Source organism: Acomys minous, assembly GCF_964271855.1.
Source record: "Acomys minous genome assembly, chromosome: 9".
NCBI classification, from domain to species: domain Eukaryota; kingdom Metazoa; phylum Chordata; class Mammalia; order Rodentia; family Muridae; genus Acomys; species Acomys minous.
In genome coordinates, this window is record NC_140490.1 from 119,323,325 (window position 1) to 119,460,287 (window position 136,963).

The following is a 136,963-nucleotide window of genomic DNA, read 5'->3' on the forward strand; positions in this document are numbered from 1 at the left end:
GAAAAGGCAAAGGAGTTAGCGGCAGCCCTCGCTCCCACTATTAGGAGTCCCACAGGCATACCAAGTTACATGGAAGTGTACTGATAAAAGTATGAGCCTTTTTTTATTTCTCTAGGAAGGCCATTTTGAATGTTCACAATGCATTTGGGCTGGTATTTTTTTAAAAAAAGATTTATTTCTTTATTATGTATATAAACACTCTATCTGCAGGCCAGGAGAGGGCACCAGATCTCATTATAGATTGTTGTGAGCCACCATGTGGGTGCTGGGAATTGAACTCAGGACCTTTGGAAGAGCAGCCAGTGCCCTTAACTGCTGAGCCATCTCACCAGCCCTGGGCTGGTATTATTGCCAGTCCCAGAAGTACATCAGTAATACCTTTTTACCTACAGTGTTGCTGCTTCTTGTGTCAGAAGGTGTTTAAAGTGAATGCAACAGAGCAGCGAGTATTTTTCCATTTAGTTTTGTAATCCTATGATTAAAATGCCAGAAGAGAAAGGATATCATGTTTTCTCTGAATTGTATCTTTTGCAACTTGAGATCCAAGTTCAGGTTTCTTGACGCACCTCTGGGTATTAAATATGAATTAATTATTGTGTCCAATTTCCTCCACCTAAGTCCCTGAGACAAGTGCAAACAAGCAAGCAAGGCTGCACCATGGCCAGTAGAAATCATATCAAGGGAGTGTTCAGACAGTACAGTTCTCTGCTGGTGGGAATTTGTTCATTGAGAAGAAACAGAAGGAGGGTCAGGGTGGCACAAATTAGAAGTTGCTGGGTACACCTCGTACCCAATTCACAATTTCCAGGGATGGGTTAAATCACACCAAAAATTTTTTTTGCCCTAACTATGAAAGGAGGTGGTTTCTTCTTTCTTTTCTTATGATTTTCCCCCTCAGAAGCAAGTGGGTGGGGGAGGAGTCTGCTGCAGCAGCAGGCCAGGCTCCCACCCATTCTTATGAGGAAAAATGTTTTTTTTAATGGCAGGTCTGAGGAATGACTCATGACAGCAAACAGAGAACTCTCTGGAGCTGGCCCTTGCCAAAGGACGTTAACTCCTTGAAGTGTTTTATTTCTTGTGATAAGTTCTTGGTAAGTACTAATTAAATTCATGAAGAAATGTCATCATTTTGGCTTCTAACAATTATACACCTTTTCTCACATTGCCTCTTTGCCTTGGCTGTAATTATCCATAATGTATCCTAGTGAAGAGCGTGGAAATCTAGCGCCTAGACCAGGACCAGAGATGCTCCTCCTTCTCTCTATGAAAAATAGAAGTGAGTGGTTTCCTCCTCTAGTGTAGTTTGTGGACCAGAAGTTTTGAGAATGATTTGTAAATTACTTATGAAATTCAATTTTGTACAATTTTATTTTAAAATAAAAATAGATTAATTATTATGAATAATAGCAGCTGCAAACTACAAAGCCTATAGCATACTGTCGTTGGGATGTGGATGAGAGCTAGGCAGACCTGGCTGAGAGGCCTCACTTAGTAAACATTAAGTCTGAGACTTTACTTCCACTCAGAAGCCATTGTTGTGTGAGTGAGGGGACTCTGTAGGCGAGGAAGGAGGATATCAGCAGAGCAGTGGTAGACAGGTAGAGGTAGAGAGCGCAGGCAGACAACGAAGGGCTTTCTTCTGAGTTCAGATCAAAATATTCAGGTTACTGGGAAGATAAGAGTCATGTGTGCCCTCTGCCTTATGGCTGCCTTATAGATAATGGATAGGCAGGCATAAGATAGGAGATGTGTCCTAGGATGACGGAGTGGTCCTGTGAGAGGGAGGTGTAGTTGGGCTAGCTTACAGACAGTAGGGATGGGATGAATTCCTAACTCTATCTACAATAGAATCCATAAGGTGTGAGAATCTGTTGTGAGTATCAAAAATGAATAAATACTGTATTGGGCTTTGTGATCATCCACTTTATACCACTGTACAAAGTACCAGGGAGCACCAACTTAAAGGAGAAAAGGTCTAACCTAGCTCATGGATTCTTAGGTTTCGGAGTGTGGTCACTGGGCTTTGTTGCTTTAGGCCTGCAGTTGTGCGCACCATGGTAGGGACCAAGATAGAGGTCTGTTCATTGCATAGCGTCTCAGGAGTAAAGAGGGAAGAAGGGGATGAGGTTCCAATATTTTTTAAGAGTATGTGCCCAGTAGCCTAACTGTCTGCCGTCCAGTGGACCTCGCTTCTTCATGGCTCACCATCTCTCAGCTGTACTGGATGGGAGGGGCTTTGGGAGACTCTTATCTGAATCATAGCAGGTAACAGAAACTAATTCCTGATGTGGTTGGTAGTCTCCTGGTGTATGTTGTGGGTAGGTAGGGACTGTCCGATACATGGTAATTTAATCCAAAAGCATAGTAACCCTTAATAAGTCTTTGTTTAGTGACGATCCCTTTTAGGTCCTGACTAAACGCAAAACCTCTTTGCTTCACAGAGCTGGCCATCTGAATGCAACAAGATGGCTCATACTTTATATAAGTTTTGGACATGTAATTGAAAAATCTAAATCTTTTACATGGCTTTTTAGAGTATAGCTCTAATTTTTTGCTATTAAAACTGTTATTAAATTTTATTGATTTTCAAACATGTGTTCATAAAAAGTATTTAAAATTTTAAATTAGTTTTATTTTAGTTTATGTGGCACTTTTTTTTTTGCCTGTATGTATTTGTGTGCACCAGGTACATGCCTGGTGCCCATGAATGTCAAAAGAGGGCATTGGATGTCCTGAAACCGGCACTATACATGGTTGTAAACTATTGTGTATGCTGGGCTAGTGCTCTGAGATGCTGAGCCGTATTCCCAGCCTTGCAAAAAGCACTTGTCTTCTAAATACTTATCCACATTCCCACAAATACAGATAACTCTTATCCCTCACCAAAGAGCCCCCCCGCCAGTAGATGGAGGCTACTACAACAATTTACAACTGGCTGAAATGCAGAGAGTAAATGATCACCCAGTGCCAGCTACAGTTGATATGTCTAGGTCAGCTATGCTAGTCCAGTTTACTGACATGTATGTGGTTGTGTGGCTTATTTGTAGTTTTCCCTTGATATGGCATGTAGGCTTTGAACTTCTTCAAAGCTACTTTATTTGGGGTTCTTTAATGCTTATACCTCCTTTCTAACCCACCTACCCTAGATAGAAAGAAAAGAGGTTACTGAGACAGGAGAAGTTGACCTTCTTAGACTCAGTTCCTTGGAGTAATTCCACTCTTCATAACTAGGCTTTTTATAATTTCAAAGAAAATGCTGTTGATAATGTCTTTGTTTCTAATGGCCCACGTGTATGTTTTAGACTTAGGAACACACAGAGTTACTGTGGTCACTGGTTCCTTCTTATCCCTAAGGAATTCATCATGAGCAATGAACAGTTCATGTCCACAGAGGTAAGCGGCTGCCCAGTATTATGCTGCAGCTTACTGAGTGCTTGATTTCCCTTAATCTTATTCATTATCTAATATGGTCTAATGTAAGCAAGCTAGGTGTTCATCCAGTGTCCTAAATACGAGAAACCAGAGACAGAAGCACCAAGTTTCTCTCTTGGAAGCTAGTTTGGGGCCTTGGAGTTGTCAGCTTGGAGCTTTTCTTGTTAGTTATTGGTGCCTGGCTTTCCCGCTGTGTCGCGGTTCTTCTCCATGCAAACTGTGTTCTCAGCTCTCAGTCAGTTTGCTGTCCCCAGAACACCTCATGTGCCTGTTCTCATCACTGATTCTCTTAAGTGTGTTTATCAGTAGTAGCCACCACTCCTTTCCTGGAATGTCCTGTCTGCGTCTGTCCTCTAAATAATTTAAGACCCTGTTCAGATCTCAGCATTCCATGAGAGGAGTCCAGCTGGTACTAGGGGAAGGAAGTGTTCTGTCTGCGGACTCTTTATGGCATCAGAGAACTCTCTATCAAGTTTTCTTTTCACCAGACTTGTTGACCACCAGCCTTCCTCACCAGACCATGAGATACTAAAGCAAAACTGTCATGTATTCTGGGCACTTTGAACCCGCACATGCACACACTCAAACCTACACTTGTGCCTGGTTCTAGGCTGTGCTGGCCTTTGAATTCAAAGAACTCAGAATGAATGATGACTCACTCACTACCTTATGGCCTCCCTCCCCACCTCACACACCCTCACTTGCTTTCTCCTTCCTAGTCCTGTTTTCTATGAGTTGGCTATAACTATGGCTGCTGCTCTCCTTACCCTCACTGGGTTATTTAAGACTGGACTTCAGATTTTAATAGCATGTACCTAGGAGTGAATGAATGGCTCTAGCAAGCCTAACTGTAAAGCAAATGTGACTATGTTTTCTTTTAGAAACCAATATTTCTTCATAAATGTCAGAATTAATTATCTCCCAGGGAGGGAGATTTTGTTTTTATAAGAACTTTTAGAAAATTACTAATAATGAACCCAAGTTGCTCAAATATGCAAAGACCTCAGCTATCACTTGCCTGTCTACAGGGAGGGTTTGATAGACCTGTCTCAGGCATTAGTGTGATAACATCTTTGCTCAGAGTCACTTTACTGAGAAGCTGGCTTATACTCTGCTCTTCAGGACAGAAGTAAAAGTGCCACAAGATAGACTGAGGGGCAGTGGCTGGTCTGTCTTTCTTTCTTTCTTTCTTTCTTTCTTTCTTTCTTTCTTTTTTCTGTTAAGCACATGACTTTTCTGAGCAACCTTTACAGTTTCTATAACTACTGTTCTGGGTTCTGAAGTCAATAGTTCGTGGGTTGAACAATTTGACTTGGTAACCTCCTAAGCACATTCTAGAAAAAAAAATGTGACACAGCAGAGGGTCTCTGTGAAGTGGACTGACAAAATCCACGTGAGCAGGAAGTTTGGAGTTTTATGATGTCTCCTCTATGGTGCTTTTGTTCCGGGCCGTTCCACTCAAACTACCAGGCAGCTTCCCGGAGCTCAGCAGAGCCGCAGTGACTTCTCAGGAGACGTAAAGAAGACAGCTGAAGGCTTTCTGATCATGGATCACAGTCTATCGTCCTCTGCCCTTTCTCTTTTCTGTGTGCGTCTATGTGTTGAGGCAGAGGCAGAGGCAGGGGGACCACTGAGGAATGCTCAGCGCGGACAGACAGCAGGTGCAGGACCCCCGAGCCTTTAGGGGATCCGCGGTTCCTCAGGTGCGATTCCCCGTATATTCAGCACAGACAGTGCAACAGTCCTCCGCTAAGGGAGGACTGAGAGAAGGGAGGACTGAGAGAAGGGAGGACTGCGGATTTCATCCTAACCCCTAAACAAGGATTGACGGCCATTCCAAGGAAGCAAGGTGACACACGCAGCAGTGTAACCCACCCTGAGAAGGCAAGAACCCAGGCTGGAGTGGAAGCAGTGGAGACAGACACACAGACACACCAGTCGTTGCCGCTAGGTTCTTTCTTCTTTCTTTCTTTCTTTCTTTCTTTCTTTCTTTCTTTCTTTCAGATTACAACTCAATTGTTATCCCATCACTTGTATCCTCCCATTCCTCTCTCCCTCCCTCTTTTACCCTGTTCCCCTCCCCTAGGTCTATGACTGAGGGGGACCTCCTGCCCCACTATATGGTCATAGGCTATCAAGTCTCATCTTGGTGGCCTGCTATCCTTTCTCTGAGTGCCACCAGGCCTCCCCACCGAGGGGAGATGGTCAAATATGGGGCACCAGAGTTCGTGTCAGAGTCAAACATAGGAGAAAGGGAAATAGAAGGATCCAGAGGCTCCTAGAAACCTACAAGAGGAACAGCATGACGGGTGGATCAGGGCCCGGGGCGGGGGGAGGGGATCTGCTCAAACTATTATACTAGCCAAGGACAATACAAGTGATAAACATCAAACCCCTACTCTGATCTAGCCAATGGACAGGACATTCTCCACAGTTATGTGGAGAGCGGGGACTGACTCTGCCACTAGATTTTATTTTGAGACAGGGTTTCTCTGTGTAGCCTTGGCTGTCCTGGACTCACTTGTAGACCAGGCTGGCCTTGAACTCACATCTATCCACCTGCCTCTGCCTCCCAAGTGCTGGGATTAAAGGCATGTGCCACCACGCCAGGCACCACTAGATTTTTAATGGAAGCAACCAGAGATTGGGAATCCCTGCATATTCATGGCCAGCTATCCAGAGTCACCATCCTGCTTATAGCCAAGTTACATGTGTAGTTAACTCAATACAGTTCTTCTTCTAAACAACCCATCCTTCCTTGCGGTCCTTTGTCAGGTCCCTTGATTAACAATCTTCCGTACAAATTGTCAAACACAGCTAATCTGGTTAGCCAGGAACTAACCAGCACAGTAAAGAGGCTTCTCCTGCACTGACCAGCTAACACGGATGCTGCACTTGGTTTACGAGGTCAGCTTTAGCATAGACATGTCCGCACCACAAAGCTTAGAGCCGAGGCTGTGTGCAGCTTGGACTAAGCTAAGGTGATCTCCGTACATGTGGTCATCCAGTGTGAGGGTGTGAGGATGCAATCTTAAAAGAAAAAAAAGGCATATATGTGCTGACTTAAGACAACAAGGCCAATATGATGACACAGTGATTGAACAATGTCGTGCTGCAGCCTTAAGAGCTTGGGACGTAGTAGAGGAGCCTGGTAAGATAACCGTTCCCTTTACTTATATAAAGGGTTTGGAAGAAAGACTGATAAGATGCAAGAACCAGAAGGGCCAGTAAATTCTATCCTTCTGGAAAAGATGGCAGAGTTGGCAATACAACTAGAAAATTTAAAGACAGAGGTTGAAGCAAAGAGAAAACAAATGGCATTGTCGATAAAGGAGAAAAAACCTGGTAACTGAGACCGGATGTTTCCCACAATTGCCGTCTACGGGCCAATTGCTCTACGGGCCAGGTGGTCAGAGCGCCAGAGTGTGGAAGTGGGTGGATAGTTAGCCGGGTTATAAGTGACGCTTGGTTAATAAGTTTGTAATAAAATATACTTGTTAAGAAAATTGAGCCTACATATATATTTCTATGAACATTTCTTCATAGAATATAATACATTTTTACCTAGGGAAATTTTGTTTGTTTGTTTGTTTTAAGACGGCATTTCTCTGTGTAACCCTGGCTGTCCTGGAGTTTTCTCTGTAGACCAGGCTGCCTCAAACTCACAGAAACCCACTTGCTTCTGCTTTCTGAGTCCTGGGATTTAAAGGTGTGTACCACTGCCACCCAGCTAAGAAAACTTTTCTTAGCAATAAAGACTTATGAGCTCATAAAATATCCTTAAAAATTGAAAAAGTAAAGGGATCCCACATGGTGATTGCACTCTTACTTGTAACAGTATGATTTGCCATGTCAGCCTCTAAATGGCTTCCCTAGAGTTTTAGCCTCTCAGTGTGTTATCTGTACACAGCATTGCTAGCAATTCCATTTTACACAGTCAAATGATAATGATTTTGTGAGTGCCAGTGATCAGATTTCTTTCACCACGTATCATATGATGTTCCAAGCAGAGACCTTACCTCTTATTCTGTTTCTGTTTTGAATAGTTTTCATTTTGCAGGTGTTGGTGTCTATTACTGTATGTTGCATATGATCCTTTAGGACGGTACATGATCCACTGTCTAGTAAAGCTGTGCTAAGTATTGATCCCAGCACTGCAAAAACAAAGGAAGGAAGGGGAGGGAGATGGAAAGTCAATGGTGTAAAACATATTATCTGTGTGAGGAATAATGTCTTTCTGTGTCTGGAGAGTAGATCCCCAAAACAATAACATTAAAGTCCTAATTATCCAGATTGGAGGTTAAAATTCGAGGGCACATTTTCTGGATTTTCTAGGTAGCTTTCTTTTTTTTTCCTTCTCTTTTTTTTTTTGTTGTTGTTGTTGTTGGTGGTGGTGGTGGTGATTGGGTTGGGTTTTTTTAGACAGGGTTTTTCTGTGTAGCTTTGGCTGTCCTGGACTTACTTTGTAGACCAGGCTGGCCTTGAACTCACAGTGACCTAACTGCTTCTGCCTCCTCAAGCGCTGAGATTACAGGTGTGCACCACCTCTCCCAGCTTTTAGGCACTTTTCTATGTGGAGAAATATGTAAAAGTCTATCTGATACTGGATTTGTTGACGATGATGTTGTTTTGTGCTCTGGCACCTCCTGCAATGAAAGTGTATTTTGCTCAGGGGTCTGGGGAGGAAAGACCTAGAAGGTGGGTACCAGTGGCAGCTGGCATCACAGACGTCATTGCAGACGTCATCATAGACGTCACTGACTGTGGCCCAGGAAGCCTGCACTTCAGGACACTGATGGGAAACAGAGGGGGCATCGGATGAGCCCCTAGGAGTGTCAACTCCTCACATGTGAGCAGCAAACTCTTTGCTAAACACTCCAGTTAAATCCCAGCCTGTACTCTTTCCACTCATGGGCTGCTCTTGCCCTATGACCCTGTCAAAATGCCTGGATTTTGTTTCAACCATCGTTAGTGGCTGACATAATGATACCACAAAAGGAAGGAGCCAAGTGCGTTTAAGTTTATTACATTTTACTACAAAGTGTTGTGTTTGTAAACAGTATGACACAAGAAGAGGAGGGTACATTTTCCTCATTTTTTAATTTATAATTTTGTTCTTCATTTAACCTCTTTCAAAATGTGAGAAGCTACTTAGCAATAATTTTATCCACAGGCTAAATAAAACAGAACACCTGCTTCCACATTACACATAACGAATTACAGAAGTTTGTCCCCAGATCTGGTGTAACAAACACAAAGCTTTTCGGCCGCATTCATGGAGTTTCTGAAAATATTATATTCTGAAAACATGATAGCCAAACTATATTAACAAATCAATGCTTTTTAAAGATACCAAATACTCACTTGTAAACAACCCCATTGAAAAAGAAAAGAATTCTCATCGCTTACAGGAAGTGTGAAGTCTGTGCTGTGGGAAAGCACACACTAACTATGTGTACTTGCCATATCTTGTGTTAAACACTCACTCTGTGCTGTTATTCTTGCCTTTGCCTTTCCCTGGCCATAAAACCCCATTGTAGCAATTATTTGTAAATGGTTATTAAGCACCTAACCGATATCACAAAATAATAGCGCAGGGGAAGTTAAAATGTATGGGAGGGTTTACTAAGCAAATATCTAAAGCGGTGAACTGTGAGCTGTAGGTCAGAGTCTGGGTGTCTAGTCCCTGGTCACTGAGTACACAGCCACACAGAGGTACCAGGCGTTGTTCCACGGCTTGAGGTAGCTCTGGTGTTCTAGAAAGTACCAGGTTAGTAAGTTCTTGGCACATGTTCATGGGATACCCAACAGCAGAGACACGTTCTTTCATACTGTACAATGACAGAAGGAGTTTTATTTTCTTCTTTTTCCCTCCTTGTCTTAGAAAGGAACTCTGAATTCAGATACAACAGAAGCAAGAGTCAAAGACAAGAGCTAAATGAGACAGTTTGTCCTGTCACCTGGAGAAGGACACTTCCAGCCACAGTGGCGGTGTCAAGGCAGGAGGGGTATGGGGTACACCAGGAAGGCATCTGTGGAGAGAATATGGATGCGCTACTCCTTACACTTGCAGTGGTTGTGTAAGATTTCAGAAGGAAGCCCACATGTGAGCCTAGATGCTCGAGACACCCCCTATGTGACTTTGTAAGTGTGAGGTAGCCTAAAAGGGAAGGGAAGAGAACTAACATTTCTTGAATTCCTAGTATGAACTAACAGCTCACCTTTTCTAATTTGTATTCACATGTCAGCATGGTGACTTATACAGGATGAGCGTCAGAACATGCCCGAGTTTGCACACAGAGATCGTGCTGGGTAGCTCATACATGGGCTGCAGAAATAAGAGGCAATCCAGTCTCAGTGTTCAGCTCTGCTGTTTACCAGCCTAAGCCTTGGAGAACTACTGTAGAGGAGTGGTACCTAGTTCATAGTTCAATGAGAATGCTATTTTCAGTGTTGTAAACATGTTTTGTAGATGCAATTAAGTCCTCGGCCAGTTGACTTTTTTAGATTAATTACTCACTTTAAATCTCAGTCATAACCCCCTCCCTCCTCCCCTCCTGGTGCCACCCTCCCTCCCAGTTTCCCCAACCCCCCCTTCCCTACTCCTCCGAGATGGGAACACCCCCTACCCACCCCAGCACATTAAGTCACATCAGGACTGAGCGCATCCTCTTCCCCTTTGACCTGGCGAGGCAGCCCCACCAGGGAGAAATGATCAAAAAGCAGGCAACAGAGTCCATGTCAGAGTCAGCCCTCATTTCCCCTAGTAGGAGACCCACTGAGGACTGGGCTGCCCATCAGCTATGTCTGTCTAGGTTCAGCCTATCCATGGTCCTTGGTTGGAGCTTCAGTCTCTACAGGTCCCTCTGGGACCTGGTTAGTTGGCTCTGCTGGTCTTGGAGAACTCCTGTCCCCTCTGAGTCCTTCTGTCCTTCCCCCAGCTCTCCCACAAGACTCCGTGCACTCCTCATAATGTTTGGCTGTGGGTCTCTGCATCTGTTTCCATCACCTGCTGTGTGTAGCCACTCAGAGGACAGCTATGCTAGGCTCCCATCTGCAAATATAGCGGAGTATTTTTAAATAGTGTCAGGGACTGGCTCTCTCCCATGGGGTGGGGCTCAGGTTAGGCCAGGCATTGGTTGGGCATTCTATTAATCTCTACTTATTTTTGTCCCTGCATAACTTATAGGCAAGGGTAAGTTTGGGGTTGACGTTTTAGAAGGTGGGCTGGCGTTCCACTCCATCCACTAGGGATCTTGCGTAGTTAGAAGGTGCCCTGTCCAGTCTCCATGACCCCTGCTACCAGGTGTCTCAGTAGAGTCACACTCATGTCCTCCCTGGAGCCTACTCTGTCACAGGTCTCCAGCTCATCACACAGAAGCCCCTGCCCAAGGTTTCTCTCTCCTCTCTCTTCTTCCTCCCAGTCCTCCCGCACCCACTTTCCCCAGGCCTGATATAGACCCTAATTTCTCTCCATTCTCCCTCTCTTACCGTGTTCCTTCTCTCAGTCTGCTTCCTCTGTCTATTCCATTTCCACTTCAGGGTGATATTTAGGCATCTTTCCTATTACATATATTCTTTGGGTCTGTAAATAGTATTATGTTTGTCCGGTGCTGTATGGCTACAATCTGCTTATAAGTGAGTGTATACCATGTGTGTCTTTCTGAGCCTAGGACACCTCACTCAGGATGATCTTTCATAGTTCCATTTGCCTCCAAATTTCATGATTTCTTTGTTTTTAATAGGTGAGTAGTGTTCCATTATGTAAATGTACCACAGTCTCTTTATCCATTCTTCAGTTGAGGGACATCTGGGTTGTTTTCAGTTTCTGGCTATTATGAATAAAGCTGCTAGGAATATAGTTGAGCAAATGTCCTTGTATGATGGAATATCTTTTGGGTTTATGTCCATGAGTGGGTTTTGAGGTAGAGCTATCCCCAGTCTTTTGAGGAAGCACCAGATTGCTTTCCAAAGTGGTTGTACAAGTTTGCAGTCCCACCATCAATGGAGTAGTGCTCCCCTTTCTCTACATCCTCACTAGTGTGTGATGCCATTCTCACAGGTGTAAGATGGAATCTCAGACTTGTTTTGTTTGCACTTCCCTTATGACTGCGGATGTTGAGCATTTCTTTAAGTGCTTCTCGGCCATTTGAGATTCCTCTGTTGCGAATTCTCTGTTTAGCTATGTACCACATTTTTAAATTGGATCATTCAGTTGGTTGGTGTATAATTTATTGAGTTCTTTATGTATTTGGGATATTAGCCCTTTGTCAAATGTAGGGTTGGTGAAGATCTTTTCCCAATAGGTAGGCTCCTGTTCTGTTCTATTGACAGTATCCTTGGCCTTACAGAAGTTTTTCAGGTTCATGAGATCCCATTTATTAATTGTTGATTTTAGAGCCTGAGCTGTTGGTGTTCTGTTCAGGAAGTTGTCACCTGTGCCAATGAGTCCAAGGTTCTTCCCCACTTTTTCTTCTAATAGATTTAATGTTTCTGTTTTCTAAAATGTTTATTTATTATTATATATACAGTGCCCTGCCTGCATGTACACCTGCAGGCCAGAAGAGGGCATCAGGTAACATTGTAGATGGTTGTGATCCACCATGTGGTTGCTGGGACTTGAACTCAGGACCTCTGGAGGAGCATTCAGTGCTCTTAACCACTGAGCCATCTCTCCAGCCCCCAATGTTTCTGGTTTTATGTTGAGATCTTTCATCCACTTGGACTTGGGTATTATGCAGGGTAATAAATATGGATCTATTTGCTTTAAAAAAAAAAAAACATATAGACATCCAGTTAGATCAGCCCCATTTGTTGAAGATGCTTTCTTTTTCTCCCCATTCTATGGCTTCTTTGTCAAAAATCAAGTGTCCATAGGTGTATGGATTTATTTCTGGGTCTTCAATTCAATTCCATTGATCCACCAGTGTGTTTCTATACCAGTACCATGTAGTTTTTAATCACTATTGCTTTTTAGTACAGTTTGAAATCAGGAATGAAAATACCTCCAGAAAGTTCTTATATTGTATAGGATTGTTTTAGCTAGCCTCAGTTTTGTTTGTTTGTTTTGCTTTGTTTTCCTATATGAAGTTGAGAATGGTTCTTTCAAAGTATATAAAGAATGTGTTGGTATTTTGATGGGGATTGCATTGAATCTGTAGATTGCTTTTGGTAAGATGGCCATTTTTACTATGTTAATCCTACTGATGCATGAGCATGAGACACCTTTCCATTTTCTGATATCTTCTTCAGTTTATTTCTTCAGAGTCTTGAAGTTCTTGTCATACAAGTCTTTCATTTGCTAGGTTATAGTTACACCAGAATATTTTATGAGGTTTTTTTTTGTGGCTATTGTGAAGGGTATTGTTTCCCTAATTTCTTTCTTGGCTCACTTGTCATTTGTATACAAGAGGGCTGCTGGGTTTTTGTTTTGTTTTGTTTTGTTTTAGTTAATTTGTGTCCAGCCACATTGACGAAGGTGTTTGTCAGCTATAGGAGTTCTCTTGTAAATTTTTGGGTCATTTATGTATGATATCATATCATCTGCAAATAATGATACTTTGACTTCTTTCTTTTCAGTTTGTATCCTCTTGATCTCCTTTGTTGTCTTACTGCTCTAGCTAGGACTTCAGGTATATTGAGGAGATATGGAGAGAGTGGAAAGCCTTGTTGTATCCCTAATTTCAGTGGAATTTGCTTAAGTTTATCTGTATTTATTTTGATGTTGGCTATAGCTTGCTGTATATTGCCTTTACTATGTTATGGGCCTTTTATCCCTGATCTTTCCAAGACTTTTATCATGAAGCTGTTGGATTTTTGCTAAATGCTTTTCAGCATCTAATGAGATGAACACATTTTTTCTTTCATTTTGTTTATATTGTGGATTACATTGATGGATTTTCATATATTGAACCACTCATTCCTGCATGCCTGGGATGAACCCTACTTAATCATGGTGGATGATATTTTTGATGTGTTCTTGGATTCAGTTTGCAACTGTTTCCTTGAGTATTTTTGCATCAGTGTTTATAAGGAAATTGGACTGAAATTTTCTTTCTTTGTTGGGTCTTTGTGTGTGGTTTAGTTATCAGGGTGATTGTGGCATCATGGAATGAGTTTGGCAATGTTCCTTCTGTTTCTATTTTATGGAATAATTTGAGGAATATTGGAATTATCTCTTCTTTGAAAGTCTGGAAGAATTTTGTGCTGAAAATATTTATATTGTTGTTGAAATCCAGGCTTAATCCCTGGTGATACAATAAGATTCAATGGGTTAAATCAATTTTCTTGCATTTCATGTGCTGTCTGGCTCTGGGCTTTTTTTGAATGGGAGATTTTTAATGACTGATTCTATTTCCTTAGAGGTTATAGGACTATTTGACTTGTTTACTTGATCTTGACTTACCTTTGGTAAGTGAAATCTATCAAGAAAGTTGTCCATTTCATTTAGATTATCCAATATTATGGAGTACAGGCTTTTAAAGTAAGACCTAATGATTCTTTGGATTTCGTCAGTATCTGATCTTATGTCCCTCTTTTCATTTCAAATTTTGTTAATTTGGATACTCTCTGCCTTTTGGTTCAGTTTGGCTAAGTGTTTGTCTATCTTGTTGATTTTCTCAAAGAACCATCTCTTGGTTTCGTTGATTCTCTGTATCATTCTCTTTGTTTTTAACTTATTGATTTCAGCCTTGAGTTTGATTATTTCCTGCTGACTACTCGGCAGATGTGTTTGCTTCTTTTTTTTTCTAGAGCTTTCAGGTGAGCTTTTAATTTGCTAATATGAGCTCTGTCCAATTTCCTTATGAAGGCATTTAGTGCTGTGAACTTTCTCTTTAGTACTGCTTTCATTGTGTTCAATGAGTTTGGGTATGTTTTTCATTGAATTTTAGGAAGTCTTCAATTTCCTTCTCCACTTCATCCCTGACCCAGTGTTCATTGAGTAGGGAGTTGTTCAGTTTCTATGTGTGTGTAGGTTTTATTATTATTATTTTGTTGTTGTTGTTGTTATTTATATTGTTGTTGAAATCCAGGCTTAATCCCTGGTGATACAATAAGATTCAATGGGTTAAATCAATTTTCTTGCATTGGTTGAGGCTTGCTTTATGACTGACTATATCGTTGATTTTGCAGAAGGTTCAATGAAGTGTTGAAAAGAATGTATATTCTTTTGTGTTTGGGTGAAAAGTTCTGTAGGTATCTATTAGGTCCATTTGGCTCATGACCACTGTTAGTTTTATTATTTTTCTATTTAGTTTCTGTCTCAATGATCTGTCCATTGTTGAGGGAGGGATTTTGAAGTCTCCCACTACTAATGCATGCTGATCAATGTGTTAGTTCAGCTTTAATGATGTTTCTTTTACAAATGTGACATGTCTTGTTGGTGAATTTTTTTCTTTGATGAGAAAGAAGTGGCCTTCCCTGTCTCTTTTTATCAATTTTGTTTGGAAGTCCATTTTATTAGACATTAGGATGATTATTCCTAATACCTAATGCTCAGCTTGTTTCTCAGGTCCATTTGCTTGGAAAACCTTGTTCCAGCCTTTTACTCTGAGGTAAAGTCTATCTTTGTTGCTAAGGTGTATTTCTTGTATGCAACAGAATGTTGGGTCCTGTTTACACATCTATTCTGTTAGTCTGTGTCTTTTTATTGGAGCATTGAGTCCATTGATGTTGAGAAGTATTAATATTCAATGATTGTTAGTTCTTTTTATTTTAATGTTGGTGATATGGTGGTGTTTGTTTACTTGTCTTATATTAGTTTTGTTGCAGTGAAGTTATTTATATCATGTGTTTTCTTCAGTGTAGTTACCTTCCTTGGGTTGGGGTTTCTTTCTTGTATCTTCTGTAGGGATGGGTTTGTGCATAGATATTGTTTAAATTTGGTTTTGTCATGGAATATCTTGTTTTCTCCATCTATTGTTATTGAAAGCTTTGCTGGATATAGTAGTCTTGGATGACATCTGTGGTACGTTAGTGACTGCATGACACGTACTCAGGCCTCTTCTGGCTCTCATAGTCTCTGTTGAGAAGTCAGGTGTGATTCTGGTCAGTCTGTCTTTATATGTTACTTGACCTTTTCCTCTTTCAGATTTTAATATTTTTCTTTGCTCTGTACACTTAGGGTTTTGCTTATTATGTGATAGGAGGAATTTCATTTTTTATCTAATCTACTTGTTATTCTGTAACCTTATATATGTTTAAAGGCATTTCTTTCTTTAGGTTGGGGAAAATTTCTTCTATGATTTTATTAAAAATATTTTCTGGTCCTTGGAGGGGGAGTCTTCTTTTTCTTCTATTCCTATTATTCTTAGGTTTTGTCTTTTCATAGTGTCCTAGATTTCTTGACTGTTTTGTCAAGGAATTTTGTTTTGTTTTGTTTTAATATTTTCTTTGACAGATGTATCAGTTCTTCAATTGTATCTTCTGTGCCTGAGATCTTCTCCTCCATCTCTTGTATTCTCTTGATGATGCTTATCTCTGTGGTTCCTGTTTTCTTCCTAATCTTTCCATCGTCAGGATTTCTTTATTTGTTTTTCTTTATTGATTCTATTCCATTTTTAAGTCTTCAACCATTTTATTCATTTCCTTGCCCTGTTTGATTTTATTTTCCTGTATTTCTTTGAGGGATTTATTCATTTCCTCTTTAAAGGCCTCTAACATCTCTGTGAGCATATATTTAAGGTCATTTTTTCTGTTTTTCAGTTGTATTTGGATATCTAGTGTTTGCTGGGGGTTCTGGTAGAGCCACAATACCCTAGTTATTGTTGATAGTGTTCTTACACTGTCCTTCAGCCTTTTTACACAGACATTGGCTGGTTGTTCCTGGGGCCAGCTGAGACTTTCTGACACTGCAGGAGAAGCCCTGCCTGGGTTGTGTGCAGAGTGGGTGGTGTCGGGGTGGGGTGGAGGTGGAGGGCTTGATCTCTGGGAGAAGCCTGTATCTTTCCTCTTCTGGTTGTGTCCCAGTTGTTCCTATAGGCAGGAGAATTAGAGTATGGATGTTTCCCTTGTGCATTCCTGTGGTCCAGCAGGTCTACTCAGGACAGCTAGTAGATCTGTGAACCATAGGATCTACAAGTCTCTTGAATCTGGAATTGTCCTAGGGCGGTGGGGTTAGCTTGGAACCCTGAGTGTCTGGCTGTTGGGATCTCTTCCTCTCTCCATGGAAACACGGATGCTGGTGCTTTGGAGTCAGCAGCAAGGCCACTTGCCCATTTGCAGTTCCTGTTCTCCTGTAAGGTACTCAGATTCCAAGCACACTGAGCTCTACTGTCTTGTAACCAGACTTTATACGCATCTATCATCTGCCAGATCTCCACAGACAGGCTGGTAAAACCGTGGGCCAGAGGCGCAGGACTGTATCCCTGGTGTCCTGAGGGTATGCTGTCCTCTGGAAAGGAGGAGAAGTGAATGGCAGCTGTAGTTGTGTGTCCCTGGTACTTGAGAGCTGTATTCAGATGGGCAGAAGTCACTGGTTAACTGTGTGTCCCTTGGGTCTCGGAGCTATTCACAGGGAGTCTGGGACTGTGCATCACTAGCTCCCAGGATGCCTCTTTTTGTCCAGGAAACACAGACATTGGCATTTAGGTGTCTTCAGCCAATCTACATGCTTGGTCTTCACTCTCTCTTCTCCTGGTTCTCAGATAGTGTGTGTGCTATATGCAGCCATCTTGGATCTCCCTCAACCAGTTGACTTTAAGAGGGTATTCTAGATAAAATCTGGGTAAAAGGACTTAAAAGCAGGCCTGAAGAAGAAATTCCATCTGTGAACAAAGGATTCTCCAGTGCCCCAAATCCTCCTTTTTCATTTCCAACAACATTGGTTATAGGTCTCAGACTATCCTAGCTACACCGTATGTCTCATAAACCTACTGCCTAAAAACAACAGCACAATGCACACACACACACACACACACACACACACACACACACACACACACACACGCACACCAGCACACGTATGTATGTATCATGTTCTGCTTCTTGGGTTGATCTTTGATCTTCCCTGCTATGCATTATAAACGTTAGATGAAATCACATAGGAACCAGCTTGCTCAGTGCTGGAAGCACAGGAAACACTTTAACCTCCAGTGTTTGTTCTTATGAGGACTTAGCAAGCACCAGGTTGAAGCTTCATGGAGTTGGCTTCTAAGCTTAACTCTTTACCCAACAGATACTTTGTTAATAATTGAAGTTCTCAACCAGAGCTCCCAATGCTATTACTAATTCAGTATGACCTAGAACAAGCTTCAACACCAGCTCACTTTTAGCTAAACAAGGGAGTTATGCACCAAATGACTTCTGTATAAACTTCCAACTCTGATATCCTCTAGGCCAGTTTTGATATAATTTATCAGATTTTTATTATGTCTTTTCTACTTCCTCCAGCAAGCAGACAAGCTCTATCTCATTACTGCTACAAGCAGGGCTGCTCTTACTAAATGGCCCTCTAATTACTGGGTGGTTTATGGCTTAAGAATGCAAACTAAGCTTAATATTAACCTGGGCAAAGCAACCATGCCAATTTAGCCAGTGGTTATAGAGCTGCTGTCTGCCTCAGAGGACGGGCGAGGGAGCAGATAAAGAAACATTAGCTGTAGTCCCTTCCCTCAGGAATCATAAGGAGACATAGAAAAATCTGATACTACTATGAGAGAGAATGTAATTAAGTTCAAACACAAGAGTTGGGATTAAGGAAACAATCAAACCATTCTGAGCTGGAATAACCAGAAAGGCACAATACAAGAGTCAGGAGTTTAAATACAAAGGATGCTTGTTTAAGAGGTAAGAGACAGTCAATAGTTTACTCCCAATGCACCTCAGGTTTTCTAAGAGCCAAGAGTGGATTTGAGGAGATCTTTACACTGCTGCTGACTTCACCAGTGCATATGCTCAGGGCCTGGCAATTCTTGGCATTCTCTCTTATTTCCCAGTTCTCGCTGTCATTGCTTAGTGCAAGGACATGCATGCACAGAGAGTTACTGCATTTACACCCATGTGCCTGCAGACGCCGCCCAGAGTGCACTTGACCATGCTAGACTGCATTTCCTGAAGACAGAGTCCTCTGACTCTCTCACCTGTTGTTTGTGTACAGCCTCCTAGAAAACAAGCTTCCAGTGAATGTTTGTGGGAAGACAGAGGAAGGTCCCCCTCTAACACACACACAGCACATTGGGGAGCTTCCCTTATCTGAAGCTTTCAGTGGTGTTAAAACTGTAGCAATTGGGACCCTTCTACTTCTGAATTTTGTTTTATTTAAATGTGAGCCCATGTGACCATATGGTGGGGGAGGAGGTCTCCTTCTGTCTATGGGCAGAGAGCAGAGTGGAAGAGGGAGGTGGGGGAACGGGAAAATACAAGTGAGGGGATAACAATCGGGATGTAATCTAAATAAATTATTATTTTCTTTAAAAAAAGAAAGAAAGAAAAAGAAAGGAAATACATAAGATAAGGCATTTAGCAAGCTTCTGTCACGATTATGCTGGGTCAGCACTATAGAGGTTTGTGTCTTTCCATGGCATCACAATTTACTGAATATCAATAAATCCATAAGCTATATAAAAAATAAATGTTAGCCCAATCCAGCCTCTGCCCCAACTCTGAAAAGCATTGTTTAAGTGCTGCTGGCAGTTCTTTCTTATTCAAAGCCAGTGACAGAGCCACTGCGGAAACTTGCTGGAGCTGAACAAAGAGCCAGTGGGTGTGGGTAGAGGTAAAGTTATGCTTGGGTGACAAGCAAACACCAGAAGGATTAATCCTACAAGCTACCTTTGAGATCAGATAAAGGCAGTTTGACTTTTAAAAGACAATATTCATGTTTAGCAGTTTAATAAACAGCTCTTGGCAACATTGATAGTTATCTTTTAATGGACAGAAGGTTTTTTTTGTAAATAAAGACTTATTACAATTTAATTGTAAACCATTCTCTCATCTTACATAGCTTATTGCCTCTTTACGATAATTTCACTGAATTAGTCTAAAAAATAGTTGGTGCTATGGGCAAACAAGCCAGAAATTCTTAAGACTGTGGTCTAATGAATGCAAATAAACAGAGTTTACAGAATAACTCAGAACTCTGAAAGAGGCAGTGTTTGAGGTGTAAATATAGACCTCTACAAACAAGAAGCTAATAATCATAAGTCAACGCTCATGAGGATCACTATATAAGACTGGGAAGGGGGACGTAGCCTCTAGATTCAGAAAGCCTTGCCAGCCAATTGCAAAATGATTCTGTCCACAGACTTCCAATGGGTTGATTATTGACATTTTTATTCCATCAAATATTCCATCGAATTTAGAGCTCAGGTTCTATATGAGCTTCCTGTGTGGCGCGCAACAGGGTCTCAGTTTCAATATGAAAAAAATGGGATTTAACTGGCGTTTGACAAGTACAGCTACTTGGTCTCTGGGGTGAATGGCATTAGTAATTTCATGAAAGCACCACTACCAAGTGTGGTGGTTTGAATGTTGAATGGCCACTACAGACCCATGTGTCTGAACACTTGGTCCCCAGGGGGAACTATTTTGGAAGGCTGTGGAGGCAGAGTCTCACTGGAGAAAGTAGGTCACCGGGGAAGGGGTTTGGGGTTTTGTAACTCATCTCTACTTCCCTTCTGCTCTTAGCTTCCTGACTGTAGCTGCAATGTGGCTGGTGCCTGGTGCTCCTGCTGCTACGTTTTCCACACTACAATAAACCATATCCTTTCAAATATGAGATAAGGGCCTGGACAGGCGACTCAGTGGTTAAGAGAACTAGCTGCTCTTCCAGAAGACCTAGGTTTAATTCCTAGAAACTACTTGGCAGTTCACAAAATATTAGATAAAATAAACCCTTCTTATCCTTAAGTTGATTTTGGTGACTATTTGGCCACAGCAACAAGAAAATAACCAGTACACCAACACATTATGCATGCATTTGGCTGCAACTTTACTACTGGGGCCAGTTCCACTTTCTACTTGTTCATAAGGCCTACTTCACTTTTATTCGTTCTTAAGGAAAGATATTAACATTTTTAGGAAGAGGACACCAACCCACCCACAAAAACTTTGACCCCATATTTATCCTGCCTAAAAGATGGGTCGGGATAAAGATGGAGCAGAGTTTGAGGGAATGGCCAACCAGTGCCTGACCCAACCTGAGACCTATTCTGTGGGAGAGAGCCAACCTCTGACACTATTAATGACACTCTGCTATGCTGTGCTTGCAGACAGGAGCCTAGCATAACTGTCTTCTGAGAGGCTTCATCAGCATCTGATGGAAACAGATGCAGAGACCCACAGGCAGAACATGAGGCTTCTTGTGGAAGAGTAGGGGGAAGGATTGAGATCAAGGACAGCACAAGGATACCTACAGAGTAAACTAGCCTGGGTCCACGGGGACTCACAGAAACTGAACCAACTAAAGGACACGCATGGGATGGACCTAGGCCCCTATACATATATGTAACAGATGTGCAGCTTGTTCTTCGTGTGGGTCCACTAACATTGGATCAGGGGATGTCTCTGACTCTGTTGCCTGCATTTAGTTCTCTTTCCCATAACTGGAATGCTTTGTCTGGCCTCAGTGGGAGAAGAAGCACTTAGTTCTGCTGCGACTTGATATGCCAGGGTGGGTTGGCACCCATTGGGGTCCTCCCTATCTCTGAGGAGAAGGGGAGATGAGGGGAGAGGGTGTGAGCATGGGGCTGGGAGAAGATGAAGAAGCGGGCTTCAAAGAGGCTGTAAAGTAAAATAAATTAATGAGAAAAACATTTAGGCAAGGTCATGGAGCGGTGGAGACACATAAAAACGGATGGTAGTACATGCCCTACAGTTGGCATGCATGGCTCAAGGACACCATAAGGCCTGTTTTCTGGATCTAGACTTTTGTGACATATTCTAGAAACTTAACTATAGTCACTGAGATTTTCTTGCATTAATTTGAGATGAATTTATATTGCTTGGGGAAATCCCATAAGGTATTTATTGAAATGGTTTCAAAAGAGAATAGCACTTTTATTAGTGAAAAGGACTTTAAAATTTGTTCATGAATAAAGACCATTTGCAGGAGGAAGCAGAGATGTATTTTATTTTTTATTATTTTTTTCAAAATCATCCTTGGATAATTCCTACTGAAATTCCAGCACAATTCTTCACAGAAACTGAAAGGACAGTTATCAACTTTATATGGAAGCATACACACACACAAAACAAGGATGAGTAAACCAATCCTAAATAATAAAGGAACTACTAGAGATGTCACCATCCCCAATTTAAATATGGACTACAGAGCTATAATAATAAAAACAGCATAGTATTGTCATAAAAATGGACACTTTTATAATGGAACCAAATTAAAGACCCAGACACAAGTCCATACACCTATGGATACTTGATTTTTAATAAAGTGGCCAGAAATATACACTGAGAAAAAGGCAGCATTTTCAACAAATGATATTGGTCAAACTGATGTCTTCATGAAGAAGAATGCAAAATGTAACAATCCATACTTTATCACCTGCACAAAACTCAACTCCAGATGAATCAAAGACCTCGACATAAAACCAGATACACTGAACCTGAGAGAATAGAAAGTGAGTAATAACCTTGAATTCATCAACACAGGAAAGGGCTTTCTGAACAGAACACCAAAACCACAAGCACCAAAAATAATAAATAATAAATGGAATCGCATGAAACTGAAAAGCTTCTGTATAACAAAGGACACCATCATTCAAACAAACAGCAGCCTACAGAATGGGGGAAAGATCTTTACCAGTTATATATTCAATAGAGAGTTAATATCTAAAATATATAAAGAACAACATCATCATCAACAACAACAAAACCATGGATATCAAAAAAACAAATAATCAAATTAAAAAATTTGGTGCAGATCTAAACAGAGTTCAAAAATAGATAAAGAAATGTTCTATATTCTCAGTCAACAGAGCAATGCAAACCAAAATTACTCTGATATTCATCTTATACCAGTTAGGATAGCCAAGAGCAGTAAAACTAATGACAGCTCATGTTGGCGAAGATATAGAGTGAGGGAAACACTCACACATGGCTGGTGGGTGTGCAAAAATTTCAGCCGCTATAAAAATTAGTGTCTCAGTTCCTCCAGAAGCTGGTACTAGATCTACCTCAAGATCCACCTCAAGATCCAACTATACCACTATAGGGAATATACCCAAGGACTCTATATCTCACCACCAAGACATTTATCCATGTTCCTTGCTGCTCTGTCCATAATATTCAGAAGTTGGAAACAGCCCAAATGCCCATCAACAGATTTTTTTAAAAACATAAATTCACAAGTAAATGCACAGAACTAGAAAAAGTAACCCGGACCCCAAAGGATAAATAGAGTATTATTTGCTTACCTGTGGCTCTTAGCTTCTAAGCTTCAGTAGAGATGCTAAAGTCCATATAACCACAGAGGTCAGGTATAGAGTAAGGGATGGAGGGAGGATGGTACCCTAAGGAAAGGGGAACAGGAGGAGGATTAAATGGAGAGGGGGAGGGATGAGAAGGACAAAAGAGGGGGTATAGGAGGGACAATGAAAATTGAGGGCCATTTGAGAGGTTGCATGGAAGCCTACTGTAGTAGAAGCTTCTTAAAATATATACACATATGAAAGAAATCTAAATGGAGTCAACAAACAATGGAAGAGACAAAGCCACAGCGAGACACCTCTTACCACAAAATGGAACCTCCAGAGACCAGTCTAGTTAAGCTGTTGGTCAAAGGGACCTCATACAAACTTCCAAAAGCAGCTCGTACTTTTTGCCAGAGCTATTGGTTGCTCTCCCCAAACTGATGGTAAGACCCTATTGCTGAAGACAACACCTGTATCTCTCATTGAACACAGGGAGACTAAGCTGGTGCCCACCTAGGGCCTTCACCCTTACTGATTAGTATTCATGTTGCTAGAAGGTACTATGCATGCTACCAGGGGAGAAAGATAAACACCAACCCAGCTGTAAACGCATCAGTTAACAAAGGGCGGCCTGACTGCATGTTATGTTTTTGCAGTAGTGGCACGGATGTTGTGGGAGTAACCAACCAATATCTGACTAGATTTAAAGCCTGCTGTATTACATGGAACCCATGCCTGACACTGCTCAGGTGGCCAGGAACCTGAGACTAGATAGGCCATGAGTTTAGGGGAAAATGAGATACTATTGTTCTGATAGTACAGCAATTAAATCACTGCTAATGACAGTCTGCTGTGCCCATAAAGTGGTGTCCTATCTAGCTAGTATTAGAAAAGACTCCTTTGCAGTGGATGGGAACTAATACAGAGACCCACAACTGAACAATACGCAGAGTGAGAGACCTTGGAGCACTCAGTCCAGAGTGGAATGTCCTCATCAGGCATCTCAGTGAACTGTGCAGAAGACGAGGCGGTAAAAATATAAAAGCCAGAGAGGATAGATGACAACAAGGAAAGAGTGTCTTCCAGATACAACCAGACGAATGCACACACGAGCTCATGGAGATTGTGACCGTATGCACAGGGTCCGCACAGATTTGTTTACTGGTGTAGAGGTGGTGTGTCTGAGAGAGAAGAGCCTGGAAACAAGGGGCACTCAGGTCCTCATGCAACAGCCAACTTCATTTAGAGCATCACACAATCTACACTGTGAGGGTTAAGAAGAGTCACATAGGGAAGGTGCGAAAGAGTGTTTTTCTGTAGAGGCCTGTAAACAAACAACGTTACCCAGGTGTAACAAATAGTCTGGAGTGAACTCCCCACTACCAGCTCTACCCGGGAGGAGCATGCAAACACAGCCCGAGGCCAACTCTGTGTTCTGGAGCAACTGAGCTCACAGGACCCTTGTTTTCGTGGGGTTTTTTCACAAGCACCCAGAATTCTCATGACTGTATTCTTGGATGATGTTCTGACATAGGTTCAAGCCAAGTGGGGTCCCAGGACAGGGATGACAGAGGTGGACATGTGCTCCACCCCTAACCCAGAACCTATCTCTAATTGACAACTGCTTGCAAAGGAAAAATCAGTTTTCTCCACACTTAAGGACAGGTCTCATCCCCGGCAGTAGATAGTGAACACAAAAACCAACTCAGTGGTTTTGTTTTTATTTTTGTTTGTCTCATATTGCTTTGTTTGAATATTTTTTATTTGGCTGGTCTTTTGATTGTATACTATCGTTTCAGATTTTGTGGGGGGGTGTTTTGGTGTGTGTGTGTGTGTGTGTGTTTCTTGTGCTTTTTAAAAATTTTTGCCTATTTGTTTTTTAAAGAGAAAGAAGGTTTGGATTTGGGTGGATGGGGAGGTAGGAAGGATCTGGAAAGAGATGAGGGAAGTGAAACTACTCAGAACATGTTATAAGATAAATAATTTATTTTCAATTAAAATTCATTGCATATATTCATTATATATGCTAGCATGTTACGTAAGGACATTTTTATACAAGTATGTATTGGAAATTGAGCATATTTTCCAGAATATTTCTATTTACTTTTTCATCATTCACCTCCATACTTTCTACCCTTACTCTGCCTACTAGTCTGTCTGAATTTTACAGTTAGCTTTAATTTTCATATCATTTATTATGGTTTTATATATTTATATAAAATATAGGATTCATATATGAGAGAAAACATATTTGCCTTGAGACTGGCTTAATTCACATAATACTGTTATCTCCAGTTACATCTATTTTCCTGCCAGCACCATTATTTGTTCTGGAACCTGCTTTGTAGTCTGGACTGGCCTTGAACTCACAGAGATCCACCGGTCTCTGTGTCTCCAGTCTGGATTAAAGGCATGCACCATCTCAACTGGCATAATTTTCATTTTTGATGGTTTGTGAGGTTGAACATTTTAAAATGTTTGTTGGCCATTCATGTGTCGTCTTTTGAGAATACTTTTCATTTCATTATCTCATTTATTGATGGGGCTGCTTGGTTTCATATTTAGCTTTGTGAGTTCTTTGAATACTGTAGAAATTAATCCTCTTTCAGATGTATAGCTAGCAAAGATATTCTGTCATTTTGTTGGTTGTCTCCTCGTTGATTAGCTGTTTCCTTTGCGGTATAGAGGTTTTCATATTATGAGGTCTCATTCGTCAATTGTTGGCATAATCACCCAAGTAACTACATTCCTACATAGATAGTACTTGCCTGTGCTTATTTCTTAAAGTGTTTACCCACTTTTCCCTCTAAAATTTCATATCTTATATTTGGCTCTCTGGCACATTTGGAGTTCACTTTTTATGCAGGATGAGAGATAAAGATCTAGGTTCATTTGTCTACTATACACGTGGGTATCCAATTTACCAACATCATTTGTTGAAGAAGCTATCTTTTCTCCAGTGCATTTTTTGCAATTTGTTTTAAAAAATCTGATGGTTAGAGCCATGTGGGTTTACACCTATTCCCTTATATCGATTTACACATCTGTTTTGTGCCAGTACTATATTGTTTTTTTTTAAACTATCACTGTAGAACAATTTGAAAAGCAGATATGGTGATAGACACCTTGCTTTGTCTATCAGGGGTATTTTATTTTTATATGAATTTTAGGATTTTTTTCTATTTCTATGAAGAATGGCATTGGAGTTTTTATGGGGATTAAATTGACCTTGTAGATTTCTCTTAGTTAGTAAAATCATTCTCAAACTATTAACTCTTCCAACCCAGGAACATCCAGGGGACTATCCGCCTTTTAATGTCTCCCTCAGTTTCTTTCTTCAGAGTTTTAAAGTTTCCATCGCAGAGATCTTTCATTTTCTTGATCAGCTTTATTCCATTTTTTAAAAAGCAACTGAGTGGATACCATTTGTATAGCTTGTTTTTGGCAGTGGCACCAGTGATGACTACATCCAGTTCCTCATGTGCAGCGTGCAAAACATCAATGATGATTATGTTTAACTCTCGAGTGCAGAGTGTGAAACATCAGCAACGGTTATGTCCAGCGTTCAACTCATTCCTGCCTTGGATTAAACAGAAGCACTAAGGAGCAATGTCTTTTTAAAAAATTAATTGATTGCTTTTTTTATTTTAATGTATTATATTTCTTTTTTAACATATACATTTATAGTATAATATACTATACTCGTATATATATACTCATATATATATATATATATACGAGTAAAATAAACTACATACAGCAGGAAGAACCATGAGACAATCAGGAATTATATAAATGTTACATTTATAATGATTTGGCTATTTGTATTTGGCAAACTTGACGAAAGCATCTTTCCTATCTTGTCATGTCTAAATTTCTGAATGAAGATCAGTATCTATCATATCTCATCATGTTTAGCTTAAAACATCTATCTTGATCTAAAAATATCTTAACTCCTAACCTATTAAGCTTAATTGAAAGACTAAACTATGAGGTCTTCAACCCATCAAGAGACTTGAGAAGGAATAAAACTTAAATACCTGAGTGAACCAGAAGTGCAGGTTAGCAGCTTCCAAAATAAAAAAATGACTGAGACAGTTTACTACTTGAACAGTCACCCAACACTCTCTATTGCATTGGAGTATTATCATCAGCCTTCTAGCCCAATGTTTCTGACAGACATATTTGCAAGGCAGGAACTATTGAGGACTTGCTTACTCTGTCTGCAGAGTTTGGCTGTCGACTCTACCTGCATCTAAACTTGCCCATTTTTAGACAGAATTCTGTCTGTGGCAGAAATGAGGACATTTTGCCCAGTGGCTTGTTTGCCACATTTGAAGCCATCTCCATAAGGAGGTTCTTTGATTTTGAACATCTTCTTTGAGGTAGGCTGGGTGTGGCTAGGAGTTAACTTGTCTTGTTGTCAAAGAATCTTTAGAATAATAAAAACATCTTTAAATGCCGTATTCTGTGGGTCTCTGAGGCTTTTGAAGACCTTATTTAACTATTTTACCTTATATATCTATAGAATCGTATCTATCTGTTAGACCTAGAGTATACAGTCTTGTGATAAAATTAGACTAGTTTTTGACATGGCCATGATTTACATCAATATACAAAATTCTGTACCAATGAATTAAAAAAATAACCTTATTTGTGAATAATAATTAAGGCCTTTAGTTGAGGAATAGATTCAATAATCTACCTTTTGTTCTATCCTCCCTCAATATTTCTATATCCCACTTTCTTTCTTTTCAGTTCCTATTTCCTTACCTATTAATGAAAGATAAAGGAAAAGAAAGATATCCCTGAGTCCAACCTAGTTTTCTCTCTGTATAAGGCTAATGATAACTTATAACCACCTCCCAATGAAAATAAGCATCCATATACCAAGAGAGCAAACAGAAACCTACTCAACCCCCACCCCTTAGAGGAAGTGGGATGTCGGTCTCTTAAGGTTTCTTCAGGCTGTTTTAGAGTGAATATTACCTTTTAATGGCTCCAAAAAAATTGGGGGAAATGGTTAAATAAGCCAGGGATAGCATTTGTGGTCCAGTTTCTAAATGTCGAGAAATTCCAGGCTTAATAGGAGTCCTGTATGGGACAGTCTGAAATGCTGGACCAATTGGGATAAGATGCTTTCTACAGTGCTGTCCTGGAAGCTGACCAATTCTGATGGGTGACAGCAATTGAAGGCTGGAACATGAAGGATGCAGGATGTCAACGTTCAGCTCGCTGAGAGGAATGAATCCTGCCAGGTCTGATCCAGTGTCAGTGTCTGGTTCTTCTGTTCTGGAAACATAATTTCTCACGAGCATTATACAGTTCTAATATTATAATTGTATGAGGTGTGTGGGGTGTAGAGAGCAATTAAGGCTGGTTCTCTGCTCATTGTATGAGCAGAAGTAAGACATCTGCAAATCTTCCTTCATGCCATACTGAGAATGGCCTCTATAATCACAGGGAATCTGTGGCCAACATGAGGCCTTGTCAATCCATAGACATTCGAATCCCAGCCAGTCTCAGAGCTATTCCCATGTAGTGGGATTAGCAACATTAGCTACCTGCTTGTTCTGCAGTTTGAATTATTTACATCCCAGTTGCAGCCCCCTCCCTCATCACCTCCTGATCCCACCCCCTCCTTCACCCCCTTTCCCTCCCTCCCCTAGTCCTTAGTAAGGGAAGCCTTCCTCCCCTAAGGCCTGACCTCAGCTTATCGAGTGTCCTCTGTACTACAGGTAACCTCTTCCTCTGTGGCCTGGAAGGCCCCGCCCCCTACAACTCTCAGCCCTCTGCCCAGTGTCTAGCTCAGTCTACTGCTGAGTCTCAGTAAGTAACTGTTCTATCCCCGCTGGGTGGAGTCTCTGAGAGGACATCTATGTTGGGCCAAAATCCACTTCTAAGTGAGTATATACCACGCATGTCTTTTGGGGTCTTGGTTATCTATCTTAGGATGATCATTTCTAGTTCCATCCATTTGCCTGCAAATTTCAAGATTTCCTTGTTTTTAATAGCTGGGTAGTATTCTATTGTGTAAATGTACTACAGTTTCTTTATGCATTCTTTGGTTGAGGGACATCTACGTCATTTCAAGAACAATGTCTCTCGTTTTAACTCAACTACAAAGTCTTAAGAATCTCAGAAGTCAGCTACTCCTACCTCAGCCAAAAATGTAGGTTTTTTTTTCTCTAGTTTCTTGGACTCTTAAAAAAAAATAGAATCTGACCTTAATTTCTTGAATTCATTCATTTTTTACTATTTTAGAGATTTGTAGTACCTTCTTTAAAAATTAAAATTCTTGTACAACAAATGTAAAAGAATAGGTGGGCACAGGACTCACGTCTCACCATCTGTGGCACGGGCACTGTGCATTCAGTGGTTCCTTCATTTCTGCTAGTGATTCCTCTTTGGGACGATGGGGTGATGCGTGGAAGTAGAAAGTGACTGTGAGAAGAGGCTGCACGTGTGTTCACTTGACTGTACGTGACGTCTTTGCCTTTGCTGATCCCCTTCTCCTGGTGTTAAGGGGAATTAGACTCCAGTTACATTCCAAAGAGCTGGTCCCAAGATGAGAGACTACTCATGGGACAGTTGTCATCCTGTAAGATACCTCAGAGCAACATTGCTGCAGCTTTTGGATAGGATGGGAAATGTTCTGTTACCGCAGACTATTGACACTTTATTATATAAAATTAGCACAACAAGAGATGATTAATACAGCTATCAATGGCTTTCAAGGAACTGAAGTTGAGGGGACTGATGTGGACCATGCCAGCAGGGCAATCGGCATGGAACCAGAGCCAGGTGGAGACCTGTTCAAACCCAGGAAATATCAATCTTCCTATCGGCAGGAGTCGGGCTTGCTCCCTCCCTGTTCTGTGCCAGCTTGTCCTGGCTCATGTAGTTTCGACCCCTACCCCGCAATTCTCAAAGTAGTCACGTAGCCTGGCACCTGGAATGTCTCTCCATGAAAATAAAACATCACCAGCATCCCGGCCCCAACCAATAATATGATCTCACCCTGGGAATCCCTTCCCAACTCCTCTAAGGTTCTTATCGCCTTTGTTATCCCAATAAACTAGCACAAACTCTTTCACCGAGTATCACCTAAGAGTTACAGTTTCGCTGGGAGAGCTCCAAGCCAAAGGGTGTAACACTTGAAGAGCTGCCTTGAAAAATGCTTGCTGCCTCTGGACAGCATTTGCCGCCAGACTGTGACCCTTGGACCGCAGCCCAGCCAGGCCCCTAGACTTCCTCTGATGCCTGCTCAGGTGTAAGCATTCCCTAGTGCTATTGCTCAAATGATCTGTAACACTAAAGCCCAGTTACCCCCACCCCTACCCCTGCCCCATATCCTTTATCCCCTACCCACCCATCACCTATCCCCCTCCCCCCTCCACCCCCCCACTCTCCTCCCCCACCCCAGACTGGAGTCCCACAGACTCACTTGTTCTGGCTCCACTCTATGCTTCCCAGCAAGGTACGCAACTGGGCCTGGACGCCTTGAGGAAGCAGAGCGTGGAACCTCAGACAGGTAGGAGACAAAGTTGAAGGTCCTCTGGATAATGATTTGCTTTATCTGAAAATAAAATTAGAGTACTTCAAATAGCACTCCCGTGACTAGAGTCTAGTAGAGTAACCCTTCATATGACACTTGGTATCTAGTATTAAAACCCAGGCAGTGATTATAGTCCTAGACAAAGTCCAGTAATACAATGCAATAAGTTTTAGAAGTTTTTATGTTCTAGAGAAATATATCTACGAAGAACATGCAAGTTTTAATGACACGCTCATAACTGTGTCTTTCTGATAAAAACTGGGAGGCAGTGACTGAGTAGACAATGGAGACAAAGATTAGTCTCCGTTATTCCTGGACAAGGTTGAGAGGTTTGAAGAAGAGATAAACCTGTTTTTGTTATCATCCCAATGGGATGGTGAACGGTCTTGTGAGAGAACAGGTGAGGTTAGTCCACTAGAAGACCAACCACCTCATGCGGGAGCTTGATTGTTGCCAGCTGAAAGGATCCATGAACAGACTCTGGGAGGAGATATATAAATGAGCCCAGAACTGGAGGCGGGGCTTTTGGAGACTTGGGATTGTCTTGGCTGTTCATCGCTCCACTTTGAGACGCTCCCAGAGAGAACCGCTCGAGAGAAGGCTTCAGGGCTCTGGGCTCCTGCTGAGGTTCTGGGTTCTGGTTATTCCAGGTTCCAGCAGAAGAAATCCTGCTGATAACACCAGGAGAGTCGTTCATCGGAACTGATATCCTTATGGTTTTCTTATTGTATTCTTCAATCCTCTTTTCCTGTGGTTTCAGTTAGTCAGCTATCAGTCATGTACGCTCAGTTAATAAGATCGTAATAAAATATATTAGTTAAGAAAATTGAGCCTACAGATGAGCCTACTCGTTCATCTTTGGAACAATAAGATTGGACCTGTTTACACAACTAGTGATGGAGTTAAAACTGCTTTTATAGCAAAATTGTTTGAATCTGCCAGTAATGGCTTGACTAATACTGCTTTGATATTTATTTTACTTAGGTATAAACTATATATTTAATTTCATGCTAAGAAATATATGATAGAATAAAATATCAAAATAACAAAATGATTCAGAATTATCTGTGGAGTTAGTTTAAATGGGGCTCGGTCTGTGTTCAGTGACTGTAAACCACTTTAACAGGTTTAACTTGTTTTTCTGAGACATTTTTGTAAAAAGACATTTATTTTTCACTTTTCCTGGCATTAACTGGGGAAAAGCATGCCACAGTTCTACTTTACAAAACTACCAGGAAGGAACACTCAATTTGATGTTCATGTGAAATATAATTACCCACTTTTCTTCCTTTACAACGTGTACTTCAGAGACAGGATGACAGGCTGAGAAGCACATCACACACTGCCTGTCGTTAATGGCAAGTACATGCTCTTGAAAGCATTTCACAATAACACTTATTTAAAAATATAATTTTTTATTCTTTGACTGTTTTATGAATATTATAACACCTCAAAAAGGATTCCCTATTTTATAGCAAAGATAAGAAGTAGGAGATTTTGGGAGAATTTGGTGGAAGGGTTAGGCGAGTGTGAATCCAAGTTTTGGGGAAGGTAGATTTTCTCAGTGTATGTCTCGTGTTTGGTTTAAAGCATTTCCAAAAGACCAGTGCAACCCTCTTTCAAATGGACTGTCACAGGTGCACTACAGAGTTAAGCAATAATCTCTCTCCATTCCTACAGTTAGAGTTCTTTATCGCACATGTCACTTTCTGTTCCTTAGAGACCAGCCAGGCTCTATGTAGTCATGTTACAGAGTCTAGGGGTCATTTATCCCTAATGATAACTTAGCAGAAAGTATCTTTCTCTCAGTGATAGCCTGGACATTGTATTTCTGTGACTACTTACTATTTTAGCCTTTCAGGGACAATAATTTAAAAACACTTAACTCAAATACTTTGGTTTCTAAAATATTTATTTTAGCACAGCTGACATTATTTCTTAATAATGTCATTACACTGTTAAAAATGAATTCTAGGGACAAAGAGATAGATCAGTGGATAAAAGCACTGGCTGTGCAGGTATCAAGTGTCTTTAGTACCTGCGTTAGAAACAAGAACAAAAAAATCCAGGTATCTCTGAGTATAAATAGAACCCAGACACTGGGGGGCCAGGGCCAGGTGGATTCTGGGAGTTCATTGGTTTAGCCAACCTAGTGGAAATGGTGAGCTTAAGGTTTACTGAGAAATCCTGTCTCAGGGGAATAAGGCAGCCCCTGGCCTTCATATGCAACCCCAACATACATACATATTGAATTCTGTCTGAGTATTAATGCTGTATTTTTGTTAAAGAAGTAGTGTGATTTTTCTGAGTATATGAGGTGGGTCTCACATACTGACCAATATGTTTTGGGTTGTACAAGCATGCTTACATTTCTATTAAGCATAAGTAATTGAGTTTGGAAAATGGCTTGGGATGCTGGATTTTCATAGCATGATTTAAAAGAGAATCCAGCGTTGGCATCACCAAGGCTTGATTAAAATCTCAAGCACACAGTTTGTTCCTATCCACAGCCTGTTTTGTAGGCTGAGCTCTGGTAACTGTTGCTATACTCTGCAGTGGGTCACTGAAGTAAAATTAATATAAGCACCTAGAATTCAGGCACCAGTTGTGCTCGTTTATTAAGTTCGTTTATTAACACATCAGGCCAGAACAAGCCAAAAGTATGGGAGGAAAAGCATTTTCCAGACAAATATTGACGTGAAAGTTATAGTAAAGAGTACACAGCGTTGGCAGAAACACTGGCAAAACTTTCAGAGAATCTCTTGTCTAAGAAGGAATGGGGTAGTTTTCCTGCAGTTCAAAATTGTTTTCTGGTCTTGTCTCTCAATTCTATCAGTGCAGGTAGGAGGTGGGACACTCGCTGTCTTGTGACATAGTAAGGTTGTCGTATGCTTGGCCTTCTTGAGAACGGCCATCTGGGGTAAGTCATCAGGATTTATCAAGAATCACTCTACAGTATAAGGCATCATGTCATTTGTTCAGGCTTCAAGCAACTAGAATCTGATTGCTAGAAAGTGAGGGTTTTGCTGTTTTACTTTTTTGTATTTATTTATTCACTTTTTGTCTCTACATAACATTGAAAACAGTGCAAAACAAATGACAAGTATTCTGTTTAACTTTAAAGAATCCTGAATGGATAGACATAGACTACTATTTTATCATGAAAATAAAAACAATTTGCAAGAAAAAAAACAATTAGAACATGAGTGGGCTGGAGCTATAGCTCAGGGATAGAGTATTTACTTAAAATATGAAGGCCTAGGTTCAGTCCTTAGTGCCACAGAAGTAGGAGAAGGGAGAGCAGGACGAGGAGAAAAAGGAAGGGAAGGAGAGAATGAGGGAGAGGGGGAGGAAGAAAAAAGAATGAAAATGAGACCTAAAAAAAAATAACTAAGAGTAAAATTCATTAAAGACCAAATTGGTTTTTTAGGTCTCTAGTAGGTAAAGATTTAGTTTCCCACACATGCCTTTAGTATCTTGGGTGAAGTACAGTGGTGTTCAAAGTGTGATTATATATCACCAACCAACATTTTTGTTAGAAATGTACCATCTTGTAAGAGGAGTTTTTGAGTCCCCACCCTTTAGCTGAGGAGTTGTTAGCATTTAATAGCTACTGAGGGAGGGAGGGTTACTTTTCTTTGGCTATGTGGTTGCTGGTGGGTTGCTCAAGCCACAGTGGATAGCCCCACACCCATGCCCACATGGCCAGCACTAACTGGACTAAAGGGCTCATTAACCATCATCATAATCATCACTGTCATCGTTGTCATCATCATCATCATCATCATCACCACCACCACCACCACCATAAAGGATGTCATCAAGTCTAGAGAGAGAATGTTGGTGGGACCCATGGAGAAGTTGGAGGAAGGTGTGGCATGGATAAAAGAAGAATACATTATATACATCTGAAAGATTTTCAAGGACTTAATAAAATATTGAAAAGATGTCCTAGAGCTGAAGAGATGGCTCAGAGGTTAAGAGCACAGTACTTACTGCCTGTGAAAAGAGCTGAGTTCAATTCCCAGCACATCTGTGGGTCAGTAACTAGAGCTCTGGTGGGATCCAACACCATGTATAGAAACACTCACATAATTAAAAATTTAGCGCAAATAGACCTTAGCCAGGTGTAGGGACACATGACTTTAATCCTAGTGCTCAGAAGGCAGAGGCAGACAGATCTCTGTGAGTTTCAGGCCAGCCTGGTCTACACAGTGAGTTACAGGACAGTCAAGTCTACACAGACTGCAGTCCTGTCTTGGACTGCCTTCCTCCCAAACCAGAAATGTTGGTGGCCTGTTTTAAGTGTTTCAGCCCTCTTGAAGTTTTGCTCAAACTCTTGGGAATCTATGTCTAGTTCTTAAGCATTTGTGTAATGAGAATCCGCTGGAGAGCTTTGCAAGGTGCACAGTTACCCTTTACATCTGCCAGGGACCAGTCCCAACATCCTAAATCCTTAGTGGCCATAGTCCTTTATTTACATGTAAAACACGCACACACACACACACACACACACATACACACACACGCACATATACACACATATACACACTCACACACACATACACACACATACATACACACACACATGCACACACACACATACACACATACACACACACACACACACACACAGTAGGTGGTTTTCATCTTGGTGGTCTGTATACCAACATGAGAAGTACTAAGATTTAGTAGATTTTTCTCCACAAAATCTGCTTCAAGTTGAGCAAACTCCTTTGCTGTCATTCCTCATTTACTGAGAGAGAGGGGGGAGGGGAGGGAGGGAGGGAGAAGGAGGGAGGGAGGGAGGGGGAGAGGGAAGGGAAGGGAGGGGGAGAAAGACAGACAGACAGATAGACAGACAGACAGACAGTAAGCTAATAGGAGTGTGAGAGTTTCACCACCCCTTCACCAGGGACTTAGGGCTACACATGTTCCAGGTGAGGCTGTGCCCACCTTTGAGACAGGAAATGTTTGAGCTGCATTATAGTGACACATGCTAAAGAGGGCAAGTGAGATTTCCACTTCCTAGAATATAGTTTGTCTACTCAGGTAATTAATTTTATTCCTTCTCAAGTCTCTGATAGGGTTGACGACCAGATAGGTTAGTCTTACAATTAAGCACAGTTGCTTAGGGGTTAAGATGTTTTTAGGTCTAGATAGACGCTCTAAGTTGGTGGAGATGAGATAGGACAGACATGGATTTACATTCAGAAGTTTACACTCACCATGATAGGTAAGACGTTCTCTTCAAGGTTTCCAAATACAAATAACGAAAACATTATGAATGCAACATTTATATAATTTCTGATTATTTCATGGTTCTTCTTGGTATAGTTTATTGTTATATGTGTAATGATATAAATGTGATATCTATATATACATATATACATATATGTGTATGTGTGTATATATATATATATAGTTTGTTAGGTGCTTAGTCAAGGTAAGATACATCTGAGGATCATGTTTTCATCCAGAGGTAACAGCTGGATAGTTTGGGAAAGGGGCCTTGATCGTCATACGCACGGCTATGAGTACATCTTGTCTAAGTAAGATGAGTCTTAAAACAAGTTTAAATGAATTGTTGATTTAGTGCAAGTTATATATAAACATAACTAGAGAATTAGGCACATACTTCATTTCTGCATCGAGCCGCATATAGAGGAGTAATGAAAGTTGTCCTGTCTTTTTGTTTTTAAAAAGGTCAATTTTGATGAAAATGAAAGGTATTAGTTGAGATTTGGCTAAGTCAGGTGCGTATTTTTAGTTAAGTGCCAGGACACATTAAGGCATTAATAATAAACATTCCCTTTATGTCATTGTATTTGGATTTCTAAAAAAGTCATCATCATTAGTCATTAATGTTGTGGTTCTACCTGTTATATAAAATATTTTCAATCATTGTTTTCTTACTAAAATATATGAGTTAGTTTAAAGGAAACTATACAGTAAACGTTGTTCCTGGCAACATTTCAAAAATGGCAAACAAGATGCCAAAGTTCAAGAAACTTTGTTCAAAATCACATTCTCATGAGTTTAGCAGATTCGTTTTTTACCACTTTTCTACTGTGGAGCTTTTAGTTTTTCTTGTTATGAACAGTGCTTCAGAGAACTCTTCCAGGGACATAGTGTTCATGTACATAATGGATCCCTTAGGAGAATTCACAGGTGTGGAATCGAGTGGAAGGGCAGTAATTATATCAGATTAAAGTTTGGAATTAGTATCCATCAGCCATTTCTTTGAGTTTTTAATGAAGGCATTTAGGAGGCTAGTAAAACAGCACTTCTAACCCATGGGAATGATTTCTTCTTTATTACTTGCAGGTCATTTAATGCAGTTTCCTTTAACTATTTTCTGGGACTAAATGACAGTTGTGACCCAGGGCAGTGCTATGCTGGAGAGAATGCTTGGCTGGAAGATCTGGCTTACAGTTAATGTTAACCTTTGTGCTTAATTAGCTTTGTGATCTCGTGCAAGTCATAACCACTTTAAGCTATAATTTTCTCATCCATAAAATTGTACTAAAAATAATATACTGCCTCACTGAGATGTGATTAAATGAAATGATATATGTGAAAAGGCTTGTAAATGTTGGAGCATGACATAAAGTGTTAGTTGTTGCTATTACACAAGTGTGATATATGTTCCCCCACCCCCAAGACACTCTGCAAGAACAATCCTATGACCTCAGAGATACAAGTCATCTCATGCAGTGAAGAGAATCCCTTAGCATCGCGAGGTAACATCTACAAAAAAGATGGAGACAAGAACTACACGGCAGCAAATTTGTTTCTTTACTGATAATCCTTTTCCAGTAAATACTAGAAACTGCATATGTCATTGCAGTAAATATGATTAGTAGCTCTTACTTTGTTATTCGTCACCAAATCTGTGAAAACATTCCTCAATAGTCACACGACTTGCTTCTCTAGACTTGGTTTGGTGGGTTCCAGGTTAAGGGACAAGCTCTTCCTGGGACCTATAGGTTGTCAGAAAAGCGGTGTTCTCCACCAGTGCTGAGACTGCTCTCTTACGGCGATGTGCTTTGCTTGGGTGGCTTCTTGTCATGGTGGATACAGGTCGCCTTGCCCGCCTAGTTCTTGTGACCAGCTCTGGGCAGGAGAGCAGGTGTGAGTGCAGTGTGTTCAGTAGGGCTAGAGCTCAGTACTGAGTGCCTCCGGGTTCTGGTTAGCTCGGACACTTCACCATCCAGGACCTCAGTGTGGTTATGCGTAGAGCAGGTGAGATGGATGGTCTTCACAGTCTCTTCGCTGCGGCTTCCAGAAAGGTTCAGAGTGATAGTAAGTGGAAATTGAGAGGTTGTCATTAATGTGGGCAGGAAGGTCTCTTGCTGGGCTGTGTGTATGTGTGCATGTCTGTGTGTGTGTGTGTGGAGGGTCTACTCTATGACATCACAATACCCAGCATCTGAGAAGGAAAAGCCACAGAGGTTCAGTTACTGGCAGAGGCAGAGGTAGAACGCTACTGGAAGGACCCAGGAGGATCAGCCAGCCATGCCTCCAGTTCAGCACAAGGTACATGACTTTGGCTAAGCCAGTCGTAGAACCTGCTCGTGTCTAAAGGAGAAGGAGACACCCACAGGTGACCATGTCTCCAGGCTTAGGAAGAACAGTACAGCCCAGAGGCAGTAGCCAAGGTACCTACCATTTCTGAGGAGAGGTAGGAATCCAGAGGGGCTCCCAGCAGAAATAGAGCTACAGTCATCCAGGAGGTCATGAAGTCACAATACAAAGGCATCCCAAAGTTTCCGGACTCCCACTGGCCTCTCTCCGGTTACCGGGAAAACGCAGAGGGCACTACTAGTATCTGTAGCTTGTCTTTGCTACTTTGTGGCTACTTTCTTTTTTCCACCCTTTTATTCCATCCTTTCAGCCCCCCTAATCCTAGATAAAAGAGGAAAAAGGGATAGAGAGGAAAGAGATCGCTGAATAAAGTCAGGGATCGAAAAGAGAACGACCGTGTAGTCAGACTACTTCCTGCTGATTTGTGGCGTCAGGTTCCTTGGGGGAATTTTGATCTTCGCCGTCAGGATATCTAATTTCTTCTTTCTTCTTTGTACACAACTACTGAAAACTGCAGCCAACAACAACCAACAGCCCTGTGCCACCACTCAGGGCCCTAGCATTTATATACCCTCTGAGAACTCTGCAGGATTCCAAACACAATTGCAGAAACAATCTGCAGCTGGAAAAACCACAGCCTGGCAAGAGCATGAGGCAAATCATAGTTAGCTTGCTGCAAAGCAACCCCATATCTTCACCCCTGGTATTAAGACAAAAACATACAATAGTTCGTGTTTTCTTTTTAAGAATCCAAAATTCTCATTATAGGTATTTCTAGTGGTCATTTCGTAGTTACTTTAAAGGAATTTACTCCTTTGATGATATTCTTTTGCATAACTGCTTTTCTTTTTAATGGCTTCTCACAGAATGACAGGAAAGAGTAAATATTTCAAACATTTAAGTGAAAGAATCATTTTAATAGAGATAGTTTTTTAAATGCCATAAAAATATAAGGAGAATAAAGGTGTATTATGGGTTAACAAAAGAGATTAACTCCAAAGTCTAGTTTTGAAATCCCAAGACATCAAAGACAAAAGGCCACCTTGAGGAACAGTGAAACAGAACATTGGAGCTACAGATCAGCTGGAGCCTGCACCCCACTCTGCCCACGTCTAGGGATCCTCCAGTGAAATAGTTGCTGGACATGTAAATAGTTCTGTTTTCTTTACCTTGCCTTAGGGTTTTAGCTTCCAAAGTATTTATTTCTTCCTGGAGGCCCAGAGAGATTCCAAGTGACAGCAAATAGCTGATCTGTTTAGCAGCAGGGCTGGAGCTCCAGGCCCTGGCTTGTCTCTGGACTGCCTTGTGTCTTTTTTTTTTTAAACCAGTTTATTTATTTTTTTAAATTTTATTTTATTAATTTATTCTTATTACATCTCAATGGTTATCCCATCACCTTGTACCCTCCCATTCCTCCCTCCCTCCCATTTTCCCCTTACTCCCCTCTGTCTTAACATAGCAACCCCACAGTCAGAGGCCAGGACTGCTCAGGCAGGCTTTTCTGAGCATGCTCTGCAAGATCCTTGTTGTAACACTCCAGCGGGGGCTCTAATGAGGATCAGTTTACCCACAGGACACACTAGGGGCAATGGAAAAAGAGAAAGAGACCAAGCACACCCAGGCCACAGTTTTAACACTCCTCAGCCTCCAAGACATCAGGAATAAATGCATCACTGCTCTAAGAACAGTTCCGTGATGCTCCAGGAAAGCCCCAGATCAAAGCAGATATGCTTGCCTGTTCACTGGATAGCACACCTTCAGCTTCCATCTGGAAAGTTACGTGATTTTTCACAATTAAATTATGCTCCAGTGTCTTAAGACTCTGAAAATGAAATCTTCATTGGTCAGTTTTTAGACTTCTTTAATTATACCAACAGGGGAAAACCAGGCTTAGGCTTTACCTAAACTAATAAGCAGAAAACATAATTTCCTAATTCATCTGTATTTACATTTACTGACAGTAATGTCCTATGAGCCTTGACCCATGGCCTGGGTTTTAAGAGCTGTCGGGGAGATCATGTAGAAACGTGTCCCGAGAAGATGAGCACAGAGAGGTTGTGTCTTGGCTGGAAGCACAGCTCCGGTCTTCTCAGCTAGCAGGCTGGCCTAGTGCATTCTGCCCTTGATTCCGTTGGACTAGTTTATGTCGGAATTGACCCTTTGCATTTCCAAGTTAAAATATTCTAAAACTGAGAATATCTCGTTTCCCTCACCGGCTGTTGGTACATGCAGTCACCCTGTGGAGGTAGCACTGTTTATCCTGCAGCTCCTTTCTGCACTACCCCCAGACTCGTAGACCTGTAGTCAAGGTCCCAAAACGCCCCAAGCCCGTCCAAGAGGTTGAGACAATAATGAAAATAAACACAGGGAAGGTAGCAAGCTGCCTTGTCTTGAAAACTGGTTAGATACAGCCCATTAAAAAGAAAACAAACAAAAGATGGGGAAATGCCTCAGTCCTAACATGCTCACTATGCAAACATGAAGGACAGAGTTTGGATCCCCAGCACTCAAGTGAAAAATTGGGCATGTTGATACGTGCCTGTGAGCACAGAGCTGGGGATGTGGAGGCAGGAGGATCTCTGGTGCTTACTAGCCAGCTTAGCCAGTGGTCTTTAGATTCCTCAAAAGGTGCTGTCTGGGTGGTGATGATGATGATGATGATGATGATGATGATGATGATGATGATGAGATATGGAGGAGTGATAGAGGGAATCATATTTGACTTCTGGCCTACATGTCTCCATGCACATAAATGTACCTACACACACAATCATGTACCCAGGCACACACTGCATGTATACACACTATTAAGCATTTATACAATGTATAGCATTTTTACTTCCTGTGTCTTTGCCTTTTACAGTGTAGGCACACCATGTTCATTTATGAATGTATATATGTAATATTGTATGTGTATAAGTAAATATTTTGTATGGTAGCTGAGAATATCTCATACACAGGTGGTAAGTGACTCATCTTTATTACCCAATATATTTGCTAAGTGAGGCTTCTGGAACATTTCCTATGACTTCAGATTTTCTTTGGAATTATCTTGGTAGTTTAGGTGATTCTTCAGCCTTGTCCCCGGTTTTTCCGTTGCTCTGTGTATGTCTTACAGCTGCAGTTAGTTTGTAAGTTTATGCCTGTGCTCTCTCTGGACACAGCTACTCCAAGTTTCTAATTGAATTCATATTCATATCTATGCAAAGAGCTAAATTCTAAAAGGAAATGAAGTGAAATCAGTAATTGTTTTAAGATAAATAAATCCTAATTTTCATGGTTGTCAGATTTGCTTTATCATTGAAAATATGTGATAAGTACTTTTGTTGCTATTGGTTAATGCAGACTATCCTTTATATTATAGATTTATATTGGTTTATAGCCAATTGAAGCCTCTAACTCCTAAAAAACAAAAACAAAAACAAAAAAAAAACCCTCTTAAATATATTCTTGGCTTTCCATGCAGACTTGTCTGTGGTAGAGAGAATTATGAATGTTCCTTCAGGAAAAAACCAGTCCATTGTGACATATGATTTGAACAGAGCTGTGGTCTCTTTCCGCTTCCATATTAATTTCAAAATCTGTGTAATATATTAAGTAATTTGCATACACTTGTCTTGGGTTTTCCTGGCAGGAGGAAGTTGACTGTGGAAAACAGGAAGAAAAGGGTTAGATTCAGCTTCTGCAATGTGGTACTTCAGCTCTCTCTAGTAAGCTGAAATGCAGATATGCCTGGAAACTTCTGGAATGTTTCCCTTAGAATTACCCCAAAACTTGCAGCTTGACTTTAAAAGCCTCAGAAGGGGAAAGAAAAGAAAAATAACACTCCAAAGATCCTGAGACATTGGTGCCTCGGCACCTAGCCGCACATAGATCCCTGACACATGCAGGGCACAGCCCTTCAACCCAACCCAGCCCCCATCATACTTACTCCTCTTAAGGATTGTGCAACAAGGCCTTTGTAACCCGAAGCCTGAGATGTGTGGAAAGGAATGTGACCCAGAGTGAATGGGCGTTGGTGCCACCAAGGGCACAAGGAGCTCTCCTGCTGTTTACCTTGTGGCTCCTGGGAACCTCATGAGGGGAAAGGTATGCTCTAAAACAAGCCCTCAGCAGAGCTATGAGGCAGCTGCTCTAGTGGCTACACATCACCCGCCCCCACCACCAGCCCCCAGCCTTGCCACCTCCAGAAGCATTTCTCCCTACCCCAAACACCTACACCCAACTAAAATGGTCCAGCGCAGTTGCTTCCTAGAAAACCTGAGCCACTCACCTTGGACACACTCTTCCTATCCCAGCTGTGCCCTGCTATTAGCTATGTGTTGGAGGTCTCACGTGCCCTGCAAAGAGAAGGATGTTGCCAGTGCAGAATCTGTAGGAAACAATGGTAGAAGGCCAGAAGCTAAAATGCTGGCTGACCAGGGCTCACAGGACCCTGTGTCTTCCCCCTGTTCCCCCCTCATAGACAGATTCTCCATCTTGTCAAGCATATTCCGTCCACCACAGGTGGAGAATGGTGTTACAAGCTGAGTCACGAGTGCCCTTCCTTTAAGTTGTCCAAATATCCCCGTCAGAGCTCTAACCAAAAGGAAGTCATTTACGCCAAGTTTTGTCATTTGTGCTGTTGGGTATCGTTTACTGTAAATGACAAGTTCTGCATTTATGAGCCAGTATTGTTCACGAACTAAGGGCAATCCCAGGAAATGAACTTTTAATTAGCTGACTAACTTCTTGCTGAGCTGATGGAGGGCTACACCTCACATCAACCTTTCTCCTCTTTTGGGGAATGTTAACAGTACAACGTCATTTTTAAGAGGCTCCTTGTTCGGTTGGGTTATGTGTGAGGAGCTGGTATGTTTTCACGCTCCTAACCAATGTGCCGCCTCCCATTGTGTCACATCCTTTCAAGGTGGTTATTTTCACCCTAAAAAATTCAATATCAGTTTTAATTCAATTCAGTTTTTTAAAATGTGTGCCTGGAACTGTAACAAGCTCAGGGACAATTAGAGAGTGAAATACTGTTTCACTTTCAAAGTTCAAGGATTTAGTTTGTATGATTTGTACACCTGCAAAGAGTTCAAAGACAAAGAAGAAACTCTATGTGAAAAGTGTGTTTGCTGTGAACTTCAAAGCACCCCTGGCCCTCAGCAAAGAAGAGGTGAAGTTGTCTGGAGTGTTTAGGGAGCACTGGGCCATGGGAGGGATCTTGAGGAAGAGAAACAATAGGACTGACTGACCCATGCTCAGGGAAGAAAAATGTCTTCCATTGAAAATGCTAAGCAGGGCAGGACTCACTCCTACTCACTCTCCTTTCCTTTTCACAACTCCACAAGCGCAGGACACAATTTGCATCCCTTGATTGGGACATAGAAAATAGGAGCTATAGAAACACACAGGGAAGAATGAAAAGGGTCTGAGCAGGTGTCAGTGTGTAAGGCTCTGCGTACTGGTGCTAGGGCTGAACTACATCTTGCATGCTGTATTGGAAGCAGATACCTCAAAGTCAGCATGCTCCAGATCTGACTTGCCGTCCATCAAACGACTCCCCTTGTAGAGTGACCATACTGGAAGCCCTGCTGGGTATCTGGAATATTCTGGATACCTAGAGCTACTTGTCTCTGCCTTCACCCATCTTCTCCATAAACTCACAGCTCCACATCTTCAAATTTATCATTTCCAGTACCATCTGCCTATGCTGGCTGGTCCACTTCTGGTCGTCTTTTTCTAAAGGTGGCTCATCTCCCTTACTGCGCTTGTCTGCAACCCACTGGGTACTCCTTCCCAAAACGGAGAGATTGTTGCCCCCAGTTTAAAAATAGATGCTTGCAAAACAAGGATTCCATTTGCTGGCCACTCAGGGGCCTTTGTCCTCCTCGCCTTCTTCAGCCACCCGTTCCCTCATTTCTTCTCCCCATCTCTTGACTGGTCAGGCAGGAAACCGGCTAAGTCAATTTGTTCATTTTGGAAGCTGCTAACCCCCACTGCTGGTTCACTCAAGAATTTTAAGTTTTATTCCTTCTCAAGTCTCTGAGGGGCACTGAAGACAAGATAGTATAGTTTTACAAAAGTTTTAGTTGGTTAGGGGATAAGATCATTTTAGATCAAGGTAAAGAAGTTAAGTTATTAGAGTTGAGATAGGATAGATATTGAATTTCAATCAGAAATTTAGACCCAACAAGACAAGAAAGACATTTACTTCAATCTGGGCAAATACAAATAGCCAAACCACTATGAATGTAATGTTTATAGAACTCATGATTGTCACATGGTTCTCCCTGCTCTATGTAGTTTGTTTCATACATGTGTAATAAAATAGCTTCTTTCACCTTCCTGCCATCCCAGCACTCATCTCCGTGGTCTTCCCACAGTTTCCTCAGCATTTCTGAAGCTGAACTCTCGACTCATACCCTGTCCCTGATTTCTTCTCTCTGCTTTTACCTCCATCGTTTATGACGTTCTTGATGTGGGCAACTGAGCCGAGTGGTTTGGAAGACACAGAACATAGAGAAGAATGTTTGAAGACAGGGAGTAGTGCTTGCAGAGACTCAGTGGGCAGGAGCCTGTGTTTAAGGAACTGACGGGCGGGCGTCAGAGGGGACAGGAAAGAATTGGCAGGAGGCAAGAGCCACGCCTGAACGCTGGGTGGTGCCAAGGGCCTGCGGTATTTGCTTAAGTTTAAATGCAAAGGTTTAAAGGGTTGTGAGCAGAGTGATGAGAATATATTTACATTTAAAACAGCAATGGAGAAATACGGGAGAGGGCTCCAGTTAGAGTCTGGCAGGCTGAAGCCGAGAGAAGCGTCTGGCCTGTGGTCATGACAGGGGGAAGGCAGTGTGGGGCAGTGAACTTAGGGACCATCGGAAGAAACGATCAGGCCTAGTCGAATGATCAAGTAAGGAACAAATTAAGATGAGGCCTATAAGTGGCCAGAAATTAGTAACATGTAAGGCATGCAAGGCATGTAAAAGGCATGAAAGGCATGTAAAAGGAATGCAAGGCATGTAAGACATGTAAAAGGCATGTAAGGCATGTAAAAGGCATATAAGGCATGTAAAAGGCATGGTACCTCGTACCACTGTGGACACGGGCTTTTATGTTACATTACAGAAATCAACAAGGTATTTGTTTTTGGCTTAGGCAAACTCAAATTTTTGCGAAAAAAACCTTTTTTTTTATTTGAGACACAGTCTTGCCATGTAGCAAAGGTTGGCCTCTATGTCATAGCTGTCCTAGTACTGGAATTAGAGGTTGGCACCGTCATGCTGTGCTACAAAACTACAATGTTTAAAGAAAACACTGGAAGTGTTGTAGAGGGTAGACTGGAGGGGCTGGCTGGTCATGGCTGTTGAGGTGGGATAGTCATTGCGGAAAACACTCTGCTTTTAAACTAACCCTAACCCATCACAGCTATGGCGGCCTACCACAAACGTATTTTCATTGGGGAATAGAAGGCTATGTGGTTTTGTTGAAAAGTCTATGTGTATACTGCATGTTTTTTTTTCTCCCAGCCCCAAACTCCCAGAATAATCATTCACAAGACTCAAAACACATTTACAAATACCTAGGCCATAAAGCTAGGCTCATTCTCTGCCTAGCTTATAATTTAATAGCCTGTTTATTGTAATCTAAGTTCTGCCATGTGGCTGACTACCTCCACCCAGGTACCATGAGCCTGTCCGCGCTCTCTCTCGTGTCTTCCTGGTCGAATCTCCTGCACCTGGTTTTATTCCAGAATCCTTTCTGTCTGCTCGATGTTCCACCTTCCTTTCTACCCTCTCTTATGGGCCATAGGCTTTTTTTTTTAAATTGACAGGCAATGCATCCATACACTAGAGAAGATACTCTCTCTACATGTGTACATATTTGTTAAAACAGCATTATTCTAATGAAAAGCTATCTCCCAGCCCCATGTCCCAATCCACCTCTATGAAACTCCACACTTTGTATATGCCCCAGAAATGCTCTGTACATACACAACTGATGTAGGTGTGCTTGCGTTCTCCACGTGCTGCACACACATAGGGACCAGATTTCTTTTCATGTGAAGCTACTATATATACTCTCGTGTGATTAGTTAAAAAAAAAAACCTAATTCTTCTATGTGTTCATTTTTTATTGAGGTACAACTTATGTAAAATAAAAGGCACTTATTGTAGAAGTTCGCCGATGTATGCTTTGATTAATTTGTGTACTGTGGTAGCTGCTATCCTAATTAAGACATAAAACATTTTTATCACCCCAGTAAATTTGTTCTGTCTCCTTCTATTTGATTATCTAGGATTTTATGAGTAGTTATCAATCATTTAACCTCTCTAGGTTAATTTTTTTCTCACCCAAGGGGGAAATATATATGTATGTATATATGTGTGGGTGCACATACATATATAATTTAGTTTATTCCATGTATATATACATATATATGAATAAAACAAACTACACTTTCTTTTTCCCCTTACACAAGATATTTCTTGCAATCTTTGTTGCTGTGTGTATCTTTAGTCCCTTCTTGATGGAAGACATCCCTTGTGTGGAAATCATTAGACGTCGTGATAGCATGTGACTTTTTATATCTAGCCTCTCTTTCTACTCTGTAAAGATGAGCAAACAGAAGAATTAAAATTGAAACTTGAGGAGCAAACTTGAGATGCTACAATGGAACAGAGGTGCTACATACTAAGATAGCGGCAGCATGAGGCTAAGAGATGGTTCATTGGTTATGAGCACTTGTTCGGCTCCTAGCACGCAAATGCTGGTTCAGACATCCTTAGCCTCAGCAGACTCAGTGCCCTCTTCTGAACTCTATGGGCACACGCACATAGTGCACATATAAACATGCAGGCAAAACGCAGATACACAGAACATAGTGGACGTACTAATATGAGAGGGGGAAATCTTGTGCAGCCTCAGCCCTAGACAAGCAGCTACAGCAACTGGGAAATCTTGAGAGTGGAAGAGACAGTGTTCCTCAGGGAAGAGCCGCCAGTGGTTGTCCAATACTAGTGGTCAGCCCTGAGATACACAACCAGGTAACCTTATATGGACTGAGCAGGTTATACAGATGCAGAGAGAGAGAGAGAGAGAGAGAGAGAGAGGGAGAGAGAGAGAGAGGGAGAGAGAGTGTGTGTGTGTGTGTGTATGACAAAGAAATAGAAGCCATGAATTTGAGAGAGAGCAAGGGAAGGTACAGGGGAAGGCTTGGAGGAAGGAAAAAAGGAAGGGGGAATTATATAATTATAATTTCAAAAAATAAAATATATTATCTTAAAAAACAAGATAAATATATTTTTATAAAGATACTAACAGCAATCAAAAAGGGACTATTTTGTGAGCATCAAAATGGCATGTTCTGCACTAGATCGAGGGCAGCAGACCATCTGTAGTAACCTAGGCTCCCTGCACTAGGACTCTGAATGACTTGTGCACATTTTCCTGAGGACTCGGTGGTGCCTCCCACAGTAACTGCTGTGACTGTGCTTTGATTTCTCTGAGTATTTTTAAGGAGTACATTTCTGAATGTGTTTGTTGCTATGCTCTGTGGCCCCTGAAGCAAGCACTGTACCATGGATATGCGTCCATTTCTGAAGCTATTCTTTTCCTGAAGGCTGGGTTTGCATTTTCAACGAACAAGACCTTCAAACCTTCCAGTTCTGAGTGAGTCCTGAGGATGCTTCTGGCACTTGCCTTTACCAAGGCTCTTGAGGCCTGGCTTCTGTGTTTAGGCCTGATCTATTTTTTTTTTTTTAGAAACAATGAGTATGTTTATATCGAACCATTTTTATACTAACTTACACAGATCTGATTTACGCTTAGCATCGATAATGGACATATCTATATTTACTTCACAGATCCCTCGGGCATGAATGGGTAAGCAAAGTATGGTTTTCAAAAGTCCTCTTGTCTTTATACAAACTCTTGGAGGGCCCACGGCTTCGAAGCGCTCACTTGTCTTCTTGTTACTTAGATCCTCTTTCTTCCTTTTCCACCTTCATCTTCAGTCACAAGAAACGCTGGGTCTCTTCAGCTACTGGAGCTCAGGCTTCCCTCCTTGATCCGCGCGTCACTGTCACGCGAAATTGTCTTACTAGATCCAGGTGCTTCAGCAAGAAATAAGGTTGTTGTTGTTGTTGTTGTTGTTTTAATCTCCAAATATGTGATAAACTCCAAGATTTTCTCTATGTATCCAGTCACATCAAGAGTGTGATTATAAACTCCAGAGAAGGATTTTTCCTTTTTTAGAGATAAAAATTTCAACACTGCTGATGAAGATCTCCTAAGATACCTTGCTTTTTAGAGCCTTCATCTGATGATATGGACCATGAACATCATTTTGCTGGAATCTGATGAACCTGGATGCATAGATGACTGCACATCTTGAGTTGTTTTTGCATAGTCTTTCTGCTCTTTCCTTGGAGATGTTGGCGCTGGTCCCTACTGCCTTTGAAAGTACATAAGTTGTAAAAAGCCACCTTCTTTCCCGTCCAACTCAGATTTCAGCTGGAAGTCTTCACTGGGAGATGACTCTTTGACTGTCCCAGTTAGCTGATGGTCTTTGAAGACTTCTTAACGCTCCTTGCAGGGGCTCTGTGTTGTGGGAGCCAAAGCCATCCGTAGGAAATCAGTCACGTTCTTTAACAGCCTTGGCAGTCCACACTCCATCCCCTACGTCTTCCTTTCTTTGTCGAAGTCGTGCCTGGACACCCAGGAAGTGAGAGCACTGCTGGAGCCATGTCCTGCGCGTCTTTCTCTTCCTTCTGTACGAAGCACTCCCGTCTGTCCTCCAGATACAGTGCATCTCCTCACCGATACCAAGGATGCGCTTGCTCTCCCTCTCCCTGCCACCCCTGGCCCTGCCGCTGCTGATAGGTGGATGGGCCCTGCCAGTGGGGACTGTCTGCACCCGCTCTTTCCTTCCTCTGCCCTTCTCCCCTTCGTGGCTCTTCCCGCTGTACCTGGTGGGATCCTGTGACTGCCTCCATGGGCCTGTGCTTTTCTCCCCACACCGCAGCAAGAGGCAGCTAGAGGACTTTCGTCAACTCCGTGGCACAACCAGGCTCGCATTTTGGTGATTTCATCATGACAAATGAACGGTAAAAATGGTAGCACAAAACTACTATCCTTAAAATTCAGAGAACTATACAAAGAGGAAGAAATTAACCAAGGAAATCTAAAGTGTCTTACTCAGCACCAGTGTCCCTTCCCCCATCCTCACTGTACATTTTGGGTTTAGAGGATGAGATCTGCCCACTACCAGCACATTATGGCCATTTCTCCTGCTTCTTAAACACAGAACTTAAAGCGCCTTTACAAACATCTCATTTTCTCCTTGATTCTTAGATAAAAACAAGCAATCATAAAAATACTTAAAGTACATACTATATTGGTTGGGGTTTCTCAGAGCCAATAGGATATATTTATAAAGTAAGGCATTGATTCTTATAATTTGGATTTGATAAGTCTGAGGGCCCAGAACGAGCAGTCCTGAGCCCCAAGGACAGAAGGTGCTGCGGTTTGAGCTGGAGAACAGGGAAAACAAAGTCTCTGTAGTTAGTTGTCTGTCGGAAGAGAGGGACGGAATTTAATCTTAGGGAGGGTAAATCTTTGTTCTCTTTGGGCCTTTAACTGAAGATGAGGTGCATCTGCTTTTTGGGAGTCTATTGGTTGAAATATTAACCTTATCCTAAACTCATTCACCCAAAAAGAGTAATGTTGGACCAAATATCTGGGTACCGTGTAGCCAGGCAAGTTGGCGCATAGAATTAGCCATCACACCAGAGAACAATTAACTGTAACAGTGGTCTGAGTGGAAAGCCACCCCATCTGCATCTGACCAACACTGTGGACCATACCGCGTTCTTATAGTTTAGAAATGAAGACACAGGCTCCGAGAGTTGAGTAAGTTTATCTAAGCAGCTTCCCTGGTAAATGGCAGAGCTGGGATCCCAAGCCTCGTACATGCCTCAGCTGGGTGTGGGCAGTTTCCCATGGGCCCCGGGGTTCCTCCCTCCCTAAGACGACATTAGCTATTAAAGCTCAGGGAAAGCAGTGTCCTATCTTCATGTGTGAGCATGCTGGATTGTGTGCAGTGTGCAGCTACAAGAAGGGTCCCACTTTGCTTGGCTTTGAAAGGGCTCCACGGAACATTAACAGTTACTGTTTACCGAGAGCCACACCCCTGTGCTTTGTTCGGACACCCACTGTTGAGTGTTTACCCCAACCCTGTGCTCTTCCACCACTCACTCTGCATGAGTGAGGGGCAGCATGCCAGGCCTGCCACAGCTGTAGGGTAAGATCCTGAGGCATCCCTTCCAAACTACTGTCCCATGGGCCAGTCCAATCCTGTCCCATTCCTCACCAAAATCTTTTCTAAACAGCTTAAAATGTTCATGAATCAATCATTGTGTGGCTACGTGCTGCCTGCTGATTCACCCAGTAGGGGTTGGGCCTTCGTCTATGGAGATGGGTCTGGTTTGTGGCCTGATGGGCTGTTGCTCCTCCCTGTTGCCCAGCCCCCTCCTACTCCATGCTTTAAGAAAACAGTGTCTAGTGGCAAGCTTAACTACAAGCCCCCAAATCCATCTTCTATACAGATGCCTCTGTCCGTTTCCTTGGAGCTCTCTCTAGATGCTCCTGGAATTTCCTTCATCATGATAACGAAATTGGTCCCTGATGTGCTGTTTAGTTGATTTTGTGTGTGTGTGTTTGTTTTTGTTTTTTTGCTGCTGTTGTTATTGTTTGGGGTTTTCGAGACAGAGTTTCTCTATGTAGCCTTGGCTGTCCTGGACACACTTTGTAGACCAGGCCAGCCTCGAACTCACAGAGATCTGCCTGCCTCTGCCTCTCTGACTGCAGATTACCCTGGGATTCCAGGCATGTGCCGCAGCGCCTGGCTTGTTTGGTTGATTTTGACAACAGCAAATACCTCGTATTTACATAGGGAAACACCAAGACTGAAGAGAGTGAGCTCCTTGCCCAAGCTTCTGGTGCAGCCTGCAGATATCAGCTCTGATGGAGTGAGAGGATCCTCCTGGACCCACCCCATGTGAACAGATCATAGAGCAGGCCACATGTGGGACAGCGCTTGTGGGAAGCCTTGGGTTGGAGGTCAGCATCATGTGCCGTGAAGGAGGTGCAGAGCAAAGGAAGATGTGTTAGAGGAAAATGGGGACAGAGCAGGACACATTTTGCCGACTGAAGCCGAGCTCTATGGTCTTCATGTGTCAGTGGAAGGCATAGGGAAGAGCTGAGACTTCTGTCAGGGACTGTGATGGGGGACTCAGTCAGGTCCTCTATGGGGACTCAGTCAGGTCCTCTATAGGGGACTCAGTCAAGTCCTCTATAGGGGACTCAGTCAGGTCCTCTATAGGGGACTCAGTCAGGTCCTCTATGGGGACTCAGTCAGCTCCTCTATAGGGGACTCAATCAGGTCCTCTATAGGGGATTCAGTCAGCTCCTCTATAGGGGACTCAGTCAAGTCCTCTATAGGAGATTCAGTCAGGTCCTCTATGGGGACTCAGTCAGGTCCTCTATAGGGGACTCAGTCAGCTCCTCTATAGGGGACTCAGCTCCTCTATGGGGACTCAGTCAGCTCCTCTATAGGGGACTCAGTCAGCTCCTCTATTGCCAGCAGACATGGCTCCAGATTGTTCCACAAATATCATGTATTTATAGAAGATCAGCTAGTCTTTTATGTGCACGGTACTTAGGCCATGGCACCGTCGCAATCTGTGCGCATGTGTCCTGGTCCTGTGGAATGATGCCGCCGTGAGAGCTTGGTTTGACTTCCCTGATGGGATTGGTCCCAAAGCTGTGACCCACATTATTGAGAGTGGACAGTCAGGTCTCAGGCAAGGCCCATGAAAGTGGCAGACCAACAGACATACAAGGAATCCCAGTCCTTAGTAGTAACAATTTCCCAAAGAAGGGAAGATAGGAATCTTGCTTTCAAGGCTGTTCCACTTTTTCTTTTAGACATGAAGAAATGGAGTGCAGGTGCTTTGCCAACTCTGGAGGCAAAGTGGAGAAGCAGCACCTCCTAGTGGTTGATAAAAACTCTGGGCAGAACCTGCTCTCTGCCAGCTGAAGTCTCCCAAGGGCCCCTGGACGGAGAACCCTCTTCATACATGACATGACAGGGATTTTCAGAGCTAGGAGGCATATTCCTACCCAGGCTCTGTTAGCAACTGTGATTTCTATATGAAAGTGTTCTGGGCCTGGTTTGTTGGCTTGTGAAAATTTTGCCTTAATTATTGTGTGGGTCAAATGTAGCCACATGAAAATGCTTTGTTGACAATAGAATACAGTCTTTCCCCACCAAGATAAGAGATAGTATCTTTTGCTAGAAGCAAGGTATGGATGGTGAGGAGAGTGGTGCAGAGTAGTGAGAGCCACCATTGCATCAATGGAAGAGTGTGAGGTCTTCCTAGAACAAGAAGTTCCTGTGGGTAACATAAAGTGTGAAGAGTTAAGGATGCTAAAAAAGGCATAGTTAGCTACACTTGATCTGAGAATCTTAGCTGAACAGTAAAGTGGTTGAGGAAAGGGGAACAGCTGGCAGATTTGGGGAACTTGAAAGTATCCATGAGTTAGAAATGAAATGACGTGTTAGAGCAGAGTTGGCTGGCAAGGAAGGTCAAGGTGAGCATATGCGAGGCTTGAGCTGAAGGCTGAAGAGACTGGAGACATCAGGGACCAGTGTAGGATAAGGGGCTGTAAGGAGGATGAAGGTGCTGACTGGGAGGGACACATGGTCAGGAAGGCCCCCAGCCTGATGAATGGGATGGAAAGAGTGAGCTCTGTGTCAAGGTCACCTTGGGGAGATGAAGAGCCAGACTGAGGCTGGCTGTGCCAGGATGAGAGTCTGTACGTAGCAGAGACACCGAGGGTCAGGGCAAAGTCTCTCGAAGAGCTGAAGAGGAAACACGGGGATGCCCAGAAAGTATAGAGGCATGGATACACACTCAGATTTAAAATTTGATGTGAATTACATATAAACTAGTCAGTACACATATGGTCACCATTGTGGCTGCAAGATGTGGAAACAGATGGTTTGGAGTGAGTAATATTTTGAAGTTGAACATAACTTTATTTACTGTGTATATAGTATTCTGTCTGTGTATGTGCCTGCATGCCGGAATAGGGCATCAGATCTCATTATAGATGGTTGGGAGCCACCATGTGGTTGACAGGATTTGAACTCAGGACCTCTGAGAGAACAAACAGTGCTCTTAACCTCTGAGCTATCAACCCAGACCAGAAAAACACACATGGTATACACTCACTTATAAGCAAATATTAGCCACATAATACAAGATACCCACACTACAACACACAGACCTAAAGAAGCTAAATAACAAGGAGGGCCTTAAGGAGGATGCTTAATTCTCATTTAGAAGGGCAAATAGAATAGACGCCGGAAGCTGTTGAAGAGAGGGAACAGGAAGGGAGCCTACTAAAGAGGTCCCCTGAAAGACTACACCAAGCAGGGGATTGAAGCAGATGCTGAGACTCACAGCCAAACTTTGGGGTGGAGTACAGGGAGTCTTATGGAAGAGTTGGGAGACAGAGGGACCTGCAGGGAACAGCAGATCCACAAGGAGACTAATGGAGCCACCAAATCCAGGTGGAGGAGAGATGATGCACCCACCAAGGGCCATGCATGGTGAGGACCTAGACCCTCTGCTCAGATGTAGTAGATAGGCAGCACAGTGTCCCTGTGGGTCCCATGATATGGGGAGGAGGGACTACTTCTGACATGGGGACATGGGCTCTGGTGCCCACTCCTTGATCACTTCTCCCTGGTGGGGTGGCCTTGACAGGCCACAGCAGAAGAGGATATAGGTAGCCCAGGTCAGCCATCAGGGGAGGAGGGCTCCTCCCTTCTGAGGACTAGGGGAGGGGGTAGGGAGGGGATGAGGGACTGGGTCACAATCGGATGTAAAGTGAACATTTTTTAAAAATAAAAATAAATTGTTAAAAAAGAAAAAGAAAAAAAATAACTGTTTACAATTTGTTCTCTTTTTTAACACTAGAGGGCAACATGGCCACATAGAATGGCAGATCTACTTTGTTTTAGGGCTGAATGGAGTTATTCATTAGAATATCTTGCTTGACTTTTAAGGAAAGTTACAAAGAAGGCGTTTTGACAGATGTGCAGGCAGCGGGGCCCTAGGGGCCCTGGGCAGAGAGACAGCTAGTAAGTACTTGAAAATACTGTGGTGATGAAACACCATGAACAAGGCAGCTTGGGGAGGAAAGGGTTTATTCAGCTTACACTTACACAGCACTGTTTGACATTGAAAGAAGTCAGGACAGGAACTCAAACAGGGCAAGATCCCAGAGGCAGGAGGCGATGCAGAAACCATGGAGGGGTACTGCTTACTGGCTTACTTCCATGACTTGCTCAAATTGCTTTCTTATAGATCCCAGGACCACCAGCAGAGGCATGGCACCGCCCACCAAGGGCTGGACACTTCCCTGATAACCACTAATTAAGAAATTGCTTTACAGTTGGAGCTCAGCTGAGGTCCGTCTTTTCAGGTGACTCTAGCTGTGTCTAGATAGCACAAAGCTAGCCAGGACATCGTGCTTGTCAGTTCCTGGCCCCACATAAAAGCTACAATAGTCCAAGCGTCCGGGGTTTAACCTCCATGGCTACACCTTCACACTGACTTGGCTGTGATGTAATGTCTAAAAATAAGGTCTTATAAGAGTAGCCCTGGGAGAAAAGCTGAGGGACTGATGTTCTGTTGCTCCTACATCTGTGGCCTTGTGATGCCAGAGACAGCCGGGCAGTCTGTGTCTACACTGTGGAACAATCCAGAAAACTTTATAACATCTCCCTAAGACTCTGGGAGGAGGAGGAGCAGGGCTGTAACGGGTAGCATGTGGCTTGGTGGTGCTGAGGCACAGTGGGTTTGTCCTCTGGTGGATGGAGACCTATAAGAAGGAACGCATGTAAGGGAGGCAGAGGGGGTACCAGGAGCAGGTACCACCAGCATCAGATTCCGTCTGATTGTGCATGTTTGGAACCCAAGGGTGTGGGTGTCACTGTGGAAGAATCTGCAAAATACCACCATACCTATTCTGAGAGGGGCTTTTCTACTCCCGCCCCCTGGGAGAGGCCGGCACTCAGCCGTGGTTGTACAGTTCCAGGCACCTTCAACTGACACTCAGTAATGCAATGCTGTAAGCAACAGGAGTCACTTAACTCTGCATACCTGGACTGCTTACAACTCAGCAACTCAGCAAGTTCTGACTACTCCTTCCATGAGCAGGTGGAAATGTATTGCTGCGAAGGCCCACTGGGGATTTATGCAAGCCCTGATGTACTAGTGCAGTGGGCCAAGAGACAGAGAACCTCAGCCTCCCAGGCTAGCGACCGTGGGACACAGGGAGGCAGACGTGTACCAAAAGAAGGGACACACGTTGTCATTCAGAGCTCTCTTGTCCAGCTCAGTTTCTCTTCTTTGAATTTTAACCAGAGTACAGAAGTGCGGTGTGACAGCTGAGCACTGCCATTCCCGTTCCATCTCTTAGCCTTCCGAGATGGACGGTTGTCCTTGGGAGACATCACGTGACCACAAGTAACAAGATCTCTTCCTTAAATGGATAGGGAGTCCTGAAATGCCTGTGACTTGTGAGAGGAAGCATTTAGGGAGTTACCAAGTGTGGCATATGTGTGCTTTGTCCTTAGCATTTCCTTCTCTTTCCAGGACACACCTGTCACCTACTTCCATTTGTAAGGGGGCTAAGATACAGCTTCAGAGCAGTCCCTGGAAGCCACCACTACAAACACTGTATCTTGGTTTCTGTGCATCTTCCTTTTGTAGGCGGGTTGACCACACTCAGATGACAATTTGCAGAATGTCCTTTATAATTAAAATCCTATTAAAAATGACTTTTGCTCTGGTCATGGAGTCTTTCACTTGTTTTTTTTGTTTGTTTGTTTGTTTTGTTTTGTTTTTTGTTTTTAAGTTTACTAGCACAGAATCACTTGGACTAATCTGGACAGGAGACAAGGACCGCTGTGGAGTCACCGGTCAAGGTTCTGTTTACACACACTCTGTTAAAGAAGCACATCTGTTGGACTCAAACCTTCTTGGTTTATTGCAGCAATTTCTTATCATAAGCAAGCAACAAGGTGTTTAAACTTCACACACGTGAAATACATGGTGTGTTTCCTAGCAGGTGACAAGACTGTCAATATTTTCCCAGTAACGCAGCTCTCAGATTAGAGATTTACTTAAGTAAATAGATATTGTCCTTGATGTGAGATCGCGAAGCAGGTCCGTGAGCAGTCCCGTGCTTAGAGCCATTACTTCCTGCCTTTTTGAGCTCCAGCACATTTGCCACCCACCTCTGGTAAGAAAGGAAACAGCGAGCCTAAATTACTCCTCCAGTTATTATAAGCTCTTGAAGCAAAGTTCTTCAACGAGTTAAAACTTTGCCTCAGAGCCAGCAAGCCTGTTTTCAAAGCCAAGCTACACTGTGTCCTATCTGGAAACCTTGGGTCGTTTTCTTAACTGCTCTAATCTTAGTCTTCTTTATAAAATGATAATAATATAATAATATAAAATATAGTAATATAAAAGGGCTCAATGAATATTTTCTTTTTAAAAGTAGCACAAGCTTGCTGTATTCAGGAGCAATTACAACAGGGAAAGCGATTCTCATGCATGGAACTGGACTCTATTCTGAGTCCAATATGAGCCAGTCAAGATTCATAGCCCAGGGTCAAAGTTTGGACCAGCAGATGGAAAAATACTAGAAAGGAAATGTCAGGGATGGGACAGATTCTGGTGAAGTAGACTTTAGTGTCCTTATTGAAGGTATCTCGGGGTACCAAGTGTGAGGAATGGGCAGTTTGATAAGACATTGAGGGTTTTTGAGATGGGAGAGTCTTTTCTAAGCTTAAGGGCTGGCTCCGTAGGTAAATGCACCTGCTACCTCACAACTTGAGGTTGGGGGAAGAAGAGAAGCTACTCCCTAAGTTGTCCTCTGACCTCCACATTCACACCAAATCACATGGCTGCCCTGCTAAAAAGTAAACAAAATAAATGTAATAAAAAGAATAAACAAACTGAGTTCTCATGACTCATCCTACAATGCTATGGTGCGGGCCAGTTACGAGGGCACACTAGTTCTGAGGGGAGAGGCCTGACGGAAGTTCACAGGGAGCGCCAATATGATCACCAAGGCAATAACACTGATTGGCTGAGAAAACACTGAGCTTTAGAATAAGAAATTCTCTATTTTCTTTTACTGCTTTATACATTTTTATGACTTAAGGAAGATAGTCTCATTAGGATCAGCTACTCCCATCGACAGCAGCAGTGTCACCACCATCTTCTCATCACCACCATCTTCATGGCTACCATCTTTGACACACCACGCATTGGGTAAAGTGCCTCATATGAAACAACAAGAAGTAGTTTCCATTTGTTGTACAAATTATTCAATTTAGTGATAAATTTGTCAGGGTTGTATGTTCGAACTCTTAAAGCACTTCCAACGTGCTAGGTTATGATTTGGGTAGGGAAGAAAATAGCACCTTCCTTCTTCCTCCTGACCCTGCTCCTCCCCTTTCCTCTCTGACCCTCCTCCTCCTCCCTCTCCCCTTCCTCTCTTCTCTTCACACAGGATCTCTCTACATAGCCTTGGTGGTCCCTGGAGCTCACTATTTAGACCAGGCTAGAGGTCCACCTGCCTCTGCTTCCTGAGTGCTGGGATCAAAGGTGTGCACCATTACACCTGACATTATTACTTTTGAAAATTTTATACAATATATTCTGATCACAGTTTCCCTCCCTCAGCTCCTCCCAGATCACCTGTCCTACTTCTTCATACACACAACTCCATGCCCTTCCTTCTTCCTTTATAAACGAACCAACCAACCAACCAACAAAGCTAGAATAAAAAGAAAAAGACACAAGAAATGTGCAGGTGAGCACGTGCGTGCGCACACACACACACACACACACACACACACACACACACACACACACACTTTAAACAGCCCATGCTAACCCAAGAACGCAATGGGCTGTAAAAGTCTATAGTGTGAGTGTTGGCACTTGGTAGATGACAGCTTACAATAGTCTTGTGCTGTTCCTCTTTTATAGAGGAAACACATAAGGAGCAGCTTGTGTAACTGTAAGAGAACAGGGATATTGTTTTCCAGCTACTGGAGCTTGAGCTAATTTCTGTGAAACCAAACTTTAATCACGTGGATGCCGTTATCATCAGCAAATGTTTCCTTAGGAAACATGAGCTGTGGAAAATTCTTCCGGAGAGCACCCGGCTGGCAGGTGTTTTCCACAGTACTTAGCTGAAGAGCTCTCTGAGTCTGCTGTCTGTCTCTGATGTGGGGTCAACAGCAGTTCTCAACTGGGCAGCTCCCTAGAGCCACTTAGAGAGCTCTTTAAAAATGCCCGAGCCCAACCGCACTGCCGGGTTTTGCATTGGATTAGCTTGTGTGGCCCTAGGCGTCAACTCAGGACGGTTGCCAGCCGTTCTTGGGCATTCTGATCTAGCTCTTCCTCTTTAGCCTCCTGAGGATCTATACTTTCTACGTATTTGTAGATTTGACCGCATTAAAAATCTCAGCCCCTATGTAACTTTAAAATTATATAAAAAATATTATTTAAGGTCTCCGGGTGGGAAACAAGAGGGGGCCTCAACATGGAAACCATGCTGGTGGGCTTTTCAGATGATGCTACCAGGAAAAACAGGTTTAAAAAACTTGTAAACATATACAACTTATAAAAATGACAAAGCGTCCTGGGAACTTTAACCTGTTTGCTTGCCTGTGACGTGTAGGACTTGACTTCTACAGAGTCATTCTTCAGTTATGACTGAGAAATTCCCAGGGGCGCCTGACAGCGTCTTCATCTTACAGAATCAAAGAAATGACCTATATTTTCCTTTCCAAATTCACTTAATGTAATGAATCCTGACCAGATTGTCGGTTCCCATGGAACTTGCACGTGATGGCCTGAGGCTGGCTACGTAGCCCAGTGACAAAGCATCTGCCTGGCACATGTGAGATCCTGGGTTCCATTCTAGCATTGTAGACAAAACCCAAATTCCAAACCAACAAAACAGCAGCAAAACCAAAGAGAACAATGGTGGCTTGAGTTCTACCAAAAATAATGATGATGACGATGATGATGGTGATGATGATAATGATGTGATGATGGTGATGATGATAATGTGATGATGATAATTATGATGATATGATGATGATGATGTTGATATGATGATGATATGGTAATTGTGGCGATGATAACGATGGTGATGATAGAGTGGTTGCTAATCAGACTTGTCATCTCTGTGACATCATGCCTGACAGAAGAACCTGAAGAGTTGGAAAGGTTTGCTTTGGCTCATGGCCGTGGCGGTGTCTGTCCATGGTTTTCTGACTCCGTGTACTTTGGCAGAACATTGTGGAAGCAGCACTATGTGGAGAAGGAGACTGCTCACCTCACAGAGAGGGAAAGGGACTGGGCATCACTCATGGCCCTCAGGGCCACATCTCCGGTGATCCCCTTCTTCTGGTGGGGTCCCCTCTCAAAGTTACAGAAACAGCTGGAGATGAAGGGTTCAACCCACGGGGCTGTGGGAGATATTTCATAGGCACACTAGAGCAGTGAGGTTGAGAGGTGACACAGATGGGTCACAGGGACAGCAATATTGCCTTTGCTCCTGCTGTTCAGAAGCCTTTATGTGGTGATGTTTGTTAAAGCCCTGTGTCACTGCCCGTCCCATGTTTAGCATTCTTCTGAGATATTTTTAATGAAAGATACTTAATGAGAATTTAATGAAATTTAAATGAGGGAATGTGTGCCCTCATACTCACGTGTGAATTGTTTTGGTTGTGTATTCAAGGACTTTGCCTGATGGGGCGGCACTGTAAGATTCTGTGTTAACATATTAGTTATTTCTTTGAATAGTCCTAACCGTATGCTTTAATTGAAAATGATATAGAAAAAGTTCTGATGAGCCTCTAAGGGAATAGTGACCACTCCGTCCATAGAACTTAGGAGAAACGACCATGTATTAGTTTGCTTTGTATCACAGTGACCCAGGTATGTAGCGGAGACAGCCCGGGGAAGGGCTTACTGTGACTTAAGGCTTCAGCTCACTGTGCTGGGGGGTGGGGATGGGGGTAGGGCAGCAAGAACGTATGGCAGCGCCTGTTCACAGCATGCCAGGCCACGAGGTAGACCAGGGTAGGACCAGGGATTGTGTCTAACTTTCACAGGCTTGTCTGTAGTAGCCTACTCCCACCACTTATCCCTACCTCCTGAAGTTTCCAGAATCTCCCAAATGCTCAAACATGAACCTATGGACATTTTGGATTCAAACCATGGGCAATTAGCACTTCATACCCCTCCCGCCACCTCAGGAAAGGTCTCTTTAGTTCCTCCCTGTCTTTTCTAAGCCCTCCTTTTAAGAATGTGAACCGTTCACACCGCAATGCCTTCAGTTTAATGCTTCTCAGATCAGTTGCTTACATGCTGTGCAGCGGTTCTCCCTTCTACTAACGCTGTTCAAAACTCTGTCCTCCTAGAAGGTCTCACCAGGCGCTGGCTATGAGCCTTGGTGGTGTGTGTTCAGAAGAGCTCTGTATACAGCTGTGTGATCGCATCTTATGTGCAGTGTACCTGTACACATCAGGATGCGCTTCTACTTGTGCAGGGGAAGCAGCCAGGGCCCAGCCGGATTCTCACCCACCTGTTTGGCATCTGCCAGCAACGGCATCATGTGCCTCCTCTCTGACATGCTCGGTTGCTTTGTTCAGGGAAGCAGTGCCAGGTCTGCTCACTGCGTGTGACATGACCTTGGAGCATCTATCCAACAATCTTCCTTTTGAACTTTTGCTTTTGGTCTCTTCGGGACGTCTGCAATGCTGAGACCTCACAACCCCAAAGTCCGTGCTCTTCTCTTTCTCCTTCTTTTAGGTTGTTTCCAAGTCCTGGCTATTATGAATAACGCAGCTATGAACATGGTTGAGCATATGTCCCTGTTGTGTGGTAGTGCATCTTCTGGGTATATCCAAGGAGTGGAATAGCTGGGTCTTGAGGAAGCCCTATTCCCATTTTTCTGAGAAAGCGCCAGATAGCTTTTCAAAGTGTTTGTACTAGTTTGCATTCCCACCAGCAATGAAGGAGTGTTCCTCTTTCTCCACACCCTCGCCAGCATGTGGTGTCAGTTGAGTTATTGATCTTAGCTATTCTGATGGGTGTAAGATGGAATCTCAGTGTCGTTTTGATTTGCATTTCTCTGATGACTAAGGAGGTCGAGCATTTCTTTAAGTGTTTCTCTGCCATTTGATATTCCTCTGTTGAGAATTCTCTGTTTAGTTCTGTGCCCCATTTCTCTATTGGGGTATTTGGTTTGGTGGTGTTTAATTTTTTGAGTTCTTTATATATTTTGGATATTAGACCTTTGTCAGATGAAGGGTTGGTGAAGATCTTTTCCCAGTCTGTAGGCTGTCGCTTTGTTCTCTTGACAGTGTCACCTGCCTTACAGAAGCTTCTCAGCCTCATGAGGTCCCATTTATTAATTGTTGATGTTAAGGCCTGGGCTGTTGGTATTCTGTTCAGGAAGTTGTCTCCTGTGCCTATGTGTTCCAGACTCTTCCCCACTTTTTCCTCTAACTGGGTTAATGTCTCTGGTTTAATCCACTTGGACTTGAGTTTTGTGCATGGTGACAAATAGGGGTCTAATTGCATTTTTCTACATGTAGACATCCAGTTAGACCAGCACCATTTGTTGAAGATGCTGTCATTTTTCCATTGAATGGATTTGGCTTCTTTGTCAAAAATCAAGGAACAGGTGATTTCTAGTTTAGTCTACTATTTTTGCTGCTGTTCTTTTTTTAAAAGATGCTTTCTTGATTAAACATAGCTACAGCTCCATTTCACATGAGAGTTTTACAGTACATTTTTAAAGCTAATGAATTAATCAATACTAAAATATTAGTGACTTAAAAAGAATAACCAAGTGTGAAAATTATGAATTGTACTGAAATGTTTGCTGTTAAGTTGAATTTGGAACGCGTGCTGTAATTTTTAAAAATATACATAACTTGTTTACATAGCGGCTGTTTTCATTTCTTTAAAGGGCACTGTCCTTAGGCTGAAGTGATGGTAGAACCTCACTTCCATTCTCTGTGTGACGCGTTTCCTCCTAAACTGACTAGAAATTAGGATGAGATTTTTCTGTTCTTTGATATCTAAAATACAAACGCCCCCTAGAGGCGGAAAGCGTTCTGCAGTGAGTGTACCGCTTGGCTTCAGGTCTCCTCCTCTGTGATACAGGGAGGCCACTCCACCCTAAGCCTCAGGGACCACGTTCAGGATCACACCTGCTCCCCCTGACACTGTCATCAGTATGCTGTTTTCTCACAGGACTTTCTTGTGTGAGCATTTGGGACTGTTTAGACTAGAGATTAAATGGCTGTGAACCGGGTGCCTCTTGACAAAAGACTTGTGGCACTGTGGAGAGAGTTGTATCAGTACAGTAAACCATTAAGATACCTCTTTATTACTCCCCGGCAATTTTAACTCGACCTTAGGCCAAACCTTAGACCAGGAAGTCAATGAAATCTGGAAGAAGCCAGTCAGCAGGTGCAGAGAGCAGAGAAATCGTGCTGGTGAGAAATCCACAGTTGAGCTAGGTGAGCCACGCTCCCGCTAAAAGGTGGATGCTGCGTCGATTCAGAGCCACAGTGCTCTGTAATAGCAGACTGTGTGGTCATGTATGTTTTATTCAGCCTTTGTTATGTTTTCCAGAGGGATAACCATTGGCTGATAAAGTAACAAATGAAAAGTAACCCGAGTCCACTGACCTGCACAACCCAGCGGGAAGGATGGAAAAGAGAGGCCCGTAGCTTGCCGCAGTGGGACAGGTATGGAGTAGCGTTCCTTTCCTTGCTACCTCTGCCTTCTGTCTGTCTCCACATTTGTTTCCAGAAGTGGTGAAAACAGCAAGTTCTCCCCGTCGTAGGACAGGAGTGGAGTCCTAGGAACAGGTACTGTGAGGGGCTGAAAACGTGCCTGAACTGCCTCACTTTCAGGTTGCTGTTTATATAAATACTAATTCAATTTAGAAGCATCTATGTCCAAGTAACGATTAGATGGTTAAGCCAGGGACAGTGCTCATTCTAAAATCATAGTGTGTTTTGGGGTTGTGAGGATTTGGCTCTACTAAATTGAATTCAAAAGAAGAAATAGAAGTCACAACCAAACGGCAAGGCCAGGTGGCTTCCCCAGTGACAGCCACTGTAGGGGTTTTCTGCATTTAGCTGATCACTCAGCCCACACTAATGTCTTCAGTTATGAAAGATTTCTGCTAAGAAAGGCATAGTTTAATTTTATTTGTTTCATAAATCACATACTGGTCATAGGGGAAGTTTCTGCCTTGAGAAAATTTCGTTTCAACATGGAAAAATCCTCCTAGATGCATGCAATTAGAGCTTTTAGAATGTTGCTTTTATGGTGACGCAGGGCCCATCTTCAGTATGGCACCGGACCTTCGTTCAGTTTTAGCCGTGACCCAGAAGCAGGCGGGCAGCATGCAGTCTGATGACAGCGGCCAGTGCCTTAAGATATCATGGTGCTACTGGAATTATAACGCAGCCCCACTGTGCTCCGAAGACTGAGTAGCGTGTACTGGATGATCAGGCGTCACTTTCCTTGGTGCCTTTGCAAGGCAACCGTTCCCCATTGGACGGTGTGTAGCTGAAGGGTTGTGAATAAATTCTAAGAGTGTCACTTTTGTAAGGACGTATATGAGAGTAAAAGTATTGCAAAACAACTTGTGAAAATTAAGCTTACATGCAGGATTAAATGATATTATGGGCCCATTATTTACTTGTTTGTTTAGGAAGAGGTTTTATAGGTAATTTTGGCTACTGTTACCTAGTTGGTATTTTGTGGGACATAGTGTCTTCGCTTTCCTGTAAGTGTTCCTGTGTGTTACTCTGTCTGAGATGAAATGATATGTGAATCAATAATATATGAAGAGTCTGGTTTTGAGCCCAGCGCGGAGGTGAAGTGTGTGTTATTGATGCTCACGCATAGAGCAGGCTTGTAGTTTGCCTTCACCTTTCAGCCTGCAGAGCCAGCCAGCTTTTCATTGCATTCACTGTAGTGCAAATGCCCCAGGGCATTTTTAAAGTACCTTAATTGAGAGACACTACATGTCTAAAGAGAAATCTTTTTGAAAAGAGGCAAGGAAGGCATAAAATACCACAAACTCCATATGGTCTGTTGTGAATATTGCTCAACCTAGACCATGATGCAATAGTCCAGTAGCAGTGCATGACTGGATTTAACCTAGCAACACTAAATTATATTATTTTTCTAAATAAATTTCTAAAGAAAATGGTGATTTGAAAAATCACATAAGCTGAAGGATCACCATACCAACCTAGATATAGATTTCCATGTTGGAAACTGAGCAATGTTTCTGTCTTTGTTTTTCCATTAGGAAGAGGAATATGGAAATGCACAGGGCGAGGGCAGGGAAACATCCCATGATAGTGTTTCCAAGACTTTTCTCCAGGAGGCTTAGGCACAGCCCAATCTCCCTGTTTCATACCAGGGACAACTTTGAAGGCGGGATCCTTGGCCTGGCTTACCTACACTGGAAAGTATACTGAATCAGTATGCAAGCTCTCTCTCTCTCTCTCTCTCTCTCTCTCTCTCTCTCTCTCTCTCTCTCTCTCTCTCTCTCCCTCCCTCCCTCCCTCCCCCCCCCTCTCTCTCACTCTCGCTCTCGCTCTCGCTCTCTCTCACCCCTCAGAACCTGGGGGTCCCCTATAAAATGTATGAATGCTATTCGCTAGGATGCCTTGCTTGCAGATGTCAGTGTGCCTGGTAAAATGATGCCTGCTGCCAAATCTAACACACTTCACATCCTATCACGGACTGCGGCAGGGGTCAGCATTGAGACTCTAGAGTTTGGGATGGAAGGAGAAGACTGCTTCTTCTTAGTGGCAGGGGCAGGTTTAGCAAATACCAGAAGGCCTGGGAGGGATGTGTCCGCCAGCACCCTGAAAGCAGCCATGGGACTATTTGGAGATGCATCAGGGAGTTTTGGCACAGAGTCTTCTTTCCTACTTACAAACTGGCCCGCAGGCAGAAGTTCCTAAATGTTTGCTTGACTCACGCATGCATTTCTCTACTTTAAAGCATCTCCTCCCCTATCTTCCTCCTGGAACTCCCTCTTAGCCTACAAACAGGTTCATCATATGAGCTGAGGTGTGAGCCTATCACAGTAGCTCTGTCCTGCTGTCCCTTCCTGGGGCCTCTCATGGCTGCAGGACTTGAAGGTCCAGTCTTCACTCTCACCGTCTCCATTAGCATTGTCACACTGCCCGTAGTTTATATTTATAGCCTTGGTGTTTTCCTCAGTCATATCTAAATTATGTGCAGTGCAGCGTGATGCTCCTCCCACTCATCCTTCCTGCCCTGTCAGGTGTTACATCTTTCTGATTTCCAGTGCTCCCACACATTTGCAGCATCCCTGGGGATGTGACAAATGCTTCCAGGGGGAATATTGCTCATCTGAGACCTACCCTCCTCTGACCAGGCCCAAGGGTGGTGGCAGCAATGTCACCTCGCTGTTCTGCCCACCCCTGCCTCTGCTTCCCCTAGAGTAAGTCTCGAGCCTGTATCTGCCTGAGGCTGCTTCTTCCTGTGGTGTGGCCTCATGGTTTCCAGACCTTTGTCCTCCTTACATCCTTAACAAATGCCTGGGAAACTCCTCTTCTGTTTCTAACTTCTCTCTCCGTAGGAGCTCAGGAATGCTTCCTTGGGTCAGGCAGGGGATTGGTGACCATTGTCTGTTCTAGACGTCATCCTCACTGAGCTGTGTGCCATTTTGGAATAGACCCTCCCTACAGTTTGGCCTCCAAACCCTAACATTTCCCTTCACGATGCCTTATCCAAATAGATCATCAGAAGAGTCTTTAGGGCGCTGGGGATGGCTTAGCAGTTAAAGCACTGTGTATAAGTGTGTGAATTGAGAACCCATTACATGCCAGGAGGGCATGGCAGCCAGCCTGTAATTCCAGGACTCAGGAAGTGGAGACGGGCTCTCCTGAGCCAGGTGGTTAGGGACAGGAGCTGTATGAATGAGCGCTGTCTTGGCAGAGTTCAGCTGTTGACTTGTCCTGCATCTAAACTTGCCTATTTTTAGGCAAATTTCTGCCTGTGGCAGAAATGAGGACATTTTGCCCAGTGGCTGCTTTGCCACGTTTGCAGCCATCTCCATAAGGAAATTCTTTGATGCTCATCATCTTCTTTGAGGTAGGCTGGATGTGGCCAGGAGTTAACTTGTCTTGTTTTCAAAGAATCTTTAGAATAATAAAAAACATCTTTAAATGCCATATTATTTAGGTCTCTGAAGCGTTTGAACTTTATTTAACTATTTTACCTTATATATCTATAGAATCATATCTATCTTTTAGACCTAGAATATATATCCTTGTTATAAAATTAGACTATTTTTGACATGACCATGATTTGCATCAATATACAAAATTCAATACCATTAAATTAAAAAAATAACCTTATTTGTGAGTAACAATTAAGGCCTTGAGATGAGGAGTAGATTAAATAATCTACCTTTTGTTCTATCCTCTCTCTATATTTCTATAGCCCCTTTCTTTCTTTCTTTTTTTTTTTTTAGCTCCTATCTCCTTACCTATGAAAGAAAGATAAAGGAAAAGAGAGACGTCCCTGAGTCCAACCTAGTTTTCTCTCTGTAAAAGACCAATAATAACTTATAACCAACTCTCAATGAAAATAAGTATTTGTAGATCAAGAGAGTAAACAGAAACCTACCCAACCCTACTTAGAAGAAATGGGACATCATTCTCTTAAGATTTCTTCATGCCGATTTAGGGTGAATAATACCTTTGAAGGCTCCTCCCAAATATGGGGGAAATGGTTAAGTAAACCAGGGATAGCATTTGTGGCCCATTTTCCAAATGTTGCAAAATTCCAGGCTTAATAGTAGTCCTGTGTGGGACAGTCTGAAATGCTGGACCAATTGGGATCAGGAGCTTTCTACAACACTGTCCTGGGAGCTGTCCTGTTCTGATGGGTAACAGCAACTGAAGTGCCCGGGGCTGGAACATGGAGGATGCAGGATGTCAGCATCCAGCATGCTGAGAGGAATGAATCCTGCCAGGTCTGATCAGGTGTCAGTGTCTGGTTCTTTTGTTCTGAAAACATAATTTCTCACAAGTTCTAACATTGTGATTGTATGAGGTGTGCAGGATGCACAGAACAATTAAGGCTGGTTCTCTGCTCATTGTGTGAACAGAAGTAAGACATCTGCAAATCTTCCTTCATGCCATACTGAGAATGGTCTTTATAAGTGACTCTTGTGACCAACATGAAGCCTTGTCTACGCACAGACCTTCGTATCTCAGCCAGGCGCAGAGCTATTCCCGTGTAGTGGGATTAGCAACGTTACCTGCTTGTTCTGCAGTTTGAATTCTCTACATCCCGATTGCTGCCCCTCCCCCATCACCTCCTGATCCCAACCCCTCCCTCATCCTAGTTTTATTCTTAATCTGTGTCTTTGCCAGTGTGGTGTTTTACTGGGAGACACTGGATACTTTTTTTTTTTTTAACACAATAAGCTAGTTTTCATCTTTTATACCATGCAAACTTAAAGTTATTGTTGATAGAGGTATTCCAATTTTTGTAGTTAAAAGTGGTTAAATGATTGTTCTTTCCTTCCTCCCATATTTGTATTGGCGTTTTGTTGGTTTTCTGTGTGAAAGTGATTCATTTCCAGCTTTCTCTCTTTAGACATTCCACACAACCGTTGTATTCTTTCCTGTGCTTTCTTGAGACTTTTTCTGCCTCTCGTGTGATTAGGATTCACTTGTGATTTTCTGCAGTGCTTCAGTTTGTGTTCAACATAAACACAAGATTCTTGTCTCCACATCAATTTTTAAAAGATTTTTTTCTGAGCATAGCAATCTTAGTTGGAAACTTTCAGCCTTCAGGGCTTTAAATATATACTTTCATAATCTCCTGGCTTTAGGTTGTTTTGTTTGTTTTGTTTTGTTCTGTTTTTGAGGTCTGATGTTCTTTGGATGTGTTTCCTTATATAAGTGAGTTAGCATTTTCTTTTATACCTTTTAATGTTATTTCTTTGTTTCAGTGGCATATGGAAAGGTTCTCCAGTCATGGATGTTTTTAAACTTCACTTTGATTTTCATTTCTCTCCCTACACTTGGGGAATTTTCTGTGATTTTATTAAATTTTTTTATGCTTTTAGTTTTTAAAAAATACTTCAGCTTCTTCTCTTCCATGGTCTATAGCAGATTTGGAATCCTATTTATATTCCATGGATTTTGGAATTGGCAGCCATGCTAATTTTTATATGATATTTGAATGTAGTATTCCCTCTACCTTTTCCATATCCCTGGTATTTTGGAGGAGTCAGTCTCATGGAAAACTGTAGCTGGCTTGGAACTTGTGATAGTTGTGGGCTTGACTGTGGGTAGGGCTGTCAACCTCTTTTCATTAGAGCCACCAGGCTTGCCTTTTCAATAAAGTTTCTGCCTCCCCAGCTCCACATTTCCGAGCCACTGTACTGGAGCTGTGTGTCAGGTGCTTTATGATGAGTCGCCCTTCTGTGTCTTAGCACCTTTCAGCTGTCCCATCACCCCCTTCCTGATGTATCTTATACCTTTGTTTTAGGATCTAGTATTTTCTTTTTTTTAACATTATTTGTTTAGTGTGTGTGTATGTGTGCACACCCATGCATACATGTGCGTGCATGTACACAAGAGCACATGTATGTGTACATGTATAGAGGTCAGACAACTTTTTGGAATGGGTTCTGTTCTTTTAGCACGTGGGCCCCTCAAGTCAAGCCCAGGTCATCAGGCTTAGTGACAAGTGCCCTTCCCTTCTGAGCTGTCTCACCAGCCAATAAAAATGGAATCACCCAGGGTATTCTTTCCATGGCTAACTAAACTTGGAAACTATACGGAAATAAAAGACACATGGATATTACATGAAGAAAACACTTATGTTTCTAGCCTATGAGAGTTGATTCTGAACACCTCAGAAATAGCTATGTGAAGCCACGTTCCATTTGTGTGACCTCCTACGATCTTTGACTAGAAACCACTTTTAGCTCTGGACATTTTCTCCTCTCATACTGTATGTAGAACACAAAGGCACTACTGACTGCTTTTCTGCCAAATGTTAAAAATGCACTTTCTTCCCCTCCAAGGAGCAAGGATCCAGAAAGCATAGCCTTCATGGCTGTTTTTCCCTTGTTGGTTTTGCAGATTGAGAAATGGCGTGCAACATACCTAACCAAAGACAGCGGACCATGTCAACAGCAGGAGAAACACTATATGAAATCCTTGGTCTGCACAAGGGAGCATCATGTGAAGAGATTAAGAAAACCTACAGGTACCGTGGACATTCAGTGGGGACAGTCCCTGTGCTACCACTGATGGGTTCTGGTGACTGGCAAGTAGTACCAAGTTAAAGACATAAGCTTCTTGCCAAGGTCAAGTGACCTGAATTTTGGACCCATGTTTCCTGTTGTGTAATTTCAATGGTTCAGAATAGATAGGCAGAGCAGTGGTTTGTGAAAGAAACCACTTCTTTCATGTGTGGCCTGAGGAACACATGGTTACTACTCTAGACTGGGAAGAGGCCGCCATCAAGGCGAAGGGAGAAGAAAAGCTAAGATCAGTAGCCGAGCTCTAACGCGTGTGACGTGTATCACTAGAGCTGGTAGGAAGGCCACCAATGTCAACTGTCAACTAAGCTGCTGACGTCTGTAGTTCTGTTCCTCTCATAGATGGCTTACTTCTAATAGTTACTGTAGGGGAAAACTGCAATATCTTTTACTTAAAAATCTAAGGATACATATCAAGTATAAAATGCTTGGCTAATTTTAAACTATCCAAAATGAAGCTAATATGCATCTTTAATTTTACCTTAAGATAATTTTCATGGTGAGTTTGCTTCCCTCATCCTTTCCTGTGTAGATGAGACAGTAGAAGGTTAAATTGAGTTTGTCTCTAGTTCCCACCTTTCTTTCTTTCCCCTAAGTCCTGTAATGACAACATCTTGATGTTATTAAATATCCTGTTTTCATGCTTGTAGCCTGTGGTATTATTCTCAGCTTATGTAGTCATTTTACAGGCTATTATTTAACATGGAAGTTATTTTAGTTTCTCTATATAACATCCTGTACATAAATCACAGTATCTATTTCTAGTTGTTTTCTAATAGAATAATAAAGCTGTATTTTTATAAGACAAAATGAATCAAAACATGATCATTTTAATTAGTATCTTCTTAGTTCTGTCTTGAACTATTTTTTTTTAAATTTAAAGCTTTTTAAAAACATGTATGGAATTTAAAATTTTGAAATGGACAAATTATTAGTAATTTCTGTTATGCCTTTGTCATATATTTTATGGCTAAACAGCCTGTCTTGATTACAGTATTATAATATCAGGTCCTTTCTCCTTTTAATACATTAATGTTTTTGCTTTGACATTAAATGTTTGATCCTTTCAGGGTTTATTTTGGCATAAGGGATGAGGCAGGATTCCAGACTTGGTTTTGCCAGATCACTAGCCCACCGATATTTATCGACTTCTTCAGTTTTACCAATAATGAGACCTTCTTTGGACTTGAGCTTCACCATGTGATTAAACTATGGGAGCTGATGTGGCCTTGAGAGGCATATTCAAGTGACAGTCCTGAGGACTGCCGTTTAGATCATTTTTCTGCAAACCGTGGAGGTTGAGTAGGGTCAGTAACAGATCTTCCAATGCAGACCTCACTTGCCGTGCTAGGGATAGAGGACTCTTTACTGTTCTGCTTGTGCGGCACCTGAGCTTCAGAAGTATGCCTGGGGTGGCCCAGCCCACAGCTGATGCGTGGGCTAGTTGGGACATCACTGAACTCTCCCCTTAAGGCTCTGGACTACTGTTGTGAGAACCTTGGGTATGGAATCAGAGCAGTTGTATTTTAGGCTTAGCACTACAAAAATGTTCTCCAAAATGAGAGGTAAAAAAAGCCATATCAAACTTCCTTTCCATTCTTAAAGCTCAGTTTACAAATATGACTTTTAATTGCCTTTATTAATTTTGGAAGCTGAGATTTCAGGTCATATCCTAATTAAGGCATTAATCATGCCGAGCTGCTTGCAAGTTTAGTAATCACGACATAAAATCTTTCCATGTAATCAGTGTCTTGCCATTAATTTTGTTTTAATGTCATACAAATATTATTTTTCCGCTGATTAGGGTACTAGCATGCTGCCCAGAGCATCTACTTCTATCTAAATTAGACATTTGTATTCTGCAAGTATTCAGAATGCAGGAGCAGGCTGCAAACCCACTGAGGATATTATTCCTATATCCAGAGGTCTACACTGAAACGTGGCAATGCAGTGAGGTGAAAGCCAGCGAGATGTAATAGAATTACCAGCTGTTGACCCATACGCTGTGTGACCTCTGCTATGATCTTTGGTTGTTCTCTTGAAAACAAGATCAAGTTCGAAAGTTTCTTCTCCTATCTTTATTTTAATTTTCGAATAGATACTAAGTAATATATTCATTTGATTAAAATGAAAATATACACATTCCAGGTCCTATCCTCAGGGGAAAAATTATTAATTCGTTGTATACCGTTCTAAGGAAAGCTCGTGCCTATGTGAACACATAGACAGTCCAGCCTGAACGCACTTGGTTGAAATTCTTGAGGAGGACAGAGAGGCAACTGAAGAGAACTGTGATGGCCAGGGGAGGGTGAACTGGCTGGTGACCCCAGGACAACAGGAATAACTGTGACGGCCAGGGGAGGGTGAACTGGCTGGTGACCCCAGGACAACAGGAATAACTGTGACGGCCAGGGGAGGGTGAACTGGCTGGTGACCCCAGGACAACAGGAATAACTGTGACGGCCAGGGGAGGGTGAACTGGCTGGTGACCCCAGGACAACAGGAATAACTGTGACGGCCAGGGGAAGGTGAACTGGCTGGTGACCCCAGGACAACAGGAATAACAGCCACAGGGCATCTTCCACTCTTCCACTCCACACTCATCAGAAATAACCCTGCTCTTCCAGCAGAGTCAGCCCAGGGAACCTCAGTCTTTCCCATCTTCACAACACACCACTCAATACCCCTTCAGGAGCCCTGCAGAATGGAAAGTTTGTTCATTAAAAGTCCCTGAACAATAGGGCAGGGGAAGCACTCTCAGGCCCTTGTGACACTCCCTTCTTCCACTGAGAGACACCATGAGGTAAGAGGGCTTCTGCGGCAGCCCTTGTCCATCCGGGGAGGTTGGGGGTTCCCGTCCCACAGCTAAAGGCGCCCAGTCCCTCTCAGTCTCTCAGCTTCAGTGCTCTACGAAGCATCCAGAAAGGCGCGTGGGAGCATAGAGAGGTGGCTCGGCAGCTGAGAGCACTGCCTGATCTTCCAGAAGATCCAGGTTCGAGTCCCAGGACCTACACGGGAGCCCACAGCTGGCTGCAACTCTAGTTCCAGGGGATCCGGCACCCTCTCCTGGCCTCAGCACCCACACGCCAGGCATGTATCAGGTACACAGACAGACAGACGTGCATGCAAACACCCTTACACACAAAATTAAAAATTTGAGTTTAAAAGAAAAATTCATAGGAGACAAATAGGCTAACAAAACAATTCTAAGCCAAGCACAGCATCATTAAACTTTTAAAAAGTAAAACCAAGAAAAAACCACCACGCTATCAGCTGGGGAACAGCAACTTGAGGGACAGACCTGAAGCAACAGAGTCTAGAAGGAAACAGGCACAGCATTTTTCAAGTGCTGAAGGAAAACTGCAAATATAGTGTCTTGTAAAATGGTCTTTCAGCTCTCAGGGAAGTTACAGAAGTTAAGAAACGCTCAGACAAAAGACATCCAGAAGAAAATGACATAAACTTGTGTGTGCCCATATACATGTGAACTCTCTCTCTCTCTCTCTCTCTCTCTCTCTCTCTCTCTCTCTCTCTCTCTCTCTCTCACACACACACACACACACACACACACACACAGACACACACACGCCACATAAACAAGCACACATACAAAAAACAAAAAGTAATTACTTCAAGATGTTTTTCAAAAGGTAGGAAATAACAAAATAAATGTTGTAGGCTTTGACCTTTTTCAAACCTGCTTTATTTCTTTAGTGCTTGTACCTCCCTCCTCACACACCTATCCTAGATAGGAGAGAAATGAGGTTAATGGGAGCAGGAATATATATGTGTGTGTATGTTTATATATATATGTATATGTATATGTATATGTATATGTATATGTTTATCAGTTGGCAAAGACCATGCCCCTGCAAGAGGCAAACACTGCAAATCACACAAGTTTGTTTCACATCCCACAATTGAGATTAAAACAATGACATGTTTAAATCCACTCCAGAATTACATCATGGAGAAGGAACAGTGGACAGTGGAGACAGTTGAATTCTGCGTAAAATAAGGCCACCCTCCCCATGAGTGTCCTAAAGTATGAACTACTGGACCAGAAGTCACATCACCACATAGCACTTGATGGTCCTGGATGGCAGTGAGATTTACACACATTACTAAAATCAGAAAAAAATTAAAACAAACATATCCATAGACCATTTAAAGACTCCCATCCAAAACTACTAAGAAAACTATGTAATAACACTACAAATAGATTAACATGTAATCCTAAAAACATGCTCAGATAACCTACAGGAAGAAAAAGCAAACAGAAACAAAACAAAACAAAAGGAAGGAAAATAAGAATAAGAAAAAGATAGTCCTTAACGTAAGATATATATTGTCAATGGCTGATACATATATTTCTTTTCTTAAACAATTTTGCATATACTATCATTTCATTCATTACATTTTAGCAATACATCTCAGCAATGACCAGCCCCAAAAGCTTCTAGTTTGGTGGTTAACTTCAAGGCTGTCTTTTTAAACAGTAGTTGAGGTTCTCAGAGAGAGAAACTCCATTGCCATAGAAAGTCAGGGAGAGCAGTGAGAAATAAGATAATCCTGGTTTTTATTCTTTTTATTTCAGTTCTTATGTGTTCTGACCCCAAATTCCTGAAAAAAGGATCCAAATAAACCAGAGAAACCATTTGCTTATTCACTTCTGTTGTGTCTGACCAGGGATTTGAAGTCACAGCTCCTCCACTGCCAATAAACAAGGACACGTGTGGATGAGAAAAGTAGAACTGTTTTCTAAGAGGGGTGTACAAAACTGGGGAGGGAACCCTTGGCACCTTTAGTTCCTTTATTCTTTTATAGCATCACCATAAGTAGCTGCTTCAGAGACCACGTAAGTCCCTCCCATGCCTGTGGGTAAATCACAGGGTCTGTACAATGTCCCTTCCTTCTAATTTCTGAAAATCAATGATACTTCATTAAATAGCTGATCTAGTGGAGTTCCCTACTATCTCAAAGGACAGTGGGAAAAAGTTGACAATACGAAGGCTTTTATTGTATCAGTCTATCAGTTACATGAGCTCTTACCTCGTTGAGATTTTTTAAAAAAGAAATAAGACCGTTTATTCTAAGTATGTGAAACCCTTTGTGTCAAAGCACAATGGGACACCCGGTGCCATTGTGACAGATCAGCTGTCCTCATCATCCGTCTCAGCCCACAATTAGCCTGCCACTTGGTGCTACTGTTCAGAGACCGTTTATCCAGCTCACACAAGGTGAACTTTCAGTCTGTATCCCAAGTGACATATCACAGAATGGAAGTCAGGTTATCTCTTCTGTCCCCCTTAGTGCAGAATAAACTGTCTTGAGCACTGGAGTTTTATCATTCCAAAGGCCTTAGTGTCTGAGGCTCATTTAATCCACTTGCCTTACTGGTGCGCAGAGTCATCTCATCCGCACCAGTGTTTGCAGGCGATGAGCAGTGTCTCTGCTGTTCCATTGCTTAGCATTCCCTACTGTGTTGTTGGAAGGAGGCTCTGTCAAGATGCTGATGCCCCAGAATGTCAAGGGCTGATCTGTTTCCCCTCATTTGTTCTGACTTTTCACTACCATGTTTTGCCTTCCTGACTCATTTTCTCTGTGTTAGCAGAGGTCGTAGGAAGCTCTGCAAAGAAGGAGAAGGTGAGGAGAGGTGGGGGAGATACAGTGAAATGTGGGGTGCCTAGACAGTTGGGGAGTTAACAGGGACTTTAAGTGAGGGACTGGACTCAGGGGTTTTCAACTGACACTGTCAACTATCTCGAGAACATGAGTTGCAAATTCTACCGTCTACGTTACTCTCGGGGTCTCTCCTGAGAAAGTCTGTGGAACCAAAGAACTGGATCATCTCTATTCATGGTTCCTCCAAGCCAAGTTTCCACCCCATCGATGACACCACTTTTCTTATGTCTCAGTGGCAATGTCTGTGGTTGCTGCTGCATCCAACCCTGGACACGGCAATTCTGCATCGGTTCTGCATCCCTCATGCGTGACAGGCAGTGCAGGTGCTCCCTAGTGGCCCCTCCAGTCTTTAAGTCCTCTGACTACTTCTGGGCCAGGGGTCTCATCTGTTGATGAGATTTGAGCCACTACTTCCTGGTGCTGGACTGTGACGCTGGGAGGTATGGAGATGAATTCCCTCCTCCTCCTCCTCCTCCTCCTCCTCCTCCTCCTCCTCCTCCTCCTCCTCCTTTCTTCTGCATTCTGTGGAGCTCCCCTAAAGGCTGGGTCCCATTTTCTATAGGACCTATATGCGTGCCCAAGGATGAGCTAGATTTAGCAGCGATGTTCCACTCAGACTCCCAGGCCTGTCTGGCAGATGAATCTTTGCTCCTAGGTCAAGGTCATCACGCCTGGTTCTTTCTTTTAGGTGGATTCTTTCCCAGCAGATTTCAGTTCTGTCCCATGCTCAGACAGGCATCTTCAAGGCCGTCCCACTGGTTCTGCATGCATTCGCTTGATGGAAATCCTGGTCGTGGAAATCCTTTCTTAAGGCTGTTGCCAACTGACCTTCCAAATGTGCCCTGATGTGTCAAATTTCCAGCAGCGAGTGACAAGCATGTGCACAATGACTCAAAGTGGTTTACTGTAAGGCCACCTTGAAGTAACGTGAGTTGGGTAAATTTCCCATCCACTGCTGCTCAAAGCACATTGCGCGTGTGGTTAGAAGTCCCTCTTATTGACACTGATTAGCATATGCGATCCTTGCTCTGAAGCCACTAGAATCTTGCTCCGTGCCTCACACTGCCACATATTATAACACAGGCCCGGAGGGCGGATGGAGCACTGAGAAGTCACAAGTGGGTCTATGGTCTCTGACAAGAGCAATAGTTTTTGACCAGGAAGTTTTGCTCATATTCCAGTGAGTACTACTGAGCACCATCTGTGTGTTGAATGGTAGTTGAGGTACTGAGAAAATAGTAGTAAGCCAGGTGAATCAAATGCTTGCCTCATGCGCGTGCATTCTGCAGAAGCTTAATAATAAGTGAGCCATGCAGCAGACCAGGTGGTAAGTACGGTGGCAAAAAGCAAGTCATGGCAGGAGGTGGGGGTGTTAGGGGTGAGCTGGGGATCGCCTCTTCTCTTCAAAGTGTTCCACGTGGATTTTCACACTAAATTCTTCTAAGTATGAAGTTGTGGTGAGGAGGATCCAAACTCTTTTTCTTAGCCTCAATTGCTCAAGTTTGAGAAAGAGTCAGAGAGAGAGAGAGAGAGAGAGAGAGAGAGAGAGAGAGAAAGAAGAAGAAGAAGAAGAAGAAGAAGAGGAGAAGAGAAGAGAAGAGAAGAGAAGAGAAGAGAAGAGAAGAGAAGAGGAGAGGAGAGAGAAAGAGTCAGATAAAAAGCCTTATTGGACAGACTCGGTGTAAGGCAACTCTGCCAGAAGCGTGTGTGTGTGATATTATATTTTGAGATATTTAGACTCCCCTGGATACATCTAAAAGGGTGGGGCCTGGAAAAGATAGTTCCGAGGCTAGGAGCACGTGCTGCTCTTATGGAGGACCCCATATTCTGCTTCAGCCATCCACACGGCGGGTCCCAGTGGTCCACAGCTCCAGTTCCAAAGTCTCTGACACTTTTCCGGCCTCTATGGATGCCAGGCATGCACACGGTGCAGGTACATACGTGCAGGCACAACACACACATAAATCTGTAAAAGACTGTGACAGTAGATGACAGGGCACAACTCAGTGGTGGAGCACTGACCTACCAAGTTCACGGCTCTGGGTTGGTCCCCTAAACCAAACCAAATAAATGAATAAGTGAATAAGTAAGCATCACAACTGCTTTATTGTGGCATGCTAGTGCTCATGGTATTGCGAACATCACATCCTTTTGCATGTTTAACCTTCACCTTCTTTTTTTAATACTAAGCTCCAAATAATGAGTTCCTCAAATTTGTTTTAAGGGATTGCCAAGCAAAAAAGAAGTTAGAACTCAAATGAAGGGCTAGAGAAAGAAAGAAAGAAAGAAAGAAAGAAAGAAAGAAAGAAAGAAAGAAAGAAAGAAAGAGGAAAGAGAAAAAGCAGCAAACTGACCCTCTCCCAGGCGGCTAGGAGGCGCTCAGCATGTCCTCTTTCCTGTGATCAGAGCTCATTCTAAATGCTCCCTGACTTGCTGGCCTGCCCCCTGTCCTGTCAGGCACCTGATCTGCTTTTTCTTTTCTGCATCTCCCACTCCATCAGCATTCTTAAGGGCAGGCACCGCCTCGCCCACTGTGCTCCCAGTTCTAACACTTGCCAAATGAAAAAGTGAAGTGATCAGCAAGTGTATTTTGATTGTGTGGTTCTGCCTGCTCTCCCTGATTGTGTTTTCAGTCTCAGCTCTTCAGAATCCTTTCTCAAATGATGCACTTAATCATCTTTCTGGATGAGAAGTAATCCACTAGCCCAGAAAATGCAGATGCGGACAGATGGACAAGGCAAGGCCATGTCTTTCTGTTTGGGACACAGGACATTTTCTGTCCCTCCAGATATTCAAGCGAGAAGTAAACAAGGAATGAGGGGCATAGAGTCAATTTGAGACTGTAAGGTTTTTTTAATTAATTCATATTACATCTCAATTGTTTTCCCCTCACTTGTATCCTCCCATTCCTCCCTCCCTCCCACTTTCACCCTATTCCCCTCCCCTAGGTCTAAGGCTGAGGGGGACCTCCTCCCCCACTATATGGTCATAGGCTATCAAGTCTCATCTTGGTAGCCTGCTTATCCTTTCTGACTGCCACCAGGCCTCCCCACCAAGGGGAAGTGGTCAAATATGGGGCACCAGAGTTCATGTCAGAGTCAGTCCGCACTCTCCACATAACTGTGGAGACTGTAAGTTTTAAGTGTCTAAAATATCCCGTGCTGGTGCTGTGGCTCATGCCTGCAATCCTGTATTTGGCAGAAGGAGATAGAAAGAGTGCTGTGAGTTCAAGGGCAGCCTAAATTACACAGTGATTTCTAGAGCCTGTCTCAAACAGCAGAAACAACATCTTATGTTATATAAATGTTAATTTAAAATGTTTAAATAGCTTATATGGATATATGTGTGCCTGGGTTATGTAAATGTTTGCATGCAGGAAATTATGGAGGTCATAAGAGGGCATTGGGTCTTTTGAAACTCAAGTTATAGGTGTTTGTGAGCCATCGTATGGCTGCTGGGAACCCAACCCAGGTCTTCTTTAATAGCAATATGTGCTCTTAGCTGCTGAGCCACCTCTGCAGCCATAAATATTACTTTTTATTTACATGAATATTTATACTTTTAAGGTTATACAGAAATAAGATTAAGCCATCCAAAATACCAGGTGTCCATGGCGTGCTCAGTACAAGAGCCTAACAAACTATTGGTTCAATGCTTAAGAAATTGCACAAAGATCTGGCTCTCTCTGTGCCTCTCAGTGGACTGCCAAAGTAAAGGAAATTGGTTTCATACATACATCACTTAAGTCCCCTGATTTGTGGGCCAGTTTAACCTCTGGGTAATAGGGTACCAAGTGTCTTTGTTTCAGATAATGCTTTCATTACATTGATTGTCATATGGAACTTTCTGGAAAAATTATCCTGATTTTGAAGTTGTGTGTCTCCTGAGTGGACCAAAAGGAGGAAATTGCTGGCTTCACAAGGAGCAGGAAGAGAATCATTTCTGTGGCAACTTCAATCTTTGGTGTTTTTATCCATCTTTATTAGCAATTACAGGTAAAAAGGGAGGCTGCTTGTGAATAAAGTGTTACTGTCAAGGGACTGCGTAGCTAATAGAAGAATTGTAAATATTTACAAGGCAGAACGATGATTCAAGCTCACAAGATTAATTGAAATTAATCTCTATCAGGCACTAATTTGTTTCCTGAGTTCTAAAACCTTCCACTAAGATCTATTAAGGCCATGCTGGCCGTGTTTTCAGGCTGGCTGTGACACCACCCTGGCTGTCTCCATCTTCCTCATCCTCTTAGACTCTTCATGAAGCATCACCATCCTTGCTCAGCACTGGGATCATGACAGCCAGTGGCACTTCCACGGTCTCAGTACTTACTCATTCTCACGGGCGTACGTGCGCTATCCTGGGGGCATGTTTACTTTCCATCAAGATGAACTCCTTATGTCATTGTTCCCTCTCATATGGTCTCACTGATTTTGCTCCTGATTTTGCTCATTACGGAATGTGTCTTGCTAAATTTGTTTTTGCACAGTAAGCTCTTTAAGCATGATGATCTCCATACTCCATGGCAAACGAAAGGGAGGCTCTGGCAATCAGTAGAGAAGAACTGGGTTCATATTAACTAAAACCGAGTGTTTCCCATAGTTCATTGCTACCCTACACACTTGGCTAGATGCTACAGAGAAAACTACAGGAAATATAACTGATGACCATAAATGAATAATGGGAAAAAAGAGTAGATTTTTAGTATTAAGTCAAGAGCTTTGAAAGTAAGAGAGCATATAACAAAGATAAAAATCTACACGAGAGGTTGGAAACAGCTTCCTTATAAAAATGACTGCAACCTTAATTTTAATACAGTAAAGGCCAGTTTGTATTGAGGATAGTCAAAGAAAAGCCAGAAGAGATGCCCACAGCCACAACAACCAGTCATTAATGGCAAGACCAATGAAAACGAGCAGCATTTGTGGAAAGTTTGCGCTGTGCCAAGCACTATGTTTCATGACTTCCACTCACCGTTCTGTTTTGTCCTTATGACTTCTTATCCTATAAGCTAATGTGAACAGTATGAGACTTAGAAAGGCTAAGTCAGGTGTAGTGGCACACATCAGTCATCCCAGCACCCGGGGAGGCAGAGGCAGGCGGATCGCCGTGAGTTCAAGGCCAGCCTGGTCTACAAAGTGAGTCCAGGACAACCAAGGCTACACAGAGAATCCCTGCCTTGAGAAAACGAACAAAAAGAAAGGAAGGAAGATGGAAGGGAGGGAGGGAAGGAAAGAAAGAAAAGAAAGGCAGGCTAAGTAGCTGTCAAGTTTCAAGGGCTGTGGAAGCAGGTCCTGGCATATGAATGTTGTCTCACTCTAAGTCTGTTATTCCTGCCCCTCTCTCTCATGTGTGTGTGTGTGTGGTGCAGATAGCCTTGCCCAGAGGAGGGTGCCAGGTATCCTGATCTGCCATCCACTGTCTTCGTCTGTCACTGAAACGGGAGCAACGCTGGTGGCCATCATGCTACAGCAAGCCTCGTGTCTCGAGCCCACATGAGCTGAGGCTCTGACAGGCATCCTCAGCTTTTTACATGAGTGCTGGTGGTCCACAGCCCTGTCTTCATGCTTACGTAGCAAGTACATCTATTCATAGACTCGTCTCTCTGGTGCTTGCCTTCAACTGCTGTGCTCTCTGACTTTAGCATAGCTCCCATGATTCCCTAGGGTTCTGAAGACCACAGACTGAGAGATGAGACACAGTAGAGGATGGGGGGGGGGCCAGAGGACAGCCTTGAGTGTCCCTTATTTTATGGGTTAGTCTCTCGCTGATCTAGCACTTGGTATGTAAGCTAATGAGGCAGCTCCAGGGTTTCTCTGTTCCTGCCTCAGGGCTAGGATTAGAAGTAGGCTCCAACCAGACCCAGGCTTTGGTTTGGTTTTGTGTTGGTTCTGGAGGCGAACCTAGGTTCTTGTGCAAGGGAAGCATTTTGCCAACAGAGCTACCACCCCAGCAGTGGATTAAAAGATATATATCAGTGTGGCATATACTTCACAGCATTTTCTCTTGTCCTCTCCCCCATACTTGCCCCTGAGGTCAGCGGCAGCCTTGAAAGAACGCCACACCATTCCAATTCCCACTTTCAGTTTTGGTACCAGAATGATCAGGAAAATAATCTTGTTTGCAAAGAAGGATTCTTGGCTGCTTTGTCAAGTGACTGAAGGACTTATTAGAACCCACTAGATCTGGCTAAGCAGTTACCGAGCTAGAGCACTGTGGAAGCATTTTGGACAACTGATAGTTACTGTATATGGGGAACGAGGGCAGCTGGAACCAAAGGTGGGTGGGTCCACTGAGGCTCATGGGAGGGAAGGTAAAGGATGAGATGGTCAGGGAGGAGACTTTGGAAAGCCATGTCATGCCCTGGTCCTCAGTAACCAGAAGCCATTCCCACACCTAGCTTTGTGCTCAGGAAAGTGGTGACACAGGAGCTGTGACACAGGAAAGCGGTGACACAGGAGAGCTGTGACACAGGAGGGCTGTGACACAGGAGGGCTGTGACACAGGAGGGCTGTGACACAGGAGAGCTGTGACACAGGAGGGCTGTGACATAGGAGGGCTGTGACACAGGAGAGCTGTGACACAGGAGAGCAGTGACATAGAACTGTGACATAGGAGAGCTGTGACACAGGAAAGCTGTGACACAGAGCTGTGACACAGGAGAGCTGTGACACAGGAGGGCTGTGACACAAGAGGGCTGTGACACAGGAGGGCTGTGACACTGAAGAGCTGTGACATAGAGCTATGACACAGGAGAGCAGTGACATAGGAGAGCGGTGATACAGGAGAGCGGTGACACAGGAGAGCTGTGACACAGGAGAGTTGTGAAACAGGAGAGCTGTGACACAGGAGGGCGGTGACACAGGACAGCTGTGACACAGGACAGCTGTGACACAGGACAGCGTGACACAGGACAGCTGTGACAGGACAGCTGTGACATAGGACAGCTGTGACATAGGAGAGTGGTGACAGGAGAGCTATGACATAGAGCTGTGACACAGGAGAGCGGTGACACAGGACAGCTGTGACACAGGACAGCTGTGACACAGGACAGCTGTGACAGGAGAGCTGTGACATAGAAGAGCTGTGACATAGGACAGCTGTGACACAGGAGAGTGGTGACAGGAGAGCTGTGACACAGGACAGCTGTGACACAGGAGAGCTGTGACAGGAGACCTGTGACATAGGACAGCTGTGACACAGGAAAGCTGTGACACAGGAGAGCTGTGACACAGGAGAGCTGTGACACAGGAGAGCTGTGACACAGGAGAGCTGTGACATAGGAGAGCTGTGACATAGGAGAGCTGTGACACAGGAGAGCGGTAACACAGGAGAGCTGTGACACAGGAGAACTGTGACACAGGAGAGCTATGACACAGGAGAGCTGTGATACAGGAGAGCGGTGACACAGGAGAGCTGTGATACAGGAGAGCGGTGACACAGGAGTGCTGTGACACAGGAGAGCGGTGACACAGGAGAGCTGTGACATAGCTGTGACACAGGAGAGCTGTGACATAGAGAGCTGTGACATAGGAGAGCTGTGACATAGGAGAGCTGTGACACAGGAGAGCTATGACACAGGAGAGCTGTGACACAGGAGAGCTGTGACACAGGAGAGCTATGACACAGGAGAGCTGTGACATAGGAGAGCTGTGACATAGGAGAGCTATGACACAGGAGAGCTGTGACATAGAAGAGCTGTGACACAGGACAGCTGTGACATAGGACAGCTGTGACACAGGAGAGCTGTGACACAGGACAGCTGTGACACAGGAGAGCTGCGACACAGGAGAGCTGTGACATAGGAGAGCTGTGACATAGGAGAGCTGTGACATAGGAGAGCTGTGACATAGGACAGCTGTGACACAGGAGAGCTGTGACACAGGACAGCTGTGACACAGGAGAGCTGCGACACAGGAGAGCTGTGACACAGGAGAGCTGTGACATAGGAGAGCTGTGACATAGGAGAGCGGTGACACAGGAGAGTTGTGAAACAGGAGAGCTGTGACACAGGAGAGCTGTGACATAGGAGAGCGGTGACACAGGAGAACTGTGACATAGGAGGGCTGTGACACAGGAGAGCTGTGACATAGGAGAGCTGTGACACATATAAATCATAAGATAATCTCTGTATTCAAAAACACAATAAACCAAATTCCCAAAAGTACAAAGCCAACAATTCTCTGACATCTGCATAGCTGAATCAGCGGTGCAACTTCTGCATCCGCAGAGAACCTCCAGGCCTGCAGAACCGGAAACTCTTAAGATCAGGGCCAACAGGTGTGAGTCTCCTACACAGCACCCATTCATGCTCGGCTCTTAGCAATAGACGATGAAAACTACCAGGACCAAGGGAAATGAGAGGCACAAAGACTGCAGTCGTTCTTGGTCCCTCGTGAGAGGTGGCGCTCACCTGGGCGAAGGTAATGAGTACACACTGTTTTGGATATGTCCACTCTGCAGTCACGATTCTTGGTCCCTCGTGAGAGGTGGCGCTCACCTGGGCGAAGGTAATGAGTACACACTGTTTTGGATATGTCCACTCTGCAATCACGATTCTTGGAGTCGGGGAAATTTTGACAGTCCAGTCTATTTCCTGCTTCGCTCATTTGCAGCGCACTGGCCACTTGGCATGAAACACACTGTCTTTGCCAAACTTGGCTGCAACAGCCCCTCATACATCTTGTGCCTGCCTTGCTTGTTCTAGGCTTTCAAGCCAAGGCCAGAAAAAACCTGAAAAGACATTCAGGATGCCTAGGGGAGAAAGGAGCAGTCATCAAATATTACAAAAAGGTCACATATAAGACGGATAAAAATAAGCTTGTGGGTTCTCATCCAGAGTGTCATAGAAGGGAGAGTAAGTTCATGAGAGAACTGAAAATAGAAATTAGGTTACGTGGGCTGAAAAGGGAACGGGCATTGGAGAGTGACCTTTTGGTGCAAACTGCGCGTTGAAGAAGTGTTGTAGTGAAGGGGAAGAGAAAAATACTTATAAACAAAGAGAACAATGAATAAACCAGGCCTAATGGCATGGCTCTGCAATTACAGTTACTTGGAAAGCTGAGGCAAGAAGACCATGAGTTCAAGGCTAGCCTAGCATACAAAGTGAGTTCAAGGCTAGCCTGGGATACAAAGCAAGTTCAAGGCTAGCTAGAGGAACTTCATGAGACCATATCTCAAAATAAAAAGATGAAAGGGCAAGTCTTGGGCGCAGCTTAGCAATCCCCACTTGCCTAGACCTTAAAACAGGGGCCTAGGCCAGTTTGATTACTGAGGAGAGGGGAGTGGTTGAAACTGTACAGAAAACACTAGAGTTGGGAGTGGGGGCTGATGGTACTTCAGCGTCCACTCAGGTGAGTAGATAGAGGGACGCAGATGAGAGGGGAGGGAGACGGTGGTGTCATTATTCAGATGTATACAGGCAGGAGAGTGTGAGTTGTTTCTTTCTGATCATTGTTTTATCCTTTCCGAGTCAGATGTGGCGATGTCTTTTGAGAGAAGGTGAGGTAATTGGGAATAGCAACCAAGAGTGGACAGAGGTTTGGAAATCTTCCTTCAGGGACACAAAGAGGAGTTTACCAAGGTTGAGCAGAGACAGGCAAGCCTCACAGGAGACCATTGAAGGGGGAGATCTGTCTATTTCAACTGCTTATTTTTCACAGCCTTGTAAGATCTAAGATGATGCTAAGCTTGGAGACAGGAGTGGTGGCCACAGCCATCCTCCTGCAGGTGGGACAGGAAATCATCTGAGGAATCTGGTGGGCCCTGAGGGTGGTTCAAAGTAAATTAAATCAGCAAGACCTCCAGTCTGTGTGAAAAGGTCCTATTAGGTTTTAAAGTTGAGTTTATGGGGGAAAGGTTTTAAGTGAGAGCTTGACTGAAGATGTATGCTAAAAGCAGCTTTGAAGAGGAGAGACTGAGAGTTTTCTTTTTCTCTTTCTTTTTCTTTCTTTCTTTCTTTCTTTTTTTTTTTGTTTTTTGTTTTTTGTTTTTTGTTTTCGAGACAGAGTGTTTCTGTGTAGCCTTGGCTGTCCTGTACTCACTTTGTAGCTTTGTAGACCAGGCTGGCCTCGAACTTACAGCGACCAACTTGCCTCTGCTTCCCTAGTGCTGGGATTGAGAGTTTTCTAGGGCTGTGGGCTAGGCCAGCCGCAGGCATTACTAGGACCTGCAGGGAGCTCTGTGCAGTTCAGTGTCACTGCAGCTTGACACAGGAGGGTGCAGTGGTCCTGGCCTGCTGTGAGCATTCACCAGGACCAGTGGTGGGACTCTCAAGCTGGGGAGGAGGTATGACAGGCTAGTTCTCCATCTTAGTGTTCCTGTCCCTTGACAGTCACAGTTCAGTAGAGGCTGTTGGCCTGAGAAAAGAATTTTCCCTCCAGAAAACAATGAAACTGTTTCCCTCCAGAGACTGTCGTTGGGGCTTGTTCCGTATACAGAAGTGGATAACCCTAAGCCTGAACAAGCTGAGCTAGGGGGCGTCAGAACTTCAGGTGTCAACTTCTTGCTCTGACTAACAGTTTTACAGCTAGCATAGAAAGAAGCTTACAGAATTGGGCTCACATTTACCTAATATGCTGGTGCAGTGTATTCTTCATCAGGGAAAGTAAAGGCCTAGGTCTGATAACCATACAAGAACACGGTAGCAAACAGAACTCCTGAAGGAGAGATAAACCTGTATTTTAGGATTCCAAGTACGGGATTGGAACGGTCTCGTGAGAGAACAGGTGAGGTTAATTCACTAGAAGACCTACCACCTCGTGCAGGAGCTTAATTGTTGCCAACGGAAAAGATCCTGTGAACGGACTCTGGGAGGAGATATATAAATGAGCCCAGAACTAGAGACGGGGCTTTTGGAGACTTGGGATAGATTTGGCTGTTTGTCGGTGCACTTCAAGATGCTCCTAGAGAGAACTGCTCGAGGGGAGGCTTCAGGGCTCTGGCTCCTGCTGAGGTTCTGGGTTCTGGTTACCCCAGGTTCCAGCAAAAGAAATCCTGCAGCTCAAGCCCAGAGAATCGTTCCTCAAAACTAATATCCTTAAGGTTTTGATATTGTGTCCATTGAGCCTCATTTCCTATTGTTTTGGTTAGTTGGGTTATAAGTGACATAGGCTCAGTCACTAAGTTGTTAATAAAATATATTGGTTAAGAAAATTGAGCCTACAACTCCGGCCACCAATAGGTATTTGGAATTTCAGAAAGCCTGAATATTGGTGTATTTTTAACACTCGTATCCTTAAAAAACAATGAAAGTATTTTAAAAAGTCAAATTCATGATCATCCCCGGCTCAGAGCATCACCTGTCACTAGAGGGCAGCACTTGACTCTTGATGCAGTTCTGCAGGCAAGAAGAGACCAGTGTTGGAGGCAGATGGTGTTGGTGCCTTCCTGTCCTTATCTCACACCACAAAGGCAGAATCACAAGTGTGGCTGTGCATCACACTGAACTAGGACGACTCCTTTAACCGTAGTGGGCGAACTGCCCAGGGAAGTCACGGGGCCTGTGTGATGTGGCCTCATAGCCTTTTCCTGTGGCATCTTGACGGTCAAAGCACTCGAGTCATGCATTACGGTAGCAGGAGTTCCAGCAGGGGTGGGGTTGGCATCTGTATCTGCAATGTGAAGCTAAACAGTGCCCTGGCCTTTTCTATCTTGTCCTTATGGTGGACTTTATACTGTTCTCATGCCAGCCTCCGCTCAGCAGCCCACAGCCTTAAATCTTCTTGTGTGGAGGGTTTGCTGTCCTGGACCAAGCATATGATGTGGTTGTAGTGGCTTCTGGGAGTTTGAGGACCAAACAAGGGAAGGCATCAATAGCGGTTGACAGCTTGGTACCTGGACAAGGTTGCGTGAAGTTTACAGGCTGACAGCTAGGGGGCACCATACTGAAGGACAAGGGCTCTCGGGAGCACTACGGGCAGAGAGGGTCAGGAAGAGAGCCACTTGCCAGGCCGGCAGCTGAGTCTCTGGTTGGAGAAGCTGCAGGTCTTACAGCTGAGGAGCAGAGACACAAAACCCCGGTGGTTTGTGTCGATGGCCAGCGCATGCCGAGTTCTTGCAGGAGGTGTAAAACAGGAAGGCTCCAAATGGCTAAAAAGCTGCTTGTTTGTGCTATTTTTAAAATAATTGGGTGTGGACAAATTTGCCTTTGGCTCAGGCAGGCTTTGAGCTAATGGGCCTCAGCTGCAGAGAAGGTTGAACCTGGGGGCCAACAGGCAGGCTCATTTGTCTCACAGGCTAGGGAAGCTCCCCAAGATTAGCGTAGAGCTGAAAGAAGAGAATCTGGAGGTTCCTGGCTAAATCCTTCCTACTAGTTCTCCCTGCTAGTGAGAAACAGCGGCGGGAGGGGAGGGGGCGCTTATAAAACGGCCCGAAGATGAGAATTCTGAAATTTTGTTGAGACTCTGAAGTGCCACAAGTCAGGACCAAAAGTACTGGAAGCAAACCATCTGTGGCTGAAAACGCCATGGGTGGGCCTCAGTAAAGCTGGCCTTCTGGTGGTTTCTCAAAGCAGGGCTTGGATTCTGATCTTTTGGCACTCGGGTGTCATAATCGGTGGCGGTGCAGGTTTGTAATCCCAGAACTGGGGAGGTAGAAGCAGGAGGATCGGGAGTTCAAGGCCAGCCTTGACCTTGAAGCTACTGAGTGCAGGGTGAGCCTGGGTTAAGGCAGCCTATCTAAAAATAAATAATATATAATGCTATTTCACATCTCAAAATGGCCTGCCTGCTTGCGTCTGCTTTGCAAGCTGGTTTGAATTAACACTGGTTAAGAAATCTGACTTCTCTTTAGTCATGTGGGGCAATCACATGGAGGAAAAGCTGAGTACTTAACTGAACTTCCCCAGAAAAGGCAACACGGCTGAGAAAAGCTGTTCCTGACTGTCCCTATTTGACTGTAGTATTGCAAGTAAATAAACAAAATGCTATTGCTTTAAGAGCATTAGACTTTTGTAGGCTGTTAGAAGTGGGTAATTGAAGCTTCATTCACCTATGGGCCACAATCAAACTTGCAGTTTTCTGTGTAGTGAAGAAAATCTTGGTTCATTATATTGGGTTAAGATGGTTCCCCAGACATCAAAATGTTCTGTGTTGTAAAGATATGTCTTCTTCTTCATATTGCTTCTGGGAAAGGTTTTGGTTGGTTTGGTTTGGTTTGGTTGGTGGTTTTTTGAGACAGGGGTTCTCTGAGTAGCCTTAGCTGTCCTGGACTCACTCTGGAGACCAGGCTGGCCTCGAACTCACAGAGGTCTGCCTGCCTCTGCCTCTCTGAGTGCTGAGATTACACGCATGTGCCATCAGGCATGGATGCTTCTGGGAAAGTTTTAAAACACAGTATTAATCATGGAGAGATAATGAAAGTCAAGATAGTAGAGTTAGAAGTGAGGTAATAGAACTATGGAAATTTGAGATGTTAGAATTTTACCAGACATGGACATCCAAACAAATATCATTAAAAAGATCAAAGGCAAGATTGAGAACTTGCACAGAAAATCCCAACAAGTTACATGTGAATATGCATGTTTATAAATTGACAAGCTAATTCTAGCACATATTACCCAGAAGTCCCTGTTCCCTGTGTTGGATGCCGACTCAGGAACTGAGGCTTACGTATAGCTACCCTGCCACCCGAGAGAGATCAGAACTTTTAAAGAAGTACATGAAAGCCGGGTGTGGTGGCGCATGCCTTTAATCCCAGCACCTGGGAAGCAGAGGCAGGTGGATTGCTGTGAGTTCGAGGCCAGCCTGGTCTACAGAGCAAGTTCAGGATACTCAAGGATACATAGAGAAACCCTGTCTTGAAAAAAAAAAAAAAAGAAAGGAAATACATGAAAGAACTTGCTCCTTAAGGTGCGGAGATGACCAATGGAATATAGTGGATTCTAGCAATCCAGAGGAAAGACTTTGAAATATCGTGTAGTGTCCCCCAGAAGATAACATCAAATAACAATGCAATAAGGGGAGTTGTATTCAGTATAAATAACCAATGAAAGATTCATATGCAGCACATATAGAATATTTTCTTAGATCCTACAAATTAATTTTAAAAGCCAAACTAAAAGTTGTAAAAAACAGAAACATACTATTTCCAAAAGTCTTCCTATATAATTATATATAGTATATAATTAGCCTTATTACAAATCATAATATTACATATACATATATAAATAGAGACTATTTATATAGGCATATACAGACTCAGACTGACCAACATTAAGATGCTCGTTCATTCCAGATGTTACGGTATTTACTTTCTGCATATTCACTTGGGCCTCACCGGGGTCCGAGAGGACATAGTGGTCTTGATTCTCCACTGTCACACGTAGCTTCAGACATTCCATGATCACACTCTTGGTAGGTTTCTAATTTTACAGGCTGTGGTTATGGCAATTCATCTTCGAGTCTGCCACCGGTCTCAGTGTCATCAAGGGCAATCTTCCCTAGAAAAAGGTCTAATATTTCCAATATGATGCCAGGTTTTGCTCTTCTTATTATAACCCATGACTATATTTTTCTAATGAAAATGTCTACGTACACTTTGGTCAGTTTTTCTCCCAGTTTTCTCCCCCCTCCCTTCCCCACCTAACTTCATGCTTGGGTTCTACCCTCACAACATTTAATACTTTCTCTCTCTCAAAAACCAAATAAACAACCCCCCCAAATACAAAACAGTCACAGCAAACAAAATATTCAATAAGATTTAAAAAAAAAAAAGTCAAAACGAAGCAAAAAGCCCAGTTAGTCCGAACTCTACCACTGGGTTCTAGAATACAGGACTAAGTCCGTGGCTGCTCTGCTCTTCAGCAGCTGCAGGTCGATGTCTGCTGAAAGGCTGGAGAGGGCACAAGTTTCCTGGCTGAATAAGGAAGTCAGAAAGAAATGGAGATAGGTTCAGAATAGTAAGCAACGGAGAAAAGCCGAGTTAAGAGGCAGAAATGTCTTGAGCAGGAGGAAGACAGCTAGAGAGACAGCCATGCCTCAGTGGAATGTGGCTGAGTACACTGCAAAAGCTCTCCTCTGACACCCCAGCCCATGGAGGGAGAGCTGAGTGAACTGGTCAGAACCTGCCTCGGGTGGCTCAGAAGCTGCTGGAGGGCAGGAAGCAGGTGTCTTCTGCGAGAGTTAGCTATCACCTCCTGATCGTCTCTGCTCTTGGAAAGCACACAGAGGTTTGGAGTTGAAGGCTCACATCCCAGTTGAATACCATGCCACGTTTACGTGTAAAATTAGAAATAGTTAGAGACACCTTTAAGACTAACAGGTGATTGTTCTATTTAAACGTAGTCCCAGCCCTTCCTCGAATCGAGTCCCCGACATGCTTGCTCGCTCTGTAGATAACCCCCACGAAGGTGGGATGCTCAGTGAGCTCACCTGCTCGAGCAGTTGTGTTATTTTGGCAGCTGCCCCTGCCTCACCATCTGTGCCAAGGAAACTCAGAGCCAAGAGCGTCTGCCAAGAGGAGTCAAAACACTGCTGACAACCGGGGCTTGGATTTGCTACAGATGGAGGCGTTCCAGCCCTCCAAATCAGCCAGCACCATTGTTAGAGGAATGTGATGAATGGCTTGAGCGCATCTGCCCTTGTGAGCTGACAGAGAGCCAACGGAGTAAAAAATGACAGGAAGCCAGGCTTTGGGTGCAGTCTGGGTGGGGGTTGGGGGGGTGGGTAATCAGTGTTCTACCGGAGCCTGGGAACAAGGCAGAGCGTGTGAGAATCATTTTCCGGGGAATTTTCCTCTTCTGTGCAGAGGTCATAGCCCTTCCATGGTTGGATAGCACATGGTATGGGGGAGATCTGTGGCACAGGGTGAGAATTCCAGGGCGATAACGCCATAATGAGATGTGTACTTGAAGAGCCCACGTGAGGGGTTGAGATGATAAGCACTGTACATATTCCGAGGATGTCTCTTCTGTTTTGTTTTGTTTTGTTTTCAAAACCCCCTCTGGCTCAGGAATGGGTCGTTATAATGCAACAAAACCTGAATTTCTAGGTGTTTCAAGAGATTTTGTCACGGGAGCTTCAGGATGCTTTTCCTGGATCCTAAGTCTGTGTGCACTGTCTAGATTTTTCCTTCTGTTCCACTGATCCTTGCTTTTTATTGTTTCAAAAACAATTTATTTTGAGACAGATTGGCTTTGAACTCAACACCCTCCTCCCCTGACCTCTTGTGTGCTGGAACTGTAGGTGTGTCCACCCCGCTTGGCTGGTTTTCTTAAATCCTGTCCCAGAGCCCAGTCTCTGGACTTCTTGGACCACTTTCTTTGGACTCTCTTGCAGTTTCATGATTTAAACATCAGTCACCTCTAAGAACTTCCCAATATGTGTCTCTTATAGTAGCTTCTTTCTGAACTCTGGACTCACAGTTCTCTGGATCCACTTCAGATTTTAATAGGCATCTCAGAGTGTTCAAAATAGAACTTTTAGACCCCATTAAAACTTTCTCAGGACGAAAAGGCCCCTTTCTGTCTCATGAAACGGTAATTCCCAGCTCTGTGTACTCAGGCCTAAACTTTGCTGTTATTCTCTTCTTTCTTTCTTCTATACCCACCCCTCCCCCATCCCAATCATCATCTCTCACAAATACCCAGAGCCTGTTCGTTCTGTGTTCCTCTACCATGTGAACTTCTGCCTGTATCACCGCAAGAGGCCCTGGAAGCACTGCCCGCTTTTGCCTTGGCCATCCTGAAAATGAAGCTGGGTGTACTGACGATCTCAGCATACGCTGGTGGTCTCTTATTTCACACAGACTAAAGCTAGAAATGTTAATGTTAAGATACCAGTACAGCAGCCTGTAGCACATGGCCTAAGAGTCAAATTGCCCGTGCTTCAGGCCGACATGTGACTTTTTGCTGTGTGATTCTGAGCAAGATGCTTAGCTTTCCAGCATCTATATGTTCTCATATGGGAAATGGGATGATAACAAAAGGGACTATAGTTCCCTTCTCATTCTTGTTGTGCGAATATTTATACCAGTATCACAAGTGATGACACGAAGCAAACACTGAAAAGGTTAATAAATGACAAAGTAGCATTTGGGGCCAGGAGCAGAGGCATCCTGACCAGTTCTGCATTTCAAAACCATGACACCAGTAGCTCTGTAAGAACTTAACGGTACACTACACGTCTCTGAAAGCAAAAAACAAACAAACAAACAAAAACAAAAACAAAAAATGTTCTGGTCAACCAAATTTAAACTCATCAACTCTGGTTATTCTGTTCTCTGTTTCTTCTGAGTTGAGTGTGGGGATGGATTGTATGTCTGGATTTACATTTCAAGCATTTTGGTACTTCCTAAGCATCCTTGATCCTTAGCTTCAAGTAGATATCCATCCACTTTTTAATCAGAAAATGTTAATGCCTAAAACAGGTGTGCTTTTTAAAAATAAAAACATTTACTATATAGAATTCAAGGGGAACAGTGGATGAGGACAGGTGGTTGACAACAATTTCCAGAATACAGTTTACATACAGCTTTAATTAAAAAAAAAAACTATTTGTATCCGTTTCCCATCTCTGCTATAACAAATTACCACAATCATGGCTAAAATAACATACCTGGGGTCAGGAGGTTCTGTTAGCAAGTATAAGCATCAGCCACCAAGCCCAGTAACCTAAGCTCCCTCCTTGGGGTCCACGTAATGGAGAGAGAACTCACTCTGACAGGTTGTCCTCTGACCCTCACATGTGCACATACTACATTGGTGTGGAAAAAAAAATCAGCATGCACAGGGCCCTGGGTTCAATCCTCAGTTTTGTAGGTCAGAAGACGGAAGTGGGTTTTACAGGGCTAAAAGCAAAGGGCATGTTCTTTAGTGCTAAGGGGAGGATTTCTCTCCTCCCAGTCCCCCCCTCCACCTCCACCCCTGCCCCATCCTCTCCTCCTCCCTTTCTCTTCAGAAAAGGGCAGGCCTCCCATGGATATCAAGGAGCCATGCCTTACCAAGCTGTAGAAGGACTAGGCACCCCCACTCCTTCTAAGGCTGGACAAAGATACCATAGGAGGAAAGGGTCCCAAACAAAGTCAAAGACAGCTTCTGCCCACCCCGTTAGGAGCCCCACAACAAGACCAAACTACATGATACTTGAACCCCAGACTCAGCTTGACAGACGTTTATTGAACGCTGAACAAAGACTGACCTGTCAGGGCCCTGAAACATTTTCAAAGTGAGTTTTTTTTTTTTAATAGAAAAATCACAACTGAGCAGGAAAAGTTCATTTCTACGCAGGTACATTGTGTCCATCTAGCCAAGAAGAGTTAATTTTTGCTTTAAGTTCATTTTATCTAGGTATCTAGACAAAGCCTTTTAAGCTGATTGGCTAGGATTTAGGATAGGGGAGCTGGTGGGGGCTTTTCGGCTTTCTGGGAGAAAGGAACATAGCAGGGCATTGTAGTTTAACTCAAACAGAAGTTACATTTATCTGTAATTCAAGCAGAACATGAATTTACCATCTTTTGTTTTATTCTAAGCAGCAAGTGCTGAATTATTGAGTTGTAAGTAAAGGACATCCTTGTGTCCGGTAGGGAGAGCTTGAGAAGTCGAACTTTATCTTACCTCGTGATCAAAATGGAGATTTAGAGACAAAACAGCTACTGTTATGCTAAAGATGAAATTAGGTGTTAACAGAGGAGCTGCGGTTATGCTAAGACTGGAGGAGCTAGAGTGATATAAAAAACTTTAAGCAGGTTCAAACATGCATAGCATAACATATATGCAAAGGGCCAAGGTTTGTCATATGCAGGCTCCCTGGTTGACACCATGAGCCCACATTAATTGAGTCTGTGGGTTTTCTTCTGTTGTCCTTGATCCCTCTGGCTCTTACCATCCTCTGCAGGATTCCTGAGCTCCATCTAATGTTTTCTGTGGGTCTCTGCATCTATTTCTGTCTGCTGCTGGGTGAAGCCTCTCTGATGGCAATTGGGCTAGGCACCAATCTATGACTATAGCAGGATATCATTAGGGATTATTTCCTTAACTTTTTTCCAGTCCCGTTTGGTTCTATCCTAGGTCTCTGGGCTATTCAGCCTCTGGGTCCAGGGCCTCCAAGCAGTATTAGGAGTAGGCTCCCTCTCCTGGCATGGGTCTCAAGCTGGACCAGTCATTTGGAGAGGAATTTTAATCCAGCAACATGGCTGCCCTGATCACATCCAAAGACCTTCTAGGTCCGTGTGATCCAGCTGCAATGCAGACATGCCCTTAAGTGTGCCCCTTTAATCCCAAACAATGACATGTAAAGTTAGTTTGTAGAAGGAAGGACCCATGTTTGAAAATGATGTTTAATTTAGTGGCAGACAAAGTGATGAATCCAAAAAAAGTTTTGACAAAATAGGAAATGCCTAGCTCTCATGAGAAGAGAGGGCAAAGAGAGGCAGCTGAAGAGGGAACAGCACAGAGGGAGAGAGCGAGGAAACGCTTTTATCTGGAGAATGGTTCAGAGACGGGCTGCAGAGAGAGGAAACAAGCTAAACACAGGTGAAAACGGAGTGAGCCAAAGGATGAGAAAACAGAAGATTAGAATATATTGCTGAAGTTAGTATTATGCCAAGCAGAGCAATTCAGTCAGCAGCTGAGAGAAGCCACTTTGAATCAGTCAGCTTGGAGAGGAGTTTTGAGCCAGAACAGCTAACTTGAACCAGCTAGAGTTTGGAAAGAACCAAGAAAGGGTGTTTTTATTCAGCAGTATGTCTCAGAGGCATGGTGATACCTCCAGATGTATCAGGATTGTTTTAGCTCTCCTGAGTATTTCTGTTTTTTCTATATATGAGGTTGAATATTTTTCTTTCAAGGCCTGTAAAGAATCATGCCAGAGATAGATTGCTTTGTGTAAGATGGTCGTTTTTTACTATGTTGTTTCCTGCTGATACGTGATGGGAGCGTGGGAGATCTTTCCATCTTCTTCTACCTTCTCTCGTTTCTTTTTTTCAAAGACTCAAAGTTCTTGTCATACAGGCCTTTCCCCTGCTTGGTTAGAGTTACACCAATATATTTTATATTATTTGTGGCTATTATAAAGGGTGTTGCTTCCTTGATGGCTTTCTCAGCCCGCTTATCATTTGTATAAAGGAGGGCTACTGGTTTCTTTGAGTTACTTTTGTGTCCAGCCACGTTAATGAAGGTGTTTTCAGCTGTAGCAATTCCCTGGTAGAATTTTAGGGTTCCCCTATGTATACTATCATGTCATCTACAAATAACGAAGCTTTGACTTTTCCTTTCCAATTTGTATCCCCGTGATCTTCTTTAGCTGTCTTTTTGCTCTAGCTAGGACTTCAACTACCATATTGAAGAGATACAGAGAGAGTGGACAGCTTTGTCTTGTCCCTGATGTTAGTGGAATTGCTTTAAGTTTCTCTTCATTTAATTTTATGCTAGTTATAGGCTTGCTGTATATTACCTTTATTATGTTTAGGTATATCTCTTGTATCTCTGATCTCTCTAATGCTTTTATCATGTAGGGGAGTTGGATTTTGTCAAAGGCTTTTTCAGTCAGCATCTAATGAGATAATCATTAGACAGATTTTCATATGTTGAACCATTTCTGTATCTCTGGGATGAAGCCTATTGGTTAATGGTGGATGATCTTTTTTGATATGTTCTTGGATTTGGTTTGCGATTATTTTATTAAGTACTTTAATAGGTGTGATTTTTTTCAGTTTACTTTACAGGTTGTTTTTTTGCAATATGTGATGCTTTTATGTTCTGCACATGAGCTTTTATTGCAGCACTAAAATGAAACGTTCTGTCTGAATCAACACAGCACACAGCAGTGTTTGGTGCCTGTGTGCACCCAGGATGGGCACGTGAGGGAGAATGGTCATGTGGAATTTTAACTGATGGTCATACAGTTGATTTTTTTAGTGGAAAAAGAAAGTGAAGGCTCAATTTTGCATATGGCTTTAATCATTTGAATTATTTCTTGAGGGAAGTGAGAGAAATGGCTACGGGCTAGAAGGCTGTATAGCTGACTCAATAATCCATTATACGGGTTGCTGCATGTACCTAAGAGCCCAACCCAGAACACAGACAGACCCTGCAGGATCCCCACGGGGAGGAGGAGGAACCTGGTACCCACAACAAGTCAAATATGTAGTTGGAAAGGAGAAACCAGGAGTTTGTTTAGAAACACAAAATCTAGTAAAGACATAGAGGAGACTTATGAAGGGACCCTAATGTTTGTGGTAATATAAATTTGAGTTTTTATTTTATATTTTAACTTTGAGAATATGTAACATGAAATTTTTCCATCCATTTTAGGTAGCGCTACAGTTTCTAAGTGGAATTTTAGTGTAAACCAGAATTCATAAAGACCTCCAAGTGTTGGGGTGAACTACAATCACCTTCATTTGCCAGTAGTAAGGAGTCTCAGGCACCATTTTTATTCCCCTAGTGAGAATTCCTTTGAGGATGTGGAGGGAGAAACAATGTGCTTGTTTCTACATACTGGAACCATATGACGTCGTTTAATGAGAATTGACTTTTTTTTTTTTTAAGGAAACTTAGCATCATATATAGCAACATATAAAGGATGTACAAATGAACACTGCCATTATAAAACATTGTTGTAATTTTTTTTATAAAGAGCCAATGCTTTTTCTCCTTGCTTTTAATTTTAAAAGAAAATTAGCCCTGAAACACCATCCAGACAAGAATCCAGATGACCCAACTGCCTCTGAGAAGTTTAAGGAAATAAACAACGCCCACACAATCCTCACAGACACATCAAAGAGAAACATATATGACAAGTACGGATCGCTGGGGCTCTACGTGGCCGAGCAATTTGGAGATGAAAACGTTAACACATACTTCATGCTGTCAAGCTGGTGGGCAAAGGTAAATCACTTTTTTTTTCCCCTTCAAAAACAATTTCCTGGAAGATCACTTTTTTCGGGGAGGGAACCCTACCTCATAGAAATGCCGACCTTCCTTCTATTAAACTCTTGTAAATAAAATGAGACATCATTTCCACTGAAAGCTGTTATTTGGAGACCATTTTTCTTTAGTCCATCAATTAATTATGAAATTCAACATGACTTAACAGACTTCTAGACATTAATTATATTTGAGTTTGGAGCTTCAGGTTAATTCTGACTGCTCCCCTCTTTCCCCCCTGGTGACTAATTAAGAACTGACTCATTTCTCAAAACCAAAAATAATTTATTAGCATGACAACTGTTTAATAAATTATTATAAGACAAATTTAGCCATGTGCTCTACTATCTATAGCATAGGCTACATCACCAAAGACAATACCTCGGAGAAAGAGTGGTAGTCAGGTCACAGGCTCGGCTGCAGCCTGCCTTGAGCTAGGACAGGAAAACGAGGGGAAAAGTGAAAGTTAAGTAGTAGATGACAAGCGACTGATGGGTGCCTGGTTAAGAAAACGACAATGTGTTGTAAGACTCAGTACAATCAGAATTTTAGTGCCAATTTTATTTCCTTTCCCAGGAAGCCCTAAAATATGTACATTTGGTGATGGTTTTGTATCTTTTATGAATTTTAATATTCTTTCTGATAAAAGCAACAGCTTTTTATGTAGAACACATGTATGTTCCATTAGTGTATGTTGCAGGCAGTTGACATTCGTGTAAGTGTGGTAAATGCTAATTTAGAAAATCCTGCTCTCCAGAAAAGGCAGGATTCATGTTGAGTAGAATTTTGGTTGCTGTTTCCTTCCACTTAAGAATCTGGTGAGCAGCCAGATGTGGTGGTGCACACCTGTGATCCCCACACTTGGGGAGGCAGAGGCATGTAGGTCTCTGTGAGTTCAAGGCCAGCCTGGTCTACGAAGGGAGTCCAGGACAGCCAGGGCTACACAGAGAAGAAAAGAAAAAAAAATAATTGGATGGACAAGAAAATGTTTTTTATAGGTAAGCACTGAGAGACGGTCTGTACTACAAAGTCCCACTTGCATTCTGATAACTATCCCAGATCCCACTGACCCTTCTGTATGGAGGACTCTGGAGAAAGACGGTGTTGAACTTGGAATATAGAGTGAGAAGATCCATTCTGACACTGTCATTGATGAGGGCGGGCTAGCATTGGTATAACAGTGCCATTGATGAGGGTGGGCTAGCATTGGTATAACAGTGTCATTGATGAGGGTGGGCTAGCATTGGTATAACAGTGTCATTGATAAGGGTGGGCTAGCATTGGTATAACAGTGTCATTGATGAGAGTGGGCTAGCATTGGTATAACAGTGTCATTGATGAGAGTGGGCTAGCATTGGTATAACAGTGTCATTGATGAGGGTGGGCTAGCATTGGTATAACAGCGCCATTGATGAGGGTAGGCTAGCATTGGTATAACAGTGCCATTGATGAGGGTAGGCTAGCATTGATATAACAGTGTCATTGATGAGGGTGGGCTAGCATTGGTATAACAGTGTCATTGATGAGGGTGGGCTAGCATTGGTTTAACAAAATGGGCTTTTGTGGAGTTGCCTGGGAACCTTACTTCCAGATATGATGCTACTGTCATGGAAACAAAGACCTACAGTCCAGCTAACCACACACGGTTACCTTATACTGTGCGTTGTCTTTCTAAAGGTGAGAATAGCTTGTCTTGTCCACGAAGCTGAAGAAACCCATCAAAATCCCTATAGACAAGCCTCGGTCATGCGGTAGCAAAGAGACACGACACAGAGCAATTGTAGGCTCGTTAGTGAACAAGTTGTTTGTGCTTGTTCCCTGGAAGAAACAAATCATTTGTTTGCCTATTGTTTTGTATACTCATTAATTCAGTAGGAACTACGTGTCTGCAGCATGTCAGGTGCTAATCCCCCTGGCACACGGGGCTGGAGGATGACTAACGGTTGTAGCTGGTAAGACATTCCTGTCAGCCAATCTGTGTTCCTAACCGTCAGCAAGAAGGAATTACAGATCTGAGTCGGTACAGTTGGGATACTAAGGACAGACAGTGGTTGTTTTGGGATGGGAAAGGGATCAAAAAGGTGATTTTTTAGGTGATGTTAGCCAACAGGTGGGTAGGAAATGAATGGGCAGGGATGCCTAGACAAGCAAATCCGCACAGAGAGTGGAGCTGTGTGGCAGGAACAGGGTTGCCCTAGGGCTGGGAGAGTTGGCAGGAGAGTTCTCTCCAGCCGCCCTGAGTGGGCCAGAGGGAAAGGAAGCAAGAGCAGAGGGAGACCGGCGATAGGCCACCGAAGTGTCCAGGATCTGCAGGGCCCTCTGACCCAAACAGAGAAGAGAGGGAGGATGGAGGGGTCGACTGTGCAGGGTCCTGTTACTCACAGCCCACGCCTGTGGAGGGGAGGGCAGTGCTCTTCTGTGTGCTGAGGATTTACTCTCTCCGACCACGTGAGCTTGCCAAGCTCCCCTGACCAGTGACTGTTCTGTCCAGTGCCCGTCTGCTTTCTGTTTTGCTTTGCTTTACCTGCTCTTAGTACTCACAGTAGCCTAGGAAAAAAGAGGAAAAGCTCTGGCCTTTATTACTCTGGCTGAAAGTAATTTCCTTTAGGTCTCATTTGTACAAATGTTTGTGACGGGGGTGGGGGAGGGGAGGGCAGGGAGTGATTTCAGAGGAACTTAAAAGATTGTTTGCACAGGTAAGGATGAGTGTGTGACGTGCAGGGTAGACTGGGGTGTCTTTAAGCCTCTGAGATACACAGCTGTGGGCTGTTTCCGGGGTCCTCCTCCGCTCCCCACCACTGACGCAGACTACACTCGGCCTCTGTTTCCCCCAGACCCTGTTCATCATCATCGGCCTCCTGACCGGCTGCTATTTCTGCTGCTGCCTTTGCTGCTGCTGCAACTGTTGTTGTGGGCATTGTCGGCCCAAGTCATCCACACCAGAAGAGGACTTCTATGTGTCACCAGAGGACCTTGAGGAGCAGATCAGGACCGACATGGAGAACGGTAAAGTGACATCAGAGAAGCGGTCATGGGCATCACTGCCTCTGACTAGGTACCAGCTGTTGCTAAAGTAAGAGGTCCAACAACCAGAGTCGCCACCTCCCCATCCACCAGCATCGGTGGGCATCTGGGAGGAGGTGAAGGGCATTTGTCTTGACCGAGCAGACAGAAAGGCTAGATTTAGCATTATCAGAGGGAAATCACGAAGTGCCCATGATGACATAAAACAAGTATGGTTGACCGTCTCCTTGTAAGAGGCATGGGTTCCGGCCTCAGGGAAGTCAGGGTGAGAGTGCCCAGGGCCAGAGCTAAGGAAGAAACTTCTCCCGCAAGATGCACTTCAGTCTTTAGGGCCTCCATTGAAACAGGAGGGCCTGGCAAGACACGGCTGTGGCTCTGGGAGAGGAGCAAGAGTTAGACTCCTCTGCGCCCTCTGGAATGTAGCTTCTTGCCCACTTGGACGCACAGATAGCCTTAAGGCAGCATGCAGCTTGAGCTCTGCTTGCGCAGGCACGTCTGCTGTCCGTGTGCCTGTATCCCTGTAATGCATTGCTTTGTTCTTTAAGTTCATTCTATCCAGAAAGAAGAAGGGGGGGGGGGACAAAAACCAACCTCACAGAATTCAAAATACCAGATATCTGGGCATGGTGGTGCATACCTTTAATCTCAGCAGTTGGGAGTCAGAGGCAGATGGATGGATGTGAGTTCGAGGCCAGCCTGGATTACAAAGCAAGCCCAAGACAGCCAAAATAACACAGAGAAACCCTGTCTCAAGAAAACCAAAAAACCAAACCAAACAAAACCAAACAAACAAAAATCCAACCCAACAAGAAACAACATCAAAATATCAGAGATAGTTTATGGTCTTTGGATAGTATCTTTGTTTAAGCAAGCGAGGATCAAACCTGCCACTGTACTGCTGTCTTGAAACAACTCTCACTGTCATTTTCTCCTGTGCAGCACAGTATTATCATGGGTTTCAGACTTTATCACTATTTCTCACTCCCAAGGCCCCAACAAACAGCTGAAGGAATTACTTGTTGAAAGAGGCACAGTTCTCAGAACGGCTGGAGCTAGGATGGCGCACTGCCTTGTCTCTCCTGTCACAGTGAAGCAACACCAGAGACCAGCTAAAGGCTCCCATGGGCTCTCTAGTCCCATAGGGAGCAGTGCTAAGTAACATCCTGTGGGAATGGACCACCTAGACTCCAGCACTATGATGTCTTTAATCATGTGAATAGTGCTAAGTCCCAGGTACTCGGAGTTGGGAGCCCAGAGAGGGCTGAGGGTTTTGTTTGTTTTTATTTGTTGTTTTTTTCTCTTTCTGCCAACTGTAATGCCTTGCTATGGGCATGGTTAGCCAGTGGCTATGAGTATTCTGCCCATTTCTTGTTACTAATATTGGAACCAAACTGTGGGCTGACGGTGAAATACAATTATTATATTTTTACTTTGCATTACTTTGGATAGAAAGCAACAAATACTAATTTTTAAAATAAGGGAGAACTGAAGGAACAGCGCACGGGATCACTAACAAATGAATTAAGTAATGCTAGTTACATGGAAAGGCCTTCTCATTAGGCAGAGGTGGGGTCTGTGTCACAACTTGCTCATGAGTAACAATTCCCAGGCACGGGGTGCATATGATCTTGTAAAGCAGGTGTTTAACAATAAGGAAGAAAATGCCACTCTTCACTCTGTGGCTACAGTTCATTTTCTCTGGGTGTAACTTAACAGGAACACCAGGAAACTAATCTTTAATGAAACTGAAGTGACAGTTCCTGCAAGGGGAGAGGCGGGGTGCAGGGGTAGTCTGTGGGGTGTAGTGTATTGTATTCAGTTTCTGTGGGTGCAGCATCACAATATCATGTCAGGCACTATTGTCTACACTGACCACATGATCTTCCTGTTACATCATCAGTTAGTCTAATACTCAGCTGCTGAAGGAGCACAGGGAGAGACAGTCCCACTCTGTTGACATTGTCTTAACTTTTTCGTCTTTATTTTTTGTTCTAGCTTGCATCATCTTTATCATTTTTAAGCCAGAATGCAAAGTAAAGAGTTGCACTGTGTCATTTCCAATTCTTCCTTAGCTTCCCGTGTGTAGTAGGAAAGTCTAACTCTGGGTGAATTGAACCCAGATCTCCACCCTTAACCTGAAAAGCCTCACTGTCCTTCCTCTGTTATGTTGGCTAAAAGCTCCAGAGGTCATCTCCATAGACCTTGGTGGAAGATGTCTTTTCTGGAACAGAAACTTAGACGAGGTGCCAGCTTCTCCCCAGGGCTCCTCCCCGCTGGGTGATTGGTGATGGGTCTGTGCTCCTCTGGCTGTTCGGATACTCCAGAGCTAGCAACTCCACGCCGAGGTCAGATCTGTAATCCTGTCCTACAGCTTCTGTACTCCTACTATATAAACCTTAAAGAATCTTAACACAGAGGAACAGCTTTCTCTTATTTATAAATATCTGAGATTTCTTATGTTTGGAGACTCAGGTTTTATGGTTCCTGAAATTTATGCAAGCTGACAGGCCTGTTTAAGAAAATAACGCAGAGTTCTGAACATGAGCATTTGCTTAAAATGAAAGTAATAACAACAAATTAATGAACTTAAAAATGGAAAATTCCATGTATCTCATAAAATCAGGGAGAAACCCAGTTATTTAATGATCTGCTCATATGTGTGATATTTTCCTATGACTGCATTTTATTTGACTGTGTATTCATGCAACATAAATTTACTATATCATTTTATGTACAAAAATATAAAAATTAACTCTCCCTTTCCTCTATTGTATTTGACCAAAATGTGTTGTTGTTGTTGTTGTTGTTGTGGTTGTGGTTGTTGTGGTTATTGATGAGTTAGAATAGCTTAGTCTAGCTTTACAGCTCATATTGACAGGGTTGTATAAGACTAGAGATTATCATTAAATTTGGGAAGCCTATCTAGTTTACTTAACAAATGTAAGATTTGGGAGACTTTTCCTCAGAGAGCGATTTTACCCTGTACAGCTCACACTGTGTTGGCATTATAACACCTAATCCTCCTGTGGGGCAGAGCCCGGAGGACACATTCATATGGTGTGTCCCAGTCTCTGGTGTGTGTTTTAATGTCCTCCCAGCACATGGATTGGCATGCTAAGCTGCAGGAGCATTCTTTAAACCATTCTTACACCTACATAGGTAACAGTAACCAGATATTCCCAGACCTGCTGCAAACCATAAAATCAAGTCCCACTAAACTTAAATGAAACTTATCTGTAACTCTGTTTCCCTTTGACAAAATCTCTTAATAGGTCTTTTGTATGCATTGTCAAAAGAGATGCCATGAAAAAAGGTTAATGTGGAAAGAGACAATGCTTTGCCTAGTTTTCATAAAAAATGGCTTTTGATTGTAGTCTATGCAAGTGGACTCCTAGAAGCTTCTGTCCTGGTAAGGGTCTCCGTGGCTGAAGGCTCAGTAACTGTGCACCGAGTCCACCATTGCTCTCACAACACCTGGCTGTGAGGAGCTGTGACTCACTTGTGGTCAGTGGTGATGGTTAGGTTCAGATTTGCATCCCAGTAATTTGGAGACATATTAGCTACTGGTGATTTTAATGCAAATTAAGACTGGTAGGGAGGGGAAAACCAGACCGTGTCTGAGGGCTGTGTTTTTGGTCTGGTCTGAATGGTGGCACTAAACACATTTCCTTCAGAAGGGGAAAGAAGAGGGAGCTAGTTGGCATGAATAGAATAGTGTGTAGATTAATAGGTGAGCCAGGGGTTTATAGTAGTAGTTCATCTAAGTGTATCCATCTGGTTATCCTGTGCTTAGAGATTTGATCCACAAGTGAATATTATACCTGGAAATTTACTTTTTTGTGTGTGTATGAATGCTGATTTTAATCAAAGGCAGCATTTCTTTCTCCTGTTATTTTTTCATTCAGAAATGCTGAAATATGAAATATAATAAAATTAATATGGGGCCATTCTCCCTTCAGAACAAAAATTACCAATTGCTGAACTTTCTCCTTTTATACCTTGCTAAACCAACAACAAAAACAACAACAGCAACAACAAAAAAGTCTAGGAGTTAGGTAGAGTTGGGACTTATGATCCTTCCCCATTGGCCATGGTTGGCTTCATCTTGTACAGGTCTTATAGATATAGCCACAGTCTCTGTGAGTCCATATAAGCACTGGCTCCATCGTGTCCGGAAAATACTGCTTCCCTGCAAAGGCTTCCTTACTTCTGGCTGTTAGAATCTTTCCAGCCTCTCTCTAGCAATGTCCCTGAGCCTTGAGGCTGTGGGGCTGGGCTCCAGCACAGCGGTTCTCCACCTTCCTAAAGCTGTGACCCTTATGTTCCTCCCCAGCCTCAACATTGTTTCCATTGCTACTTCAGATACGCACCTTTGCTACTGTTACGAATCATAATGTGAACATCTGTGTTTCCCGATGGTCTTAGGCAACCCCTGTGGAAGGGTCATTTGGCACCCAGAGGCCACGCCCCACAGGTTGAAAACCCCTGCTCTAGCTGATGCACTTACTTCCATGTACATGTGGCAGCGCTGAGTTCACTCTATGTGTTGAGAGAAAGGCGAGCACACATGAGGTCGGGAGAGGGAGGGAATGATGGGTTCGATCAAGACACATTATATGCATGTATGAAAGTCTCGAACAGAAAAAAAAAAAAAAAGAAGAAGAAACCCTGCCAAAGAGGAACAAGAAAAGGAGTTAACTAGAAAAGTGCACTTCTGGTTGAATTAATCAAACAAAGCTATTCAGGTAAAAACTAAAAATTTCTTGTGGATCAGTTGCTTCCTTTTCATAGAAAGAGGTGAGTCTCCTATCTGAAGGAGAGGAGACCTCATAGTACTGACCTTGGATCTGGAAAATGTGATTCAGAGCACAGAAACATGTTGATTGCTTCATTGTTATTGCCGCTCACCTGGATAAAACCCATATAAATCTGCAGCTACCAAGCAGAATCAGCCATATGGCTAGTGGTCTCTGCCAAGGTCTAGGGGCATGTATCATACTTGCTGCTCAGCAGCATTCATCACGTCTGGAACTGCAGGAAAAGGGCAGCAAGGGAGACGGAAGCTCATCCTCCCTCTTTCTGTACCCTTACTTAGTCTCCCTGTCCGTGCACTGAGGCACCAATGTCTAAGAGCAATGGAAGGGATATAACACTCGAGTGTGACTACAAAGACATCATCAAGCACTAAGGCACCAGGCCAGGGCAGTAAGACCAGTGAGCCAGCCCAGAGCTACTCCCCAGCAAGGCTGCACAAAGTGCACCTTCAATGTGTGCCTGCCCCAGCATGTATGTGTGTGTGTGTGTGTGTGTGTGTGTGTGTGTGTGTGTGTGTGTGTGTGTTTGCGTGTGGTTATGGAGACTATGTTTCTAACTATATTAAATATTTATTGAGCACTAGGTATCTGTCTGACAGTATGTTAGCAGACCTGATTTCTGGAGTCTTAAGTATTATATTCTAGCAAGTAAGATTTAGAGGCAAATATTAACATAGAAACACACAGAGAGCTAGGCAATTTGCAGGCACAATAGACTTAACTTAGCAGAAGAGAAACACAGAGCCTGTGAAAGTCAACAGTAAAGGAGGTGGATTCAGGCCCTTACAGCGTCCCCAGCAGAAGCGACATTTAATGCAGAAGGGCTGAGTCTTGATACAAGGAACATTTGGTGCAGTCTTTCTGTAAGTCCTGCAGATTAAGATAGTGAATGGTGTTCTATAAAGCAGGCAAGGCTTCCAGGGAACAGTTTGATTGCTGAGTTAGGGAAGCAGCTTTGTGAAGGCAGGATTTGCAAAGAGCCTGGAACTAAGGTGTTCTTCCCCAAGGAAGGCCTCAGCCCATAAATAAGAAACATGCACAGTAGGAGCAGCGGAAAGGCCTTGACAGTCTGCCTGAGAAGAGCAAGGGCGCCAGGAACAGCAGAACAGCGAGGAGGGAGGGACGGGAGTGGAGAGAGAACCGCAGAGCCTCAGACAGAAGCAGGAGAACACTGTAAAGAGATGGACTTGCGGATGTGATGCTAAGTGAAAGAAGCTAGGCAAAGACAAGAAGCATGATTATTCCAGTCAGGTAGAAACATTTAGGGCAGTTGAGTTTGTGGAGGAGAAAACAGGTTGGTGGTTGCCAGGACCCAGGGCAAAGGGTAAGCAAGTGGCAGCTCCACTGCTTCCCCTTTCGGTCCAGAGACTCACTTGGCAGCTGGATAGACATGGTGATTTGTGCATCGACTGACTGACAACAGGCCTAAGCAGGGCAAAAAGCAGTAAGTGTGGCATATGGGAAAGTTAGGCCAGCTTTTTGTTGGCTAATTGGGAGTGGTACACAGCTGGCTGCTGAGGCAGGAGGGTGTGTAGTTAGTCTCAGCCCCAATTCGGTGAAGCGTGGTTGGGTTTTTTTAAATTCACTTCTTAGATCTTCTAATTGTTGTTGTTTTTACTAAGGAGAGACAAGCAAACATTATGGCCCAACTCTTCCTATCAGAGAAAATAAAATCACCTTTATCCTTGGTGTTCTCTGTGCACTTTTCTCCTTTCAGAAAGAATTGCCTTGGATTGTTGGCCATTTCCTACTATTAGTTTTGGTTTCACCATTATATATTTATATTCCTAGCCAGCATTCTGCACATCTTTGAATTTTAATTGGATGGCTTTTTTTTTTAAATATACAATAACATTTTCTGTAATTTGCTTTGTTCTGCTCAGAGTTATATTGCTACGATCCACTTTGTGGGTCTGATTGACTCCTCTTTCCAGAAGAACCTTTTTTTATTTTCTATCAGTCTCCCTTTGGATCACCCTAAAATTCAATGTCTGAGCCACAGGTCCTGTTTTGTCTAGATTTTATTTTGTGGACTTCATTTATTTATTCTCACGGTTATATTCTGAGAAAGTCTCTCATAATTTAGTATCCGTTCTCCTGTGGCTGAACAGTGAGTAGACTCCACTTTATTTGTGATTACAAACAGCTGATAAGGATGATCTTGTACTTATATCTTGGTGCCCCAGTGCTAAAGGAGCGTTTGTGTTTGTACATAGAAATAGAATTCTGCAGAACTAAGGATTTAATTTATATCCCTACTAAGAGCTAATGCGAGTACAGAAACACATTTTTGCTAACACTTGACACTGACTGGAAATATGTATCAGTCCAGTTTGGGGGATATGGCATAGTGCCGTGGCTCCAATTTCTACCTCTTCGTTCACTATGAAGGTTGAACACTTGTGTGCATGTGTGGTGTGTGTACATGTGTATGTAGGTCCAGTACATGCATATGTGCTCATGTGTGGAGGCCAAAGGTTGACCTAGGTAAGCGGCTCCTGAGGAACAGCACCCAAGGCTGTCTTCTGGTCTGTACATGCACTTGTCCACAGGATCATGCACAGACACCGGGGCGCACAGATGCGCGAAAACACCAAAGAGAGACAGAAGCAAGCAAAAGAAGGGAGAGATATAAATTTGTAATAGAATCTAGTTAGTTTATGGACCTAGGGATTCAAATATTACTTTCCTACTTTATTTCTTCCTGCACCTCATATTATTACATGTAGGCTAAGTCTGAGCACTCTGTCCTTCATAGTTTTTAATTGTTTATCACACTTTCTTCTTGTGTCTGTGTTACATTCTCAATAATTTGTCCAGAGAGGTCTTCTACTTCATGAGTTCCCTTTTTAGATTTTTAAAGTTTTTCAGTTTTTTAAGTGTAATTTCAGATACTTTAAACTAGATTTTTAAGTTTATTTTTTATTTTATGTTCATAGGTATTTTGCCTGGAGTTACAGACAGGTGTGAGCTGTCATGTGAGTGCTGGGAACTGAACCCAGGTCCTCTGGAGGAGCAGCCAGTGCTCTTAACCATTTAGCTCTCTCTCTAGCCCCCTAATCACTAGAATTTTAACTAATTTGAAAATCTGATAACTTTATAAACATAATTCTTTTATATTCTGTTTGATAAATGTAAAACTTGATGCATCTCTGAATCTTATTTTGCATTATTTTGTTACGATAGGCTTTCACTCAGTGCACAGTGTTTGTATGTATCTCTCTTTTACTGTGAGTGTGAGGTGTGTGTGTGTGTGTGTGTGTGTGTGTGTGTGTGTGTGTGTGTGTTTAGTATGAGCTCAAGTTTCTTGCAGTTGTCTAGGGACTTCTTAGTGCTGGGTTGAATGTGAACCCACTCGTTTCTGCTAGGTTCCTGAGAGTACACCTTGCACTGAGCACCTTTCTGGTCAATGATTATCTGTGCGTCTCCTAGAAGACAAAAAAGACATGAGCTGCCAGCTTGCCAGCTCATCCAGCAGCAGTGGGAGGTTTATGTGGGCTTAAAAGCGAGCTTGGCTCTGTGTTAAACTTCCCCTTAGGTTTCCCACCAGCGCAAGCCCTGGACGTTTAAAGCCTGCTCCAATGAGAGCCGAGCGTGCAGTTATGAACTACAAAGCTCCAGAGCTCATCCTCCAAATACACGGTATTTTTCATACATGTAGTTTTCATGAAAAACGGAATCTGGAATGTGCAGTGTCCAACTTGCGTTTAGTCATACTCCTGTAATTCACAGAACCTTAAGAATTCAGGCAATGGCTTGTGAACATGCTTGTTATTCCAACAAAACAAAACAAAACATCTACCATTTGCCCCATTACCAAGGGATCTTACTGAAAATGGGTTTGATTATTGCTTCTCTGTATTTAACCCCCCAGATATGGACTTTCCTGTTGTTCTCCAGCCTACAAATGCAAATGAGAAGACACAGCTCATCAGAGAGGGATCTCGAAGCTACTGCACAGACTCTTGATGTTCGGCCACAGAGGGTTCCCAGCGCCTCTGCTTGGTTCAGCCATGTCTCTGGGTGGTCGTGGGGGAGGTGGCAACATGAAATGCTGTGAACATATTCACGTTTGTATTTTATTTTTAGGTTAAGGGGAGGATGATTGCTACATAATTTTCTCACTTTCTCTTTGAGTAGAATTCCCAATGAAAAGCATTCAGTTTGATGAATAAAGGCCTGAAGAGTTGTTTTATGCTTCTCTCGTGAGGTAAGGCGGAGGCAGCGGACAGGTGCCATGAGTCTGACCCTCAGCTGAGCCAGATGCTGTTCTCCACACTCTAACGTTGTACTATTTCAGAGGAGAGGACACTGATCTCCCACAGCCATCTTGCTTGCCATACATGTCATACACAGAGCATGCAGAGGAGTCGAGAAGGAATTTGTGTTTGTGGAGCTCTTTGTTGGTGTTTAAAATGGGTACAGACATATGATTTAGAAGAGAAATGTCATTTACTGAAAACCAATGAGTAAAAACAGCAACAGATAGGTTTAGTGCGTGCTGTTAGGCTGGCGTCTAAAATGACTCTCTCTCTCTCTCTCTCTCTCTCTCTCTCTCTCTCTATATATATATATATATATATATATATATATATATATATATATTCAACATTAGTTAAATCTTAGAACTGAGCCAGATACTAAGCCTGAGCTTGACCTAGCCCAAAGAGTAACACTGCGTTTTCTTGGTAAAGTGATCTGTGTAACCTGCCCTGGTGAGTCAGATGAGAGACAGACCCAGGAAGTAGGGAGTGCAGCTCTGCAGTTTAGAGCGTTACATTGGGAAGCACGGCACCCACTGTAGTGCACGCCACTGTGGAACAGCTCTGCATGCTGGGCACCTTGAGTCCCCGAGTCACCTCTGCCTTGGCTTGTCCATTACCTCACCATGCCGAAGGGCTCACACCCTAGTTTTAAAAATGGTGTGACAGCAAGGCGACCTGTTGCTTTCTCCTGAGCCTTTCTTAGTGCCTTATGTAATATTTCATTTTTGAGTCCTTGTTATATTTTTGTATAACATTGCGTACAATGCCATCTTCTTGTTCTTTTGTTTCCTTTCTGCACCCCAACCAAATTATAGTCAATTGCTGCTAAATATATATTGTAAGTGAAAACTAGTGTTACATCTCTGACAGTTCCAGAGTCTCTAAAACAGCTCAAACTGTGCAGTAACTGGAATTTCTCCCCCTACACACTGAAGCATAGACTTGATTTGGAAGTTAAGAAAACTCATTCTAACCTATGTTGTAACTGGTCCTTGTGTCACTGGCAGCAGGGACACAGATCCACACCCCACTCACAGCTTCCTGAAGTGTTCTTCCCAGAAACCTCCAACCAGACAAAATAGCACCAGTGATTGGACAGTGGATTTCAGGGTGGGCTAGGTTGAAGCTAGTCAGACTGACTGGAATAGTAAGGTCTTCTGGGAAAGAGTCAGGCTTGCCAATAGGGACACCTTGAACTTCTTTTTTCTTTTTCTTTTTTTCTTTTTTTTTTTCTTCGGTTTTTCAAGATAGGGTTTCCTTGTGTAGCCTTGGCTGTCCTGGACTCCCTTTGTAGATTAGGCTAGTCTCGAACTCACAGGGATCCGCCTGCCTCTGCCTCCCAAGTGCTAGGATTAAAGGTGTGCGCCACCACGCCCAGCTCAAACCTTGGACTTCTCTAGGGGAGAGCTGCAATTAGGTTTCTTTACAATGGGCCTTTTGCTCTATTTGCTCTCTATGGGATTTTTCTTTACAATGGGGTTTTTTTTTTTCTTTATATGGGATTTGGGTGGCTCTCAAAGTACATCTCTAAAGTTTGCTAAGAAACAACTCCCTCTCTGTCTAACATTGGATAAAGACTCTAATTTGTAACAAGGTTAAAAGTTTTTGTTTTTGTTGTTTTTAAATCTGTGTCTTAGAGTTTCTGTTGCTGTGAAGAGAGACCACAACCATTGCAGCTCTTATAAAGGAAAACATTTAATTGGGCATGGCTTGCTGGTTCGGAGGTTAGTCCATTACTATCATGGTGAGAAGCATGGCGGCACGCAGGCAGGCATGGTGTTGGAGAAGGAGCTCAGGGTTCTGTATCTGGATCAGCAGGCAGCAGGAAGAGAGAGGGATTCTGGGCCTGGCTTGAGCATCTGAAACCTTGAAACCCAGTGACACATATCATCCAAGAAGGCCACGCCTACTTAAAAAAAGTCATACTTCCTAATAGTGCTGCTCCATATGAGCCGGGGGGGGGGGGGGGCGCATTTTCATTCAAATCAGCGCATTGCACTCTCCAGACCCCATGTGCTTGTAGCCATATCACAATGCAGGAGCAGATCCAGCCCAACTTCAGAAGTCTCCATCATCCGTCAGCCTCAACCCCGTGGAAGACGCATGACAATCTCTTAACTGTAACCCCTGTAAAGTAAAAATTAAACAGCAGATTACATGCTTCTAACATATAGTGGCACAGGATATACATTACTATTCCAAAAGGTAGGAAATGGGGCACAGTGAGGAAACCGACACAAGACCAAAAACCTGCTGGGCAAATTCCAAACTCTTCCTCTCCATGTCCGATGTCAAAGCGCTCTCCAGATCTCCAACTGCTTTTAGCTTTGTTGACCGCAATGCACATCTCTCCTCTTGGGCTGGTTCCACTTCCTGTTAGCAGCGTTCTTTGGCAGGTATCCTACAGCTTTGGTGTCTCCAACATCTTGGTGTCTCCAAGTCAATCCAGGTCTTATTTATATAGCTTTACACAATAGCCTCTCTGGGCCTCCATGCAGGGACACTTGCAACACATGCTGGCTTCAGTGCCTTCCCTTGGTCAGAGAGGGAGAGTCTGTAACCCCTCTCTTCTATCCTTGACTCTAAATCCAGACTATGTGGCTAAATCTGCCAAGCTCTGCTGCTTGCTGGGGTGGGAACACAGCCTCCTTGTTCAATTACATCTTCACTAGCTTTCCGGTTTTGGTGGTTTCTATAGGCATAAAGTTAATGTGTAATACAAAAGCTGATCTCTGTGTGCCCTCATATCTGGGCCGCGCCATCTGTTGGAAGTATATATGAGGACAGGGAAGAAGGGAGCTTTTGTTCTTTGCCTGCTTGCCCTTACCTCGCTAGCACATCCGTTCCTTCACTGGCATCAGAGCCTACTTCTTTGGGGTTCAGCATATACTGAAGACTAGTTGAGACATCCAGCCTGTGCAGGCTAAGCTACGACTGGATTCTTAGATTCTTAGATTCCATTCACAGCCAGCCATTGTTGGGTTAGCATGACCACAGACTGCAATTCATTCTCATAAATCCCATATATACACATATATAGGACACACACACACACACACACACACACACACACACACACACACACACACCGTGACAATTGAGAGTGTTTAAGACTGTGTCACTTGGCTCTACTTGAGCAAACTTTACCTATTGCCTTTGTTATAAGACACTCTTTGGAGAACATGCACGTCGTTCTTGGTAGACCGCTTGACCCCCCTGTCAGTGTCCTCTGAATCAGGAGGTTTCCTGCCTGAGATGCTAGGAAAAGCAGATGGAGTCTCAGGGCCAGAGCCTCTTACCTTTTCTAGCCTTTTCTCCCCACAACCTCCTGTCTTTCTATCCTGCCTCACCTGGGACCAAGAGAGATGAGAACAAGGGGATGAACCTGTCTCTGACTTCGTGTTTCCTCTCCGTTGCTGGGGACCAGATGGAGCTCCTGTCACAAAGCAGCTTCTGAACTGCCAAGCATTGAGCAAATGTGAGCTAGTCTTGTGCAAACTATAATTGCCAAAACAGGCAAACGCTGTATGGCTTCTTATGCATATAAACTCTCTCACCCAACAAGACCCACAAAGATAGCCAGTATTAATAGCTTCAATAACCAGCAAGTGCTGGGAACTCTGTGGCCAACAAATAAATAGTACTTTGCATTTGGAGGAAACAAAAGGCTAAATAGCCCAATCTGTGGATAATTTGGGCTTGACGTTTCCTTCCTGTGTTCTGGCTACAGGGAGGCCAAACTTATTCTGGATCTCCTTTTCCTTTCTGACATGGATTTTTTAACTTCTATTTCCAGTTTGCTCAGGCATTTGGTCCAAGGGTGCTAAAGGTAAGAGCCAGGCGTGATTTGGAACAGAATCAAATTCTCAGAAGACTTCTGGCCAATATTCTCAACCTAGATTGTTTCTGGCTGTAGAGATAGGAGACACAGGGGTCTGAATGAGGAAATGAGTTCTTGAGAATGTGCCTCAGCAACAGAGAAACAAGGATGGCTCTTCACCTGTGAGGGAGCTTGTCCAAGAAAAGTGAGATGCTAGCCATCAGCTTTGCTATGGTCATTCAGAGAAGCAGCCTTTTCCATTGGCGTCTGCCTAGTCCTGGCACCATGGTACCAGACTGGGAGATTTCATAGCCCGTATTTCCATTTTATAGAAGAATAGAATCTTTAAACTGTTTATTGTTTGAAAGTTATGTACAACATGTTTTGATCATATTTACTTTTTCCAACTTCTCATGATCCTTCCCTATACTATCCCATCTGACTTTACATTCTTTCTGTCTTCTAAAAGAAAAAAACAAAACCAAGTCTAAGTCGCAGTAAAACAGTGGAGTCTGGTTTGTGTTGGCCAGCTACTCCTGAGCATGGGGGCCTGGTGCTTGTTCATCCACGATCACTGCTGCTCTATTCATAGTAGCCAGAAATTAGAGTCAGCACAGATGCCTGTTAACTGAGGAACAGGTAATGACAACGTGGCCCGGCTACATAGTGGAGTATTAGTCAGCTAAGGAGCATGGAATGTAGAAAAGATCATCCAGAGTTGTGCATCCTAGACCCAGAAGGACCAGCACTGTATCCTTTCTCTTATTTGTGCATGTCAGCTTTTTGTTGAGTAGGAACCTATATGTGCGTTCATATATTAAGAGAGCGGAAGAGCTAAAATTGGATTTCAGGGTCACCACAGCAAAGGTTAAGAAATAGGCCTTCACAGCGGAGTGGAGAGCGGGGTCTGACTTTCACACGGACATATTTGACCATGTCCCCTGGAGGGGGAGACCTGGTGGCACTCAGAGGAAGGCTAGCAGGTTACCAAGAAGAGACTTGATACCCTATGAGCATATACAGGGGGAGGAGGTCCCCCTCAGTCACAGTCATAGGGGAGGGGAGTAAAGGGGAAATGGGAGAGAGGGAAGAATGGGAGGATACAAGGGATGGGATAACAATTTAGATGTAATATGATTAATAAAATATATTTTTAAAAATTAAAATCTTACATGAAAAGCAATCCCTTCAAAGGAAAAAAAAAAGAAAGAAAGAAAAAAAGAAAAGAAAAGAAAAAAGAAATAGGCCTGCAGGAGAGACCAGGCATGATAAGGCATGTCTGGCCAGCTTTTGGAGAAGAACCAGTCTGTCTGCATTCCTTTCCCACTGCAGGCGATAGGGTTGCTAGGAAACCAAACCAGAACTGTTTGTGATTTCCCCCGCCCTCTCACAACCAATCATTTTAAAGCAAAATATCCCCCTTTAGTATCCCAACCAATAGGCGTTTGCCAGGCTGGAACTTCTCTGCTTTGGGCTCTCCGGGAGGGAAAAGAACCTTGCAGCTTAGAGTTCAGGGTTCTCCGGATACCAGTGCGTTGGTGACAGTTGGTTCCTAGCTCAAGCCGAAAATAAAAATCCTCTTGTGCTTGCATCGGTTTTGTTTCCTATTGGTCTTTCGGGAGGCTCGCGAAACCACAACATGTACGTTCATGTTTACAAAAATATATCTCGTTGTTTAGAGTAGTTGATGTGTTGTTTCTACATTACAAATAGTATGTAGGCTGAAATCCATTTGGGATGGCTAGCCTAGAAATCCATGTACCTGAAAGGGCTCTGCTTGGGCCCCTGCTTACAGAGAGGGTTCCAGTTAAGGGTGTGTGATCGCTATGAAATGTATGAGCCACTCCACCCGCCCGTGTATCCTGATTCCTGGCATTTGTAAGCATAGGACATTTTATAACAAAAGGTCCAGGCAGTTGTGATGTGTATTTTCTAGACAAATCCAGAATAATTATAGAGATCCTTAAACTGAGGAAGAATGCTCTGAAAGATACAGTGGGGGGGGGGGGGACGGTCTCTCAGAGTGATCAAAGGCGTGCTTTGAAGATGGAGGAAAGAAACAAACAAAACAAACAAACAAACAAACAAACAAAAACACAGTTCCAGGATTGGAAAGGCTCAAGAAAACTGGTTGTCCCTTGGAGACCCCAGAGAGAAACACTGAGCTGGAGATTTCTGTAGGTTTCCTGGGCACTCAGACAGGTTTGCAGTCCAGGGTCTTTGGCTGACCACAGCAGCAGGGGTTCTAAGGTAGACATCTCAGCGGCAGCCCATGGGACAAAAGATACCTCTTGTCCTTACAGGCTTCTAAAAGGGTAAAGGACTTGAAGACAATACATGGCCTACATATACTAAGGGGGTGTTTGGGGTACCAAACTGAGGAGTAAGGCTGTAATTTGAGTTTCATCAGGCTGAGCTAGGAAACTGCAGCCCGAAATTAGGCTCCCATTCCCTGGCCTACCTGAGACCTGAGTGTTCGAACAGCCACAGGGGAACCCTGTCAGTTCTTCATTGCATCTGAACCAAGAACCAAGAGAGATTGCAGGGGAGGCCTGGTGAGACCCCCTCAAAGACAAACACCTGGAGACCCACCTGGATCTAACAGACCAACTTTGGCCTGGGCTACACTTTTGCTCTGTGCATAGAGTGTAACTTTAACACAGCTGGTGCGACGCACTTGTTTCTTCATTGTCCTCCTGCATTTCCTCCCATTTCAATCACTGGTATCAAACTTCGTCTTCTCGCTCGTCCTTTTCCATCTCTCATTTCAGCTCTTGGCCTGTTTCCTCCCTCCCACTTCCTTCCCTCTTTATTCTCATCTGGCCCTCATCGCTCGTTCTGTACCTACACACTTCCTACTCACCCCACTACATCGAATTGTTGTGAATTAACCCCAACCACAGTGGAGTATTTAGCCAAGAATAACCTTGAACTCCTTAGCTTGAACTCGCTCCCCTGCCTCTAGTTCCCAAGTGTTTAAATTACGGGTATGCACACATACCACAGCTCTAGGGGTTGTGGAACCCAGGGTTTCATGTATACTTGGCAAAGAACTCCAACAGCCCTACTGCAGATGCCGTGTGGTGTCTGACCTGTGCCTGCCTGTTTTCAGTAACGTGCAGCCTGTACCACCCAGGCTTCTGTTTAGGAGCCTGAGCTGTTAGGGACTGGCTGGTGAAGTTTGAGTAGGGGCTGGATCATTAGGGTCCTTAAAACTCCATGTGGTTTTGAGGTATTTGGAGGGAGTTCCTAGGAGTAGCCCAGACCTGTGGCCCTACAGGAAACAGGCCCAGTGTTCAGATGGCTCTTGGATGCCTGCGTGGCAAGATTAAGTCACAGATCCATAGTCCTGCCAAAAGACCCTCATAGGATCAGACAGGCTTAGACACTGAGTCTCCAGAAGTAACCAGGCTAGAGCAACACAAAGGACTGTAAAGCCACCAGAGGACCAAGATACGAACCTGTGCAGACCAACCACATACCCGAGCAGGAAGACCTTGGAGCTTCCCCGAGTGAAGTCATGCTGATCACTTAGGCTCCTGCTGTGAGCTGGAGTTAGACTCAAACCAGCTTCTCTTAGATTCTGACTGATGTGTTCTGCCTGGCCTCAAACTAATTCTGGCAATATGTTGTAATTTTTGGCTCCTTCTCATCCTCTGGCTTGTTCAGTCTATGGGGCTGGAGGTCTCAGCGGGTCTCCAGTCCATGTCAGAATAGGCTCCAATGCTGCGCCTCAGCAGCAGGAATGTGAACTGGCCTCTGAGAAGGTGAGCAAGCAGGCAGAAAGCGAAAGCCTTTCTTCCGCCTTCTTTGTCTAGGCTGTAGGAGGTGAGGTCCTCATTTAGGATGGATCTTCCCACCTCAGACGATCCAGTCCACCACAGGTGTGCCCAGCTGCTTGGCTTTTCAGTTAGTTCCAGATGTGGTCAAGTTGACAACCAGGACTAGCCACCAGTGTAACTGATTCATATATTAAAAAATTAAATCCTCTGTGTAATAGCTAATAGCTTTGGTACTTGACGTTGACATTTTTAATGGATTTAACTCAATACTCTCAAAAAACTGTGGGACGAGATACTGTCACCACCATTGCTCTTTTTCCTTTCACACTAAGCACAGGAATGTTAGGAAACTTGGCCCCATCCAGGTAATATGGGTTGGAGCAGGCTGGCTGCCCTGGCCACAATATTACCTGCCATGTTAACATGTTCTCCCGGGATGCTCATATCTGCAGTCATGTTGGCCCTCCTTGAAAACTAACTCTACCCTCATGGCCACCCCTCCCCAGGGTGTCCTGTTTTCCTGCCACTGTCAACTGCCCCCGGCAGCCCTCATTTTAGGATCCCCGTTACTTTTACTTTCTGTGTCTTCTTCAAGAGGCAATCTGAGGACTTCCTCTATCCTATTCCCTCCTCCTTTCTCCCACTCCTTTTTTTGTGGCCCCTAATAGCTAGGTCTTTGTCACAGTCTCCATTTGCTCAACCAAAAGCTATAACCATCTATGAGTGAAATGGTTTGATTTTATTTCAGAAGCAATTTATGGGGCTTGCCGTGGCGGTACACACCTTTAGTTCCAGCATTCAAGAGGTACAAGCAGGCAGATGTGTATGAGTTTGTAGTCAGCCTGGTCTACGTACATCCAAGTCAGATAAGACAGCGTAGTGCGACTCTATCTCAAAACAGAAGGCTTTGGAGTGGTTGGTTTTGTAGAAATATGGTGTTGGGGGTGTGGTTCAGTGTATGCCTGGCATACACCGTGTCCTGCTCCCAACCCTAGTACCAATAGGAAACAGATTATTTTAAAAATTCTAATGTATCGACTTTCTTCGATATAATTTGTGAACATTTTCAAGCATCAAGCACACTCATACTTTCTGTCATTACTGTAAGGGTTTTGTGTAAGTTGACTCATGCAATTCTCATGGCAAGTTTCTGAGCTTAGTAGTAGAATTAGTTACCATTCCACAGATGAAAAAAATTGTGGATCAGAGAGACAGCAATAGTAATAACAGGAAAGCCAGCACTTGGACTAAGGTAATTAGGCATTGAGATCTATCTGATAAATTAGAATGTTCCCTGGTAGTGAAGTCTACAAAGTCAGACACAACTTGTATTCGGTGCATCCTGACTCACACCTCCCCAGCTTGAAGTGATTGCCATGGGTCTATAAACCTAGTGTATTGTACTCTGTTCCATTATTCTGAGTCCAGAAAACCAGGATGAGAACATTGCTGTGACATCTAAAAACAAGACATTACAGTGCCACCAATACAATGAGATGCAAAATCTTTTCAGGACTATAATGCTAACCACAATAAAACTGAAATTATACCCAATTTCTCCATTGTACAAAATAAGGTACAAATTGTAAAATTTCCATTAGTAAAAAATATATCATCCTCCTGTCAAACTTCCAGGTTAGTAATCTCTTATTAGTTTTTCATAATACCATGGGAATGGAGCTTGGCAAACTTGTACTTTATTACTATTTTTTTTAAAAAAAACTTTAGTGCTTGTTTCTGCCCTTTAGAGGAAGGAATGCACGTGAGTCTCTGTGTGTGCGTTTCACAAAAACTGCCTTCGCCTCTGGGCCTCTGTGCTTACATGCACAGAGTGATGCACAGACATGTGATAAGCATGTCCCTTGCCACAGGCTGGCTTTATCTCTCTCTGTCTTCTGGCACGCAGCTTGCTGAGTGCACTCTGCATGCCATTGTTTATCTGCCCCTACAGAGCCTGCTCCCTCAGGTGAGCGATTTGTGTCGCCCTGCCCTGTTGGCTTAGTTTATTAACAATTAAACTTTATTATACAACCCAACTAGCATATACAAGAAGGAAAAAAAGGTTAAAGGGACAGAAGATTAAAACCTCCTGGAATCCGTTCGGCAGGACGGGTCCTTAGGTGTCTCAGTCCCACGAGCTGGTCTGGTCTTTTCCTCTCTCTCCGCACCTTCTCCTTCTCTCCTTCTACCTCTTGTTTTTCTCTCCCCCACCTTCCCAGTCATATGCAAAGGGCGGTCCCTTCTCCCTTCGAGGGTCAATTAGGAAAACAATAGCCACGGTGGGGTTCCTAGGTAGGCTTCCTGAATTCCAAGCCCAGGAAGGCTCCAAACAGTCTCTCACAAGGTATTTATGGTGTGCCCCAAGGGTAAAGCCCACCAAGACTGCTTCCACCTGAGACAAAGCTTAATCTTTCCTACACCTCACCCTTCTCTCTAAAAAATTAAGAACTATATACACATATATACATATATACATATATACATACTCATCAGGAATCAAGAACATAACAAAGTCCTTTTATACTTGTTAACCTAAGGGAAAGTATACCACTATCCTACCAAAGAGAGTCCTTTTCTTTCATGAGAAATTGTAATTATTAATCTACTAAAGCTTCTAGTAACACTGTGGCTATCTAGTCTTCAATCCCATCAGAGACCCAAGAAGGAAAATCTATCTAATAAAGGAAGTGCTGGCAGGCAACTTCCAAGTTGCAGAGTACAGAGAGAGCAGACTGCCTGGATAGTCACCGAATTCTCTCCTTCATTGGGGCAATCAGTCTTCAGCCTTTCGGCCCAAAACATCCAACGAACTGCTTTTTGAAGCAGGAAATCCGACGGTCTGGTCCATCTATTCTCTTTAAAGCTGGACAGTCATCTTTCCAGCATCATTGTTGATCGTTGCAGACAGTCAGCCTGTCATCAGCCGTAGAGATAAGAGCAGTAGCAGAGCAGTTTTTCCGTCTAGTGACCATTCTGTCACCAGCGTCTCTTGAAGCCCCCATCTTCAATGATGCAAATGGAGAGGCGGCCAGGAGCGGATGTCTCTCTCTGTCAGGAAAGCCCTCATCATTAAATGCCATATTCTGTGGATCTCTGAAGAGTTTGAAGAGCAAATCTATCTATTCTTACAGTTATCAATCTATTCCTTTGAAGACATAGACAAGCTATTAAACAAACCTGCTCTATAACAAAGTGAGTATCTAATAGGATTTCTACGTAACTAAATACCAACTTTTATCCCCGATGATTCCAAACAGTTTTTTATAAGACATTAGTGGTACATGAATAATACATCAAATAAACATTGAACAAAAAGAACGTAAATTTCTGACATACAATATACAATAATTTGTCAACATATAACATACAATACATAAGGCAAAAATGAATGGAATATACAATTTAAGTTCATATTAATGTGAAGCAAAAGTCGAAGTCTTAAATTTCCGTCAATCAGAAGTCTTAAATTTCCATCAATCTATAATACCAATGTAGAATTTTTTAAGTTAGTAGATTCAATAATCTACCTTTTATTCTACAATCCTGTATCCTCCCTTCCTTCCCCCCTTTTGGCAGAGCCTGCTCCCTCAGGTGAGCGATTTGTGTCGCCCTGCCCATTGTTCTGGAATAGCCCAGCGGCTGTCAAATAAGTACGTGGAGAAGGTGTCCCTGAAGAAAAGACTGCTGCAGCAGCTCCCTCACAAGCCCAGGCTGACTGAGGAAGATGCAGAGGGAGGGAAACAGAGGCAAAAGCCTCACCTTTCCTGACTAATGACTACACGTGGACACGTGGGCTCTGTGTGGCCCTGGGAACCGGACAGGGCCAGTCCAACTCTTGTTAATCTCATGGGAGCTGGGAGTTGTTGTCATTGGGATCTTTTGGTGTCATGACGTTACATAGAATTTACATAGAATTCAGAATTTAGTTTGTCATAATAATGCAGCTAATCTTCATTAGTCAGACTTCACATTCATGGAGACAACTTCCTTGCACGTTGACTACATCAGAGGAAAAACTTCTGTCTGCTGGGGCTCTATGGCTGGATCTCGGAGTTAGTCCACAGCAGTAATGAAGTTTTATCTAATGCTTTGTGCACATGCATGTCTGCATAAGAAAAATAAAGACCTGAAAAAAGCCATTAGATCCAAAGTCTTCCATACTTCTTTAAATAAAACGGATAGAGTGCAGACATGTCACATACTACAGAGGCTTGGGCTAGCTGTGTGACAGTGGCTTGAAGATATCTGGAACTGACGACAAGTAAGAGTTATTTTCATAGGTTAATTCTGATGTCAACCCCAAGTCTCCAGTGTTAAGGGTGTCTTCTTCCTGGTACAATGAGCGCTCCTTTCTCTAAGGAAATTATACTTGCTTTTTAGGCAGAGTTTTTCCCTGACCTTACATTCTCGGGTGCTTTATGCTCAGGGCAAACAGTGTGTCAAGGTTGTGTCTTCTCAACTCCTTCACCAACATGGTAAACATTACTTGTAAAGCTGAAACCAGTGCAGCACTACCCCAGCCGTTAGCAGATCTGCAGACTGGTAAGCAACATGGCGGACCAGCAGTGACGCTGAGCAAGGCGACGCCAAGTCCTCCAACTGGAAACAGCTATCCTTTGCGTTCTAGTGAGTGCTATGTGGATTTTGCAGTTTTGTGCTGTTTGTTCATTTTGTCACTTAAAATGTTCTGCAAGAAGCACTGTCTAACACGTATACGAGGCTTTGATACAAGAGGCCACAGAAAGTAAGCATGCATGCCAGACACATGTCCTCAGGCTGTGCTTACAGTGTCACCAGGTCACCAGCCCACAGACAGAAACACAAGAAACAGTTTTTGTGTTATCAGTTGATGAAAAGCAAACCGAGAACCTTGCTGGAGTCAGTGAATCACCCTTCCCAGTGACTTCCTAGACGCCAAGAATTAGAAGTGGCTGGGCAGCTCCCGGAGCGCCCTGCCAAACTTTCCTTCCCGGTCAGTCTTAGAGACACATCTCCGTGGTTTCCCATTAATGTCTTCCTGGAGACAGTGCATATATAGGAACAGCCACAAATGCGGAATGTGCAAACCTGAGCTCAGTCCTGCTTCTCTGCTTGGATAAACATCCTGGACAAATCACCCAGCCTTTCTAATAATGGAGAATTGCTTCCTCAACCAAAAGAACTGAAAAGCTGCTCCTGAGTGTGCATAAGGTCTGCTCATGTATGTAAGAACCTCCTCGCCTCACCCCGGGCACTTATGGAATCTTACCTCCTTAGGGAACCATTGTTGACAAATCTGGGTCATTTGCCATTTGGTTTTTCAAGGTTGTAATGGCATCCTGTTAACAAACGTAACACTTTGCTACCAAGATCCCATGTGCTGCTAGTCAACTCTCCAGTCTCAGGAAACATCATGACATTGCACATCTTTACGCACTAGATGCCTCATTTTCTCTATGGAATGATAATTGTCATTTCTACTCCAGATATGTCATAAAATAATTTGCAGGTGTTAAGACAAAAATGTAACAATATCAAAGAATGAAAAGCAGATTTCTCCTCACGACCTCTGTGGAAGTTTCCAAGGGCTGCCATTATAATATCTGAAATGGATGGCTTAAACAACAGAGATGTTTTCCTTGTGGAGGCCCAAAGCCCTGAAATAAGATGTAGCAATCTCCTTTCTTTTTCCTTTTCTTGTGGATGGCTGTGTTCACATTCTTGCACACTGCTCTCTGGGTGTCTCTATCTTCTAATGTCCAGTAAAGACTCCACTCAGATTAAGACCCACCTTAATGCCCACATTTTAACTTAAACACCTCTTTTTTAAAGGTCTGTCCTCAAGTATTGTCACATTCTAGGGTACTGGAAGCTAAGTCTTCAGTAGATGAGTTTGTGGGAAGGTGACAGAATTCAGTTCATAGCACATCGATTCGTCACCCTGTGCCACATTTCAGTTTGTTTTATATTTGGGCCATATTTTTTTTAACAAAGCCTTTTTTATTTTCTAGAATTCTTAAGTATCTTTGTTTTACTTTTTAAGACAAGTAGCATCATATTTCTAGATTTTTAGTCACACTACTATTGTAAAAGTATCTGCTTTCTTGAAAAGTAACTCTTCCTAGAGCCCTCTGGCTTGTCCTCCTGACCTTTGTCCCGATTAACTTTTATCCTGCTCTGTATATGTGGCTGTGGGGTGTCCCTAACGCCTGCTCTGTATATGTGGCTGTGGGGTATCCCTAATGCCTGCTCTGTATATGTGGTTGTGGGGTATCCCTAACGCCTGCTCCCTAAAGGCTTTCCAGGTGTGCTCTTTTGGGAAAGGAGTACCCATACCCTTGTAAGCAACCCTTCACCTATGCTCTATAAGGAAGCCTAATACATTAATTGGTTCCTCTACAGTGAATTTTGACAGAGCTGTACCTCAGTTTCTTGCTAGGACTTTAGGACAAGGAGTAGACCGTGGTTACCTCTTCCTGGAAAGAAACCCATGCTATTTGGGTTTTCGACCACTGAAACCCGGAGTCAAATCAAATCAAGCCACATATACAGAGGAGGCGTTAGGGACACCCCACAGCCACATATACAGAGCAGGCGTTAGGGACACCCCACAGCCACATATACAGAGCAGGCGTTAGGGATACCCCACAGACACATATACAGAGCAGGCGTTAGGGACACCCCACAGACACATATACAGAGTCCTAGCTCCTTGTCCTTATACTATTTAGTCCATTTCAGAGATTCCAAGGCCATGCGTAATTAGAGCAGAATTGTAAACAACTAATTGGAGGGGTGAGTGTTCCATGAGAGAGAGGCAGAGAGATGGGAGGTAAGGGGGGGAGAGAGAGAGAGAGAGAGAGAGAGAGAGAGAGAGAGAGAGAGAGGGGAGAGAGAGAGAGAGAGATCCAACTGGGATGGTGAGGACTTTTGAAACCTCAAAGCCAACCCTCAGGGACACACTTCCTCCAATAAGACCACACCTCCTAATCTTTCCACCAACTGTGGATCAAACCCATACAGAGCCCTTGCAGGCAATGGGCTTTCTGCCTTCACAAGTGACTGTTTTCTTGGAGGCCACACCCTGCTGTTGTCTAACACGCTGAGCTCTGCCAGAATCCAAGTCTTACTCTTTTTCAGAGCTGCTGTCTTTTGTTTTGTGGGCCCTCATCTGTGACCGCCTCCACGGGTTTTAAATTTCACCAAATAGAGTCTGAGCTTGGCTATTTTTGTCTGGTCTTCATGGATGGCTCCGTTCCCCTCCTGCAGCTTTGATGTGGTGACAGTTTTGTCTTTCTCTTCCTCCTGCTCCTCCTGCCACTTCTGTCCTTCTTGCTCTATGTCTTTATTATTTTTTCAATGAGTTATGAGGAAAAACACCTCTGTATGCACAACCATACATGTTCTCTGACATAACGCAAAAAAAAAAAAAAAAAAAAAAAAAAAAGCCAGAAAAAGAGAGAACTTTGCAATCAGCCTGAGAAAGGGAATGGGGTCTCTCGGTGACTCCAGCACCATGGCACTAGCAAAATGGGAGCTGAGGGCACTGAGAGAGGAGCTTTCAAGACACTTTGTCCTTTGTTTTCTAGGGATGCCCAACTTTTTTTTTAAATGGAAATAACATTCTTTATTTTTTTTATTTTAATTTATTCAGATTATATCCAGATTGTTATCCTCCCACTTGTATCCTCCCATTCCCACCCTCCCTCCCTCTTTCACCCTATTCCCCTCCCCTAGACCTCTGACAGAAGGGGACCTCCTCCCCTACCATATGACCACAGCCTATCAGGTCTCATCCAGATAGCCTGCTTCTCCTTCTTCTGTGTGCCCACAGGGCCTCTCCATCAAGGCAAAGTGATAAAATGGGGGCTGGGGGTGGGGGGAGGACACCAGAATTCATGTCAGAGGCAGTCCCGCTCTCCCCACAACAGTTGGGGGGAAACTTGGTGCAACAGTTTCTGCAGGCCCTCCTGGGTCCTGCGGCTTGTAGCTCACATGACATTTTGTCACAAGAACCAGAAATCACATAAGCTGCTTAAGGCTGATGGTTTCTGTCAAACTGTCCTGGTGGCCATGACAATGACCTGCAGGTAATTACCTCGCTTGGCACCCTTGCAAATTAAGGAAATACAAAAAGAACAAGATAGAGGCTCTTTGCTCTTAAATGATTTAGTTTGTCGATGAACTTAAGTTTTGTTTTGTTTTGATTTTTAAACGCTGAGAAATACTATATAACCAGCCCTTTGCATGTAAAAACTGACAAATTTCTTCAGGAGGAAACAAAAGAAAAACTCATCATTTTAAAATATGGCTATGTTTGCCTACCCTCTTAAATCTTATGCTCTCTTAGCCACCTTTAGCCAAGCTGCTGCATTTCCATTTAAAAAAATTTAAGTAACTAGTTCGGAATGAAAAATAAAATAAAATAAGGACATGATTGCTCCTAAGGGGTTGAGATCGTATGTGTATATACAGACACACATACACACACATATATATGATTATGTATTATATATACATGAACATGACTGGCAAACTGAATCTGGCCATGCATGTGAGGAGAGTTGGGAGGTGAGACGGGAGAACCAGCAGCCAAGAGGCCAGGAGAGCTGGGACCTAGGGCATAAGAGGCCAAGAGGCCAAGAGGCAAAAGGCTGGGGTAGCCAAAGGAGTTCGCTTACATATGTTAATAAGCACCTTAGCTAGCTATTGTCCCTGGTTTGAGACCTAACAGGCCCCTCTCTTTTTTCTAACTTCAAATTTTAAGGCCAGACTTTAGACCGCTGCTGTCTCATATCTCATTGGCTATGTCATGTTCACAGAGCTAATTTTGTTCAAACATCCTGCTTGGTGAAAAGACCCAAATCGCTGGGTGGCTTAAAAACCAAACCAAACCAAACCAAACCAAACCAAACCAAACCAAACCAAAACGACGTCTAACCACGGAAGGGACACAGTAGCATTGAAAACAGCAAGCACTTAACAGTTTACTAGCTCTCTTGATGTTTCAAGAAATGGTTCAATTGGGAGGAAATGTTTTGCTGAAAACTTAGAAACCCTATCAAGAAGGACAATTTTAGTACTCCTGGTGAGTTTTCCTGCACAGTGTGTGTGTAGGGAAGGGAGAGGGAAGTTCAGTTGCCAGCGACTTCACCAGAAAACCAGGGCCAGCCTGGTCAAGTACAGATTATATTAGCAAACTCCATTGTTGTCTCTGGGGGTTTCTGTGTTCCTTGGCGCTGGGTTTTATTCAGGAACGCTTGGCTTTAAAGGCAGGGGGCGGGGGGCGGGGAACAAAACCAACGAGCCAGGCAGGAGTCGAACCTACAATCTTCTGATCCGTAGTCAGACGCGTTATCCATTGCGCCACTGGCCCGAGGATGAAGAAGGGTGCAGGGACCTTGAGGATGACGACAGGAGTTAGTCCTCCACAGTCACCGGGACAAGGGTGGGAAAGGAAACAGTGCCAACGGCAGGCCGGGCGACGGAGGAGAACCCGGGCCTAAGCCTCCCGGGCCGACGCAGGGTCCCTTGTACTCGGGTCAGGCGCGCCACGGACCGAGCGCTGGCTGTGCGCATGCGTAAACAGACAGGTGGTTGGAGGGGGGATGATGGCAAAGCCGAGTCTCGAGAAATGCGCATGCCCAGTTCCTAAGCGCCCCTGCCAAGGGCGTGTTCAGGGTCAGTGGGCGTAGCCATCCTCCATGTCCCTTCGATAGCTCAGTTGGTAGAGCGGAGGACTGTAGCTAACTCCCCGGCTAGGAGATATCCTTAGGTCGCTGGTTCGACTCCGGCTCGAAGGAGACATTTTTAAAACCCTCCTGGGTTCCCGTGACTGTAGGGCGTCCCCTCTCCGCTCTCCTTGGCAGGCTTAGGACTTTCGGTCCCGCTCGTCCCGCGTCCTTCCTCGCTCGCCGAACTTTTTGCGACTCTCCCGCTCCTGCCCCCCCCCCCCCGACGCGAGCGCGCTCAGACAGGTCCCGGAGAGCCGCTGCGCCGTGGGTTTCCACGCACCGGCGCGACGCTTTCCCGGCAAGCCTGTCCCACGGAGAGCGCCGCGCGGTTCGTGACGCTGCGTTATAAGGTCCGTCCGCAGATTTCCTCTCCGCTCCCTTCGATAGCTCAGCTGGTAGAGCGGAGGACTGTAGGCGTGTGTCCGTGGGCATCCTTAGGTCGCTGGTTCGATTCCGGCTCGAAGGAAAGAGCTCAAGTTTTGACTCTTTTTGAGCCTCATCTGTGAGGCAGATTCAAAGTAAAACTTCTTCGCCTAGCACTGCTCTCACCCTCCTCTAGGGGAACAGATGAAGCACTCAGAGCACCAACGGGGGATTAGCTCAAATGGTAGAGCGCTCGCTTAGCATGCGAGAGGTAGCGGGATCGATGCCCGCATCCTCCACTTTTCTTCCTGGTCTCTGTATTTCGGTTTGTTTTGATCGCTACCTCAAGTAAAGCAGAAAGATCGGTTGGCAAAACTCGGCCGAGGCTCCTGGGCAGGACTTTGGGATGCTGGCACAAGCTGGGGACCGTTGAGTAGACCTACACAGAGGGTAAAGTGAAAGCTAAAAAAAAAAAAACAAAACAATAACCGGCAAAACAAAGAGTTCGGGTTCACATACACTGTAGTGTGACACCATCTAGATATCAACGTAACACTCAAAGATCTTTTTGGAAATCGGTTATCTGTCTCCTGTTTTCTAGGCTAGAGTCAAAGAAAGTTACAGACACCAGAAGCCGTCTTGTTGGTTCTCACAGCATAGTACACTCATTTTCCAGGCAAGGGCAGAATCATTGCCCTTTTGAAGGTTAGAATAAATCGTAATTCTTTTGTACATTTTAGAGTGGGTGTGTGCTTTTGTTTCCAGTGAATACAACCTGTTGCGATTTATTCCATGTTTAATCTCATTTAGTTAATTTCAATAAAGTTTTTAATTGAAACTTTGAGTCATTTAGATATACCCCCTACATATAAATTATAGTATTTATTTATTTTTAGTGTTGAGACAAGGCTTCAGTAGCCCAGTCTGGCCTTGAGCTGCCTCTGCCTCCCGAGTGCTGTAAGAGAGGGGCGGCCACCACATCCAGCAGGCCTCTTCCCACAATGCTCTGCCACTTGGATATTATTCATGAACAGTAACAATAACCCTTCTGGCTGTGTGTGATGAAAAGAGAGAGGAGTCGGCAAATCACACAGGAAGGACTGCATCTGGGCCAGAATCAGGTCGCCTCCTGAGGTCAACAGCTCAGACAGGGACATCACAGAAACTCACAGTGGCGTGGATCAGGGTGACTATCATGACACTGAAACCTGGAATGTCTTACTTAGTGCAGGGCCTGGGGCACAGCCGATACACTGCTGTTATCACTAAGAAAGGACAGAGGAGGGGAGGGGAAGAGAAGATGGGAGGAAAGGAAAGGGGGGGGCGGTGGAGAAGGAGGGCCATTAATATTGCCTGGCATCCTGCTGGGGCAGATTTCAACACCTAGAGGGCTGACAAACATCCCATAGCTGCAGCGCGTCCCAAGGGCTTACTTGGAATATTCGTATGTGTGTTGTATAAACAGATGCAACAAAGGGGTGCTTGGCTCTCGGAAGGAGGGAGGTGAGCAAGAGTGAGAACACAGGAAGGTGCTCAGACCCAGCATGGCACTGTCCTGTGATCACACAGGCGTAGCCTGGACACGGAGGAGGCAGGAGTGTCTGCTTAGGGTGCTAGCAGAGATGATCTGGTGGAACTCTGGTGACAGTTTCAGGTGGGTACCACCTGCTGGACTGTCACTGGTTAGTTCTTGCACATAAGTCACGCCAAGAAATGTTCGGAAGAAAGTACACTATGTTAGCTTTTACACATTTCCTCAGAGATCTTTAGGATGAAGTGAAATTTATAAGGAAAAGCATTGAAGCTGGAGCAATTATCAAGATAAAACGCAGCTTCCAAGCTTCCAATGAGTTTGCAATCGGCTTAATAAAAGAAATTCCGCAGTGTTCAAGTGCTGTTCAAATTAGTCACTTCCTTGTGATTTTAATTTTCTCATGAAATGCTATTTCACATTAAAAATTATGCATTTGAACTCCTTGTTGTACATTTTAGAAGTAGCAAGAAATACTGTAAAAGGCCAAATGGCAAGTGTTCTGCAGATTTCCTGAGTCAGGTTCTGAGTGTAGGCAACAACAGGAAATCCTATTACAGAAAAGAGAGCTAGGAGCTGGACTTTATTTTTTAGTAACTGTTAAGGTTCTTATATGAAGGCAAATTCATTCTCTCTCTCTCTCTCTCTCTCTCTCTCTCTCTCTCTCTCTCTCTCTTTCGAGACAGGGTTTCTCTGTGTAGCCTTGGCTGTCCTGGACTCCTTTTGTAGATCAGGCTGGCCTCGAACTCACAAAGATCCACCTGCCTCTCTCTCCCACCTGGCTACAAAGGCAAATTCTTATGACAAATAATGATTGAGGTCCTGCTTCCGTTGTTGAGGGTGGTTTTGTGTAGCTCAGATTGGCTTTCAATCGATGTATGGAGTACAGCCTTGGGCTCCACCTCCAAGTGTTGGGAAAACAGACATTTACAAATCATTAGTGGCTTTCTGGGAAGTTCCTTTTAGAGCCAGGTATGATGGGTGTGATGGGGCATACCTTTAATCCCAGGCAGAGGTAGGGGATCGCTGTGAGTTCAAGGCCAGCATGGTCTACAAAGGGAGTCCAGGACAGCCAAGGCGACACAGAGAAACCCTGTCTCAAAAATCCAAAACCAAACCAACCAACCAAACAAACAAACAAAAAACCCTGTATCTTCAGCTATAGGAAACCAAAGTAAGAGCCTGTATACCTGGGAAAACTGATATATGGAGCCTTGTGGGGAGCAGATTGAGTCCCTATTGACTGCACATAGTTACAACGGAGTCCAAGTCAAAGACTCCAGAGCCTCAGATGCATGGAGTGATAAAGCCTTCCCCAGGTGAGGCTCAGTGGTCCAAGGACTAGTGAGGAAGGACTGGCCACAAGCTTCCTCCTCTGATATCAGCAGCTTGAGGTTGCTTCCCTTCAGAGGCCTCCTACTGATGCTAGTTAGCACCATCCCTTTGGGATATACATAACAAACTCTGTATTTTTTATTTATAGTATGCCCCCCTCCCCCACAAACACACACAGCTTTTCTTTAAGTCTGTCATTTCTTCATTCCTGTGTCCACTGGGTCATGTTTCCAGGACCATGTTGTGCAGAACACAGAAGAGCATGGTACTTGAGATAAAACCAGTTTATCTATATTTCAAATAATAAAAAGTGTAGCCTTCTTTACGGAACATGTATTATACTCACAGTAGTCATGAGAAGGATAAAGGGATGGATGGATACGTAGGGTGGATGGATGGGTGTTGCAGAAGCCAACGTTTTCGCTCTCTTAATTACAGAAGCTTTAGTGTGTGTCCCAGGAGTCGGCGTAAGTACACATTAAAACACTTGGCACGCTAGTGCTGGGAGGTGAAGACAGGAATCCGGGCAGCTCACTGGCTAGCCAGTCCCCCTGAGTGTCCCTTCTTAAAAGGATGAGGAACAGGACTTTGTAGTAAGAGAGAACCGGAAAGCCTATTAAGTGAGATAACCAAAGTTCAGGCAAAACCACATGTTCTCTCACACGCGTGGGTCTTAGCTTCTCCTTGTCACACGTGTGTGTTAGTCATGAAACTACAAGTCAGGCCTGCAAGGGGAGAGAGAAAACACGCGACATGAAGGTGGAGAGATGAATTCTTGGGAAGAAGAGGAGATAGACGGGCGATGAGGAAAAGGAGTTGGGGAGGGCCAGCCAACGCAAAGCATGTGTGAAGACGTGACGATGGGCAGGGCCAGCCAACGCAAAGCATGTGTGAAGACGTGACGATGGGCAGGGCCAGCCAACGCAAAGCATGTGTGAAGACGTGACGATGGGCGAACCTGTTACCTGTGCACACTGACTTACAGGAAAAGACGAGGCGGCTCCCCTAGGCCGAGGCTGAAAGACAAGACCATCCCGGGTAATGAGCTTTGGTCTATGGCCTCACAGGCTTCTAGATTCTTCATAGGATCTTGGCACTCACTGTCACGAGGAAGGTGCACATCAGGTCCAGCTTGGGCCTCCTGATGCTGTAGTGTCTGCTGCCTCACAGGGAGGCGGTGCTTCCAGAGAGAGCCCTCTCTAGCCCTTTCTGGAACAAGCCCAATTCCTTCTTTATTAATGACAAAACTCTCTAAGCTCCGAACAACCGCCTGACAAGGAACACACTGGGCTGTTCACAAATAAATCAGGAGTATTTAAAGGGCACAAAGTACAACCCCCCAAACACCCAGGAATAAAACGCATGAATGAATAGAAAGGCTTTCTGTCACAAAAACTTAAGCTTTTTTAAAAATTTTTCATTTTTTTATTAATTTATTCTTGTTACATCTCAATGGTTATCCTATCCCTTGTACCCTCCCATTCTTCCCTCCCTCCCATTTTCCCCTTATTCCCCTCCCCTATGACTGTTCCTGAGGGGGATTACCTCCCCCTGTATACGCTCACAGGGTATCAAGTCTCTTCTTGGTTAAAAAACTTAAGCTTTAATGTATTTAAAATATTAACTTCTAGATTAGTCCTATACACATTCCCGACACTCAGCAGAAAGACTGGACAGTATGGATAGAAAGTTTTCGTTGTCATAGGAAATGCTGCTGGTGAGAGATCCTCATGATGAAAAGATGCTCTTTACACAGCCGAGCAACCATAGCGCCGGACAGCCACTCTCAGGCCCACATGGCTACAGTGATAATGGCAGCTATTATGGGATGCTATTATACACAGTGACAGGGACTATGTATGTATTTATTTATTGTACTGAAACAGAAGTAAAAATAATTTTAGAGTCTCTGTTACCTGGACCTGCAGATCTTACTGAGGGCTTAGTGAATTTGCCACTGGTCCCTGCTTCTCTAAATTGTTAAACTTTCCTGAGAGATGGGCGTGTCTTTGACCATTTATGCTATAAGATGACTCAGGAAGGGCTGATCAGAGGGTGGAGAGAGCAACCCTGTGATTAGAACTCCGGAGTTCTGAGCCTGCACTCTGATCCTCTGAGGAGTGAAACAGGACTACGGAGAGTCACATGACCAACAATCAAATGGGACAGACCTGTTCTCGGAAGCATGGGTGAGCATCCTTGGAAAACAGTTGTCTGTATATATGGTTTTGCATCTATGTGCCAGCAAGGTGTTGCATCCTGACTCCACTTGGAGAGGACGTGCAAGTTCACATTTGGAGACCATCACCCACGTCCTTACTTACATATCTTTTCTTCAGGTTGGTCTTAATTTTCATCTTTCCCTTCTCTTCCCTAAAAAAAATTTAAGAATAATGTATACATTAACTATATATATTATAATTATATAATATAATAAACATATACGCACACTTAGATTAGTCTCTTTTCTCATCGCTATGACAGGACTCCTGACAAAGCTCACTGTTGCAAAAGGCACCATTTGTCGTGGAGGCCGAGACATGTCAACAGCTTCCGCGTGGGAGGGATGTGCAGCCGGGACTTACTGTCTCTCCATATCTCCGTGGAACAGGAGGCAAAGAACAACCAGGAAGTGGGGCTGGAGCTGGGCCTGCAACCCGTGACCCACTGCCTCCAGTGAGGTTCCATCTCCTAGACTTAAAGGTTCCGCGACTTTCCAAAGACTCGCCACCAGCCAGGAGCCGAGTGGTCCAACACATGGGTGGGCGGGGAGACGGGGCATGGGTCGGGGCGGGTGGTACCTTTCATGTTCAATCTGCAGTGAGCTGGGACATAACCACAATGCTCCTCTGAGTTGCGGGTCGCTAGCGGTTTGTCAAGCTGAAGATGGAGTGAGAATTCTTGAGCACAACGGCTAGCTGTACGAGGACTGATGTACAAGGACCTTGGAACCCAGGTTGCTGATAGAGTCTGAGGTGAGGGCAGCGACATGGAGCCCTGTGCCCTTCATTTGTGAAGCTGGGCTCAGCGTTAGGTGGTTTCTGTCAAAACTGCCTTGCCCTAGGCCCTGAGGCCGGCTTCCATTTGACCTGGCGGCTAGAGGTCGAAAAATGTCATATTCCTTTCTGTTACCTGATATCTGATATCTCCTAATATCAAATACACTTTGAGGTGCTTAACCAGGCTTTTAGGGCTTTTATGTCGTCATTTCCCCTGGCTTACTTTAGCTTCTCGGGGTTTCTAAGTATATAACCGCACCCCCCCACACCCCCGCTTGATGGACGCGGGACAAGGACCAGGGCTCCTACCACCACATTTTCCTGTGTAACTGTTCTGAGGGATTTCAAGCTCTGCCGAACGTGTGTGGTGGGCTGTGGGGAGAAGAGGAGCAAGCGGTGAGCACCATATAGACAGTCCAGGAGCCCTCCAGGCCACTGCACTGAGTTCACAACTCCATGAAGGCCTCAAATGTGTAGTGCCAGAGTGGTCTCTGCCTCCTGAGCGTTGAAGAACTTTAGGAGTGGGCTGAGTGTTGCAGTTCCTCTCTAGAGCGCCGCCCCTGTGTTTCGCTCCCAGCATACAAACCGGCCACGTAGATGGCTGATCTTTGAAAGACGGCAGGACCAAGAGATTGGGAAACAAAAAGAGGATGAAGACAAAGTGAATATAAGTCAACACTTGGTTGTATTCCTATAGGGTTCTAGCTGGATTCCCACATGGTCTACAGGTACAGCTCTAGGGAAAAGAAAAAAAAAAAAAAAGGGAGGGGGGAGCCAGAGAACCCAACAGAGCAGAGGCTAGGAAGCGAGAAGCCTGCAAATCGACTATACATCAAATAATGGAAGTGAGGTTTTCAAACCAAATTAGCAGCACTGTTTCTGAGGTATTTCCCTTCCTACAAATACTGCTAGACTATTTATGAAACCCTAGTCAGTTGTAGATGACGGACTCTAAATCCAGCGGAGGTGAGGGCACTTTCCCAAGACCCCAAGGTAGGCAGGCAGCTGCAGAGCCCAGAGAGCCTGCCTGCTGACTCACAGCCGCATCCTGTGGCTCATGCTAGGTATCTGAGTCATCTCTGTGCAGCCCGTTTCCTACTGCCCTTCCCAGGGCTACTGCCCGACGCAAGGGCCCTCTGACCTCTTACCTGGACTATTGGAAGTTTCTACCCTTGCCTTCAGCAGATCACCTGCACTGTCATCTGTTGCCTCTGTGGCAGGAAGGTTACTACACCCATGCAAATGAACTCTGGAAAACATTCTCATGAGAATTTTTTAAGGACTTCCTGATCTCCGGTTTCAGTAAGTACTTAAGAAGCCACATTTTGGTATTTATGGGATGCCAACTCATCAGCAGAGTATTCTTCACTCTAGGCCAAACTACCAAGTGTCTGAGGCTCCCGGTATGCCTGTGCCTCCACGTCTCTGCAAATGGAAGTCCAACCCATTAGCTCTTTCTCACTGTGGTTCTTTCAGGTGGACGTGCTCTCTCCGTCATAGTGAGCTCCTTGCGGGCAGTAACCTGCTCTTTCTAGTCTTGGAATTGTGGAGCTCTGTACAATAGGGCCACATGGTAAGTGCTCAGGGAATTCTTTTAGAAGGAATGAATTGTTTCCACCAGAAGCTCTGCCTCAGTGTGCACTCATGTATGGAATGACAGCTTTTCAGTCAGCCGGGCGTGGGGCAGTGGCGTATCCGCTGGTGGACTCATCATATTGTACTTCTTGGTGACATCCCTGTGGTCATAGTGCCATGCACAGTGCATTGTGGACCTGTTTGTTGTGATGCCAGTGGAGAGGACTCTAGACCAATGTAGCGTATGTGTGTCTTAATTTTCAATAAAAAGTTCAAAGATAAACGTAGAGGAGGCTTACCTAACGACAGTGTGAAGGAAATAGTTCACAGCCATATGGCTGGGTTTAATAAATGCTCATCATGCAAAAGTACAAAATTAAACATTTACAAGGTAAACAGTTATAGTAGGAATTGGAGAGGTGATCAATAGTTAAGAGCACTGGCTGCTCTTCCATGGGATCCAGCTTTGATTCCCAGCATCCACATGGTGGCAACCAACCATCTGAACTCTAGGGCCAGGGAATCAGACGTGTTCATCTGGCCTCCGAGGGTATTTCATGCACACAATTTGCAGTGATTCATGTATGCAAAAATGCCCATACACATAAAATAAAAATAAACCACCCACAAAGAAGATTTTTATAAAAAGCTAATTCCAAATGATTTTTGAGGAAGCAACTTGATCTATTCACTCATTTACCTCGAACAGCCCCGTGCACAGGTCTGCTGCAGGCGACAGCAGTCTGCGTTCCTGTCCCAGGCTTCACACCAACTCCCTGCCCACTGAGAGCGACTTCCGGTCTTTCCACCCTTTATATCAGGGTTTCTCTGACTCAGGAACACGCCTGCTTACAGCACATAGTTACCTACGCCAGCTAGGTTAGTGCAACTCCAGCCTGCTGGTCGCAAGCTGAGAGATGTGCCTAAGGCTGCAGTTCTCAGCATGGAGCCGTGTTGACGAAAGTGTCAGGACTGCGCTCTTAGCTTAATGACCACAGAGGCTAATCTGGGCTTTTAACTTGACTAAAGAGACCTAGAAAAACTGTGAAGTACTTTCTGGGTGTGCTGTGAGCCAGTTTGCATGTTAGCTTTCAAACTGATAGGCAGGATGTACTTGGAACCATGGGCAGTTGGAGCCAAGGAACCAAAGGAAGAGTGCATCCACGTTTGTTCGCAGGGTTAGGGTAGTCTGGTGTTTGCTGTGGCTGTCCTCCCCAGGCGTCAAACTTGAGATTCTTCAGCATTTGCACATGGAACTGTATCGGTGGCTCGTCAGGGCCTTCCTGGCCTTCTGCCTTGGACGGAGACTACATCATTAGCTTCTCCTGTCCTGAGAGACAGCTTCTTGCATTAAGAAGCTATTGGTTTCTGCAGATGTCTAGTCTTCAGAAGGCCGTTGTGGGGCTACACAACCTTCATTATGTGATCCAATCTGGTCAGCCCTTCTTATACTATTACTACTACTACTATCAGTTGTTATTATTTATACATATATAAGTATATAAACTTATTATATATATTATAGCTATATATAGTTATTACACACACACACACACACACACACACACACACACACACACACACACACGGATTCTATTTCTCTGGGGAACCCTGGGCTAATAGTAAGTGCTTTTCTTTAGATTGCTACGTCTTTTGCTTCTGCAGTAGAAACTCCCCTGGAAATTATCTGATATATTGAGCTTAGACCTCTATAGCCAAAGTAATTATAAACAGAATCTAACTGCTAAAGTGGGGTGACAGGGTGTAATTCATGAGGAAAGTGGCATGAATTCCCTTCTTCACTGCAGATGCTAAATAAATATTGAAAACTTTAAGAGAAGCCTCCAAAAATTTCCCCTGGTGAATTCATGTAACTTAATACTAGATAACAGGGTGTAGAGACTGCAGCTAAGCTTTCCAGGCATACAGAACTAGACTCCACAACCAGTCACAATGATCACATCCTGATCACGATGATCACAATAATTTACTGTAATTAACTGCACACTGGGGATTTCTGTGTTTTGTTTGGGATTTCTGAAATCATAGAGAAATAAGGTAAAAAGCTTTTCACATAAACACCGACATAAGGGGCTGGAGAGATGGCTCAGAGGTTAAGAGCACTGGCTGCTCTTCCAAAGGTCCTGAGTTCAATTCTAGCAACCACATGGTGACTCACAACCATCTATAATGAAATATGGTGCCCTATTCTGATGTGCAGGTGTACATGCAGGCATAGAACTGTAAACATAAACAAATCTTTAAAAAGGAAACTGACATTAGTTTCCCTTTTCTTTTTTTCTTATTGAAAATTTTACAGTGCAACACATATTGATTAAAAATTTTACAGATTTTTGGCAAATGTCAGAATCTGTGTTTATGATACAAGAGCAGACCAAGAATACCAGAGATTACTCGGGATAATCTCATTTTTAAAATGACCTTGGAAGAAGAGTGGAATGCACCAATGTCTTAGAAGCAGACTGGGCAGGTGTCGGGAGCTCTTTCTTCACACCATCTATGAAGGCATGGCATCTTCCTCCAACACGGGGCAAGAGGCAACTAGCACATGTGCTCATCCACATGCTAGCTGCTATCCTGTAGAGCACTGCTGTTGAAACGTAAGCTTCATTTTTAACGGACTGTCACATATTTTCTTTGTGTTTTAGGGTGTGTGTGGGGTGGAGGTACAGGTTCAAAGAGGGCTTTGTGGGAAGGAGAGCAGCACACTCAACA

At 43.6% G+C, this 136,963-nt stretch overlaps 1 protein-coding gene across 2 annotated transcripts; it reads left to right on the forward strand.

Moving 5' to 3' along the window:
- Positions 1-1,070: 1,070 nt before the first annotated feature.
- Positions 1,071-109,094, forward strand: DNAJC5B (DnaJ heat shock protein family (Hsp40) member C5 beta). 2 transcript variants are annotated; one of them, XM_084797277.1, is made up of 6 exons: positions 1,071-1,091; positions 62,742-62,857; positions 69,278-69,404; positions 96,754-96,967; positions 99,841-100,012; positions 108,719-109,094. In XM_084797277.1, the coding sequence occupies exons 3-6, from the start codon at positions 69,286-69,288 to the stop codon at positions 108,811-108,813; spliced, it is 600 nt and encodes a 199-aa protein (XP_084653403.1). In that variant the 5' UTR covers positions 1,071-1,091; positions 62,742-62,857; positions 69,278-69,285; the 3' UTR covers positions 108,814-109,094. The 2 variants fall into 2 exon arrangements, with proteins under 2 accessions (XP_084653403.1, XP_084653402.1); XM_084797276.1 differs by lacking the exon at positions 1,071-1,091 and adding an exon at positions 37,766-37,896 and having other exon boundaries at positions 108,719-109,093.
- The last annotated feature ends 27,869 nt before the right edge of the window (positions 109,095-136,963 follow it).

Coding starts and splice junctions, on each gene's coding strand:
- DNAJC5B (XM_084797277.1), top strand. CDS start 69,286: ATGGCGTGCAACATACCTAACCAAAGACAGCGGACCATGTCAACAGCA. Junction 69,405..96,753: donor GAGATTAAGAAAACCTACAG/GTACCGTGGACA, acceptor TAATTTTAAAAG/AAAATTAGCCCTGAAACACC. Junction 96,968..99,840: donor TGTCAAGCTGGTGGGCAAAG/GTAAATCACTTT, acceptor TGTTTCCCCCAG/ACCCTGTTCATCATCATCGG.